The sequence below is a fragment of the Cnephaeus nilssonii genome, assembly GCF_951640355.1.
Source record: "Cnephaeus nilssonii genome assembly, chromosome: 24".
NCBI classification, from domain to species: domain Eukaryota; kingdom Metazoa; phylum Chordata; class Mammalia; order Chiroptera; family Vespertilionidae; genus Cnephaeus; species Cnephaeus nilssonii.
Genome location: NC_137095.1, coordinates 1,751,763 through 1,895,941, shown reverse-complemented (window position 1 = coordinate 1,895,941; position 144,179 = coordinate 1,751,763). Strand labels below are relative to the sequence as shown.

Genomic DNA, 144,179 nt, shown 5'->3' with positions numbered 1-144,179 from the left:
AACCTCTGATTGAGACTGGGCCTGTGGACAAAGCCCATTATGACATCTACCTGAGGCTGGGACTGTGGATGAAGCCCTCCATTACTCTGACTGAGGCTGGACCTGTGGATGGAGCCCTCCATGACCTCTGACTGAGGCTGGGCCTGTGGATAGAGCCCTTTATGACCTCTAAATGAGGCCTGGCCTGTGGTTGGAGCCCTCTATGACTTCTGACTGAGACCTAGCTACTGGACGGAGCCCTCCATGACCTCTGCCTGAGGCCGGGCCTGTAGATGGAGCCCTCCATGACCTCTTCCTCAGTATAGGCCTGCAGATAGAGCCCTCTATGACCTGTTACTGAGGCTGGGCCTGTGGTTGGAGCCCTCCATGACCTCTGACTGAGGCTGGGCCTGTGGATGGAGACCTCCATGACCTCTGACTAAGCCTGGGTCTGTGGATAGAGCCTTCTATCACCTCAAACTGAGGCTGGGCCTGTGGATGGAACCCTCCATGTACTCTGACTGAGGCTGGGCCTGCGGATGGAGCCCTCCATGACCTCTGACTGAGGCTGGTCCTGTGGATATAATCGTCTATGACCGCTGACTGAGGCTGGGCCTGTGGATGGAGCCCTCGATGTACACTGACTGAGGCTGCGCCTGTGGTTGGAGCCTTCCATGACCTCTTTTTGAGGTTGGGCCTGTGGATGTAGCCGTCTATAACATCTGCCTGAGGTCTGGCCTCTGGACGGAGCCCTCCATGACCTCTGACTGAAATTGGGCCTGTGGATGGAGCACTCCATGTCCTCTGATTGAGACTGGGCTAGTGGAGGGAGCCCTCTATGAACTCTGACCGTGGATGGGCATGTGGACGGAGCCCTGCATGACCTCTCACTGAGGCTGGTTTTGTGGTTGGAGCCCTCCATGACCTCTGACTGAGGCTGGGCCTCTGGATGAAGCTCTCCATGACCTCTACCTAAGTATACTCCTGCGGAGGGAGCCTTCTATGATCTCTGACTGAGGCTGGACCTGTGGATGGAGCCTCTATGACCTCTGACTGAGGCTGGGCCTGTGAATAGAGCCCTCTATGACCTCTGCCTGAGGCCAGGCATGGGGATGGATCCCTCCATTACCAGTGACTGATGGTGGGCCTGTGGATGGAGCGCTCCATGACCTCTGACTGAGGCTGGCATGTGGTTGGAGCCCGCCATGACCTCTGACTGAGGCTGGGCCTGTGGACTGAGCACTCCATGACCTCTGCCCGAGGCCAGGCCTGCGGATGGAGCCCTCTATGACCTGTGACTGAAGCTTGGCCTGTGGATGGAGCCCTCCATGTCTCTGACAGAGGCTGAGCCTGTGGATGTAGTCCTCCATGACCTCTGCCTGAGGCCTGGCCTGTGGATAGAGCCCTCTATGACCTCCGACTGAGGCCGGACCAGTTGTTGGAGCCCTCCATGACCTCAATCTGAGGCTGGGCTTGTGGATGGAGCCCCTATTGACCTCTGACTGAGGCTGGGATCTGTGGAAGGAATCCTCTATGAACTCTGACTGAGGCTGATCCTGTGGTTGAAGACTTCCATGACCTCTGACGGAGGCTGGGCCTTGGATGGAGCCCTCCATAACCTCTGCCTGAAGCCGGGCCTGTGCTTGGAGTGCTCTATGACCTCTTCCTGAGGCCCAGCCTGTTGATGATGCCCTCTATGACCTCTGACTGAGGCTGGGCCTGTGGGTGGGGCCCTCCATGACCTCTGACTGAGGTTGGGCCTGTGGACTGAGCCCTCCATGTCCTCTGCCTGAGATTGCGCCTGCGAAGGGAGCCCTCTATGATCTCTGACTGAGGCTGCACCTGTGGATGGAGCCTCTATGAACTCTGACTGAGGCTGGGCCTGTAGACGGAGTCCTCCATTTCCGCTGACTGAGGCTGGGCTTGTGGATACAGCCCTCTATGACCTCTGCCTGAGGCTGTGCCTGTGGATGGAGTCATCTATAACCTCTGCCTGAGGCCGGGCTTATGGACAGAGCCCTCTATTACCCCGGTGGTTGGAGCCCTCCATGACCTCTGTCTGAGGCTAGGCCTGTGGATGGAGCCCTCTATAACCTCTTATTGAGGCTGGGCCTGTAAACATAGCCCTCTATAACCTCTGATTGAGACTGGGCCTGTGGACAAAGCCCATTATGACATCTACCTGAGGCTGGGCCTGTGGATGGAGCCCTCCATGTACTCTGACAGAGGCTGGGCCTGCGGATGGAGCCCTCCATGACCTCTGACTGAGACTGATACTGTGGATATAATCCTCTATGACCACTGACTGAGGTTGGGCATGTGGATGGAGCCCTCCATGTCAACTTATTGAGTCTTGGCCTGTGGTTGTAGCCCTCCATGAACTCTGACTAAGGTTGGGCCTGTAAATGGAGCACTACATGTCCTCTGACTGAGGCTTGGCATGTGGATGGAACCCTCTATGACCTCTGCCTGAGGCCGGTTTTTTGGATGGAGACCTCCATGACCTTTGACTGAGGATGGGCTTTTGGATTGAGCCCTCCATTACCTCTGAATAGGCCAGGCCTGTGAATGGAGCCCTGCATTACCTCCGACTGAGGCTGGTCCGGTGGATGGAGCCCTCCATAACCTCTGCCTGAGGACAGTTCTGCAGATGGACACCTATATGACCTCTGACTGAGGCTGGGCCTTTGGACGGAGCTCTCCATGACCTCTGCCTGAGGCCGGTCCTGTGGATGGATCCCTCCATGTCCTTTGCCTGAGAATAGGCCTGCAGATGGAGGCCTCTATTACCTATGACTGAGGCTGAGCCTGTGAATGGAGCCCTCTATGACCTTTGAATGAGGCTTCTCCTGTTGACGGAGTTCTCCATGACATCTGCCTGAGGCTGGGCCTGTGGATGGAGCCCTCAATGTCCTCTGACTGAGGCTGGGCCTGTGTATGTAGCCCTCCATGACCTCTGAATGAGGCTGGGCCTGTGGATGGAGCCCTCTATGACCTCTGCCTGAGGCCTGGCCAGTGGTTGGAGACCTCTCTGACCTCTGTCTGAGTCTGGGCCTGTGGACAGAGCCCTCCATGACCACTGCCTGAGGTTGGGACTGTGCATGGACCCCTCCATTACATCTGATTGAAGCTGGGTCTTTGGACAGAGCTGTCTATGACCTCTGACTGAGGCCTAGCCTCTGGACTGTGCCCTCCATGACCTCTGCCTGAGGCCAGGCCTGTAGATGAACGTCTCCATGACCTTTGACTGAGGCTTGGCCTGTGAATGGAGCCCTCTATGACCTCTGACTGAAACTGCACCTGTGGATGGAGCCCTCCATGACCTCTACCTGAGTATACGCCTGCGGAGTGAGCCCTCTGTGATCTCTGCTTGAGGCTGGAACTGTGGATGGAGCCTCTATGAGCTCTGAATGAGGCTGGGCCTGAGGACGGATCCCTCCATGTCCTCTGACTGAGGATGGGCTTGTGGATACAGCCCTCTATGACCTCTGCCTGAGAATGTGCCTATGGATGGAGTCATCTATGACCTTGGCGTGAGGCTGGGCTAATGGATAGAGCCTTCTATGACCTCGGACTGAGGCCGGGCCAGTGGTTGGAGCCCTCCATGACCTCTGTCTGAGGCTAGGCCTGTGGACGGAGCCCTCTATGACCTCTGACTAAGGCTTGGCCTGTGGATGGGGCCCTCTACAACCACTGATTGAGACTGGGCCTGTGGACAAAGCCCATTATGACATCTACCTGAGGCTGGGCCTGTGAATGGAGCCCTATATGACCTCCAAATGCGGCCTTGCCTGTGGTGGGAGCCCTCTATGACCTCTGACTGAGACCTAGGTACTGGATGGAGCCCTCCATGACCTCTCCCTGAGGCCGGGCCTGTAGATGAAGCCCTCCATGACCTCTGCCTGAGGCTGGGCCTGTACATGGAGCCCTCTATGACCTTTGCCTGATTCCTGGCCTGTTGATGGAGTGCTCTATGACATCTGACTGAGGCCGGGCCAGTGGTAGGAGCCCTCCATGACATCTGCATGAGACCGGGCCTGTGGTTGGAGCGGTATATGACCTCTGCATGAGGCTTTGCCTGTGTATGGAGCCACCCATCATCTCTGACTGAGCCTGGGACTGTGGACCAAGCCCTCTATAATCTCTGACTGAGGCTGGGCCTTTGGACGGGGCCCTCTATAACCTTTGACTAAGGCTGGACCTGTCGATGGAGCCCACCATGACTGCTGACTGGGGCTGGGCCCGTGGTTGGAGCTCTCCATGACCACTGCCTGAAGAAAAGGACTGTGGGTGGAGCCCTCCATGACCTCTGCCTGAAGCCGGGCCTGTGAACTGATCCTCAATCACCTCTGACTAAGGCTGGGCATATGGATGAAGCCATCTATGACCTCTGACTGAGGCCTGGCCTGTGAATAGAGCCCTCCATGACATCTGCAAGAGACCGGGCCTGTGGTTGGAACGGTATATGACCTCTGCATGAGGCTTTGCCTGTGTATGGAGCCACCCATCATCTCTGATTGAGCCTGGGACTGTGGACCAAGCCCTTTATAATCTCTGACTGAGGCTGGGCCTTTGGACGGGGCCCTCTATAACCTTTGACTAAGGCTGGCCCTGTGGATGGAGCCTTCCATGACTGCTGACTGGGGCTGGGCCTGTGGTTGGAGCTCTCCATGACCACTGCCTGAAGACGGGACTGTGGATGGATCCCTCCATGACCTCTGCCTGAAGCCGGTCCTGTGAACTGACCCTCAGTCACCTCTGACTAAGGCTGGGCGTGTGGATGGAGCCATCTATGACCTCTGATTGAGGCTCGGCCTGTGGACGGAACTCTCTATAACCTCTGATTGAGGCCAAGCCTGTGGATGGAGCCCGCTATGACCTCTGACTGAGGCTGGACCTGTGGATGGAGCCCCCTAGGACCTCTGATTGAGGATAGGCCTATGGACAGAGCCCTCTATGAACTGTGATTGAGGCTGGGCCTGCGGACAGAGCACTCTATGACCAACTTCTGAGGTTGGGCCTGTGGTTGGAGCCATCTTTGACCTCTGCCTGAGGCCGGGCCTGTGGTTTGAGCCCTCTATGACCTCTGATTGAGGATGGGCCTGTGTATAGAGCCCTATACGACCACTTACTGAGGGTGGGTCTGTGGTTTGACCCTCTATGACTTCTGCCTGAGGCCTGGCCTGTGGATGGAGCCATCCATGACCCCTGCCTGAGGCTGGGCCTGTGGATGGAGTCCTCCATAAATCTGACTGAAGCTGGGCCTATAGATGGAGCCCTCTATAACCTCTGACTGAGGCTGGGCCTGTGGATGGAGCCTTCTATGACCTCTGGCTGAGGCTGGGCCTGTGAATGGAGCCCTCCATGACCTGTAACTGAGGATAGGCCTATGGATGGAGCCCTTTATGACGTCTGCCTGAGGCCGGCACTGTGGATGGATCCAACCATGACCTCTGACTGAGGATGGGCCTGTTGATGTATGACCTATGCCTGAGGCTGGGCCTGTGGACGGAGCCCTCCATGACCTCTGCGTGAGGCTGGGCCTGTGAATGAGCCCGCTATGATCACTGCCTGAAGCCTGGCCTGTGGATGGAGCCCACCAGGACCTCTGCCTGAAGCCAGGCCTGTGGATGGAGCCCTTTATGACATCTGCCTTAGGGCAGGCCAGTGGATGGAGCCCGCTTTGACCTCTGATTGAGGCTCGGCCTGTGGACATATCCCTCCATGACCTCTGACGTAAGCTGTGCCTGTGGAGGGAGCATTCTATGACCTCTGATTGAGGCTGGTCCTGTGAACGGAGTCCTCTATGACCTCTGATTGAGGCCAGGCCTGTGGATAGAGACCACCATGACCTCTGACTGATGCTGGGCCTGTGGTTGGAGCCCTCTTTAACCTCTGACTGAGGCTGGGCTTGTGTATGGAGCCCTCCTTGACCTGTGCCTGAGGACGGGCATGTAGATGGAGCACTCTATGACCTCTGACTGAGGCTGGGGCTGTGGATGAAGTCCGCTATGACCTCTGTCTGAGGCTGCACCTGTAGATAGAGCCATCCATGACCTCTGACTGAGGCCTGGCCTGTGAATGGAACCCTCCATGACATCTGCAAGAGACCGGGCCTGTGGTTGGAACGGTATATGACCTCTGCATGAGGCTTTGCCTGTGTATGGAGCCATCCATGATCTCTGACTGAGCCTGGACCTGTGGAACAAGCCCTCTATAATCTCTGACTGAGGCTGGGCCTTTGGACGGGGCCCTCTATAACCTTTGACTAAGGCTGGCCCTGTGGATGGAGCCCTCCATGACTGCTGACTGGGGCTGGGCCTCTCCATGACCGCTGCCTGAAGAAAAGGACTGTGGATGGAGCCCTCCATGACCTCTGCCTGAAGCCGGGCCTGTGAACTGATCCTCAATCACCTCTGACTAAGGCTGAGCATATGGATGGAGCCATCTATGACCTCTGATTGAGGCTGGGCCTGTGTACAGAGCCCTCTACGACCACTTTCTAAGGCTGGGGCTGTGGAATGAGCCCTCTATGACCTCTGATTGAGGCTCGGCCTGTGGACGGAGGCCTCTATAACCTCTGATTGAGGCCGAGCCTGTGGATGGAGACGGCTATGACCTCTGACTGAGGCTGGACCTGTGGATGGAGCCCTCTAGGACCTCTGATTGAGGATGGGCCTATGGACAGAGCCCTCTATGAACTGTGATTGAGGCAGGACCTGCGGACAGAGCACTCTATGACCAACTTCTGAGGTTGGGCCTGTGGTTGGAGCCATCTTTGACCTCTGCCTGAGGCCAGGCCTGTGGTTGGAGCCCTCTATGACCTCTGATTGAGGATGGGCCTGTGTACAGAGCCTTATACGACCACTTACTGAGGGTGGGTCTGTGGTTTGACCCCTCTATGACTTCTGACTGAGGCTGGGCCTGTGGATTGAGCCCTCTATGACCTCTGAGTGAGGTTTGGCCTGTGGATGGTGCCCTCTATGACCTCTGCCTGAGGCTGCGCCTTTGTATGGAGCCCTCTATGTCCTCTGTCTGAGGCAGGTCCTGTGGATGGATCCCTCTATGACCTCTGACAGAGGCTGGGCATGTGGACGGAGCCCACCATGACCTCTGCCTGAGACTGGGCCTATGGAAAGAGCCCTGCATGATCTCTGACTGAGGCTGGGCTTGTGGATGGAGCCCTCCATGACCTCTGCCTGAGGCCAGGCATATGGATGTATCCCTCCATTAACAGTGACTGATGGTGGGCCTATGCATGGAATCCTCTTTGACTTCTGACTGAGCCTGGCCATATGGTTGGAGTCCGCCATGACCTCTGACTGAAGCTGTGCCTGTTCACGGAGGCCTCCATTACCTCTGCCTGAGGCCGGGCCTGTGGATGGAGCCCTCTATGACCTTTGCCTTTAGGCCCAGCCTGTGGATGGAGTTCTCCATGACCTCTTACTGAGGCTGGGCCTTTTGACAGAGGCCTCTATGACCTCTGAATGAGGCTGTACTTGTGGTTGGAGCCCTCCATGACTTGTGACTGAGGCTGGGCCTGTGATGGAGCCTTCCATGACCTTTGACTCATGCTGGGTCTGTGGATGGAGCCCTCTAGGACCTCTGATTGAGGCTGGGACTGTTGACAGAGCCCTCTATGACCTCTGACTGAGGCTGGGCCTGTGGTCGGAGCCCTCTATGACCTCTGATTGAGGCTGGGACTGTTGACAGAGCCCTCTATGACCTCTGACTGAGGCTGGGCCTGTGGTCGGAGCCCTCTATGACCTCTGATTGAGGCTGGGCCTGTGGATGGAGCCCTCCATGATCTCTGCCTGAAGCCAGGCCTGTGGATGGAGCCCTCTATGACTTCTTATTGAGGCTGGGCCTGTGTACAGAGCCCTCTACGACAACTTACTGACGCTGAGTCTGTGGAAAGAGCCCTTTATAACCTCTGATTGAGGCCGGGCCTGTGGATGGAGCCCGCTATGACCTCTGACTGAGCCCGGGCCTGTGTTTGGAGCCCTACATGACCTCTGCCTGAAGCCATGCCTGTGGAAAGAGCCCTCTGTAACCTCTGATTGAGGCCGGGCCTGTGGATGGAGCCCCCCATGACCTCTGACTCAGCCCGGGCCTGTGTTTGGAGCCCTACTTGACCTCTGCCTGAAGCCATGCCTGTGGATGGAGCACTCTATGAAATCTGCCTGAGGGTGGGCCTGTTGACAGAGCCCTCTATGAGCTCTGACTGAGGCTGGACCTGTAGTTGGAGCCCTCCATGACCTCTGACTGAGGCTGGGCTTGTGGATGGAGCCCTCCATGATCTTTGCCTGTAGCCGGGCCTGTGGTTGGAGCTCTTTATGACCTCTGCCTGAAGCCGTGCCTGTGATCAGAGCCCTCCATGACCTCTGACTGAGGCTGGGCATGTGGACTGAGTCCTCTATGACCTCTGATTGAGGCTGGGCCTGTGGCCGGAGCCCTCTATGACTTCTGATTGATGCTGGGCCTGTGTACAGAGCCCTCTAAGACCTCTTACAGAGGCTGGGTCTGTGGAAAGAGCCCTGTATGACCTCTGTTTGAGGCTGGGCCTGTGGATGGAGACCTCCATGACCTCTGACTGAGGCCGGGCCTGTGGTTGGAGCCCTCTTTAACCTCTGAATGATGCTATGTCTGTGGATAGAGCCCTCTATGACCTCTGACTGTGGCTGGGCCTGTGGATAGAGCCCTCTAGGACCTCTGATTGAGGATGGGCCTATGGACAGAGCCCTCTATGAACTGTGATTGAGGCTGGGCCTGCGGACAGAGCACTCTATGACCTCCTTCTTAGGATGGGCCTGTGGTTGGAGCCATCTTTGACCTCTGCCTGAGGCCGGGCCTGTGGTTGGAGCCCTCTCTGACCTCTGATTGAATATGGGCCTGTGTACAGAGCCCTATACGACCACTTACTGAGGGTGGGTCTGTGGTTTGACCCCTCTATGACTCTGACTGAGGCTGGGCCTGTGGATGAAGGCGTCTATGATATCTGACTGAGGCTGGGCCTGTGTTTGGAGCCCTCCATGACCTTCCACTGAAGCTGGGCCTGTGGATGGAGGGCTCCATCCACAGGCTCGGACTCAGGCAGAGATCATAGTGGACTCTACTCTCCGCACACTGCTGGGAGCCCGGGAGGCACTGACTCTGCTCTCAGCACCCTGCTGGGAGTCCGAGAGGCACTGAATCTGCGATAAGCACTCAGCCTGTAGCCCGGGAGTCACCGTGCTCTGTTCTCAGCAACCAACCGGGAGCCCGGGAAGCACTGACTCTGCTCTCGGGAGACTGCCAGCAGCCCGGGAGGAACTGTGCTCTGCTCTCAGCACCCATCCAGGTGCACCGGAGGCAGTGACTATGTTCTCAGCACGCTGTCTAGAGCTCAGGATGTACTGTGCTCTGCTCTCAGAACTCTACTGGGAGCCCGGGAGGCACTGACTCTGCTCTCAGAACTCTACCGGGAGCCCGGAAGTCACTGACTCTGCTCTCAGCTCCCTGCCAAGAGCTCGGAATGCACCATGCTCTGCCCTCAGCACCCTGCCCGGAGACTGGGAGGCACCATGCTCTGATCTCAGCACCCAACCGGGAGCCTGGGAGGCACTGACTCTGCTCTCAGCTCCCTGCCAAGAGCTCGGAATGCACCATGCTCTGCCCTCAGCACCCTGCCCGGAGACCAGGAGACACCGTGCTCTGCTCTCAGCACCCAACCAGGAGCCCGGAAGTCACTGACTCTGGTCTCACACCCTGCCAAATGCTCTGCTGTCAGCACCCTGCCGGTAGCCCCGGAGATATTGACTCTGCTCTCAGTACACAACTGGGAGCCCGGAAGACACTGACTCTGCTCTCAAAACCCTGCCGTTGGCCCGGGAGGCAACGTGCTCTGCTTTCAGCACCCTGCTGGGAGCCCGGAAAGCACTGCCTCTGCTCTCAGCACCCAACCGGGAGCCCAGGAGGCACTGAGCTGTGCACTCAGCACCCAACCGGGAGCCCGTGAGGCACTGACTCTGCTCTGAGCACCGGGCCCCCCGAGGTCCGCAGGAGCCCAATCCTGGCTCCCAGAGCCCGTGTGGACGGGGAGCGGCACAGAACGCGGCTTCTGCCCTTTTCACCACTTTGAGGCCCTCTTCGTTCCATTTCTGGCCACAGAAATCCCAATTTTGTTTCTAACCTGGCTATATCCTGAGTTTCCTTTAAAGTATTTTTTACTCCCGTTAAGCATTTGACGCAGAAGAGCGGTGCCGGTGCATAAGCTTACACCAGCATGACCGTCTCCCCAGCTGAAAGCCCGTCCTCCTGGCGGACTGACAGCTCTCCTGACTCCACCGTCCCTCTCAGCACCATCTCCGCCTCTGAAGGCTCCTTCTCCTCTGCCAGAGGCGGGTCAGGAAGCTTTCTTGGAGGACCAGATAGTGAAGACTTTAAGTTTTCAGACTAAGAGGCAAAATCCAGGCTCTGATGTACACCCCAGCCCTCCATCAACGTGAAGGCCGTTCTGTTTGCAGGCCATTAACGCACGGCAGCGGGCCAGCCTTGTCCGGGCGGTAGTGTGTCAGTCTCTGCAGTAAATACTGCTTCTCCTCGGGTTCCCCCCTCAGGTCTCTCCTCTCCTCCTCCATAGACTGCTATCCATTTCTGCCGTTGTCCTGGCTGAGCTGAGCTGAAGAGCCAATCTGGTATCTCAGCCCAGGTGTCTGCGCCCCATGTCTTCCCAGCTAACGTTCCACTGAGAGCTCGTGCCCCATTTGGAGGGCCCACAAGCCTAACAATGGAACCTGTTATTTTTCTCTTTTATAAACCTGATCCGAAAGTCACCACCATGCCCTCCATTTCCAGCCTGTTTTCCTCACTGGGCTGGAAAACACTCCCTACCACCAGGTGTCTTGCTCAGACGGAAACACGGCTTTGCAGTGACGGCCCCGAGAGTGTGTGAGGACGTCCCCCGCTCCACAGCCACTCCAGGGACATGTGCAGGCCAGCACGAGGCCGGGCGAAGGTCCCCCGCTCGGCCAGGGCACTGCAGTGCTGAATGGCACGCACTCTGGCACCCAGAGCTTCCAAAGCCTGCCCACCGGTGGCTGCTGCGGAAGGAGCCTTGGCCAAGGGCTCAGCTCTCTCACTGGGAAATGGGCTGAGAAGAGGAACAGGCTCTGGAAGGGTTAGAGGTGTGGCTCCACTTGAGGAACTCAGGAGGGTGACTGGCACAGGATGAGGGTCATGACGACCATCCGCCTGCACTGCTTTCCCGTGTTCCCAGTCTCCTGGCTCTGGGCAGTGGCGGCCGTCGGCACACAGAGCGCTGCTGGCCTGTCTGTCACCTTTAGTGATGGCACTGAACCGCGGACGCTGTCCTCGCTCTGCTCCCCAGCAGATGCCCGCTCTTCGCCCCGGGCCGGCAGGGAAACCCCGGCATCACATCACCCCGGAGCCACAGCACCCACTCTTCTTCAGAGCCAGCGGAACCCCGCTCTCCCACCTGCCACCCTCCAGGCACCGTGGGTCTCCTTGTCCTCATTCCGCCTCCTCCTGACCCGCGAGCTTTGCTCTACCTTCTGTAAAAAGATGGACTCCCAGGGCAAACAGAGGGAAAGGTGCTTTGGAAACCACGGAGCAGTCTGCAAATACCAGCATTAGTCCTGTTACTATCAGGGGTGGAGAAACAGAGCATCTGTTCTAAGATCCCACCAACTTCCACGATCCTGCTTGCTGAAAACTTCCTACTGCAGTCTGCTTGTCTACAATTGTGATTTGCGGCAAACAGAAGAGAACAAAACGTTTAAGTTCTCTTTGAATGCTGTATTTCTTCAAATACCACACGGCCGGGCTCTCTAGCCAATGACCAAGATGCCTTGGCTGTGACTCTTCCAGCAGGAGGAGCTACTAGGGTGGCTCAGACCACCAATCAGGTTCAATCAGCCTCCAAATAGTCCCACCCACTTACCTCCCAGACCCCAGACTGGGGAGCAGGAAGAGCCTCAGGACCGTGCTTCCTGGAGAAGGAAGGGGAGGGCACAGTGGAACGCGCACCGGGAAGAAGCTGAGGCATCTCCTTCCCAAGCTGCTCTCCGTGTCAGAGAGATGACGACACTGCCGATGAGGTGAAAACATGACAAGTCATCCAGCCGTTCAGGTGATTTCCCCATCACTGACTTTCCTTTCCTTTATTTTTCTTTTAACTGTGCAGGTGGACGCTGACTTTTCGTTCATGGATTTATCTATCACTTGAGGGCCCACCCCCTTCACCGTGCTCTCTAAGGCCCCAAGGACGGCACTGATGCTGGGTTTTCTAAAGGAAACGCCTGGTGAGGCAAACAGCAGGCACCGATAAGCAGAGGACTTGGGGCCACGACAGGAGCCAGCTCACAGGTAGCGCAGAAAGGACAACGGCGCAGGCGGGACGGGGACCCATTCTCACCAATAGTGAGAGAGCGCACCCCTGGAGGCGGGAGGCAGGAGGCCACGAACTGGGGGTCTCCAGCAGGAAGGTCGTGTCCTACATTAAATGACTCAACATTTATGTAGCACCTGCCCAGGTGTGCACATATCTTAATCAACATTACATTCATTTATACCCTCCCCTGTCCCTCCTGTCCAATAAGAGACTGTGGGAAGCCCCGGAATTGAGAGGCAGCTTTACTTGGCAGTAAGAGCTGACATGACCACGGTGCGAGCACAGGGCACCCCTGCTTTCTAAGAACCCCCCTCTCTCCTGACAGAGACTGTCACCAGGAAACGGTCTACCCATGAGCTCCCCTCTCACTTTGGAAGAGCAATGGTATCGCTTCCAGTGCTGGGACGGCGTCTTCTCGACCTCACCGTCATCTATAAAACACCTTTTGTGAAAATGTAACTGAGAGCAACACATGGCGACCAGTACAGAAGTCCCGTGCTGGTCCTGTCCTCGCGCTGCAAGTGGGCGCCCCAGGGAGCGGCATGACCCCGCAGATTAAAACAGAAACGCTGAGCTCGCCTCCGCTCAGCTGAGGCCACCCACTTCTGACAGTCTCTGCAGCGTGATAAATACCGTCTGTCCACAGTTCCCCTGTGTTTGAAAGTTACAACAAACATTTTGCTGAAATGTAAACAACTGACATCATGACTAGTGAGGCAGTGGGCTGCAAATTTATCTAAAATCAAGAAAACAAAGATCTTGTTTGACACCAGATAAACCATTAGTGGTCACCAAGGGAGCAGCTTTGGGAGGTCATAGTGTTGTTTGTCATCAGTCTTCACAGCACGTGCACCAAAGATACTGTGGCAGCTTAGTCGAGGCAAAAATAAGTAAAATGAGAGACAAAAGCATTAGAAACCGGTAGAAAAAAGGGCAAAATTTTCTCTTTAAAGGACAATTTCTAATTGGAACAGAATTTTAAAATATGTTAACCTTCTGTGTTTGTGGGTTTTTTTTCAATTATTTTAAGTGGCGAAGTGTGGAATAAAACCTCTAACTCCAATCCCATTCCTTCATGTCCTCAATTCCATGGGACATGACTGTCATGGCCTCTGCACAGCTTTCCTGAAAAGGTGCACATTCGCTTATTCTGGTCCAGTCCGGGTCTTTGGAAGACGTGAAGTTATCTTTTGATTAAGAAGGCACTGCAGAACAAATTCTATTGCTATATAATGATAAGTTATACAATTAAATTACTTTATATTTATAAATTATTATGTTAGAATTTCGCTGGCTGAATTTTTATGACAGTCTATAAATGTTTACAGTTCCTACATTTGTATTCCTGGGCCTCACATACTGAGAGCTTAACGATGACTAGTAACATGAAGGACAGATAAATTAATTTTTTAATTTCTACATATGTAAATAAGTGATTACAAAATGGAAGGGAGGTCATTTTGAGACATGGTAACAAATATATTAAATCAGAGGACCTGATTTCTTACAGTCCATAATAAATATCAATTGCATTATTTTGTACATTTTATATGAGGCAATGCATACTAACTACACTATATGAGAAATTAAAGTCCTAATTTTTTCCACTGCATTTACTATGACCTTCTTTGTCATTCTGCCAACATTCTGAATATGTAAAATACATCGCACAGACCTTTTATGAAGATTGGAGAAGGGAGAGAGTTCTACTATTCCAACGAAAACAAAAGAATCTGTTTATTTTGAACACTGTCAGCTAAAATAAAAACTGACCTAACTTCAATCATATTGTATCATTACATTTTAATTCAAAACCATTAGATTCACTCTGAAACATGCAATTATAAAATCAAAGACAACAGCATGAATTTGTACACCTGGCTTAGTTCCTGCCACTGGTAGCTCCGTGCTGTTTCTCAAAGAGATGCCGAGCCCTGTACAGTTTCTTTCAAACTCCCAGCCGGTCCCCGCACAGCCCCCACCAGGAAGGAGAAAGCTCAGCAAGTCCAGTCAGTCCCCGCCTCCGGCTGCCTTCTTCCTGGGCCCACGGTGCACTGCTGCCGTGGAGCTGCAGCTCACGTGTCCGCGTGCCTCTGCCTCCCGTCAGGATGCTCAGCTCCATCTCTACACCGAGGACCCCAGACAGACTCACCCTGAGACCCAATTATTCTAACTTTTCTCACCAACTCTGTCCTGGCCCAACGGTCTGAACCACACATCATGGGTGACTTCAGCTTAAGTCTCCAGTGTGCAGGGGAACACTTCTAGCTACCATCTTACGAAAGGAGTCCACACCCTTCATAAATCATCTATTGACATCATCTAGTAATCTTTATGGGCAAAGAAATCTTCATAATACAGTCTATGACATTGTGCATTATGGCCTATTTCTCATTCTCAAAGAAAGTAGAATAGTGTATCTTAGACCTTTTTATAAAAAACCTTTCCCCTCCCCACCCCCTTCCTAAAAAACCTTTTATACATACAAACACCATTAGCTTTCTCTTTATCCTTTTCCTGGTTGACTGAACAATCTCAACCATTCCTTAGTTTTGTGGTTTCTTCAGTAAGTCTTTACTGAGTACCTAGTAACATGTCAGACTCTGGGCTTACTGCTAGGGACACAGACACAAAGGGATCCTCAAAGACTCCACAATCCGATGAGAAGACAAACTAGCAAATGAACTGTTAGGCAGAGCAATGACTCTCAACCCTGCTCAAACTTACTGGTGGAGGGCTTTAGTTAGGCAGTCTGTGGAGGTCCCAAAGCATCTTTTTAATTTTTATATTAAAAAAAACACGTAAAACACAACAAAAAAGGAGACAGAATCACGCAGTCATCCGTATTTACTTTTTAAAAACCTTAAGTAATTCCGAGGCACGGGGGTGGAAGCATACAATGTACTAACCCGGTGGTCGGCAAACTCATGAGTCAACAGAGCCAAATATCAACAGTACAACGATTGAAACTTCTTTTGAGAGCCAAATTTTTTAAACTTAAACTTCTTCTAACACCACTTCTTCAAAATAGACTCGCCCAGGCCGTGGTATTTTGTGGAAGAGCCACACTCAAGGGGCCAAAGAGCCGCATGTGGCTCGCGAGCCGCAGTTTGCCGACCACGGAACTAACCAACAGCAGATGCGTGAGAGGGAACCAGAGTGGGTGCAGAGGACGGGTGGCTGTCTGAGGAGATGGGACAAGGGAGTGAGAAGCCTTCCAGAGGACAGGACTCACATGGGGCCTTTAATACTGGAACTCCCAATGCAGTGATGGCAAACCTATGACACGCATGTCAGCACTGACACGCGTAGCCATATCTGATGGATGAAACATTTGCTGCTCCTGAGGATGAAACATTTGCGACTAGAGTCTTGGAGTTAGAGTCTAGTCGTAAATGTTTCATCCTCCCCTATTAGACACTCTGTGCCGGAGGTCTCTAGGCCAAAACTACAGAAGTCTGGCACTGAGCGTCTAGTTCTGGGACTTCGGTTAAGCCGGGATCTTTGCCCTCACTTCTGCCGGCAGAGCAGGGAGCAGCGGAATGCAGCGGGGGACGCATCTCTGGGGGCCCTGCCATTACCAGTAACCAAATAACAGTTAACCACAGCAACCATTATCTACTGTTCTGGGGTGTCATGGATTTCTAAGCCATCATTACTGAGATAAATGAGGGTGAGGCTGGGAGAGGCGAGGGTTTGTGGTGTGCTATGGGTGCCGTTTCCCGCCATTAGAAATAGCGCCAGCCATTTTAATTCACATAAGGAACACAATCTTGCTCCATAGTGCAGACTCCATTTCACCACTATTACTGTTGTGCATCCTTATTGACCCCTATTTCTGCTTATTAACCCTGCCCTGGGTCCGGGAGAGGCCATGCGCCCCAGGGTCCAGATGAGGCTGGGTCCCGGGCCCGGGTGAGGCCACGCGCACCTGGGTCCTGGTGAGGCTGGGTCCCGGGTCCGGGTGAGGCCGCGCCCCTGGGTCCAGGAGAGGCCACACACCCCTGGGTCCGGATGAGGCTGGGTCCCGGGCCCGGGTGAGGCCGCGCGCCCCTGCGTCTGGGTGAGGCTGGGTCCCGGGCCCCGGTGAGGCTGCATGCCCCCGGGTCCGGGTGAGGCCGCGCGCCACTAGGTCCGGGGGAGGCTGCATGCCCCTGGATACGGGTGAGGCCACGTGCCCCTGGGACAGGGTGAGGCCACGCGCCCCCAGGTCCGGGTGAGGCCGCGCACTCCTGGGTTCGGGTGAGGCCACGCGCCCCTGGGTCCGGGTGAGGCTGGATCCCAGGTCCGGGTGAGGCCGCATGCACCTGGGTCTGGGTGAGGCCACGCCCCTGTGTCCGGGCGATACCAAACCAGAGGGAGTCGGACCTGCATTACCACCATTTGTCCACCATCCAGAACTGAAAACTCAGTGCTGACATGTACACATAAGGAACTGGTGGACATTTAAATTGGGTCTCAAAAGAACTGTTGGTCCAGAAAGAAACTCACTACAGACCGAGTCCGGAAACCCAGTTGGTCCAGAAAGAAACTCACTACAGATTCATTTGCCTGTCAGCATAACTATTATTGAGAAGGGAGAGAGTTCTACTATTCCAATGAAAACAAAAGAATCTGTTTTATTTTGAACACTGTCAGCTAAAATAAAAACTGACCTAACTTCAGTCATATTGTCTCACATTCGGTTCTTATAAGTATATTTCTAGTAACACATGATCTCATTCATCTAGAGGAAATGATGAACAGCATAGACTGATGAACAAGAACAGACCCAGAAACAAGGAGGCATCGATCGGACTGTCGGGCCTCAGAGGTAGGGTAGGGAGGGTGGGGGTAAGGGGGAGAGATCAACCAAAGGACTTGTGTGCATGCATACGAGCCTGACCAATGATTAAGGTCAACAGGGGGGTGGGGGCATCCGTGGGGAGGGGTGTGGAATAGGAATGGGGGGATGAGGACAAATATGTGACACCTTAATCAATAAAGAAATTTAAAAAAAAACCCTGCCCTTTCCTAAAAGACAGTTATATGCACCATTTTGTGGTTAGTTAGGCTAGTTAACCCCTAATTGCCTGCAGGCCTAACAAGCTATCTATAATTCTATCTTCTGTCACTGCCCCCCTGATGGAGAACCCAAAAAATAAAAAACTAAGGTTAAGAAAAGGAAGTGGTAGTAGCAGTGGTCAACCCTTTCAAGAGACATGGACCGAGATGTATGGCTTTATAGAAAAAAATGGCAGATCATTTTGCGTTATATGTACTGAAACGGTAGTAAGCAGAACGTGGAATATAAATAGACATTTTGAAACTAATCATTCCCAGCTCTTGGAAAAAAGTGAGGATGAAAGGAAGGAATACATTTCCAGGCAGCTACACCTTTATAAGAGCCAATCTAATTCCATCCTAAAATTTATGAAAGGCTCTACAAATTTAACATCTGCAAGTTTGAGCATTGCTCACTCTATAGCTCAGCATGGAAAAGCGCTCAGTGAGGGAGAATTTATTAAAGAAACTCTCCTAAGATGTGCACCAGTTCTATTTCATAATATGCAGAATAAAGATGCAATTATTAAGAGAATATCTGAATTAACCACTCAGTAGAAATATCATAAAAGACCGAATAATGAAACTGAACACAAACGTACAACATCAATTAAAGAGAGACATAAGGAAGTGTAAATATTTTTCGATCTCTCTTGATGAAACTACTGATGTCACATCACATGCTCAGTAGGCCATTATTGGTTGATATTCTGATAGTCTCACAATGAGAGAAGAGTTGATAAACTTAGTATCAGTGTCAACAAGTAAATCAGGAAGTGAAATATGTAAGGTTGTTATACAAACATTTCGTGACCTAAGCATTGATATTTCTAAAGTTGTGTCAGTGACGACAGATGGGGCACCAAATATGGTGGGGGGAAAAGTCGGATTTGTCAAATTGTTTACAGAAGGTATTGGACATCCGATTGTGCCTTTTCATTGTATTATCCATCAGAAGGCTTTATGTGCCAAGGCAGGATTCATCGACTTAAACAACTTAATGTCAGTTGTTACAAAAATAGTTAATTTAATAGCTGCTCGCCCCCTTCACAAGTGAGAATTTTCGGCACTTTTACTGGAGGTTGATTCCACCTACAGTGGACTGCTGATGTACAATAATGTAAGATGGCTGAGCTGAGGCAAAGTTCTTGAGTGCTTTGTGGAGTGCTTTGAAGAAATTAAGGTATTTCTTGATGATGAGGATCTGGGAAACTTTCCTCAGCTTAATGATGATAAGTGGGTCAACACACTGATGTTTTTTACAGATCTCTCTGTTCATATTAATGAACTGAACTTAAAGTTACAAGGTTTTGGCAAAAGTATTGACGTTATGTTTGGATACATAAAAGCTTTTGAAAGTAAAGTTAAAATTTTCAAGCGAGATGTAGAAACTAAAACTTATAAGTATTTTCCTCGAGTAACAAAGTATTTTGAGAAGGCCAGTGCAGCTGTACAAAATGAAATGGAACTCTTGCATATGAAGTACCAGCATGTTTTAGACTCATTACTTGACCAGTTTAGTGATAGATTTAGTCAATTTAGAAGTCTAGAACAGACCATGAAAATAATTAAGTATCCTGATGTAGTAGTCTACAGTAGTTTGGAATTAAATGGTTTCCAATGGATGCAAATTGATGATTTGGAGATGCAACTTGCAGAATTTCAAGACAGTATCTGGGCTCAGGTGTTTGTCGACTTGAGGTCAAAGCTTGAGAATCTGGAAAGGTGCCGCTTGGAGAATCAAGAGGAGTGCCACTACGAACAGGAAATTTGGAGTGCCTGGAATCGACTACCAGACACTTTTAGCACCCTGAAAAATATAGCAATGGCATTACTCACAATTTTTCCCTCAACATACTTTTGTGAGGCCTTATTCTCAGCGTTAAATAATATCAAAATAAACAAAAGAAACAGATTGACAGATGAAGTTAGTAGCGTTTGCTTGGGCCTGAAGTGTACAAAATACCAACCTTCAATTGAAGATTTAGCCAATGAAATTCAGCAACAAAAAAGTCACTAATAGGCAAGTTAGTTAAAAAATTCCCCCTCCTCCTCACTTATCTTAGTTCATGGCACCCCGCACAAGCTAAATAATATCAAGACCAACAAAAGAAACTGACTGATGGATGAACAAAGAAGTCACTAAGCAGGTAAGTTAAATATTTAGTTTTTGGTTTAATAAATACCATTATATATAACAATTATACATTTATGTTATTTAAACTATAAATATCGCGAAATAATGTTTTTTCCTCAAAGTGACACACTACCCGAGTTATGCTCAGTTTTTTGGCGAATTTTGACACACCAAGCACAAAAGGTTGCCCATCACTGATATATACACTGAGTGGCCAGGAAATTATGATCTCTGAATGCATAATAATCTGGCCACTCAGTATATATCCTATATAATAAAAGGTTATTATGATAATTGTCGCCTCGACCAGGAGTTCAACCAGCAGGCATCTTGTCCAACTGCCCATGTCCCCTCCCCCTGGTCAGGCTGCCCAGACCCCACCCATGGACGAATTCATGCACCAGGGGTCTTACATATACACACTGAGTGGCCAGGTTATTATGCATTCAGAGATCATAATAATCTGTCCACTGTGTGTGAGAGTCTGTGTATGTGTGTGTATGTGTATGTGTGTATGTGTGTGTGTGTGTGTGTGTGTGTATCCTCTCTAATAAAATGGTAATATGCAAATTAACCATCACTCCACTACATAAGCCACGCCCACCAGCCAATCAGGGCGAGTATGCAAATTAACCCCAATCCAAGATGGCTACAGCCACAGAGAGCAAGGTTTCCCAGGTAACAGAGCAAGCCAAGCTTTCTATAGCCGTTGCAGGCCTAAGCCTCCACTCAAGCTACAAAGTATCAATTATAGAAGGTAAACAAATTCAAACAAATGGCGGCAGAATGGAGCTTGAGAGAGCAGGCCAGGGTTGCCGGTGGCAACAGGGGAAGCAAAGCTTTCCGCACATCCTGGCCGGGCTCACCCGCTTAAGGCTACAAAGTTTCAATTGTAGAAGGTGAATTAACTGCCACAGAAATGGCAGCCGCCCAGAAATGGCTGCCGCCCCAGGCTACAAAGTTTCAATTGTAGAAGGAAAATAAATTCCAGATACCAGGGCCTCTGCTTGGGTTGCCAGGGGGCGTGGCTGGCCGGCAAACCACCACAGGCCCCTCGCTCAGGCCGCCCCACACCCCAAGGGAACCCCCACCCTTACCTGTGACACCCTTCAGGGCAAACCAGCTGGCCCCCACCCGTGCACCAGGCCTCTATCCTATCTAATAAAAGAGTAATATACAGATTGATCATCACTGCAACACACAATATAGCTGCCCCCATGTGGTCAAAGATCCTGCCCCCATGTGGACACAACATGGCCACCACAAGATGGCCAGCAGGAGCGGGCAGTTGGGAGGCACCCGGCCTGCAAGGGAGGGCAGTTGAGAGGGACCAAGCCTGCAAGGGAGGGCAGTTGGAGGTGATCAACCCTGCAGGAGAGGGCAGTTAGGGGTGACCAGGCTGGCAGAGGAGGGAAGTTGGGGGCAAACAGGCTGGCAGGGGAGCAGTTAAGCATCAACCAGGCTGGCAGCGGAGTGGTTAGGGGGTGATCAGGCTGGCAGGCAGAAGCAGTTAGGGGCAATCAGGAAGGCAGGCAGGCAAGCAGTTGGGAGCCAGCAGTCCTGGATTGTGAGAGGGCAGTCGGACATCCCTCCAGGAGTCCCAGATTGGAGAGGGTACAGGCTGGGCTGAGGGACAACCCCCCCGCCATGCACGAATTTCGTGCACCGGGCTTCTAGTATATATATATATGTATATATATATATATATATATATATATATATAGAGAGAGAGAGAGAGAGAGAGAGAGAGAGAGAGAGAGATCTTTTTTGTTCCATTAATTTTATACATGCTAGTAATTGATATATATATAGTAGGACTTCGGGTTACGTCGGAGATCTGTTCCTATGGCACGACATAATATAATTCTCGCTGTAAGTTAAAACCCACCTACATAAGCTCCTATGTCACTCACATGGCACACATACACAGCAGAAATGAAGTGAAATAGTAAAAACAAAAAATTAAAAGAAAAATAACAATTCCTGACCTTTACTTGTGGTAAATAAATAATAAAAAGCATAAAGCACATACGTACATATAAGGGTAAATACTGGATTATCCTTACCTTTACTACTGTTGTTGCCTTGCACACTGGATGTTGCAAAGTGGGGAAAGACAGGCTTACACTAGGCTGCTACGGGGAGGAGGTTTGAGAGGCAGAACCTGCAGAAGATGCATGTGATACTGGGTCAGGTGAGTCCGGAGAGGCAGAACCTGCAGAAGGTGCATGTGATACTGGGTCAGGTGAGTCCGGAGAGGCAGAACCTGCAGAAGGTGCTGGATATCCCGGTTCAGGTGACTCCGGAGAGGCAGAACCTGCAGAAGGTGCTGGAGATCCCAGTTCAGGTGAGTCCGGAGAGGCAGAACCTGCAGAAGGTGCTGGATATCCTGGTTCAGGTGACTCCAGAGAGGCAGAACCTACAGAAGGTGCTGGAGATCCTGGGTTAGGTGAGTCCAGAGAGGCAGAACCTGCAGAATGTGCTTTAAATCCTGGGTCAGGTGAGTCTGGAGAAGCAGAACCTGCAGAAGGTGCTGGAGATACTGGGTCAGGTGAGTCTGGAGAAGCATATGAGGTAGAGGGTACGGGATCTGTTGCAGGCCTCTCCACCTTCTGAAAATAATGTTTGAGGCTAGTCTGGAAGGATACCTTCTTCTTGTCCTCCCAAATATCCTTGTAACACCACAGGCTATCCATGACCACTCTGGCAACTTTAGTGTACCTGTCACTGTTGGGGTCCTGAGCCTCAAACCTTGCCAAGGCATCCTCTATCATGGCAAAGGCCCCCGCTAATTCCCTGCTTGTAAATCTCCTGGGCTCTGGGGTTGGTGTGTCTTCCTCTTCAATGAACTGTTGTTTCAGTTGAGTGAGGTCCTCGGCAGATAGGTCCTCTCCATGAGATGAGAGCAGCTCTGTGACATCCTCAGCCTCCACCTCCAAATCAAGCTGCTTACTCAACTCAACAACATTCTTTTTTTAAAAAATATATATTTTATTGATTTTTTACAGAGAGGAAGAGAGAGGGATAGAGAGTTAGAAATATCGATGAGAGAGAAACATCGATCAGCTGCCTCTTGCACACCCCCTACTAGGGATGTGCCTGCAACCAAGGTACATGCCCTTGACCGGAATCGAACCTGGGACCCTTGAGTCCGCAGGCCGACGCTCTATCCACTGAGCCAAACCGGTTCCGGCTCAACAACATTCTTGATGACAACCTCCACTGAATCCTCAAAGCCATGGAGATCGTTCACAAACTGGGGACACAATTTTTTCCAAACACCATTCAAGTTCGTCTGCTAAACTTCATCCCAAGAATCAAAAATGTTTTTTATAGCAGCAAGAATATTGTAAGATTTCCAAAAGTCATTGAGAGTCAACTCCTTATCCTTCTCAGTTGCCCTAAAAGCCATAGCAAATGTCCTTCAGAGGTAGTAGGCCTTGAAAGAGGCAATGACACCTTGGCCCATAGGCTTTATTTTTATTTTTTATTTTTTTGTATTTCTTTATTGATTAAGGTGTCACATATTTGTCCTCATCCCTCCATTCCCATACCCCACCCCACCCCCTGTTGTCCTTAACCATTGGTTAGGCTTGTATGCATGCACACAAGTCCTTTGGTTGATCTCTCCACCCTACCCCCACCCTCCCCTACCCTCCCTCTGAGGCCCAACAGTCCGATCATTGCCTCCTTGTTTCTGGGTCTGTTCTTGTTCATCAGTCTATGCTGTTCATCATTTCCCTAGATGAGTGAGATCATGTGTTACTAGAAATATACTTATAAGAACCAAATGTGAGACGAACAATAATACTTATGCTGACAGGCAAATGAATCAGTCCGTAGTGAGTTTCTTTCTGGACCAACAGTTCTTTTGAGACCCAATTTCAATGTCCAACAGTTCCTTATGTGTACATGTCGGCACTGACTTTTCAGCTCTGGGTGGTGGACAAATGGTGGTAATGCAGGTCCGACTCCCTCTGGTTTGGTCTCGCCTGGACCCAGGGGCGCAGCTTAACCCAGACTCAGGGGCGTGCGGCCTCACCCGGACCTGGGACCCAGCATCACTTGGTCCCCGGGGCATGTGGCCTCACCTGGACCCAGGATCCAGCCTCACCTGGACCCACGGATGGCCTCACCCGGATCCCGGCGCGCATGGCCTCACCCGGACCAGGGATCCAGCTTCACCTGGACCCAGGGACGCGTGGCCTTGCCCAGACCTGGGACCAGCCTCACCCAGATCCAGGGGTGCACAGCCTCACCCGGACCCAGGATTCAGCTACACCCGGACCCAGGACTCAGCCTCACCTGGATCCAGGGGTGCACGGCCTCACCCGGACCCAGGATACAGCTTCACCCGGACCCAGGGGCGCATGGCCTCTTCCGGACCCACTGGCGTGGTCTCACCTGGACCCAGGACCCAGCCTCACCCGGATCCTGGGGCGCACGGCCTCACCCGGACCCGGGACCCAGCCTCACCCGGACCCAGGGGCACGCAGCCTTGCCCCGACCCGGGACCCAGCCTCATTCGGACCCAGCGGTGTGCAGCCTCACCCGGATCCAGGGGCGCATGGCCTCTCCCGGACCCAGGGGCGCGCGGCCTCACCCGGACCCAGGACCCAGCAGGGCCTCGTTTTCTCGCTCCCAATTCCTGTCAGTCAATTCGCTCTCAGCAATTCCTTCGGCTATCCTCTCAAAGCTCTGGGGAGGCCGCCGCGGAAGCTCCAGTGTGCCTGGTGCATGGCTGCGGGCCGGTCCAAGGTCACTGCGGTGGCACTCGGGCCTGCAGCGGCGACCAGTCGTTGGGCAACCGCACCCGGATCCGGGACCCAGCAGGGCCCCATCTTCCCGATCCCAACTCGCATCGATCAACCCCCTCCCAGCAACTCCTCCAGCCATTGTTTTGGATGGTGTCTGCTCTGCCCTCCAGTTGCAGTCTCAAAACTGTGGTAGGCAACAATCAGGCGTCTGCCCTATGCCGCCATCTCGGTCCTCCAGAAGATTCTTAAGTAACCTTATAAATGTGGTTCTGGACACTGTGTCGTCCATTAGTTTACTTTCCTTCATCTCTTCTATTCGTGGCCTGCTTCGGTGTCTCCACCTTTTGGCTGCCTCCCTATGTTGATGGAGTGGCTTTGTATGGTCAGTGACCTATAGGGACCTGTAGCTCAGCTTCCCCAATCTCCCTAGGTGGTCGCTCTTGATACCCCATTTTGTGGGCTGAGTGCAAAGTCTTGGTGTTGTTAAGCCTTGATTGCTGTTGGTACACTGGGAGGATTTGACCTCCAGTCCAATTGGCTGTGAGGAGCAGCTGTGTCTATGCCAGGAGACAGCCTTATTCAACTAGACTTGCAAAATTGTAAAAGCCTCTGTGCTCAGCTTGGATGGGGCAGAGTTTCAGGGTGGAGCCTACAGCCTTGGCTTCCTGTCAGCCCCGCCCTATGAGGTTCCTGGGTCTCAGTGTCCCTCTGTACTCTCTGCAAACACCTCTGAAAGAAAAGCGCCCTGAAAAAAGATGGCGACCGGCAGGAAGGTAGGGAGAGAGAGAGTGTGAGTGAGGAACCCATAGAGGAGAGTGTAGATGTGTGTTGTGTGTGTGTGTGTATGAGATAGGGTCAGTTAGATTCTGTAGGTCTTCCAAGGGGCTCCCGAACAGGGCAGCCCTAGACGGCGGAGCCCCGCGCACAAAGCGGACACTTCTCGGCGGCTGGTGCGGACGCAGAGACCACGCCATCTTGAGAAACAGAGCTGCCTGAGACTCAGATCCTGGCTTCTGACACAAACCAGGACCCTGCAGCCACCGGGGACAGAGAACTGCTATCACAGCTTCAGACAAACAAACAACAAGAATCCAGACTTCCCAGCAGATTTCCGTGAGTCAAAGAGCCTATCCCCCTCCTCGCAGGCGCTGATAGCGCCATAGTAACTGATAGACGCGCCCCTCCCCCAAGCTGCTGAGCGCCCACAGGCGTGCGGAAAGCGCCATAGTAACTGATAGACCTGCCCCTCCCCCAAGCTGCTGAGCGCCCACAGCGCGCGGAAAGCGCCATAGTAACTGATAGACGCGCCCTTCGCCCTAGCTGCTCACAGGAGCGCGCACAGCGTGCACAGACAGCGCCATAGTAACTGATAGACCCGCCCCCGGCCCAAGCTGCCGAGCTTTGCGCAGGGACACGCTCCCTCTTAGGGAATTTGGCGCGCGCTCGCGCACGGGACAGAAGCAGCTCCCCGTCGGGGAAATCTGTCAGTGCGCACAGAGGGCTCCCCTTCGGGGAATTTGGGGGAATTTGGCTCGCGGGTCACAGCTCCCCCTTCGGAGATTCTTAAGAGCCAGCACAGAGGGGCTTCCCTTTGGGGAATTTGGCGCGCAGGACGGACTCCGCCCCCCTTCTGGGACTTTGGGAGAGTGCACTGAGCCGGCTCACCTTCAGGTTTTTAAGAAAGTGCGCTCTAGCCGGTTTGGCTCAGCAGAGAGAGCACACACAGGACGCAGCTCCACTTCAGGGAATTTGGCACGCCGGACACAGCTGCCTGGGATCCCTGACTCACAGCGCATTCACACTAAGAGCCAGCGACCCCAATTGTTGGTGCGTGCACACACAGGGACCCTGATTCTCAACGAGAAACCGCACAAGGCAACAGAGACTTTGACACTCGAGTCTTGGTGCAGACACAGGGAAACTCTGACTCCTGGCACATGCTAAGGATCTCATTCTCGGCACATACCAACAGTGTGGTGCAGACAGGGCCCCTGATTCTAAATGTGCCCACGAGACCACACAGAACACTGGGGACACTGATCCTGGGCAAGTCTGGTTCCCACCAACCAAAGACAGCCACACGTCCTAGTGTCAGAGCACTTCAGTGAAACTAGGGTGGAGCGAAGTCCCCACAGCACACGGCCCAGGTCCACGCAAACAGAAGCTTAAGCTTTCTGGTAATAGCCAGAATGGGGAAACGAAATAACTCACAGAGGAAAGAAAATGTGGAGTCGCCAAGAAAGGAAATTAGTGAAAATGAACCTTGCAACATGACCGAAAAGGAATTCAGAGTAATGGTCATGGAATTTATACATCGGATGGATGAGAAAATCAACAACATATGCAAGAATCAGGAAGAAATGAAAAGTGATATAGCTACAATCAAAAACACCATGGAAAGTTTCAACAGTAGACTACAAGAAGCAGAGGACCGAATTAGTGAGTTAGAAGATCAGGTACAGAAACAAGCTCAAGCTGAACAGCAATTGGAGAAAAAAATTAAAAAGCAGGAGGAAAGCCTAAGGGAACTTCGGGACAACATGAAACGAAGTAACATGCGTATAATAGGGCTGCCAGAAGGACAAGAAGAGCAGCAGGGATTAGAAAATCTATTTGAAGAAATAATGACAGAAAACTTCCCGGATATGGGAAAGATAAAAGTTACGCAAGTAAAGAGAGTCCCAAGCAGGATCAACCCCAAAAGACCCACGCCAAGACATGTCATAATTTCAATGGCAAATATAAATGATAAAGAGAGAATCCTAAAGGCGGCAAGAGAGAGACAGAGAGTTACCTACAAAGGAACACCCATCAGATTGTCAAATGATTACTCATCAGAAACACAACAAGCTAGAAGTGAATGGAAGGAGGTATACAAAGTGTTGCAAAGCAAAGGACTGAATCCAAGAATACTATATCCAGCAAGACTATCAATCAAAATTGAAGGGGAAATCAGGAGCTTTGCAGACAAAAAAAGCCTCAGGGAGTTTATCACCACCAAACCAGCAATGCAAGAATTGCTAAAGGGAATACTGTAAAAAGAAGAAATAAACAGGTAAGAAGGAATACAGACACAAAAATAGATATGACTGCAAACAAATACCTTTCAGTAATAACTTTAAATGTAAACGGACTAAATGCTCCAATCAAAAGACATCGAGTAGCTGAATGGATAAAAAAACACGACCCATATATATGCTGTCTACAAGAGACCCACCTCAGAACAAGAGACTCACACAGATTGAAAGTGAAGGGATGGAAAAATATCTTTCAGGCAAATGGAAATGAAAAAAAAGCTGGGGTAGCAATACTTATATCTGACAAAATAGACCTCAAAGTAAATGCCATAACAAGAGATAAGGAAGGCCACTTCATAATACTAAAGGGAGAAATCCAACAAGAAGAAATAATTCTGGTAAACATATACGCTCCCAATATAGGAGCACCCAAATACATAAAAAAAACTCCTGGAGGATATCAAGGGAGAGATTAATAGCAACACAATCATAGTAGGAGACTTTAATACCCCACTATCACCACTGGACAAATCCTCTAAACAAAAAATCAGCAAAGAAACAGCAATCCTAAATGACTCACTAGACCAGATGGAATTAATTGACATCTTCAGAACATTTCACCCCAAAGCCACAGAATATACATTCTTCTCAAGTGCACATGGGTCATTTTCAAAGATAGACCATATGCTGGGTCACAGGCAAAGTCTCTTCAAATTCAAGAAGATAGAAATTATATCAAGCATCTTCTCAGATCACAGTGGCATAAAACTGGAAATCAACTACAATAAATACAATCCAAAGAAATCAAACACATGGAGACTAAACAGCATGCTATTAAACAAGGACTGGGTCACCAGAGAGATCAAGGAAGAAATAAAAAACATCATGGCAACAAATGACAATGAAAACACAACAATCCAAAATCTATGGGACACAGCGAAAGCAGTCTTGAGAGGGAAGTTCATAGCTCTACAGGCCTATTGCAAAAAACAAGAAACAATGGTAATAAATTACTTAACCCTACAACTCAAAGAGCTAGAAAAAGAGCAGCAAGAAAAGCCCAGTGTAACCAGAAGGAAGGAAATAACAAAGATCAGAGCGGAGATAAATGACATAGAGACCAAAGAAACAATACATAAGATCAACAAAACCAAGAGCTGGTTCTTTGAAAGGATAAACAAGATTGATGGACCTCTAGCCAGGCTCACCAAGAAGCAAAGAGAGAGGACCCAAATAAACAAAATCAGAAATGAAAGAGGTGAAATAACAACAGACCCCGCTGAGATACAAAGGATTGTTACAAAATACTACGAACAACTCTATTCCAACAAACTGGACAACCTGGAGGAAATGGACATATTCCTAGAAAAATATAACCTTCCAAAAATCAATCAAGAAGAATCTAAACAGCTCAATAGGCCAATAACTATGGACGAAATTGAAGCAGTCATCAAAAAGCTTCCGGCAAACAAAAGCCCGGGGCCTGATGGCTTCACAGGAGAGTTTTACCAAACATTCAAGGAAGAACTAAAACCTATCCTCCTCAGACTATTCCAAAAAATTCAAGTGGAAGGAACACTTCCAAGCTCCTTCTATGAAGCCAGCATCACCCTAATACCAAAACCAGATAAAGACAACACAATGAAAGAGAATTACAGACCAATATCCCTCATGAACATAGATGCCAAAATCCTCAACAAAATTCTAGCAAATCGGCTCCAGCAGTACATCAGAAAGATCATACACCATGACCAAGTAGGATTTATCCCAGGAATGCAAGGATGGTACAATATCCGCAAATCAATAAACGTGATACATCACATAAACAAATTGAAAGATAAAAATCACATAGTCATATCAATTGATGCAGAAAAAGCATTTGACAAAATCCAACACCCTTTCTTGATAAAAACTCTCAACAAGGTGGGAATAGATGGCTCATACCTCAACATAATAAAAGCTATATATGATAAACCCACAGCAAACATCATACTCAATGGACAAAAACTAAAAACATTTCCCCTAAGAACAGGAACAAGACAGGGATGCCCACTCTCACCACTCCTGTTTGACATAGTACTGGAAGTATTAGCCATTGCAATTAGACAAGAAGAAGAAATAAAAGGCATCCAAATTGGAAAAGAACAAGTAAAGCTGTCTTTATTTGCAGACGACATGATATTGTACATAAAAAATCCGAAAGACTCCGTCAAAAAACTAATAGACTTAATAAATGAATTCGGCAATGTAGCAGGATACAAAATTAACGCCAAGAAATCTATGGCCTTTCTATACACCAATAGTGAACTTACAGACAGAGAGACTAAAAAGGCAATCCCATTTACCATCGCACCAAAAAAATTAAGATACCTAGGAATAAACTTAACTAAGGAGGTAAAAGACCTATACACGGAAAACTACAGGACACTGAAAAAAGAGATAGAGGAAGACGTAAACAGATGGAAGAACATACCATGTTCATGGATTGGTAGAATCAACATCATTAAAATGTTCATACTACCCAAAGCAATCTATAGATTCAATGCACTCCCCATTAAAATACCAACGGCATATTTCACAGACCTTGAAAGAACTCTCCAAAAATTCATCTGGAATAAAAAAAGACCCCGAATAGCCACAGCAATCCTGAGAAAGAAGAATAAAGTAGGAGGGATCTCAATACCAGATTTCAAGCTGTATTACAAAGCCACTGTTCTCAAAACAGCCTGGTACTGGCACAAGAACAGACATATAGATCAATGGAACAGAATAGAGAATCCAGATATTGACCCAAACCACTATGCTCAATTAATATTTGACAAAGGAGGCATGAACATACAATGGAATAAAGACAGTCTCTTCAATAAATGGTGTTGGGAAAATTGGACAGATACATGCAAAAAAATGAAGCTTGATCACCAACTTACGCCATACACAAAAATAAACTCAAAATGGATACAGGACTTAAACATAAGACGGGAAACCATAAAAATACTAGAGCAATCCACAGGCAGCAAAATGTCAGACATATGCCAAAAGAAATTCTTCACTGACACTGCCCCTAGGGCAATGGAAGCTAAAGAGAAAATTAACAAATGGGACTACATCAAAATAAAAAGCTTTTTCACAGCAAAAGAAACCATCAACAAAACAACAAGAAGGCCCACTGCATGGGAGAACATATTTGCAAATGGCATCACTGATAAAGGTTTAATCTCCAACATCTACAGGCAGCTTATACAACTTAATAAAAGGAAGATAAAAGATCCAATAAAAAAATGGGCAACAGACCTAAATAGAATCTTTTCAAAAGAAGACAGAAGGAAGGCCAAGAGACACATGAAAACATGCTCAACGTCACTAATTATCCGAGAGATGCAAATCAAAACAACAATGCGGTACCATCTCACACCTGTCAGAATGGCTATCATCAACAAATCAACAAACGACAAGTGTTGGCGAGGATGCGGAGAAAAAGGAACCCTCGTGCACTGCTGGTGGGATTGCAGACTGGTGCAGCCACTGTGGAGAACAGTATGGAGTTTCCTCAAAAAACTGAAAATGGAACTCCCATTTGACCCAGTAATCCCACTCCTGGGAATATATCCGAAGAAACCAGAAACACCAATTAGAAAGGATATATGCACCCCTATGTTCATAGCAGCACAATTCACCATAGCTAAGATTTGGAAACAGCCTAGGTGCCCGTCAGCAGATGACTGGATCAGAAAACTGTGGTACATCTACACAATGGAATACTATGCTGCCATAAAAAAGAAGGAATTCTCATCATTTGCAGCAACCTGGGAGGAATTGGAGAACATTATGTTAAGTGAAATAAGTCAGTCAATGAAAGAAAAATACCACATGATCTCACTCATTTATGGATAATAAAGAACATTATAATCTTGAACAAAAAGATAGATACAGAGACAGTAAAGCATCAAACAGTCTGTCAAATTACAAGGGGAAGGTTAGGGAGAGGTGGGGGAGATAAGAGATCAATCAAAGGACTTGTATGCATGCATATAAGCATAACCAATGGATGCAAAACTCTGGGGGGTGGGGGCATATATGGGAGGGGGGTGTGGGGAGGGCAATGGTAAGATATGTACACATATAATACCTTAATAAAAAAATTGAAGAAAAAAAAAAAAAAAAAGAAAAGCGCCCTGGAGCTTCGCCCGCCGCCAGTCTAGTCTCTCCCCCAATGAATATGGACTCCCAGATTCTCACCCAGAACTGGGTTTCAGTGTAGTCGGAACTGGGGCTCAGCGCAGTCTGGCACCTTTGTCTCCTTCCCACCAGGGCAATTCAGCGGCACAGTCAACAGACCATCCTCTGCGCGCATTCCCGTGCGCGCCTCCGGTGCTCTGCCCTTTGCTGCTCTCCTGTGTCTCCGCCTCACAGCCCAGGTTCCCCCAGCATGAGCCTGGCTTCCCAGGGTCTCGCCTGGAACCGGGGCCCAGCGCAGCCGAAACTGGGGTTCAGCACGATCCGGAGCCCCTGTCTACTTCCCGCCAGGGCATTTCAGCGGCACAGGTAACATTCCATCCTCTGCGCGCATTCACGTGCGTGCATGCGGAGCTCTGCCTTTCGCCGCTCCTCTGTGCCTCCGCCCCACAGCCCAGATTCCCCCAGCATGAGCCTGGCTTCCCAGGGTCTCGCCCGGAACTAGGGTTCAGTGCAGTCAGAGCTGGGGTTCAGTGCAATCTGGAGCCTCGAGCTCCTTCCTGCTAGAGAATGCCAGCTAGGCCGTCAGTGGCCCCGTCCTCTGCGGCTCCGTCATCGCTGCACGTGCGCGTGCTCGTGTGTCCGTCCGTGTCTCCATACCTCAGGCTTTTATGGCTCCTCTAATTCTCCTTGTGATTTTCTCTTTCCTTATACTTGTGGGCATTTCAGTCAGCCAGCTTTCCTGTGGTTCTGGATGATGTCCGTTTTGACCTTTAGTTGTATTCTTGAAATTGTTGTACCAGGCTGCAGGTTAGGTGCTTACCCTATGCTGCCATCTTGTTTTTTTCCGCCCCATAGGCTTTATTTTTTTATTTTTTATTTTTTTTTTTAGTCACTGCATGGTGTATTTTTATTTATTTATTTTTTTACTTTCAACATCTTGTACTTACATTTTTTTTCTCCTTTTTTTAATTTTTTAAAATTTCTTTATTGATTAAGGTGTCACATATTTGTCCTCATCCCCCCATTCCCATCCCACACCCCTCCCCACTGATGCCGCCACCACCCTGTTGACCTTAATCATTGGTTAGGCTCGTATGCATGCACACAAGTCCTTTGGTTGATCTCTCCCCTTTACCCCCACCCTTTCCTACCCTCCCTCTGAGGCTCGACAGTCCGATCGATGCCTCCTTGTTTCTGGGTCTGTTCTTGTTCATCAGTCTATGTTGTTCATCATTTCCCCTAGATGAGTGAGATCATGTGTTACTAGAAATATACTTATAAGAACCGAATGTGAGACGAGCAATAATAGTTATGCTGACAGGCAAATGAATCAGTCTGTAGTGAATTTCTTTCTGGACCAACAGTTCTTTTGAGACCCAATTTCAATGTCCAACAGTTCCTTATGTGTACATGTTGGCACTGACTTTTCAGCTCTGGATGGTGGACAAATGGTGGTAATGCAGGTCCGACTCCCTCTGGTTAGGTCTTGCCCGGACGCAGAGGCGCGGCTTCACCCGGACTCAGGGGCGCGCGGTCTCACCCAGACCTGGGATGCAGCATCACCCAGGACCCGGGGCGCGTGGCCTCACTCGGACCCAGGTGTGTGCGGCCTCACCCGGTCCCGGGACCCAGTCTCACCCGGATCCAGGTGCGCACGGCCTCACCCGGACCTGGGATCCAGCTTCACCCGGACCCAGGGGCGCGTGGCCTCACCCGGACCCAGGGGCGCGTGGCCTCACCCGGACCCAGGTGTGTGCTGCCTCACCCGGTCCCGGGATCCAGCCTCACCCGGACCCAGGGGCGCATGGCCTCTCCCGGACCCAGGGGCGTGGTCTCACCCGGACCCGGGATCCAGCTTCACCCGGACCTGGGACCCAGCCTCACCCGAATCCAGGGGCGCACGGCCTCACGCAGACCCGGGATCCAGCTTCACCCGGTCCCGGGATCCAGCCTCACCCGGACCCAGGTGCACGTGGCCTCTCCCGGACACAGGGGCGCGGCCTCACCCAGACCGGGACCCAGCCTCACCCAGATCCAGGTGCACACGGCTTCACCCGGACCCAGGATCCAGCTTCACCCGGACACAGGGGTGCGTGGCCTGACCCGGACCCAGGTGTGTGCGGCCTCACCCGGTCCCGGGATCCAGCCTCACTCGAACCCAGGGGCGCGTGGCTTCACCCAGACCCAGGGGCGCGGCCTCACCCAAACCCGGGACCAAGCCTCACCCGGATCCAGGTGCACACGGCTTCACCCGGACCCAGGATCCAGCTTCACCCAGACCCAGGGGCGCGTGGCCTCACCCGGACCCAGGTGTGTGCGGCCTCACCCAGTCCCGGGATCCATCCTCACCCGGACCCAGGGGCACGTGGCCTCTCCCGGACCCAGGGGCGCGGCCTCACCCGGACCTGGGAACAAGCCTCACCGGATCCACGGGCGCATGGCCTCACCCGGACCTGGGATCCAGCTTCACCCGGACACAGGGGTGCGTGGCCTGACCCGGACCCAGGTGTGTGCGGCCTCACCCGGTCCCGGGATCCAGCCTCACTCGAACCCAGGGGCGCGTGGCTTCACCCAGACCCAGGGGCGCGGCCTCACCCAAACCCGGGACCAAGCCTCACCCAGATCCAGGGGTGCATGGCCTCACCCGGACCCAGGATCCAGCTTCACCCGGACCCGGGACCCAGCTTCACCCGAACCCAGGACCCAGCTTCACCTGGATCCAGGGGCGCACGGCCTCACCCGGACCCGGGAACAAGCCTCACCCGGATCCAGGGGCGCACGGCCTCACCCGGACCTGGGACCCAGCCTCACCCGGATCCAGGGGCGCATGGCCTCACCGGGACCCAGGATCTAGCTTCACCCGGACCCGGGACCCAGCCTCACCAGGATCCAGGGGTGCATGGCCTCACCAGGACACGGGATCCAGCTTCACCCGGACCTGGGACCCAGCCTCACCTGGATCCAGGGGCGCACGCCCTCACCCGGACCCGGGATCCAGCTTCACCCGGACCCAGGGGCGCGGCCTATAGGCTTTAAAACGGAGGTGGTGCTAGGTGGAAGGAAAACCACCTTGACATTTGGATGAAAGTCATTCAAATTGGCAGGGTGACAAGGGGCATTGTCCAGCACTAGCAATACCTTAAAGGGCAGCCCCCTTGAAGCACAGTAGTCCTTGACTTCTGGCACAAAATGGTTGGTGAACCAGTCCTCAAATACGCTAAGTGTCACCCATGCCTTCTTGTTAGATTTCCAGATGACAGGTAGTAGACCCTTCCAGATGCCCTTGATTGCCCTTGGATTCCTGGCCAGACACACCAAGGGCTTCAGCTTGAAATCATCAGCAGCATTAGCCCAAAGTAGCAAAGTCAATCTCTCCTTGCTGGCTTTATGGCCTGATGCTGTCTTCTCCTCCTTGCCAATGTACTTACGTGTAGGCATATGCTTCCAGAACAAGCCTGTCTCATGCACATTAAACACTTGTTGATCACAGTAACCCCCCTCCCTAATTATCTCAGCCAACACACTAGGAAAATCACCTGCTGCTTTAGCATCATCACTAGCAGCTTCCCCTGGCAGTTTAAGATTATGAAAATTAGCACGAGCCTTAAAACGCATAAACCAACCTTTGCTAGCCACAAACTCTTCACTTTCACTCCCTTCCCCCTTTTCTTTTTTCAAGGCCTCAAACAATCTTTTAGCTTTCTCCTGAATCAACATCAGGCTAATTGGTATACGCCGTCGATCCTGCTCATCCAGCCAAAGCACTAATAATCTTTCCATCGCAATAATGAGACCACTACGCTGCTCTGTAACCACAGTTGATTTCATAGGAGCAGATCCTTTCACATGTTCAAGTATACGCTTTTGATCGTTGATGACTGTTGAGACAGTTGTAGGACTTTGGCCAAGCAACCAGTCGATGTTCGTAGGTGTTTCGCCCTTTTCCGAGCGTCTTATTGTATCTACTTTCACTTCCATTGTCATGGCTTTCCTACTTTTTGTAGCACTGCTATCAGAAGAATCTGCCTTATGCTTAGGAGCCATAAGGAAGGGCAAAAAGTGTTCAAAATAATAATACAAACAAAAGAGAGGGAATGAAGCACAATCCAAAACGGCTTATAAACGGCGACTGAATGACAGCGTCTTCTTTGTATAGCGCCGCGTGATGCCTTATTTATCCACTCCGCTGGCCAACTAATTCCCAGGCGAAATTCGTGCAAACGGCTTACATCGAAATGACAGAACTTTTTTTTATATATAAATAAATTGCAGATGGCGATGTAAGCACAAAACGACGTATGTCGAGTCCGAAGTAACCTGAGGACTGTCTGGAGAGAAAGAGAGAGAAAGAGCGAGAGAGTGAGAGAGAAAGAGAGAGAGAGAGAGAGAGAGAGAGAGAGAGAGGCATCTATTTTTTGTTCCATTAATTTTATATATTGTTTGATAAACTCTTGTAATTGATGTGACCAGGGTTGGAATTTGCAACCTTCCGTTATTGAAATTATTTGCTGACTCACTTAGCTGTTTGGCCTCGGTCACATATATGTGACATTTTGAGTAACAACCCAATAATGTACCTAAGAATAGATAGATAACAAAACCATCATGATGACTTAGATAGTGGTGGAAGGCTAGAATAGCATTCATAGGATTTCAAAAGTGTCTTTTTTCCAAGGAAATATTTAAAGTAAGCTATATCACTGTCACACTGTATTATTGCGTCAATTATTTTATAGGCCGACAATGAAGCTCTGATAAGGTCAGTAGGACCTTGGTATCAGCAATGCAGGCATGCAGGGAAACACCAAAAGTGTATTTTTTTTAATGTCCATTTTAAATAAATTCTACATAAATCAATCTTTAGAAAAGGTTTAATCTTGATGTTTCCCAATAACTTTACTGTTTTATTGTGAAAAGTTTTGAAGATATTTCATGCTTCTGAATCAGCATATTGAAAATAAAATATAATGATGTACTACTGAAATATATTATCATGTCCATGTTCAAAATCATCATTTTGGCTGTTTGAACCTCACAAGGATGAGAGCATTTATACCACGGATATAAATAAAGATTACAAACTTCCCATAATCAGTACACACATATAGCTTTTCTCCAATGTGAACTCTCTTGTGGATAAGGAGGTGATTGTTGCAGGTAAAATATTTCCCACATTCACTACTCTCATAAGGTTTTGCACCACTGTGAACTCTCTGGTATTGAGTGAAGTTACTGTGTTGCCTAAAGAACTTCCTACAGTCACTACACTCTTAGGGCTTTTCTCCACTGTGAACTCTGTGGTGTTGGATGAGGGTAAACCTGTGTGTAAATGACTTGCCGCAGTCATTATGCTCATGGCTTTTCTGCAGTGTGAACTCTCCTGTGGATAAGGTGGTGATTATTGTGGGTAAAAGCTTTCCCACATTCACTACACTCATAAGGTTTTCACCAGTGTGAACTCTCTGGTGTGGAGTGATGGTACTGCTTTGATTGAAGGACATCGTGCAATCACGACACTCATACAGCTTTTCTCCAGTGTGGACTTTATTGTGAAATGAGTTTGGACCTCAGGATGATGGACATCCCATGATCACTACACTCCTATGGCTTTTCTACAGTGTAAACACTTCTATGATGAATGAGGTTAAAGATTTCTCTGAAAGATTTCCCACATTTTTTACACTTATAATTCACTTCATAAAGGTCAGGCTACTGAAGAACACAAAACAAGGAAGACCTCAAATGAAATGACACACACATGGCAAGCACCACATGGAAAAGAAGCAGGATTGTCAGCTCATTCTTCTGCTAACAGTGGTCAGCATGGTTTGTCTGCTGCTGACATGGAAAGCTGTGCTGAAATATGATTATGTCTCATTGCAAGTAATCTCTCTCTCTCTCTCTCTCTCTCTCTCTCTCTCTCTCTCTCTCTGTCTCTCTCTCTGAATATCTATCTCTATCTTATCTCTATATCTATATTTATATCTATATATACATGCAAAAGGGTAATATGTAAAGTGTCCCCTCGTGAGTTCAACCAGGAGAACAATCGCTCGCAATGACATGCGCTGACCACCAGGGGACGGTGCGGAACATGATAGGTGGCCAATGGCATCAGCAGGGCGCTGAGGGAGCGAGGGAAGGAGGAGGCGGGCAGGTGGGGGGAACCATGCCGTGGCAGTACACATGCAGTGAGGGATGGAGGAGGTGGGGTGGCAGGGAATCTGACTGGCCATGATCGCTGGGCAGGCCTAGGGACACCATGAACAAATTTCATGCGCCAGGCCTGTAGTATTCAATAAATTAGTAGCTGGTGTTAAAGAAGTATTTAAGCTCGTATGTACATCTCATAACACATGTACAGGTCAATGTTAGAGAATACTGAAGACGGAGCAATGCAGAGAAACAGGTGATGCAAAAAGGCCACACAGGTGAAGGTAGTCAAAGGCCAGGAGGTCACAGGTTAAATGACAAGTAAGCACAGCGTCAAGTATGGCAGAGAAAAGGTAGAAATGTGCTATTGCTCATGGTATTTGCGCCTAAACACCGTTGGAAACGAGCAGGTGCTTGGTATGATATAAATACCACCCTTATACCATATCTAGCCCACATTTGCAACTCAACAGGACCAGGCCGCTTCTGACACCATCCTGCATGTTCACCCTGTAAAAAAAAAATCAGGGTTCATTCTGCATATTCCTCTCTACAAGTATGTACAACAGAAATATTTCAAGTATTAATGAAATATGACAGAGAAAGGCAGCCAGAACTGGCCTAGAGCCATTCGGCTTCCAATCGTATTTAAGGGAGATAATATTACAAACAATGGAAGTGTGATCCTTTAAGAACAACTCAAGGTTCATGTAAGTAAAGACCATAACCTGGCACAGGCAGTCACCAAGGACCTCTGCCTAGAGGAAGGAGGTAGAAATGGAAGCCATGGATCTGGACATAGTCACCCTGCGAGGGAGAGGAATAGCAGGTGGGACCCATTAAGCTGTCTGTAAGACTCCTGACTCCCAGACACATCCTGCACTGTCTGAGGCAATGTTTGTTGAGTCCTTCGCTCAGGGCTCTCTACAGACCTCACCCATGGCAGCCACAGCTCATTTGACAGGACAGTGGGGGAAATTAGCAGAGCCAATGGTCTGGCTGTAGAAGAGTGAAAGCTACATCAGAGGAATAAAGGAAGAGAGAACATCATCTCAGGACACTGGGATAATGTGAAGGTTTTACCTACAGATGATACAAGTGCCGAAACTTCCAGCATCATATCGCAGTACAGAAGTCTCTGAGGCTCATCAAGGAGCCCCCATTCCCCCTGAGAGAAGACAATGGCCACATCCTCAATGTTTGTATACTGTCATAATGGGGACAGTACAGCCCATGATCAGATTCACTCCTAAGGTTCCAACTCTGTCATATTCCCACACTCCACATCACTCTGCTCTCTCCACTCCACACACCAGAGAAGATACCAGGGCTTCACCCCATGAAAGTCACTGTCATCTTATATTTCTACCGATATTTAGTCTTCCCACAATAAAGGAAGTTGAGTAGATAGAAGATAACTGAGCTCTGGGATTCACATGTACACCACACTTCCTCTAGACAGTAGATTGGGTGTCAAGAACATAGGGTAGGAAGAGATGTCATACAGGGAGTTTGAGTGATTTGATACTGGTCTTGTCAGGCAATTCCTGTGTAGTCTCTCAGACTGTTCTTCAAAGACACCAAATACATTGCGTCGAACTTCACCTTTACAACCACAATCCCAGAATGCTGAGGCCATAGCTTTGCACTGCCTGCTGGACATATTTCTTTGAACAACAGTTCTCTCACACCGATTCATTCCCAGAGGCACAACTTCAAAGGTAACACAAATTTGCCATGGCAAGGATGGGTTGTTTCCTAATTACCTTATTTTCCAAAATTATAGAGAACCATCTCCATAATCCATTTCTCTCTTACTCTTCTCCCTTACCCATGTCTGTGGAGATTTTCAAGCCTGGGGAATACTGATGTATACTATCTCATTCTTACCATCATTGTGTCACCCCCATCAATAAACGGCAAGTGGGTACATAAATGTCATCTAAGCCCTGAACATGGCAGGTAGCACCACATCATCACCCCTTTCAGGCAACTACCTCCAAACTACCCTTATTTTATCATCCAGACTCCACCAGAAATGGACTCTCCCTGCTTTCACTCTTATGTCAATGTCAGGGTGCTCTGGCCATGAAGTCACACTCCCTCTCCAAGTGCTCATCACTCTTTCTACCACACCTCTCTCACACCTGCACTGCTACAGTCCCTACACCTATAATCAACTCCTCACCCTCTTACTTATTATTCAGCATGCGTGGTCAAGAGAATGCTTGCCAAATTCAAACAGGATCAAGTACTGCCCAGACTCTGACAGTCCACACTCATAGAGGCAGCCTAGAGTCCTGCTGTGAAGGCCTCTCTCCATGACTGTTTTTCCCTTAAATCTAACCTATGAAGAACCACACTCAGATCTCAGATACCCAGAGCCCACCTCCCCTGGTGCTGCACTCGATGTCCTTTCAACAGTCACAGCCAACATCTCTCCACTTAACTGTTTCTCAAGTTCCAGCTGCGCTGGCCCATGCCTTGTGAGTCTCAGAGATGACCATTCAAGCCGCTAAGCTAATCCACAAGACTGACTGTTACTCCCCAAGCCAGGCCACACCGAGGATCACAACAATATCCTGGTGAGGGTTTAGAGAAATAAATATGTACCAACCCAATCTCATCTTGTTTGAATTACTCTTCAGCCTCCAATTAATCTCAGGTATTCTCATCTTTTAAAGACCTTGGCCACTGCAAAACCTCTCTCTCCCCGACACTCTACAGGAGAACTCTGTCACTAGGCTGTGCTGTGACCCACCTCCCACAAGCAGTGGCCCCAGCAGGAAAGCTAGCACTCAGGCTCACACTGTCCCATCCTGACCTTGATTCCCTGTACTAAAGTGATCTACATTCCTGGCTGATGTATGACATGGTTGAGCATAGTCCATGCACTGGTGAGGTCACATGACTGGGTTATGGGCTGGACTCACAGTACGGTTTGTGCAGGCAGCAACTGATCCTTCTTTTTTGCTCATCACTGTTTCCCTGTCTCTCTCTCCCTTCCTTTCTCCATCATATATATATATATATATATATATATATATATATATATATATAATCCCCAAAACATACCTCTCAGTTCATGAATCAGCTCACTCTTCACTCCAAGCCTTGGCACATTCTGGAACCTATGCCCTGGAGGACCCCCCACTCATTACACTGGTTGACAGAATAAAGGTCCACTTCAAGCAGCCCTAGCACTGCCCTTAGGAGTCTGGGCCTAGTGTCTGTTCCAAGTCCCCAGGTCCAATAGCTATAAGAGCAGCTGGGTAGGCCCAGCACTCCACTCTATCAGAGGCCACAGGTGTGCGAGGCCCTGAAATAAGCTCCACAGACCCGTGCACCTGATCGATTCCGCATTAGAAAGAATTCATGGAAATAAATGGTCTGTTGAGAGCCTGGCAACCACCAGCCTCTATGGGGTCAGGCTGCTCAGTACTCTTACCCAGCCAGGTGCCCTCCCGATGCCTGTATGATCTCAGGGCTCAGTCCTCAGTGCTCACTCTTCCAGTTCCCTGACCATTTACAGGACTTCCCCTTAATGTCCGCAATGCTGTCCTCTGTCTTCTAGACTGTTCTTCCTCTGAGCAATGTTAGGAAAGGTTAGAACTCTACCTCAGAAAATGTCCCTCTTTCTTGCACAACCATCTATGGTCCCAGCGTTCTGAGAGTCAAAGTAAAACTCCTCGTGCAAAATCCACACCTCATCTCTCTGTTGCCTTTAGATCCCAAACAGGCCCGGGTTTTCCTAAGCTTCCAGGCTCAGCCCCACCCCCGTGTCCTTACCAAGTGGCATTGCAGCCTGTGGCCCTCTTCCCCCCTTTACACCCTGTGTCACCCCGGAGCGACTCACTGTTCTGGATGCAGCTTCCTGGGCTGCAGTAACTGAGAGGCGCCACTCCCCCAGGCTGGGGGGTTCAATGGGGTCAGGCTGCGGGAACGCTGCAAGCAGAGAGGAGTCTGGGAGGCGCGGAGGCCCCACCCGGCCTGATGGTGCTTAACAAGCCTCAGACACACCCTGCACAGCAAGGACGCTGCCTCCAGGCCTCCTCCTACTCACCACGAGTGGGCTGAAGCCTGTGAGTCCGGGAAGAAACTGAAGAGGTCAAAATGCCCTCCAGGAGGAGGAAGATGGAAGTCCAGCCCTTACCGTCTGCACTGACACAAGTGTCCTTTAGCTCCGCCTACATGGTCGCATTCCTTTCTGGATAATGTAGTTTTATCAAATGCCAAGGGGAAGGGCTAGCATCCCAGCCAATGACCTTGGTGAATAAGTGGCCCTGGGGAAGGACAAGATGGGGCCAGAGACCTGGTTAACTGGAACAGATGGGCAGACCTCCCAGGAGAGGGGTGTGGGGAGAACTGGGAGAGATCCCCCGAAGAATATATGCACAGACGAAAATGGGAGACACCTGTAATATTATCAATGATCAAAAAGACATATTAAATTTTTTAACAATATATAATATAGCCCAGCTGGTGTTGCTCTATAGTTGAGCACTTATCTGTGATCCATGAGGTCCTGGTTCTATTCCTGGTTATGGACCATATAAATAGAGAAAATTCCTCCATGGTGGGGCCCAGCATTTGAGAGACATTTTCCTCTGGACCCGCGCGTAATAAATGTAACTCCATCTCTCTAAGTATTGCTTGGTTCCTCTCCAGTTTTCTGTAACAGTACCGGCTCCTTCCTGGGCCCTCAGCCTGAAGCAGGGCCTTGCTTCTTCCCTCATCAGAAGCGCAGGGGTAGGTGTTGGCCTCCTTTGGGACTACGGTCCCTTCACCAGGGACTTATTTCATCACCTTTTAGAGAGCTCGCCTTGCTCAGGGGCTACTGTTGTGGGTGTTAGATTTCCCGGGGCAATGAACAAAGAGACGAGGGCTGGGCGCCGCTTGATTTGGCTGAGACGCTTCAACCACGCATGTTGCTCCCACGCATGGCATCTGCCATTGGTTCTCTCCCCCAGCGCCCAGAGACCACAGAAAAAAGCCATCCTGTTCCAGAAAATTCAGAGGCAAATGGTGCCCTGAGGGATCCTGCTCAGGACTCTGACCAGGGAAGCCCGGGAGCAGATCCGGTATTTACGTGAATAATTTCCAGAGTCTTGGTCAGTTCCCACATTGGCTGAAGGCTTGGATGTTAGCTCCGATGTGATAAGAAGGTTTTAAAAAGCAAGTTTGTGCCCACATTGGAGAAGAAACTGAAGAAGGATCAAAAGGTCCTTCAGAAAGCTGGGCTTGCCCACTCTCTCCGCCAGCTTCCAAGCCCTGGGGATGCCTGGGAGCTGCTTTCTGCAGGCCGCCCTGTGTCAGGAGCTGAAGCCTCAGACCAAGGCCACGGTCACAGCACAGCTTTGAGGGTGACAGAACTGAATACTCAAAGTAAAACACACCGAGGAGACAGAAGGGAAGGAATAAAGGAGTCCAGAGCCTGGAGAAAAGCTTTGTGCCTGTTGCTGCAGCCCAAGGTCAGCACAGAGAGCTGCAGAAGTACTCCACCAGTGGGTGTGAGGGCACCAGAGGCACTGACAGTGATGGCTTGCCAAGTGCGAAGGAGCTGGCAGCATTGAAGGCAAGAAAACTGGGTGAGCAGAACTTCAGCAGCAAGGTAGTGCAGAGGGGGCGAGAGTTCTTTGATGACAACGGGAACTTCCTGTACAGAATTTGACCTGGAGCCTGGCTGGTGGAGGTGTCATGTAAAATACAGCTGAGCGAGCATATTGGAGCTGCCTGGATTTCTGTGTGTGGATATTCCACCTTGGAATGATGAGTCTGAAAATGGAAGGAGCCACTTGTATTTCAATCTGACAAGGAACAGTGAACTTCACAGGGCAGATGTGTATGCGGGCAGCGTGAATAACAGGCTAGGTGTAGTCTAGCTCCTGGAGCATGGCTCCTGATCTGACCATGTGGATATTCAGTACTCACCCTTCTTGCTTAGGCTTTCTATGTGTCGAAACCAGCCTGTGTCACATATGTGGGAAGTTTGTTGTCTTTACAATATGTGTATAGAGGAATTGAAAAGTGTTCTTTCTGACATCATTTACTTCTTGATTAATGAACACTAACAGATCTGGAGCTGCTTAGTCAATTGATTGTATTCATTTTGTGCAAAGTAAAGTGAAAAGCAGCAATAAAAAAGTATATACATATATGCATAGGCCATGGACATAGACAATAATGTGCTGAGTGCCTAGAAATGGTGCGGGCAGGGTAGAGGGAGGCAAAGGGGAATGAGGATGGGGAAATTGGGTCTATTTGTAATAGAGCCAACAATAAAAAAGATAGTTTGTCCACATAGCATGGCTCAGTGGTTGGGCATGGACCCATGAAACAAGGTATCTCTAGTTGGATTCCAAGTCAGGGCACTTGCCTAGGGTGATGAGCTCCATCCCTGTAGGGGGCATGCAGGAGAGAGCTGATCAATGATTCTCTCTCATCATTGATGTTTCTCTGTCTCCCTCTCTCTAAAAATTCAATAAAAAAAGAAGAATGTTAAAATTGATTTGATTCAACAACACCAATTTGAGTGAAGAACATCACGTTTTCTCCCAGGTCCTCTAAGCAAAATCATGCCTTGGTCTGTTTTGTAGAAGATGTCCCAGGCATACCTGTGTTTAGGAACAGGAAGCAGCTGGAGCAGGTCGGCCTGACCTTAGTCTGTAGTGCATTTCTTCATGTTCGAAAAGATTTCACTGCACAAATTCAGAAGATTATGAGGGTACATTAATTGAAACTGGGGATAATTAAAAAACGTAGGCCTTAGGATAGAACAGGAAGCAGCAGAGAGATAGAACAGGAAACAGCAGGGTCCTTTGACTCTCTAGAAACATTGTGGGAAATAAATGAGCCAAAGCGAGGCTGCTGTGAGCTCACTGGGCATTCAGAGTAAAGGAGGCCTTGAGCGAGGATTCAGCGGTTAAGCCAGGATGAGCTGCCACTATTCATTGCTACCCTGGTTGCAGGTTGCATGGGATCCCTGAAAATCTTAGGAGAGCCGGGCAAGTGTGGTTCAGTGGTTGAGTGTTAACCTATGACCCTGCAGGTCACTGATCAATTCCTGGTCAGGACACATGCTCAGGTGGTGGACTGGATTCATATTGTGGTGCATGCCGGAGGCAGCCTATCAGTGATTCTCTCTCATCATTCATCCTTCTCTCTCTCTCTCTATCCCCCTCCATTCCTCACTGAAATCAATAAAAATAGAGTTTTGAATACATATTTTAAATCAATTACACTTACATCAAAGTTTTAAAAATAATTAAAACTTGCCACTTCTCATTATTTTACTATTTTATCATGTATGTTCTTGAGTGTATTTCTATCTAATGCATCAGCATGTTTGTAATAAAATATAATGATGTGCTACTGAAATATCCTAGCAGGCCCATGTTTAGTGCCAACATTTTGTCATTTTGAAACTAATCATGATGAGAGTATTTACCACCAGGAATAAATGCTGGAGAATGTTAGCAACATAGATTGAACTTAAAAGTGTATCATGCAAGTGGGCATTAAATTGTGCATAAGAAGGAGCCAAGATGGCGGCGGAGGTGAACGGCTGATCTGTTGCCTCGCATGGCATTTTCGGAAATACAACTAAAAGATGGACTGGTGAGCGCGGCGACTCCTGCTCGCGTCTCCCCAGGCCGGGCGGCTGCTCCTCTCAGTCAGCACCGCAGCCGGGGCCATGAGCTCGTGGGCACCGTGGCAGCTGCTGTGGCGGCGGCCGCGGACTCGGCGCAGCGGCTCTCGGTGAAGGAAGAGACCATCTTTCTGCAGGACGGGCCCGTCCACGTCACCGACCTGGCCCAGCTCCCCACTGAGATCCTCGGGGGGGGGGGGGGGGGGGCCGGAGACCGCCAACACCGACTTAGAGGATTCTTAGGACTTCCTGTCTTACACTCAAGTCCTCTAGCCATTTTGAGAGAGGAGAACCAATAAGGCAGCAAAGTTAAACAAAGGAACTTCGCTGCGCACAGCAATTTCAAGGATACAACTGGAGGACAGAGCGTCTGCCACCCAGAACCACAGGAGAGCTGGCTGAATGGTGGATTTACAGCTAAGAGGGAAGAGGAAAGAGCGAACTCGGAGGGGCTGAGGTGCGGAGGCGCGTGGGTCGGGCTGGGGGCGGGGGAAGGGACGTGCGGCTTTTGTTCCAACCCTAGGGGAGATTAGCTCCCCAGACGCCTGTGGGGAGAGGCTGGACTCTCGGCCTTCGTGTCGGAGAGTGGGAGTGACTTCCTTGCGGAGGTGCGCCCAGCAATCAGTGTTTGCTGTGCTGGAGTGCGGAACGAGGGGGCTTAGAAACGTGGAAAGCAGAAAAAGCAGACTTGCAGCCAGTGCGGTTCGCCACGCCATGGCCTGGTGGCGCCCTGAGGCCCCGCCCCGCCCTGAGACTCGCCCCGCCCTGGGACCCACCCCGCTCGTTTTGCAGGCCCACCTGGGCTCCAAGCAACGGCTTTTGCATGTGGGTGGCCTGCCCTATGGCAGCTTGACCAGATAAACTGCGGTTCTAGTCGGACTGCTCCAGGGACGCTCAGACAGGAGGAGGAAACTGCAGTTTTTGCTGTAATTCCTGCTGAGTGGCCTCAGGCAGTAGCTGACCTACACGCCATTGGAGACCCAGAAACGAGGGCATCTAGTGGTCGGTGCGAGATGACATCAGATTTCAACCACTCGCATAAGGGACACATTCAAGAGGCAGACTCAGTGAGCGCCAAAGCCTTGCTGCACCAAGACCCGGCTCATAAATGTGTCTCCTACACAGCAACTCTTCCTTTATAGACACAGAGGATCCGAATGGCCAATTGGCCTGGAGGACAATTCCTCCCAGCGACACCAACAACAATCAAGACTTAACTATACAAAGGAGGACCAAGATGGAGGCATAGGGCGGAAGCCTGATTGTTGCCTACCACAACAATTTTGAGTCTACGATGGGAGAGCAGAGCAGACACCATCCAGAACCACCGGAGGGCTGGCTGAGCAGATGCTCTACAACTAGAATAAAAGAGAGGGGTACTCGGGATGATGCTGATGCCGGTGACCCAAAGATCACACTTTAAGAACTACGGCTCAGGCGACACAATGGCGGCCTGGAACGTGCTCGGCGCAGTTCCCCCGGCGGTCTCTGGCTGAGGGGAAGGCCCCACTCGCTGCCGAGCACGGACTGACGAGCCCCTGGGAGACATGGGGTGGGAGACTCCGCGCTTGCTGACCTCCGAGTCCTTCAAGAATCTCAACGCCCCGGAAGCGGCCAGGTGCGCACGCTCGGCGACCGGCCACCGCTGCAGACCCAAGGGCCGACGCAGCCACCCCGGACCAGCCCGCCGCCGCGCACTGGGCACACTGGAGCTTCGCTGAGCCTGCCGCCCAACGAGTTCTGCGGCGGCTGCCCTGGAGCTCTGAGAAAATGGCCGAAGGAATTGCTGAGATGGAATTGACCAACAGGAAATGGGATCAAGAAGACGAAACCCCGCTGGGTCCCAGATCCGGGTGAAGCTGCGCGCCCCTGGGTCCGGGTGAGGCTGGGAACTGGGTCAGGGTGAGGCTGGGTCTCGGGCCCGGGTGAGGCCACGTGCCCCTGGGTCCGGGTAAGGTCACGCGCCCCTGGGTCCGGGTGAAGCTGGATCCCGGGTCCGGGCGAGGCCGTGTGCCCCTGGATCCGGGTGAGGCTGGGTCCCGGGTCCGGGTGAGGCCGTGCGCCCCTGGGTCCGGGGGAGGCCATGCGCCCCTGGGTCCGGGTGAAGCTGAATCCTGGGTCTGGGAGAGGCCGTGTGCCCCTGGATCCGGGTGAGGCTGGGTCCCGGCTCCGGGTGAGGCCGTGGGCCCCTGGATCCGGGTGAGGCCACGCGACCCTGGGTCTGGGAGAGGCCACGCGACCCTGGGTCCGGGAGAAGCTAGATCCCGGGTCCGGGTGAGGCCATGTGCCCCTGGATCCGGGTGAGGCTGGGTCCCGGGCCTGGGAGAGGCCACTCGCCCCTGGGTCCGGGTGAGGCCATGCGCCCCTGGGTCCGGGTGAAGCTGAATCCTGGGTGTGGGAGAGGCCGTGTGCCCCTGGATCAGGGAGAGGCTGGGTCCCGGCTCCGGTTGAGGCCGTGGGCCCCTGGATCCGGGTGAGGCCACGCGACCCTGGGTCTGGGAGAGGCCACGCGCCCCTGGGTCCGGGTGAGGCCACGCGCCCCAGGGTCCGGGAGAAGCTGGATCCTGGGTCCGGGTGAGGCCGTGTGCCCCTGGATCCGGGTGAGGCTGGGTCCCGGCTCTGGGTGAGGCCGTGGGCCCCTGGATCCGGGTGAGGCCACGCGACCCTGGGTCTGGGAGAGGCCACGCGCCCCTGGAACCGGGTGAGGCCACACGCCCCTGGGTCCGGGGGAAGCTAGTTCCTGGGTCCGGGTGAGGCCGTGTGCCCCTGGATCTGGGTGAGGCTGGGTCCCGGGCCCGGGTGAGGCCACGCGCCCCTGGGTTCGGGTAAGGCCACGCGCCCCTGGGTCCAGGTGAGGCTGGATCCCGGGTCCGGGGGAAGCCACGCACACCTGGGTCCAGGTGAGGCCACGCACCCCCTGGGTCCGGGTGAGGCCACGTGCCCCTGAGTCCGGGTAAAGCCGTGCCCCTGGGTCCGGCCGAGACCAAACCAGAGGGAGTCGGACCTGCATTACCACCATTTGTCCACCATCCAGAGCTGAGGGGTCAGTGCTGACATGTACACATAAGGAACTGGTGGACATTGATATTGGGTCTCAAAAGAACTGTTGGTCCAGAAAGAAACTCACTACAGACTGATTCATTTGCCTGTCAGCATAACTATTATTGCTCATCTCACATTCAGTTCACATAAGTATATCTCTAGTGACACATGATCTCGCTCATCTAGGGGAAATGATGAACAACATAGACTGATGAACAAGAACAGACCCAGAAACAAGGAGGCATCGATCGGACTATCGGGCCTCAGAGGGAGGATAGGGGAGGGTGGGGGGAGGGGGGAGAGATCAACCAAAGGACTTGAGTGCATGCATATGACCCTAACCAATGGTTAAGTTCAACAGGGGGTTGGGGCATCCATGGGGAGGGGTGTGGTATGGGAATGGGGGGATGAGGACAAATATGTGACACCTTAATCAATAAAGAAATTTAAAAAAAAATCTCTATGCTGTATACCTAAAGCTAATATAACATTGTATGCCAATTATCTATACTAATAAAGGGTAATATGCTAATTAAAAAAATTGTGCATAAGATAAAATGTGAGAAAAACAATTTTCCTTCCAGTATTCAAAACATACTGTATAGTTCCAAATGGAAAACAAACCAATTGAGTCCTTAAGGAACTGGTGAAGTGAGTAGAGAAGTCTTAGATGCTGAACTGCCCTCCTATTGGTTAAATCCTACATTCATTTTAAAAATTGAAAAAGTGAGTGCTCAGCACGCCTTTGAGCCTGGCGACTTCCCATTGATCAGATCCTAGGACTTGCCTCACAGCATGGCCCCCAAATGCCAGTCCTAGCTCCCACCTCAAACAAAGAAACCGAAACTGGCTCCATCCCCCAAGCAGGAGAAGGAGCCGAACCCTCTGGACATGCCGAATGGAGAAAAAGAACAGCAAGAAGCGATTGAACATATTGATGAAGTACAAAATGAAATAGACAACTCAATGAACAAGCCAGTGAGGAGATTTTGAAAGTAGAACAGAAATATAACAAACGCCGCCAACTATTTTTTCAGAAGAGGTCAGGATTGATCGCCAAAGTCCCAAATTTCGGGGTAACAACATTTGTCAACCATCCACAAGTGTCTGCACTGCTTGGGGAAGAGAATGAAGAGGCGCTGCATTATTTGACAAGAGTTGAAGTGAGACTATTTGAAGATATTAAATCAGGTTAGAGAATAGATTTTTATTTGGATGAAAATCCTTACTTTGAAAAGAAAGTTATCTCCAAAGAGTTTCATTTGAATGAGAGTGGTGATATATCTTCAAAGTCCACTGACATCAAATGGAAATCAGGAAAGCATTTGATGAAACGTTCAAGTAAAACACAGAATAAAGCCAGCAGGAAGAGACAGCATCAGGAACCAGAGAGCTTCTTTACCTGGTTTACTGACCATTTTGATGCAGGTGCAGATGTGTTAGGGGAAGTCATCAAAGATGACATTTGGCCAAATCCTTTACAGTACTACTTGGTTCCTGACATGGATGATAAAGAAGGGGAAGGAGAAGCAGATGATGATGCATGCACGAATTCATACACTGGGCCTCTCTCTCTCTCTCTCTCTCTCTCTCTCTCTCTCTCTATATATATATATATATATATATATATATATATATATCTTTGAAAAATGTTTAAAACTTACGTTTCAATAATTCAGCTGTTTAATTATGAATGTTCTTGAGCACATTCATTGCTACTGTATCAGTATGCTAAAAATCTATTTATATGAAAGGCTAAGCAACCGCCCAATGCCCTCACAGGTACCTATGACCTGCAATGATCACCAGGGTGCAGATGCTCAACACAGGAGCTGCCCAGTGAGTTGTGGTTACTTGACAGCAGTGGTTCACAGGTAACGCCCCCCAGAATCAGAGAGGAGGGAGCCTGATTCTGGGTTGTGTCACCCAAGAACTGCCCTCTCGCAATTCAGGACACCTTTGGGATGGCAGAGAGCCTGTTTCAGCCCAATCTCCACAGGCCAAGCGCTCGTTTTGAAAGGGAGAAGGAGAGAAACAGCAATCATCTACCTCCTGCACTACCACTCCAGGGGATTCAGGAAGACATGTGCCCTGCCCTGGAATCAAACCAGTGGCTGAGGGACCCCACCCATTACACAAATGCCCTTCAAGCCCCAGGTGCCGCCGGCCAAGGACGGACTGTGAGAAGTTGGCACTGGGGAGTGTGGGGCCAATCGCACCAAGTCCCTCCCCACCACACACTTTCGGATTAATTTCATTTCTATGTGCACGCATTCATGTACATGGTCACTAGTAAAATATAATGATGTACTACTGAAATATCTTACGACCATGTTCAATGCCATCATTTTGACAGTTTGAATATGGTGAAATTGTCAACTACTGCTAACCTAGACTTCACTTGCTGTATTATTAAATCCTTAGACTTAAAGAACACTGGTGGAGGATGTTAACAATGCAGATTAAACTTTCAAGTGTACGGTACAACTGGGCTATAAATAGTGCATAGGGTAAAATTTGATAAAAAAATATATTGTTTTTAGAATTCAAAAGCAAGAATTCCACATGGCAAAGAAGTCACTAGAGTCATTGAGGAATGAGTGAAATTCAAACATATGTCTTAGAGGCTGCACTATCCTCCTAATGATTAGGATGATAAATTAACTTTAAAGTAGACAAAAATCCGGAGCAGACATTTTAACAAAGGAGATAAAGACAATGTAAAGAAATGCATAAGAAAAGGTCACCATCAAACATTTTTACAGAAATGGAATGAAAACAAAAGCAAGTTAACAATACTCGCTGATAGAGCTGGTATTTAAAAAGATTAACCTTCTCATGTGCTGGCAGGGTTGCAGAAAAATGGAATTTTCATTACTGTGGGTGGGTCGGGAGGCACAGTGATTGACCATTTTAGATCACAGTTCCCTAGATGTTAAAATATAACATATTCATTGACACTGGAACAGTTTGGTAGTAACACATACACCTGTAGAAAGAACTCAACACAATATTCCCAACTGTTTTATTTATAAAACCCCAAACACAGAAATAACTGAAACCATAGGCAGCTCAATAGTTAAAGTGGTTACCCATAGAATACAATATTTCCTGGAAATAAATATTTACATAAACATTACTGTCGAATCTCAAAATATCTGTGTAGCATGAAGGAAGACAGTGTTTCCTAAAGAGAATACACCTTTTAATACCAATAAAAAAATGAAATATATGAACTACTCTATTGAACAGGAAGGTAAATCAATGCCTGCATGGAGGGCTTGGAGGCAGAAAGATTACAAAAGGACTGGAGATAAATACAGGGTGTGACAAAGTAGGTTTAACAATCTTGGTACTGAAAATAATACAATAATTAATAAAGAAGAACACAAAATATAAACTCTCCATGGCCACTGTGCCTCATTTTCTTGGGCGTGATCACATCAACGGAAAGCCACTGGTTTGATTCCAGGTCAGAGCACATGGCCAGGTTGTGGGCTGGATCCCCAGAGTTGGGCATGCAGGAGGCAGCTGATCATTGATTCTCTCTCACTGATCTCTCTCCCTTTCTCTCTCTTTCTCTGAAACCATAAAAGTATATTATAAAAAAAAACACTATTGCCATCAAATTCAATAGGAATGCTGACTACATACAAAAGACATCCATGGACAGATTGCTGGGTTATCCTTCCTCTACCTTTGCCTTCTCGCCTGTTGAGCAACTGCATTATGTGAACACCCTAGAGGGGCCAGGGAATACACAATACCATTAGATTGTTGTGCCAATGACGTCAGCTACAGGGAACAGATTTGGAGGTCCTGAGAATGTCTGCACATAAAGGCCACACAAGCCACAGGCCCCAGAACATCTGTGGCCTTATGTTCAGAAGAGACACTTATCATCTAATTTACTGCAGGCTTCCCCACTCACTATTGAAACAGTGTTTCTGTCCTAATTGTGATTCCACCTCAGAGACTTACAACAGTTGACACCAGCCTATGAAATGTCATACTTCCTGGCACAGTACATGGAGAGCAGGTTCCCTAAACATTGCTGAGGCTTATGTAGTACATACTGTGAACAGAGAACATGATTCATATTGGTCACAGAAGCCGAGCAAAGGTCTCCTCTTCAGACTGACCTTTGCCCTCACCAATAATCGAGGCAGTAGGCTGAAAATTAAATGCACAAAGTCACGTGGTCTTTCTTTTCAGGTCATGGGTCGCAATAAGTAATAAGCCAATGTTGGACAAAAAGTGATTTCCGGACATTATGTTGTCCCTTTCAAACCACATACACTTTTGGATAAACACAGTATCTATTCATCTCTTCATTCTGAAAGATCACATTTGTGTTTGCAAATCATCTGTTGCAGTGATTAAACCAATATTAAAAGTACAAAAGTAAAAACACCATTAAAAATATTCTAAACTAGAGCACAGGAGAACAAGTGGTTTGCAAGTTGGTGAATAAGAATCCCCACAAATTTTTCAAAGCATAATGTGAGTACCACTATGTCCCTGAGACAGGTGGCACTTCTTAGCTGAGAAGGGGTGCTCTGGATGAATCCTGGGTCAGGTCCATTTTATCGTCACAGAGAAATGAATGAAGATACTGCCAAGAGCTTGGAGGAACCATAATTACTTCCAGCAGAAGTGAGAACACAGAATACATTCCCCTGAGCACCCAGGGGTGATGACCGATGCACACTCCTCAGGTGAGTCAGGTGTTAGAGGTGAAATCTCTTCAGCAACAAAGAGACAGTGACATCATTTGGGTGGTAGGTCTGGGCATGTTAGCAAGTACAATGCAGCTCCTTCAAGTCTCACTTGTACCTCAGATTTATGAGGAATCTAGCAGAGTATAATGTTCCCATAACAGGGGTTTACATTGATGTAAAGGGTCTCATAGAGCCCCTTAAGTGTTCTTATAATAAGTGAGAAAATAAACCATTCCCTGCACATTTATGGCTTTTCTCCAGTGTGAATTCTGTGGTGTACAGTGAGGTGAGACCTTTTACTGAAATGCTACCCACATTCACTACACTCATATGGCTTTTCTCCAGTGTGAACTCTGTGGTGTCTAGTGAGGTGAGACCGTTGACTGAAATGCTTCCCACATTCACTACACTCATACGGCTTTTCTCCAGTGTGAACTCTGTGGTGTCTAGTTAGGTCAGCCCTTTCACTGAAATGATTCCCACATTCCCTGCACATTTATGGCTTTTCTCCACTGTGAACTCTTTGGTGTTTAGTGAGGTGAGACCTTACACTGAAATGATTCCCACATTCACTACACTCATATGGCTTTTCTCCAGTGTGAACTCTGAGGTGTACAGTGAGGTGAGACCTTTGACTGAAGGACTTCCCACAATCACTACATGTATAACACTTTTCTCTAATGTGAACTCTGTGGTGTTTAATGAGAGCAGGGCTTTCACTGAAGACCTTCCCACAATCAGTACACTCACGGGGCTTTTCTACAGTGTGAACTCTCCCATGTTGTAGGTGGTTAAAGATTTGTCTGAAGACTTTCCCACATTTATTAGACTCATTAATCATATCTCCAGAGCAGACATCTTTCTGATAAGCAACTTTCTGTTTCTGGCTGGCAGCTGTTTCACATTCAACCCACTGCTGATGTCTTTTTCCACGGAGACATTCCTGTGAAATCTCATTGTTACTGTGTGACTCCTCAGTGTTCAGAGTGGCCTGGTGCTGGAGAAGCCCTGAGATGCCTGGGGAGTCTATCCCAACCTCAGTACTAGCTTCAGGCACCCCAGATAAGTAGAACCAGCAAGTTGTCACAAGCGAAGCACTCTCCATATCTTCTTTCCAGGGCTTCTCTCCACAGGCATCCTTCTGCTGCAGGTGAGGGTTTGCACTGAAACACAAGTCTCTCACACATGCATCACTTAAGAACACACTCTTCTCAAAGTATGCCACTTGTAACTCAGTCAGGTGCAAAATATCTTTTAACACTGAGAAGCACGGCTTACACAGATGGGTCCTCTGGGTGGCTGCAGCTGGCTTGGAAGCCCTGACCTGAGAATCTCCTACAGATACACTGTGCTCAGAATAGGCCTCCCCATCATCCATTTTATGCCAAGGACCTGAAAACAGAGGAATGATGTGGAAATGAATGTTGACTGTGGTGACAGAGGGAAGTCCTATTATAAAACTGTGTTGCACATAATACATTGGTCACATGCAATTGGCTAAAAATAAAAGACCTGAAAGATGAACTAATAAGATGCAACTGTGAAGTTCTTGACCACTGAAGATCAAAAAACAAGAGAGACTTCAACAGAAATAGAGCAAAAACATGGCAAGCACCACATGGAAGAGAAGCGGACTGTGCAGCTCATTCTGCTGCTAACAGCATTCAGTAGATATTTTCTGCTGGTGACATGGGCAAGCTGTGCAGAAGGTTGGTTACATCTCATTCCAAGTAAAATTCAATAAACAAGTAGCTGGTGTTTGAGGGGTATTTAAGCATGTATGTGCTCCTTATAGCACTTGCATAGGTCCATGTTGTAGTATACTGCAGAAAGAGATGTGCAGAGGAATAGGTGATGTAAAAAGGACACAATGGCGAAGGCACACAATGCTAGGATGTCACCAATGAAATGACAAGTCAGCAAAGTGTCAAGTGTGTAAAAGAAAGGTATAAATGAGGTGTGGCCATTGGAACCTGCACCAAACACTGTTGTACAGGAGCGGTTTCCCGGTATAATTTGAACACCATCCTTACATCATACCACCTCCCAGTTGCCACTCAGCCAGGCTAAGCATCCTCTAGGACCATCCTGTACGTTCACCCTGAAGAAACCCAGGGTTCTCCCGGCACCTCCTTTTCTAGAAGTATGTACAAACTAAATATTCTGAGTATCAATGAAAAGACAACAGAGGTGAGCAGCCATCACTTGCCCATAGCATTCAGCTTGCAATGGTATCCAGGGAAGGTAATATTACAAACAATAATTGGAGGGTCTTACAAGAACAGCCCCTGGTTCATGTATGTAAAGAAGATAACTGACACAGGGTCTTTATCGACAGAAAGGTGCAGAAGTGGAAGCCATGGATCTGGATAGAGTCACCCTCCCTGGAGTGGAAGAGCAGGAGGGACCCATTAAGCGGTCTGTAAGAATGCTGACACCCAGACACTTCCTGCAGTTTCTGAGGCAACTGGTGTCAGGGAGGTTTATGGAGTCTATTGCTCAGGGCTCTCTGCACAGCTCAGCATTGGCAGCCACAGCCTATTGGACAAGACAGTGGGGGAAATTAGCTGAGCCCATGGTCTGGCTTTGAGAGAGAGAGAGTGCTAAGTCTGGAGAATAAATAAAGAGTGGGCATCACCTCAGGACACTAAGAGGGATGTGAAGGTCTTACCTATGAATGATATAAGTGCAAACACTTCCAGCATCACATCTCAGTACAGACGTCTCTGAGCCTCATCAAGGATCTCCCACTCGTCCTGAGAGAAGGCAATGGTCACGTCCTCAAAGTTCATATCCTGTCATAATGGGCACAGAATATCCCATGATAAGATTCTCTCTTTTGATTCCAAGTTTGCCATACTACCCACCCTGCACATGCATATGTTCCCCTACTCCCCACATCAGAGAAGAAAGCAGCCCTTGGTCCCATTAAAGTCAATCTCTGATTATATTCTTACTGATGCTGTGTCTTCCCACAACAATAAAGGCAGATGAACAGATACAAGTTACCTGGGCTCTCATTCTCAAATAGTAGTCACACTGCCCCTTTCAATAATAGTTGGTGTCAGGAACATAGGGTAGGAGGACATGTTGCGCATAATGGGTATGTGATGGATTTGACTCTGGTCTTGTCAGGGAATAGCCATGTTGTCCTCCAAATTGTCCCTCCAAGACACCAAACAACATAGTAATGCCCATTACCCTTCTGACTCCAATCCCAGTTGGCTGAGGCCATCACTCTGCATTACCTGCTGCCCATAGTTCTGTGATCCACACTTGTCTCACACAGCTTCATTCCCAAAGGCACAACTTCACTGGTAACACAAATAAGCCATGACAAGGACAGAGTGTTTTCTAATCAGCTTCTTTCCCAAAATTCTAGTTCACCACCTCTGTAATACATTTCTCTCTCACCCTTCTCTCTTCTCCTTGCCCCATGCCGGTGGGGATTTTCAAGTGCAGGTGACACTGATGTATGCTGTGTCATCCCTAGTGTCCACTGGGTCAGCCCTCAACAGGAAATGGCAGGTGGGCACATATATGGCCTCTAAGTTCTACACTTGTCATGTAGCATCACAGCAACCCATCTTGTTAGAAATTATCCTACAATTCCCCATATCATATCATAAAGACACCATCAGAGATGGACTCCCTTTTCATTCATTTGCACGTCATTGTTAGGGCCCTGCCGCTTTGCTTTTAGTCCCAGGGATCACACTGATGTCATCATCCCCTATGTGTTATTGCGCAGCTCAGCCCGGGTTCCCCACCTGCCACACTGACATAGAGGGCACCTCCCATACTGTTCTCTGGGTCACTGCATGCTCTCCCTTCAGGAGAACCTTGGCTGCTTGTCCTCACAGGTCCCTAGGGTGTATTGGTGTTCAGATGTGTGTGGACTGACTAGGTGATTAAAACATACATACTGATTTCAAAGAGAGAGAAATAGGGATATACAACATATATCTATATATATCTATATCTATATCTATATCTATATCTATATCTATATCTATATCTATATCTATATCTATATCTATCTATCTATCTATATATATATATATATATATATGCACACTAATAAAAAAGTAATATGCTAATTCAACTGGAAGACCTTCCGGGTATCCTTCTGGATAAAGCCTGGGGCTTGGCTGTCCTGTAAACCATCCCCGAACGACTCTCAGCCCTTTGCCCAGCTGGCCCTCACCCATGAACTAAGTGCCTGTCTATAGTAACAAAAAGGTAGTATGCTAATTAAACTGGGAGACATTCTGGACCTCCTTCAGGACAAAGCCATGGTGGCGGGGCCAAGGCAGAGGCAGTTAGGGGTGATCAGGCCAGGAGGGAAGGGCATTTGGGGGTGATCAAGCCAGGAGGGAAGGGCATTTGGGGGTGATCAGAACAGGAGGGGAGGGAATTTGCGGGTGATCAGGCAGGCAGGGGGCGCCAGTTGGGGTGACCAGGCCAGGAGGGAGGGGAGTTGGGGGCTAGCAGGCTGGCGGGAGGACAGTTGGGGGCGATCAGGCCAGCAAGAGGGGCAGTAGGAGGCGAGAAGGCCAGAGGCGTGGGGCAGTTGGGCACGAGCAGGCTGGCATCAGAATTGTTAGGGGCGATCAGGCAGGCAGGCAGGTGAGCGGTTAGGAGCCAGCAGTCCTGGAGTGCGAGAGGGATGTCCGACTGACATCCCCCAAGGGGTCCCAGATTGGAGAGGGTGCTGGCCAGGCGGAGGGACACCCCCAAACCCCCGTGCAGGAAACTCATGTACTGGTCCACTAATACACACACACACTGAGTGGCCAGATTATTATTATCTCTGAACACGTAATAATGTGGCCACTCAGTGTATATTGTACATAATAAAAGGCTAATATGTAAATTGTCCCCTCGACCTGGAGTTCAACCAGCAGACAGGCCAGCCATCCGCCCATGTTCCCTCCCCCTGGCCAGGCTGGCCAGACCCCACCCATCACCCATGCACGAATTCATGCACTGGGCCTCTAACACACACACACACACACACACACACACACACACACACACACACACAATGAGTGGCCAGATTATTATGCATTCAGAGGTCATAATAATCTGCCCACTCAGTGTACATACTAATAAATGAGTAATATGCTAATTCAACCTGGAGAGCTTCCGGATGTTCTTCTGGACAAAGCCAGGGGTTTGGCTGGCCTGCAAACAACCCACAAACGGCCCTCCGCCCCTGGCCCTGGCCGACCACACCCCCCAGCAGGTACCCTCAACCCAATGGGGGCATGACTAGCCTGCAACCAGCCCTCAGCCCATAGCCCAGTCCGGCCATGCCCCCCCCATCAGAGACCCTTATCCGATGGGGGCGTGGCTGGCCTGCATACTGCCCCAGTTCCTCACCCAGGCTGGCACCACCCCAAGCGGGTACCACCACCCCAATGGGGACATGGCCGGCTTACAAACCACCCCAGGCCCCTCTCCCAGGCCACCCCCACTCCCCAAGTGGACCCCTACCCTGAACCAGGACCTCCTTCAGGGCAGACCAGCCGAACCTCACCCATGCAACAAGCCCCTATCAATACTAATAAAAATGTAGTATGCTAATTAGACCAGGAGACATTCCGGACATCCTTCCAGACAAAGCCATGGTGTCGGGGCTAAGGCAGAGGCGGCAGGGGTGATCAGGGCAGGAAGGGAGGGCATTTGCAGGTGATCAGGCCAGCAGGGGGGGCCAGTTGGCCGGCAGCGGGGGGCAGTTGGGGGCAAGCAGGCTGGCAGGGGGATAGTTGGGGGCAATCAGGTCAGCAGGGGGACAGTTGGGGGCAAACAGGCCAGCAGGGAGGGCAGTTCTGAGCAAGCAGGCCAGCAGGGGTGGAAGTTGGGGGTGAGCAGGCTGGCGGGGAGGGGGACAGGTAGGGGTGAACAGGCCGGCAGGCAGGTCCAGTTGAGGGCGAGAAGGCTAGCGGGGCGGGATAGTTGGGAGCGAGCAGGTCAGCATGCGGAGTGGTTAGGGGCAATCAGGCAGGCAGGCAGGTGAGCGGTTAGGAGCCAGGGGTCCTGGATTGCGAGAGGGATATCCTACTGCCGGTTTAGGCCTGATCTCACATGGGATCCCAGATTGGAGAGGGTGCAGGACAGGCGGAGGGACATTCCCTGCCCCCCATGTATGAAATTCATGTATATATGAAATATATGTATTCATGAAATTCACTAGTATATATACACTGACTGGCCACGCAATTATGATCTCTGAATGCATAATAATCTGGCCACTAAGTATATACCCTATATAATAAAAGGTTAATATGCAAATTGTCACCTCGACCAGGAGTTCAACCAGCAGGCATGCGGGACAACTGCCCATGTCCCCTCCCCCTTGTCTGGCTCGCCGGGACCCAACCATGAACGAATTCATGCACCGGGATATTATATATATATACACACTGAATGGCCAGATTATTATGCATTCAGAGATCATAATAATATGTCCACTGTGTGTGTGTCTATATATATATATATATATATATATATATATATATATGCATATATATATATATATATATAAAATCTCTCTCTCTCTCTCTCTATATATATATATATATATATATAGAGAGAGAGAGAGAGAGAGAGAGAGAGAAAGAGAGATCTATTTTTTGTTCCATTAATTTTATACATTCTAGTAATTGATATATATATAGTAGGACTTCGGGTTACGTCGGAGATCTGTTCCTATGGTGTGACTTAACGCAATTTTCACTGTAAGTAAAAACCCACCTACATAAGCACCTACGTCACTCACATGGCACACATACACAGCAGAAATGAAGTGAAACAGTAAAAAAAATTTAAAAGAAAAATAACAATTCCTGATCTTTACTTGTGGTAAATAAATAATAAAAAGCATAAAGCACATATGTACGTATAAGGGTAAATACTGGATTTTCCTTACCTTTACTACTCTTGTTGGCTTGCACACTGGATGTTCCAAAGTGGGGAAAGACAGGCTTACACTAGGCTGCTGCGGGGAGGAGGTTAGAGAGGCAGAACCTGTAGAAGATGCATGTGATACTGGGTCAGGTGAGTCTGGAGAGGCAGAACCTGCAGAAGGTGCTGGTGATTCTGGGTCAGGTGAGTCCAGAGAGGAAGAACCTGCAGATGGTGCTGGAGATCCTGGGTCAAGTGAGTCCGGAGAGGGAGAACCTTCAGAAGGTGCTGAAGATACTGGGTCAGGTGACCCCGGAGAGGCAGAACCTGCAGAAGGTGCTGGAGATCCTCGGCCAGGTGAGTCGAGAGAGGCAGAACCTGCAGAAGGTGCTGGAGAGCATATGAAGTAGAGGGTACGGAATCTGTTGCAGGCCTCTCAACCTTCTTAAAATAATGTTCGAGGCTAGTCTGGAAGGATAGCTTCTTCTTGTCCTCCCAAATCTCCTTGTAACACCGCAGGCTATCCATGACCCCTCTGGCAACCTTAGTGTACCTGTCACTGTTGGGGTCCTGAGCCTCAAACCTTGCCAAGGCATCCTCTATCATGGCAAAGGCCCCCGCTAATTCCTTGCTTGTAAATCTCCTGGGCTCTGGGGTTGGTGTGTCTTCCTTTTCAATGAACTGCTGTTTCAGTTGAGTGAGGTCCTCAGCAGATAGCTCCTCTCCATGAGATGAGAGCAGCTCTGTGACATCCTCAGCCTCCACCACCAAATCAAGCTGCTTACTCAACTCAACCACATTCTTGATGACAACCTCAACTGAATCCTCAAAGCCATGGAAATCGTTCACAACTGGGGACACAATTTTTTCCAAACACTATTAAAGTTCGTCTGCTTAACTTCATCCCAAGAATCAGAAATGTTTTTTATAGCAGCAAGAACCTTGTAAGATTTCCAAAAGTCCTTGAGAGTCAACTCTTTATCCTTCTCTGTTGCCCTAAAAGCCATAGCAAATGTCCTTTGGAGGTAGTAGGCCTTGAAAGAGGCAATGACACCTTGGCCCATAGGCTGTAAAAGGGAGGTGGTGCTAGGTGGAAGGAAAACCACCTTGACATTTGGATGAAAGTCATTCATATCGGCAGGGTGACAAAGGACATTGTCCAGCACTAGCAACACCTTAAAGGGCAGCCCCCTTGAAGCACAGTAGTCCTTGACTTCTGGCACAAAATGGTTGGTGAACCAGTCCTCAAATACGCTAAGTGTCACCCATGCCTTCTTGTTAGATTTCCAGATGACAGGTAGTAGACCCTTCCATATGCCCTTGATTGCCCTTGGATTCTCGGCCAGACACACCAAGGGCTTCAGCTTGAAGTCACCAGCAGCATTAGCCCCAAGTAGCAAAGTCAATCTCTCCTTGCTGGCTTTATGGCCTGATGCTCTCTTCTCCTCCTTGGCAATGTACTTACGTGTAGGCATATGCTTCCAGAAGAAGCATGTCTCATGCCCATAAAACACTTTTTAATCACAGTAACCCTCCTCCCTAATTACCTCAGCCAATGCACTAGGAAAATCACCTGCTGCTTTAGCATCATCACTAGCAGCTTCCCCTGGCAGCTTAAGATTATGCAAATTAGCACGAGCCTTAAAACCCATAAACCAACCTTTGCTAGCCACAAACTCTTCCCTTTCACTCCCTTCCCCCTTTTCTTTTTTCAAGGCCTCAAACAATCTTTCAGCCTTCTCCTGAATCAACATCAGGCTAACTGGGATACGCAGTTGATACTGCTCTTCCAGCCAAAGCACTAATAATCTTTCCATCTCAATAATGAGACCACTACGCTGCTCTGTAATCACAGTTGATTTCATAGGAGCAGATCCTTTCACATGTTCAAGTATATGCTTTTGATCCTTGATGATTGTCGAGACAGTTGTATGATTTAGACCAAGCAACCGCCCGATGTTCGTAGGTGTTTCGCCCTTTTCTGAGCGTCTCATTATGTCTCCTTTTACTTCCATTGTGAGGGCTTTCCTTCTTTTTGTAGCACTGCCATCAGAAGAAACTGCCTTATGCTTAGGAGCCATAAGGAAGGGCAAAAAGTGTTCAAAATAACAATACAAATAAAAGAGAGCGAATGAAGCACAATCCAAAACGGCTTATAAACGTCAACTGAATGACAGGGTCTTCCTTGTATAGCGCCACGTGATGACTTATTCATCCATTCCGCTGGCCAACTGGTTCGCGGGCGAACTTCGTGCAAATGCCTTACATCGAATGACAGAACTTTTTTTTATATAAATAATTTGCAGATGGCGACGTAACCAGAAAATGAGGTATTTCAAGTCCGAAGTATCCCGAGGACTGTCTGGAGAGAGAAAGAGAGAGAGAGAGAGAGAGAGAGAGAGAGAGAGAGAGAGAGAGAGAGAGATTTTTTGTTCCATTAATTTTATGTTGTTTGATTAACTCTTGTAATTGATGTGACCAGGGTTGGAACTTGCAACCTTCTGTTATTGAAATTATTCACTGACCCACTTATGACCCACTTAGCTGTTTGGCCTCGGTCACATATATGTGACATTTTAAGTAACAACCCAATAATGTACCTGAGAACAGATAGATACAAAAACCATCATGATGACAGAGAGTGGGTGGAAGGCTAGAATAGCATTCATGAGATTTCAAAAGTGTCTTTTTTACAGGGAAATATTTAAAGTAAGCTATATCACTGTCAGACTGTATTACTGCATCAATTATTTTATAGGCCGAGAATGAAGCACTGATGAGGTCAGTAGGAACTTGGTATCAGCAATGCAGGCATGCAGGGAAACACCAAAAGTGTATTTTTTTAAATGTCCATTTTAAATAAATTCTACTTAAATCAATCTTTTGAAAAGGTTTAAACTTCATGCTTCCCAATAATTTTACTGTTTTATTGTGAAAAGTTTTGAACATATTTGGTGCTACTAAATCAGTATATTGAAAATAAAATATAATGATGTACTACTTAAATATATGATCATGACCATGTTCAAAATCATCATTTTGGCTGTTAGAACATCAGAAGGATGAGAGTATTTACACCAGGGATATTAATAAAGATTACAAACTTCCCATAATCAGTACACACATATAGCTTTTCTCCAATGTGAACTCTCTTGTGGATAAGGAGGTGATTATTGCAGGTAAAAGATTTCCCACATTCACTACACTCATAAGGTTTTGCACCACTGTGATCTCTCTGGTGTTGAGTGAAGTTACTGTGTTGCCTAAAGGACTTCCTGCAGTCACTACACTCTTACGGCTTTTCTCCACTGTGAACGCTGTGGTGTTGAATGAGGGTAAACCTGTGTGTAAAGGACTTTCCATAGTCATTATTCTCATGGCTTTTCTCCAGTGTGAACTCTCCTGTGGATAAGGAGGTGATTATTGTGGGTAAAAGCTTTCCCACATTCACTACACTCCTAAGGTTTTCACCAGTGTGAACTCTCTGGTGTGGAGAGATGGTACTGCTTTGATTGAAGGACATCCTGCAATCACGACACTCATACAGCTTTTCTCCAGTGTGGACTTGGTTGTGGAATGAGTTTGGAACTCAGGATGACGGACATCCCATGATCACTACACTCCTATGGCTTTTCTTCAGTGTAAACTCTTCTATGATGAATGAGGTTAAAGATTTCTCTGAAAGATTTCCCACATTTTTACACTTATAATTCACTTCATAAAGGTCATGCTACTGAAGATCACAAAACAAGGAAGACCTCAAAAGAAATGACACACACATGGCAAGCACCACATGGAAGAGAAGCAGGATTGTCAGCTCATTCTTCTGCTAACAGTGTTCAGCATGGTTTGTCTGCTGCTGACATGGAAAGCTGTGCTGAAATATGATTATTCTCATTGCAAGTAATCTCTCTCTCTCTCTCTCTCTCTCTCTCTCTCTCTGAATATCTATCTCTATCTCTATATCTATATTTACATCTATATATACATACACAAGGGTAATATGCAAAGTGTCCCCTCAGGAGTTTAACGAGGAGAACAATCACTCGCAATGACGTACGCTGACCACCAGGGGACGTGCGGAACATGATAGGTGACCAATGGCAGCAGCAGGGCGCTGAAGGAGCGAGGGAAGGAGGAGGCGGGCCGGTGGGGGGAACCATGCCCTGGGAGTAGGCGTGCAGTGAGGGATGGAAGAGGTAGGGAGGCAAGGAATGTGATTGACCCTGATCGCTGGCCAGGCCTAGGGACCCCATGAACAAATTTCATGCGCCAGGCCTCTAGTATTCAATAAATTAGTAGCTGGTGTAAAAGAACTATTTAAGCTCGTATGTACATCTCATAACACATGTACAGGTCAATGTTAGAGAATACTGAAGATGAAGCAATGCAGAGGAACAGGTGATGCAAAAAGGCCACACAGGTGAAGGTAGTCAATGGCCAGGAGGTCACAGGTGAAATGACAAGTCAGCACAGTGTCAAGTATGGCAGAGAAAAGGTAGAAATGTGCTATTGCCCATGGTACTTGCACCTAAACACTGTTGGAAATGAGCAGGTGCTTGGTATGATCTAAACACCAACATTATACCATATCTAGCCCACATTTGCAACTCAACAGGACCAGGCCGCTTCTGAGACCATCCTACATGTTCACCCTGTAAAAAAAATCAGGGTTCATCCTGCATATTCCTCTCTACAAGTATGTACAACAGAAATTATCGACGTATTAATGAAATATGACAGGGATAGGCAGCCAGCACTGGCCTAGAGTCATTCGGCTTGCAATCGTATTTAAGGAAGATAATATTACAAACAACGGAAGTGTGATCTTGTAAGAACAGCTCAAGGTTCATGTACGTAAAGACCATAACCTGGCACAGGCAGTCACCAAGGACCTTTGCCTGGAGGAAGGAGGTAGAAATGAAAGCCATGGATCTGGACATAGTCACCCTGCCAGGGAGAGGAATAGCAGGTGGGACCCATTAAGCTGTCTTTAAGACTGCTGACTCCCAGACACATCCTGCACTGTCTGAGTCCTTCACTCAGGGCTCTCCACAGACCTCACCCATGGCAGCCACAGCACATATGACAGGACAATGGAGGAAATTAGCAGAGACCGTGGTCTGGCTGTAGAAGAGTGAAAGCTACATCAGAGGAATAAAGGAAGAGAGAACATCATCCCAGGACACTGGGATAATGTAAAGGTCTTACCTACAGATGATACAAGTTCAAACACTTCCAGCATCACATCGCAGTACAGAAGTCTCTGAGACTCATCAAGGAGCCCCGATTCCTCCTGAGAGAAGACAATGGCCACATCCTCAAGTTCATACACGGTCATAATGGGGACAATACAGCCCACGATCAGATTCCCTCCTAAGGTCCCAACTCTGTCACATTGCCACCCTCCACATTACTCTGCTCTCTCCACTCCACACACCAGAGAAGATACCAGGGCTTCATCCCATGAAAGTCATTGTCATGTTATATTTCTACTGATATTTTATCTTCCCACAGTAAAGGCAGTTGAGCAGATAGAAGATATCTGAGCTCTGGGATTCACATGTATGCCACACTTCCTCTTGACAGTAGAGTGGCTGTCAAGAACATAGGGTAGGAAGAGATGTCGGCCATGCAGGGAGGGTGAGTGATTTGATACTGATGTTATCAGGCAATACCTGTGTAGTCCCTCAGATTGTTACTCAAAGACACAAAAAGATAGCATTACACTTCACCTTTACAACCACAATCCCAGAATGCTGAGGCCATATCTCTGTATTACCTGCTGCACATAGTTCTTTGAACAACACTTCTCTCACACTGCTTCTTTCCCAGAGGCACAACTTCAAAGGTAACACAAATTTGCATTGGTGAGGACAGGTTGTTCTTTAATCACCTTATTTTCGAAATTTATACATTACCATCTCCATAATCCATTTCTCTCTTACCCTTCTCCCTTACCCATGCCAGTGGAGAATTTCAAGCCTGGGGAACACTGATGTATACTATCTCATTATTAACCATCACAGTGTCACCCCCAACTACCGAAGGCAGGTGGGTACATAAATGTCATCCAAGCCCTGAACGTGGCAGGTGGCACCAAAACATCACCCTTTCCAGGCATTATCCAAAAATTACCCTTATTTTATCATCCAGACTCCACCAGAAATGGACTCTCCCTACTTTCACTTTTATGTCAATGGCAGGGTGCTCTGGCCATGAAGTCACACTCCCTCTCCAAGTGCTCATCACTCTTCCTGCCAAAACTCTCTCACACCTGCACTGCTACAGTCCCTCCCCTTGTGATCCTCTCCTCACCCTCTTACTTATTATTCAGCATGTGTGGTCAAGAGAATGCTTGCCAAATTCAAACAGGATCAAGTACTGCCCAGACTCTGACAGTCCACACTCATAGAGGCAGCCTGGAGTCCTGCTCTGAAGGCCTCTCTCCATGACTGTTTTTCCCTTAAATCTAACCTATGAAGAACCACAGTCAGATCTCAGATACTGAGACCTTTCCTCCCCTGGTGCTGCAGGGTTCAATGGGGTCAGGCTGAAAGAAAGCTGTGAGCAGAGAGGAGTCTGGGAGGCGCAGAGGCCCCAATCCCGCCCTGATGGTGCTCAACAAGCCTCAGACACACCCTGCTCAGCAAGGACGCTGCCTCCCAGGCCTCCTCCTACTCACCCGGAGTGGGCTGAAGCCTGTGAGTCCTGGAAGAAACTAAAGAGGTCAAAATGCCCGCCAGGAGGAGGAAGGCAGAAGTCCCGACCTAACCAGATGCACTGAAACAGTGTCCTTTAGCTCCGCCTACGTGGTCGCATTGCTTTCAGGGTAATGTAGTTATCTCAAACGCCAAGGGGAGGGCTAGCATCCCTGCCAATGACTGGTGAATAAAGGTGGTGTGGTTCAGCAAGTGGCCCTGGGGAAGGACAAGATGGGGTGAGAGGCCTGGTTAACTTGAACAGACTGGAAGATCTCCCAGGAAAGGGGTGTGGGAAGAACCGGGAGAGATCCCCCAAAGAATATATGCACAGGCGAAAATTGGAGCCATCTGTAATACTATCAACAATCAAAAAGACGCCCTAACCAGTTTGGCTCAGTGGATAGAGCATCGGCCTTTGGACTGAAAGGTCCCAGGTTCGATTATGGTCAAGGGGGCATGTACCTTGGTTGCGGGCACATCCCCAGTAGGGGGCATGCAGGAGGCAGCTGATCAATGTTTCTCTCTCATCGATGTTTCTAACTCTCTCTCCCTCTCCCTTCCTCTCTGTAAAAAGTTAATGAAATATTTTTAAAAAAAAGACATTAACTTTTTAAAAAATATATAATATAGTCCAGCTGGTATTGTTCAATGGTTGAGCACTGATGTATGATACATGAGTTCCTGGTTCTATTCCTGGCTAGGGAACATATAAATAGAGAAAATTCCTCCATTGTGGGGCCCAGAATTTGAGAGACATTTTCCTCTGGACCCGCGCGTAATAAATGTAACTCCATCTCTCTAAGTATTGCTTGGTTCTTCTCCAGTTTTCTGTAACATACCGGCTCCTTCCTAGGCCCTCAGCCTGAAGCAGGACCTTACTTCTTCCCTGATCAGAGGCGCAGGGTCAGGTGTTCAGCTCCTTGGGGACCACGGTACCTTCACCAGGGATGTATTTCATCGCCTTTTAGAGAGCTCACCTTGCCTAGGGGCTGCTGTTGTGGGTGTTAGATTTCCCGGGGCAATGAACAAAGAGACAAGGGCTGGGCTCTCCCTGATTTAACTGCGACTCTTCAACCACCCATGTTGCACCCACGCATGGCTTCTGCCATTGGTTCGCTCCCCCAGCATCCCAAGACAACAGAAAAAAGCCATCCTGTTCCAGAAAATTCAGAGGCAAATGAAGCCCCGAGGGGCCGCGACCAGGACTCTGACCAGGGAAGCCAGGGAGCAGATCCGGTGTTTACATGAAGGATTTACAGAGTCCTGGTCAGTTCCCAGATTCGCTGAAGGCTTGGATGTTAGCTCCGATGTGATGAGAAGCATTTTCAAAAGCAAGTTTGTGCCCACATTGGGGAAGAAACTGAAGCAGGATCAAAAGGTCCTTCAGAAAGCTAGACCTGCCGACTCGCTCCCCCAGCTTCCAGGCCCTGGGGATGCCTGGGAGCTGCTTTCTGCAGGCCGCCCTGTGTCAGGAGCTGAAGCCTCATCCCAAGGCCATGGTCACAGCACAGCTTTGAGGGTGACAGAACCGAATACTCAAAGTACAAACACACCGAGGAGACAGAGGGAAGGAATCAAGGAGTCCAGAGCCTGGAGAAGGAAAGCTTTGTGCCTGTTGCTGCAGCCCAAGGTCAGCACAGAGAGCTGCAGAAGTACTCCACCAGTGGTTGTGAGGGCACCAGAGGCACTGACAGTGATGGATTGCCAAGTTCGAAGGAGCTGGAAGCATTGAAGGCAAGAGAACTGGGTGAGCAGAACTTCAGCAGCAAGGTAGTGCAGAGGGGGGAGAGTTCTTTGATGACAACGGGAACTTCCTGTACAGAATGTGAACTGGAGCCTGGCTGGTGGAGGTGTCATGTAAAATACAGCTGAGCGAGCATATTGGAGCTGCCTGGATTTCTATGTGTGGATTGTCCACCTTGGAAATAATGAGCCTGAAAATGGAAGGAGCCACTTGGATTTCAGTCTGACAAGGGACAGTGAACTTCTCAGGGCAGATGTGTATGCGGGCAGCGTGAATAACAGGCTGGGTGCAGTCTAGCTCCTGGAGCATGGCTCCTGGTCTGACCATGTGGCTATTCAGTACTCACCCTCCTTGCTTAGGCTTTCTTTGTGTCGAAACGAGCCTGTGTCACATATGTTAGGAGTTTGCTGTCTTTCCAATATGTGTATGGGAGGAATTAGAAAGTGTTCCTTCTGACATCGTTTACTTCTTGATTAATGAACACTAACAGTTCTGGAGCTGCTTAATCAATTGGCTGTAGTCATTTTGTGCAAAGTAAAGTGAAATGCAGCAAAAAAATGAGTATATACATATATGCATAGTCCATAGACATAGACAATAATGTGCTGAATGCCTAGAAGTGATGGGGGCAGGGTAGAGGGCGGCAAAGGGGGATGAGGATGGGGTAAATTGGGTCTATTTGTAATAGAGCCAAAAATAAAAAAGATAGTTTGCCCACATGGCATGGCTCAGTGGTTGGGCATGGACCCATGAAACAAGGTATCTCTAGTTGGATTCCAAGTCAGGGCACTTGCCTAGGTTGGGGAGGTCCATCCCTGTAGGGGGCATGCAGGAGAGAGCTGATCAATGATTCTCTCTCATCATTGATGTGTCTCTGTTTCCCTCTCCCCCTAAAAAATCAATAAAAAAAGAAGAGTGTTATAATTGATTTGAGTGAAGACCATCACGTTTTCTCCCAGGTCCTCTAAGCAGAATCATGCCTTGGTCTGTTGTGTAGAAGATGTTTCAGGCATACCTGTGTTTAGGAACAGGAAGCAGCTGGAGCAGGTCGGCCTCACCTTGGTCTGTAGTGTTAGAGTTCATTACATCATGTTCGAAAAGATTTCACTGCACAAGTTCAGAAGATTTTGAGGGTACATTAATTGAAACTGGGGATAATGAAAAAACATAGGCCTTAGGATAGAACAGGAAGCAGCAGAGAGAGAGAACAGGAAACAGCAGGGTCCTTTGACTCTCTAGAAACATTGTGGGAAATAAATGAGCCAAAGCGAGGCTGCTGTTAGCTCACTGGGCATTCACAGTAAAGGAGGCCTTGAGCGCAGATTCAGGGCTTAGGCCAGGATGAGGTGCCACTGCTCATTGCTACCCTGGTTGCAGGTTGTGTGGGATCCCCGAAAATCTTAGGAGAGCCGGGCAAGCGTGGTTCAGTGGGTGAGTGTTAACCTATGACCCTGCAGGTCTCTGATCAATTCCTGGTCAGGACACATGCTCAGGTGGTGGACTGGATTCATATTGTGGTGCATGCAGGAGACAGCCTATGAGTGATTATCTGTCACCATTCATCTTTCCCTCTCTCTCTATCCCCCCTCACTTACTCACTGAAATTAATAAAAATATAGTTTTGAATGTATATTTTAAATCAATTACAATTACATCAAAGTTTAAAAAATAATTAAAACTTGCCACTTCTCATTTTTTTACTATTTTATCATGTATTTTCCTGAGTATATTTCTATCTAATGCATCAGCATGTTTGTACTAAAATATAATGATGTGCTCCTGAAATATCCTAGCAAGCCCATGTTCAGTGCGAACATTTTGTCATTTTGAAACTAATCATGATGAGAGTATTTACCACCAGGAATAAATGCTGGAGAATGTTAGCAACAGAGATTGAACTTAAAAGTGTATCATGCAAGTGGGCATTAAATTGTGCATAAGATAAAATGTGAGAAAAGCAATTTTCCTTCCAGTATTCAAAACATACTGTATAGTTCCAAATGGAAAAGAAACCAATTGAGTCCTTAAGGAACGGGTGAAGTGAATAGAGATGTCTTAGATGCTGAACTGCCCTCCTATTGGTTAAATCCTACATTCATTTTAAAAATTGAAAAAGTGAGTGCTCAGCACGCCTTTGAGCCTGGCGACTTCCCATTGATCAGATCCTAGGACTTGCCTCACAGCATGGCCCCCAAACGCCAGTCCTAGCTCCCACCTCAAACAAAGAAACCGAAACTAGCTCCAGGCCCCAAGCAGGAGAAGAAGCCGACCCCTCCGAACGTGCTGAGGGAGAAAAAGAACAGCAAGAAGCGATTGGACATATTGATGAAGTACAAAATGATATAGACAACTCAATGAACAAGCCAGTGAGGAGATTTTGAAAGTAGAACAGAAATATAACAAACTCCGCCAACCATTTTTTCAGAAGAGGTCAAAATTGATCACCAAAATCCCAAATTTTGGGGTAACAACATTTGTCAACCATCCACAAGTGTCTGCACTGCTTGGGCAAGAGAATGAAGAGGCAATGCATTATTTTACAAGAGTTGAAATGAGAGAATTTGAAGATATTAAATCGGGTTACAGAACAGATTTTTATTTGGATGAAAATCCTTAGTTTGAAAATAAAGTTGTCTCCAAAGAGTTTCATCTGAATGAGAGTGGTGATCCATCTTCAAAGTCCACTGACATTACATGGAAATCTGGAAAGGATGTAACGAAACGTTCAAGCAAACACAGAATAAAGCCAGCAGGAAGAGACAGCATGAGGAACCAGAGAGCTTCTTTACCTGGTTTACTGACCATTCTGATGCAGGTGCAGAGGAGTTAGGAGAATTCATCAAAGATGACATTTGGCCAAATCCTTTACAGTATTACTTGGTTCCTGACAGGGATGATGAAGAAGGGGAAGGAGAAGAAGATGATGATGCATGCATGAATTCATACACTGGGCCTCTAGATATATAGATATATTACAGCTTGTTTTAAATCAATTACACATATATCAAAGTTTAAAAAATGTTTAAAACTTACGTTTCCAATAATTCAGCTGTTTAATTATGAATGTTCTTGAGCACATTCATTGCTACTGTATCAGTATGCTAAAAATCTCTTCATATGAAATGCTAAGCAACCGCCCAACGTCCTCACAGGTAGCTATGACCTGGATTGACCACCAGGGGGCAGACGCTCAACACAGGAACTGCCCAGTGAGTTGTGGTTACTTGACAGCAGTGGTTCCCAGGTACCCCACCCCAGAACCAGAGAGGAGGGAGCCTGATTCTGGGTTGTGTCACCCAAGAACTGCCCTCTCGAAATCCAGGACACTTCGGGGGATGTCGGAGCCTGTTTCAGCCAACTCTCCACAGGCCAGGCCCTCGTTTTGAAAGGCAGAGGGAGAGGAACAGCAATCATCTACCTCCTGCACGACCACTCCAGGGGATTCAGGAAGGCATGTGCCTTGCCCTGGTATCAAACCAGTGGCTGAGGGACCCCACCCATTACACAGATGCCCTTCAAGCCTCAGCACCGCCGGCCAAGGAGGGACTGTGAGAGGTTGGCACTAGGGAGTGTGGGGCCGATCTCACCAAGTCCCACTCCACCACACACTTCCGGATTAATTTAATTTCAATGTGCACGCATCCATTTACCTGGTCACTAGTAAAATATAATGATGTACTACTGAAATATCTTATGGCCATGTTCAATGCCATCATTTTGACAGTTTGAATGTGGTAAAATTGTCAACTACTGCTAACCTAGACTTCACTTAATGTATTATTAAATGCTTAGACTTAAAGAACACTGGTGGAGGATGTTAACAATGCAGATTAAACTTTTAAGTGTATGGTACCAATGGGATATAAATAGTACAAAGGGTAAACATTGAGAAAAAGTATATTGTTTTTATAAATTCAAAAGCAAGAATTCCATAAGGCAAAGAAGTCACTAGAGTCATTGAGGAATGAGTGAAATTCAAACATATGTCTTAGAGCAGGGGTCCTCAACCTTTTTAAACAGGGGCCAGTTCACTGTCCCTCAGACCATTGGAGGGTCGGACTATACTTTAACAAAAACTATGAACAAATTCTTATGCACACTGCACATATCTTATTTTGAAGTAAAAAAACAAAACGGCAAAAACACCCACATGTGGCTCACGGGCCATAGTTTGAGAACACCTGTCTTAGAGGCTGCACTATCCTCCTATTGGTTAGAATAATAAATTAACTTTAAAGTAGACAAAAATCCTGGGGAGAAACCAAGATGGTGGCATAAGGTAAACACCTAACTGTTGCCTGCCACAACAATTTTGAAACTACAACTGGAAAACAGAGCGCACACCGTCCAGAACCACCGGAAGCTGGCAGAGTAGAAAACCTACAACTAGAGAAAAAAAGAGAGGGGGACGCTGAGCCTCAGGAGCTGTGGAGGTGCGGAGATCCGTGAGCGCAGAAAGGGCGGGCGGCTGAATACACGGCAGGCTTGCTCACAGCGTGGAGAGGGCGGGCAGCAGACACTGCGTGGCTAGCTTTCTCGTGTGGGAGAAAAACAAAACCTCCCGACTGCACTGAAATCTGGCTGTGGTCAGGGAGAAACTGGTCTTTTGGCAGCAGACGAGGCTCAAAAGCTGCCTTCTCTCAGAGGCGCGCAGCCGTTGATTAGGGCACGGAGGAACGGGCCCTCTTAGGGCGGCGTGGACGGAAACCAAGTTTGTCTGCACCATTCTGAGATTCCGCCCCAGCCAAGCTGAGCACAGCCCTCCCAGTGACTGGATTTCTCGTTCGGGAGAAAAACAAAACCTCCGGTCTGCACTGAAATCCAGCCCCATCTGGGGAGAAACAGGTCTGTTAGGCACCGGGAGAGGCTCGAAAGCTGCCTTCTCTCAGAGGCGCGCAGCCATTAATTCGGGCACGGAGAAACCACCCCTCTAAGGGCGGAGCAGACGGGAAACCAAAGCTTGTCTGCACCACCCTGAGACTCCGCCCCATCCAAGCTGAGCACAGAAGCTCTCCCAGGGGAGACACTGCTGATCCTCACAGCCAACTGGCTTGGAGATCAACTCCTGCCAGTGATACCAACAATCCCAACCACTCTGAACTCCAGTTTCTGGGGACACGCGGGGGACCCAGATGCCTACGGGACTCTCAGCCATCGGTCGGAGAGTGAGAGTGACTTTTCTGTCAGTGTGGATGCACCAGATTTCAACCACTCTCATAAGGGACACATTCAAGAGGCAGACTCAGTGAGCACCAAAGCCCTACTGTGTCTCCAGCACAGCTATTCTTCCGTTATAGACACAGCAGGCCCTCACAACCAATTGGACCGGAGGTCAATTCCTCCCAGTGTACCAACAGCAATCAGGGCTTTTAACTACACCAAGACTTTCCACTCAGCCCACAAAGGGGAGTACCAAGAGTGACCACCTAGGGTGATTGGGGAAGCTGAGCTACTGGCCCCTATAGGTCACATACCACACAAAGCCACTGCATCAACACAGGGAGGCAGCCAAAATGTGGAGACATCGAAGTATGTCACAAGTAGGAGAGATAGATGAAAGCAAACTAATGGACAACACAGTGTTCAGAACCATATTTATAAGGTTACTCAAGAATCTTCTAAAAACTGCTGAGAAACTTGAAGAGACCTTCAAGGACCTAAATGAGAATACCAAAAAAATGGAAAAGACCAGTCAGAAATTATGCATACACTGTCTGAAATAAAGAATATACAGAGTAGACCACCGTACCCGAAGAGTCAAACCAAAGATCAGGTTTATGAGTAAAAAAAAAAAAAACACCCAACCAGAGAGGCAGAAAGAAAGAATAATCCAAAAGTGTTAGGAAGGCATAAGGAGCCTCTGGGATGGCTTCAAGCGTACCAATATCCAAATTTTTGGGGTGCCAGAAGAGAGAGAGCAAGATACTGAAGAAATAATGACAGAAAACTTCCCCCACCTGGTGAAAGAAATAGACTTATAGGTTCAGGGAGCGCACAGAACCCCAAACAAGAGGAATCCAAAGAGGACCACACCAAGACACATCATAATTAAAATGCCAAGAGCAAAAGACAAAGAGAGAATCTTACAAGCAGCAAGAGAAAAACAGTTAGTTACCTACAAGGGAGCACCCATACAACTGTCAGCTGATTTCTCAACAGAAACTATGCAGGCCAGACAGGAATGGCAAGAAATATTCAAAGTGATGAATAGCAAGAACCTACAACCAAGACTACTCTACCCAGCAAAGTTATCATTCAGAATTGAAGGGCAGATAAAGAGCTTCACAGATAAGAAAAAGCTAAAGGAGTTCATCACCACCAAACCAGTATTATATGAAATGCTGAAAGGTATTCTTTAAAAAGAGGAAAAAAAAGAAAAAAGTAAAGATAAAAATTATGAACAACAAATATCTATCAACAAGTGATTCTAAAAATCAAGTGAATTAAAAATCTGAGGAACAGAATAAACTGGTGAACATAATAGAATCAGAGGCATAGAATGGGGGTGGATTGATAATTCTCAGGGGGAAAGGGGTGTCTGTATGGGGGGTATGGGAAGAGACTGGACAAAAATCATACACCTATGGTTAAGGACAACCGGGGGGAGGGAACCGGGTGATGGGGAGATGTGGGGGGGGAAAAGGAGAAACAATTGTAAAAATCTGAACAATAATGATTTAAAAAAAAATAAAATAAACTTTTAAGTGTATGGTACAAGTGAGCTATAAATAGTACATAGGGTAAAAATTGATTTAAAAAATATACTGTTTTTAGAATTCAAAAGCAAGAATTCCATATGGCAATGAAGTCACTAGAGTCACTGAGGAATGAGTGAAATTCAAACATATGTCTTAGAGGCTGCACTATCCTCCTATTGGTTAGGATAATAAATTAACTTTAAAGTAGACAAAAATCCTGAGCAGACATTTTAACAAAGGAGATAAAGACAATGTAAAGAAATGCATAAGAAATGGTCACCATCAAACAATTTAACAGAAATGGAATGAAAACAAAAGCAAGTTAACAAGACTCGCTGATAGGGCTGGTATTTAAAAAGATTAACCTTCACATGTGCTGGCAGGGTTGCAGAAAAATGGAATTTTCATTACTGTGGGTGGGTCAGGAGGCAAAGTGATTGACCATTTTATTTATTTATTTATTTATTTATTTATTTATTTATTAAATTCTTTCTTCACTTTTTTTTAATGATTTTTTACAGAGAGGAAGGGAGAGGGATAGAGAGCTAGAAACATCGATGAGAGAGAATAATCGACCAGCTGCCTCCTGCACACCCCCTACCAGTGATGTGCCCAAAGCCAATGTACATGTCCTTGCCTGGAATCGAACCTGGGACCTTTCAGTCCGCAGACCGACACTCTATCCATTGAGCCAAACCGGTTTCGGCTGATTGACCATTTTAGATCACAGTTCCCCAGATGTTAAAATATAACATATTCACTGACACTGGAACAGTTTGGTAAGTAACACATACACCTGTAGAAAGAACTCCACACAATATTCCCAACTGTTTTATTTCTAAAACCCCAAACATAGATATCACTGAAACCACAGGCAGCTCAATAGTAAAGTGGTTACCAATAGAATACAATATTTCCTGGAAATAAATATTTACATAAACATTAGTGTCGAATTTCAAAATATCTGTTCAGCATGAAGGAAGCCAGTGTTTCTTAAAGAGAATACACCTTTTAGTACCAATAAAATTATGAAAAATATGAATGTCTCTATTGTACAGGAAGGTAAATCAATGGCTGCATGGAGGGCTTGGAGGAAGAAAGATTACAAAAGAACTGGAGATAAATACAGTGTGTGGCTAAGTAGGTTGAAAGTTGTTGCTACTGAAAATAATACAATACTCCATAAGGAAGAACACCAAATATAAACTCTCCATGGCCACTGTGCCTCATTTCCTCGTGCGTGATCACATTAACGGAAAGCCACTGGTTTGATTCCAGGCCAGGGCACATGCCCAGGTTGTGGGCTGGATCCCCAGAGTTGGGCATGCAGGAGGCAGCTGATCATTGATTCTCTCTCATTGATCTCTCTCCCTTTCTCTCTCTCTTTCTATGAAACCATAAAAGTATATCATAAAAAAAAAAAAACTATTGCCATCAAATTCAATAGGAATGCTGACTACATACAAAAGACATCCTGGGACAGATTGCAGGGTTATCCTTCCTCTACCTTTGCCTTCTTGCCTTTTGATCAACTACATTATGTGAACACCAGAGGGGCCAGGGAATCCACAACACCATTAGATTATTCTGCCAATGACGTCAGCTACAGGGAACAGTATTGGAGGTCCTGAGAATGTCTGCACATAAAGGCCACACAAGCCACAGGCCCCAGAACATCTGTGGCCTTATGTTCAGAAGAGGCACTTATCATCTAATTTCCTGCAGGCTTCCCCACTCACTATTGAAACAGTGTTTCTGTCCTCATTGTGGTTCCACCTCAGAGACTTACAACAAATGACACCAGCCTATGAAATGTCATACTTCCTGGCACATGTCTTCTTTGTAGTACATGGAGAGCAGGTTCCCTAAACATTGCTGAGGCTTATGTAGTACATACTGTGAACAGAGAACATGATTCATATTGGTCACAGAAGCAGAGCAAAGGTCTCATCTTCAGACTGACCTTTGCCCTCACGAATATTCGAGGCACTAGGCTGAAAATTAAATGCACAAAGTCACGTGGTCTTTCTTTTCAGGCCCATGGATCGCAAAAAGTAATAAGCCAATATTGGACAAAAAGTGATTTCCGGACATTATGTTCTCCCTTTCAAACCACATACACTTTTGGATAAACACAGTGTCTATTCATCTCTTTATTCTGAAAGATCACATTTGTGTTTGCAAATCATCTGTGGCAGTGATTAAACCAAAATTAAAGGTACAAATGTAAAAATACAATTAAAAATATTCTAAACTAGAGCACAGGAGAACAACGGATTTGCAGGTTGGTGAACAAGAATCCTCCCAAATTTTTCAAAGCATAATGTGAGTACCACTATGTCCCTGAGACAGGTGGCACTTCTTAGCTGAGAAGGGGTGCTCTGGATGAATCCTGGGTCAGGTCCATTTTATCGTCACAGAGAAATGAATGAAGATGCTGCCAAGAGCTGGGAGGAACCATAATTACTTCCAGCAGAAGTGATAACATAGAATCCATTCCCCTGAGCACCCAGGGGTGGTGACCGATGCACACACCTCAGGTAGTCAGGTGTTAGAGGTGAAATCTCTTCAGCGACAAAGAGACAGTGACATCATTTGGGTGGTAGGTCTGGGCATGTTTGCAAGTACAATGCATCTCCTTCAAGTCTCACTTGTACCTCATATTTATGAGGAATCTAGCAGAGTGTATGTTCCCATAAAAGGGGTTTACATTCATGGAAAGGGTCTCATAGAGCCCCTTAAGTGTTCTTATAATAAGTGAGAAAAATAAACCATTCCCTGCACATTTATGGATTTTCTCCAGTGTGAACTCTGTGGTGTTTAGTGAGGTGAGACCTTCGACTGAAATGCTTCCCACATTCACTACACTCGTATGGCTTTTCTCCAGTGTGAACTCTGTGATGTCTAGTTAGGTCAGCCCTTTCACTGAAATGATTCCCACATTCACTACACACAAATGGCTTTTCTCCAGTGTGAACTCTGTGGTGTCTAGTGAGGTGAGAGCTTTCACTGAAATTCTTCCCACATTCACTACACTCATATGGCTTTTCTCCAGTGTGAACTCTGTGGTGTTTAGTGAGGTGAGACCTTACACTGAAATGCTTCCCACATTCACTACACTCATATGGCTTTTCTCCAGTGTGAACTCTGTGGTGTACAGTGAGGGAAGCCCTTCCACTGAAATGCTTCCCACATTCACTACACTCATATGGCTTTTCTCCAGTGTGAACTCTATGGTGTCTAGTGAATTCAGACCTTTGACTGAAGGACTTCCCACAATAACTACATGTATAACAGTGTTTTCTAATGTGAACTCTGTTCTGTTTAATGAGAGCAGGGCTTTCACTGAAGACCTTCCCACAATCAGTACACTCACAGGGCTTTTCTACAGTGTGAACTCTCCCATGTTGTAGGTGGTTAAAGATTTGTCTGAACACTTTCCCACATTTATTAGACTCATTAATCATATCTCCAGAGCAGAGACCTTTCTGATAAGCAACTTTCTGTTTCTGGCTGGCAGCTGTTTCACATTCAACCCACTGGTGATGTCTTTTTCCAATGAGACATTCCTGTGAAATCTCATTGTTACTGTGTGACTCCTCAGTGTTCAGAGTGGCCTGGTGCTGGAAAAGCCCTGAGATGACTGAGGAGTCTACCCCAACCTCAGTACGAGCTCCAGGCATCCCAGAGAAGTAGAACAAGCAAGTTGTCACAAGCGAAGCACTCTCCATATCTTCTTTCCAGGGCTTCTCTCCACAGGCATCCTTCTGCTGCTGGAGAGGGTTTGCACTGAAACACAAGTCTCTCACACATGCATCACTTAAGAACACATTCTTCTCAAAGTATGCCACTTGTAACTCAGTCAGGTGCAAAATATCTTTTAACACTGAGAAGCACGGCTTACAAAGATGGGTCGTGTGGGTGGCTGCAGCTGCCTTGGAAGCCCTGACTTGAGAATCTCCTACAGATACACTGTGCTCAGAATAGGCATCCACATCATCCATTTTATGCCAAGGACCTGAAAACAGAGGAATGATGCGGAAATGAATGGTAACTGTGGTGACAGAAGGAAGTCCCATTATAAAACTGTGTTGCACATAATACATTGGTCTCATGCAATTGGCTGAAAATAAAACACCTGACAGAAGAACTAATAAGATGCAACTGTGAAGTTCTTGACCACTGAAGCTCACAAAACAAGAGAGACTTCAACAGAAATAGAGCAAAAACATGGCAAGCACCACATGGAAGAGAAGCAGACTGTCCAGCTCATTCTGCTGCTAACAGCATTCAGTAGATCTCCTCTGCTGGTGACATGGGCAAGCTGTGCAGAAGGTTGGTTACATCTCATTCCAAGTAAAATTCAATAAACAAGTGGCTGGTGTTTGAGGGGTATTTAAGCATGTATGTGCTCCTTATAACATATGCATAGGTCCATGTTGTAGTATACTGCAGAAAGAGATGTGCAGAGGAATAGGTGATGTAAAATGGACACAAAGGCGAAAGTAGACAATGCTAGGAAGTCACCGATGAAATGACAAGTCAGCAAAGTGTCAAGTGTGGAGAAGAAAGGTATAAACGAGGTGTGGCCATTGAAACCTGCACCAAACACTGTTATACAGGAGCAGGATCCCGGTATAATTAGAACACCATCCTTACATCATACCTCCCCCCAGTTGCCACTCAGCTGGGCTAAGCATCCTCTAGGACCATCCTGTACGTTCACCCTGGAGAAACCCAGGGTTCTCTCTGTACCTCCTTTTCTAGAAGTATGAACAAACTAAATATTCTGAGTATCAATGAAAAGACAACAGAGGTGAGCAGCCATCACTTGCCCATAGCATTCAGCGTGCAATGGTAACCAGGGAAGGTAATATTACAAACAATAATTGGAGGGTCTTACAAGAACAGCCCCTGGTTCATGTATGTAAAGAAAGTAACTGACACAGGGTCTTTATCGACAGGAAAGGTGCAGAATTGGAAGCCGTGGATCTGGATAGAGTCACCCTCCCTGGAGTGGAAGAGCAGGAGGGACCCATTAAGCGGTCTGTAAGACTGCTGACACCCAGACACTTCCTGCAGTTTCTGAGGCAACTGGTGTCAGGGAGGTTTATGGAGTCTATTGCTCAGGGCTCTTTACACAGCTCAGCACTGGCAGCCACAGTCCATTGGACAAGACAGTGGGGGAAATGAGCTGAGCCCATGGTCTGGCTTTGAGAGAGAGAAAGTGCTAAGTCTGGAGAATAAATAACGAGTGGGCATCACCTCAGGACACTAGGAGAGATGTGAAGGTCTTACCTATGAATGATACAAGTGCAAACAATTCCAGCATCACATCACAGTACAGATGTCTCTGAGCCTCGTCAAGGATCTCCCACTCCTCCTGAGAGAAGGCAATGGCCACATCCTCAAAGTTCATATCCTGTCATAATGGGCACAGAACATCCCATGATAAGATTCTCTCTTGAGATTCCAAGTTTGTCATATTACCCACCCTGCACATGCATATGCTCCCCTACTCCCCACATCAGAGAAGAAAGCAGCCCTTGGTCCCATTAAAGTCAATCCCTCCTTATATTCTTACTGATGCTGTGTGTTCCCACAACAATAAAGGCAGATGAACAGATACAAGTTACCTGTGCTCTCATCCTCAAATAGGAGTCACACTGCCCCCTTTCAATAATAGTTGGTGTCAGGAACATAGGGTAGGAGGAGATGTTGCACATAATGGGAATGTGATGGATTTGACTCTGATCTTGTCAGGCAATACCCATGTTGTCCTCCAAATTGTCCCTCCAAGACACCAAACGACATGGTAATGCCCATTACACTTCTGACTCCAATCCCAGTTTGCTGAGGCCATCACTCTGCATTACCTGCTGCCCATAGTTCTGTGATCCACACTTGTCTCACCCAGCTTCATTCCAAAAGGCACAACTTCACTGGTAACACAAATGAGCCATCACAAGGACAGGGTGTTTTTTAATCAGCTTCCTTCCCCAAATTCTAGTTCACCAACTATGTAATACATTTCTCTCTAACCCTTCTCGCTTCTCCTTTCCCCATGCCGGTGTGGATTTTTAAATGCAGGTGACACTGATGTATGCTATCTCATTCCTAGTGTTCACTGGGTCAGCCCTCAACAAGAAATGGCAGGTGGGCACATATATGGCCTCTAAGCTCTATATCTGTCATGTAGCATCACAGCAACCCATCCTGTTAGAAATTATCCTAAAATTCCCCATATCATGCCATAAAGACAGCATCAGAGATGGACTCCCTTTTCATTCATTTGTACGTCCTTGTTAGTGTCCGGCCGCTTTGCTTTTAGTCCCAGGGACCACACTGATGTCATCATCCCCTGTGTGTGATTGTGCCGCTCAGCCCCGGTTCCCCACCTGCCACACTCCCATAGAGGGCACCTCCCATACTGTTCTCTGGGTCACTGCATGCTCTGCCCTCAAGAGAACCTTGGCTGCTTGTCCTCACAGGTCCCTAGGCTGTGCTGGTGTTCAGATGTGTGTGTACTGACTAGGTAATTAAAACATATATATTGATTACAAAGAGAGAGATATGGGGATATGCTATATATATATATATATATATATATATATATGCACAATAATAAAAAAGTAATAAGCTAATTCAACTGGGAGACCTTCCGGATATCCTTCTGGATAAAACCTGGGGCTTGGCTGTCCTGTAAACCACCCCCATACGACCCTCAGCCCTTTGCCCAAGCCGGCCATACTCCCCAGCAGGTCCCCTCACTCCGATGGTGGCGTGGCCAGCCTGCAAGTAGCCCTCAGCCCCTCACCCACGCTGGCAATGCCCTCAATTGGGGTCCCTCAACCCGATGGGGGCATGGCTGGCCTGTATACTACTCCAGTTCCTCACCCAGGCAGGCACCGCTCCCAGTGGGGATCCTCACCCCGATGGGGGCATGGCCGGCATGCGAACTGCCCCAGGCCCCTCACCCAGGCCAGCCCCGCCCCCGCAAGGGGACCCCCACCCTGATCAGGGACTCCCTTCAGGGCACACCAACCGGCCCCCACCTGTGCACCAGACCTCTATCTATACTAACAAAAAGGTACTATGCTAATTAGACTGGGAAATATGCTGGATGTCCTTCAGGACAAAGCCATGGTGGCGGGGCCAAGGTAGAGGCAGTTAGGGGTGATCAGGCCAGGAGGGTTGGGCATTTGGGGTGATCAGGCAGGCGGGGGGGCCAGTTGGAGGTCCAGGCCAGGAGGGGGGTAGTTAGGGGCGAGCAGGCTGGCGGGAGGACAGGTGGGGGCGATCAGACCAGCAAGGTGGTCAGTAGGGGGCGAGAAGGCCAGCGGCGTGGGGCATTTGGGCACGAGCAGGCTAGCATCAGAATGGTTAGGGGCGATCAGGCAGGCAGGTAGGTGACCGGTTAGGAGCCAGCGGTCCTGGATTGTGAGGGATGTCCGACTGACATCCCCTAAGGGGTCCTAGATTAGAGAGGGTGCAGGCCAGGCTGAGGAACACCCCCTACCTCCAGTGCATGAAACTCATGCACTGGTCCACTAATACACACACACAAACGCAGACACACTGGTCCACTAACACACACACACACACACACACACACACACACACACACACTGAGTGGCCAGTTTATTATGATCTCTGAACACATAATAATCTGGCCACTCAGTGTATATCATACACAAAAAAAGGCTAATATGTAAATTGTCCCCTTGAACTGGAGTTCGACCAGCAGTCAGGCCAGCCAACCACCATGTCCCCACCCCCTGGCCAGGCTGGCCAGACCCCACCCATCCCCTATGCACGAATTCATAATTCATGCACCGGGCCTCTAATACACACACACACACACACAAACACACAATGTGTGGCCTGATTATTATGCGTTCAGAGGTCATAATAATCTGGCCACTCAGTATATCTTACCTAATAATAGACATATTAATTGACCTACCTTCGCTACACCCACAGCCAATCAGAGTGAGTATGCAAAATAAAGTAAAAACATGGCGGCAGCCCCCCCCCCCCCCCCCAGCCGCTCCTGGCCTGTGAAATTTGGAGAAGTCAGGTGTCAGCGCCTGAGGCTGGCTGCAGCCAGAAACCAAGAAGCTGCCTGCCCCGTGATCCCAGGCTGCAGCCAGCCTCAGAAGCCTCACGTCCGCATGCCCCATGTCCTGGGGGAGACTGAGAAACGGGCCCCAGCACCTGAGCTGGGTGCGGCCCGGGAGACAAAGAAGCCGCCTGCCCCGGGATCCGAGGCTACAGCCAGCTGGAGAAGCTGCCCACTCCATGTCCACCCGCCTCACATCCTGCGGGAGACTGAGAAACCAGCCCCAGCGCCTGAGGCTGGCTGCAGCCACAGAGACCAAGAAGCCGCCTGCCCTATGATCCCAGGCCGAAGCCAGCCGAAGTCGCCTACACTGCATCCGAGGGAAGATGGAGAAGCTGTCTACCTGTGGTCCAGGCGCCAGCACCTGAAGCTGGCTACAGCCTGGTAGACGGAGCAACCGCCCACCCCGCAGTCCCGGGCACCAGTACCTGCGGCTGGCTTTGGCCTGGGAGACGTAGAAGCCGCCCACCCCGCAGTCCCGGGCACCAGTACCTACGGCTAGCTTTGGCCTGGTAGACGAGAAGCCGCCCACCCCACGGTCCTGGGCACCAGTACCTCTGGCTGGCTGTGGCCTGGGTGACGGAGAAGTCGCCTACCCTGCGGTCCTTGGCGCTAGCACTTGCGGCTGCAGCACAAGCGAAGCCACCTATCCACCATCCCCTGAGGCTGCATTCAGCCTGGGCGTCTATGGTGACCAGAGGGAGGGAAGCCCGGATTCCGGGTGCCTGTGGTCGGCTGGAGAAGGGAATCCTGGGTACCGGGTGTGGGCTGAGGCAGAGATGTTAGTGGCAATCAAGCCAGCAGGGGAGCAGTTAGGCTGGCAGGCAGAAGCAGTTAGGGGCAATCAGGCAGGCAGACGAGCTGTTAGGAGCCATTAGTTCTGAATTGTGAGAGGGATTTCGAACTGCAGGTTATCCCACGAGGGTTCCCAGATTGCAGAGGGTGCAGGCCAGGCTGAGGAACACCCTCCCTGTCGCCCCCCGTGCACGAATTTCTTGCACTGGGCCCCTAGTATACTAATAAAAGAGTAATATGCTAATACAACCTGGAGACCATTCGGATGTCCTTCTGGACAAAGCTGGGGATTTGGCTGGCCTGCAAGCAATGCACAAACGGCCCTCAGCCCCTGGCTCAGGCCGACCACACCCCCCAGCAGGTACCCACAACGCAATGGGGGCGTGACCAGCCTGCAATTGCCCACAGCCCCTAGCCCAGACCGGCCATGGCCACCATCTTAGAACCTTACCCCGATGGGGGCGTGGCTGGCCTGCATACTGCCCCAGTTCCCCACCCAGGCTGGCATCACCCCAAGTGGGGACCCCAACCCCAATGTGGACATGACCAGCTTACAAACCACCCCAGACCCCTCACCTAGGCCATCCCCGCTCCCCAAGTGGACCCCTACCCTAAACCAGGGCCTCCTTCAGCGCAGACCAGCCGGCCCTCACCCATGCACCAAGCCCCTATCTATACTAATAAAAAGGTAGTATGCTAATTAGACCAGGAGACATTCCGGACATCCTTCTAGACAAGGCCATGGTGGCGGGGCTAAGACAGAGGTGATTAGGGGTGATCAGGCCAGGAGGAAAGGACATTTGCAGGTGATCAGGCCAGCAAGGGGGGCCAGTTGGGGGCGAGTAGGCTGGAGGCTGGGGGCAGTTGGGGGCAAGCAGGCTGGCAGGGGGATAGTTGGGGGCAATCAGGGGGACAGTTGGGGGCAAGCAGGCCAGCAGGGGGGGAAGTTGGGTGTGAGCAGCCTGGCGGGGGGGGGGGCATTTGGGGGTGAACAGGCTAGCAAGGGGGGCCAGTTGAGGACGAAAAGGCCAGCGGGACGGGATAGTTGGGAGCAGCAGGTCAGCAAGCAGAGTGGTTAGGGACAATCAGGCAAGCAGGCAGGTGAGCGATTAGGAGCCAACAGTCCTGGATTGCAAGAGGGATATCCTACTGCCGGTTTAGGCCTGATCCCACAGGGGATCCCAGATTGGAGAGGGTGCAGGCCAGGCTGAGGGACATTCCCCCCCCCGCCCCCAAGCACGAAATGCATGCACTGGGCCACTAGTATATATATATATATACACACTGAGTAGCCAGGTAATTATGATCTCTGAATGCATAATAATCTGGCCACTCAGTATATATCCTATATAATAAAAGGTTAATATGCAAATTGTCACTTCGACCAGGAGTTCAACCAGCAGGCAGGCTGGCCAACTGCCCATGTCCCCTCCTCCTGGTCAGGCTGGCCGGACCCCACCCATGAATGAATTCATGCACCAGGGGTCTTATATATATACACACTGAGTGGCCAGATTATTATGCATTCAGAGATCATAATAATCTGTCCACTGTGCGTGAGTGTGTGTGTGTGTGTGTGTGTGTGTGTATGTATAGAGAGAGAGCGAGAGAGAGAGTGAGAGAGATCTATTTTTTGTTCCATTAATTTTATACATTGTTGTAATTGATATATATATATAGTAGGACTTTGGGTTACGTCGGAGATCTGTTCCTATGGCGCAACATAATGCAATTTTCGCTGTAAGTCAAAACCCACCTACATAAGCACCTACATCACTCACATGGCACACATACACAGCAGAAATGAAGTGAAACAGTAAAAAAAATTTAAAAGAAAAATAACAATTCCTGACCTTTACTTATCTTACCTAATAATAGACAAACATGTCAATTGACCGTACCTTCGATACTCCCAGAGCCAATCAGAATGAGTATGCAAATTAACCCAACTAAGATGGCAGCTAATTTGCATAAGTAGGTACCCAGCAGCCTTCATCCGGGAACAGGGAACATCCTCAGCACCCAGAGCGAGAGGGAGCCAGCAATCAGAGCCAGCGGGAGCCAGTGATCAGAGCGAGAGGGAGCCAGAAATCTGAGCGAGAGGGAGCCAGCTATCAGAGCGAGAGGGAGCCAGCCATTAGAGCGAGAGGGAGCCAGCCATTAGAGCGAGAGGGAGCCAGCAATCAGAGAGGGAGCCAGTGATCAGAGCCAGCTATCGAAGCGAGAGGGAGCCAGTGACCGGAGAGAGAGGGAGCCAGCCATCAGAGCCAGCTATCAGAGCCAGCCATCAGAGCCAGCCATCAGAGCCAGCTATCGGAGCAAGAGGGAGCCAGTGACTGGAGAGAGAGGGAGCCAGACATCAGAGGGAGAGGGAGCCAGCAATCAGAGAGAGACGGAGCCAGTGATCAGAGTGAGCTATCGAAGCGAGAGCGAGCCAGTCATCGGAGCGAGAGGGAGCCAGTGATCGGAGAGAGAGGGAGCCAGTGATCGGAGAGATAGGGAGCCAGCCATCAGAGCAAGAGGGAGCCAGCAATCAGAGAGAGAGAGAGAGAGCCAGTGATCAGAGCCAATGGTTGCCAGCGATCAGAGGGAGAGGGAGCCAGCCATAAGAGGGAGAACGAGCCAGCCATAGGAGGGAGAGGGAGCCAGCATCGGAGGGAGAGCAAGCCAGCCTAGGAGAGAGAGGGAGTCAGTGATCGAAGTGAGATGGAGACAGCAATCGGAGAGAGAGGGAGCCAGCCATTGGAGAGAGAGGGAACCAGTCATTGGAGGGATAGGGAGCCAGCTATCGGAGGGAGAGGGAGCCAGCCATCGGAGGGAGAGGAAGCCAGAGATTGGAGCGAGAGGGAACAAGTGATCAGAGTGAAAGGGAGCCAGTGATTGGAGGGAGCTGGAGGGCCCCATAGGCTTTAGGCATGGGCAGGGGCAGAGCCAGTGATTGGAGGGTGCTGGAGGGCACCTGCCCAGGCCCAAGACTTTATGTCTTAGAGCAGGGGCAGAGCCGGAGATCGGTGTGAACTGAGTTTCTAATCTACTTGATATATGTACCTTTTCTGATTGCTCATAGGCTAAGCTCCCTGTATGCCACTGGTAATATTCTTAGTAACTTGAGTAATAAGAATCCAAAAAGGGGATCTAGGGTTTTTCCACTATACTCCTGGAAAAAAAAAAAAAAAAGGTCTGCTGCTGGAGGGCTAAGAAATGTCATATCCTGCCCTAGCTGGATTGGCTCAGTGAATAATGCATTGGCTTACCAACAGTAGGGTCTGGGTTCCATTCTGATCAAGGGCATGTACCTAGGTTGCAGGCTCCTCCCTGGCCAGGGCCCAGGTCAGGGCTCATGCAGGAGGCAACCAATCAAAGTTTTCCTTTCAGTTTGATGTTTCTCTCTGTCTCTCCCTTTGTCTTCCACATTCTCTAAAAATCAATGGAAACATATCCTTAGGTGAGGATAAAAAAAAAAAAAAAAAAAACGAAATGTCATATGCTACGAAAGACACCTCTTGAAAATGCCTAAAGAAAGTTGTCATTTTTTCATGAAGAAGGGACTGGAGTCCATGTTGATGAAAACACCTTGGTGGTTGCATTGGCTGGCTGTGGCTGCAGCAGCGGGGTGATGGGGCTGGTACCTTCCCCTGATCAGCCCAGTTGCCTCCATACAGGGAGCGGACCTAAGCAGATGTAGGACATACTCTGAGTGCTTCCAGTATGTAAGAGGGGACAGGCTTGGCTGAGAGACATCCCATCCCCCAACCCGTGCACGAATTTCGTGCACTGGGCCCCTAGTGGTAAATAAAAAACTAAAAAGCATAAAGCACATATGTACATATAAGGGAAAATACTGGATTATACTTACCTTTATTACTGTTGTTGGCTTGTACACTGAACGTTGCAAAGTGGGGAAAGACAGGCTTACACTAGGCTGCTGTGGAGAGGAGGTTTGAGAGGCAGAACCTGCAAAAGATGCATGTGATACTGGGTCAGGTGAGTCCGGAGAGGCAGAACCTGCAGAAGGTGCTGGAGATCCTGGGTCAGGTGAGTCTGGAGAGACAGAACCTGCAGATGGTGCTGGAGATCCTGGGTCAGGTGAGTCCGGAGAGGCAGAACCTGCAGAAGGTGCTGGAGATCCTTGGTCAGGTGAGTCTGGAGAGGCAGAACCTGCAGAAGGTGCTGGAGATACTGGGTCAGGTGAGTCTGGAGAGGCAGAACCTGCAGAAGGTGCTGGAGATCCTTGGTCAGGTGAGTCTGGAGAGGCAGTACTTCCACAAGGTGCTGGAGAGCCTCGGTCAGGTGAGTCTGGAGAAGCATATGAGGTAGAGGGTATGGGATCTGTTGCAGGCCTCTCCACCTTCTGAAAATAACGTTCGAGGCTAGTCTGGAAGGATACCTTCTTCTTGTCCTCCCAAATCTCCTTGTAACACCCCAGGATATCCATGACCTCTCTGGCAACCTTAGTGTACCTGTCAATTTTAGAGTCCTGAGCCTCAAACCTTGCTAAGGCATCCCCTATCATGGCAAAGGCCCTCGCTAATTCCATGCTTGTAAATCTCCTGGGCTGTGGGGTTGGTGTGTCTTCCTCTTCAATTAACTGCTTTTTCAGTTGAGTGAGGTCCTCGGCAGACAGCTCCTCTCCATGAGATGCCAGCAGCTCTGTGACATCCTCAGCCTCCACCTCCAAATCAAGCTGCTTACTCAACTCAACAACATTCTTGATGACAACCTCAACCGAATCCTCACAGCCATGGAAATCGTTAACAAACTGGGGACACAATTTTTTCCAAACACCATTCAGGTTCGTCTGCTTAACTTCATCCCAAGAATCAGAAATGTTTTTTACAGCAGCAAGAACATGGTAAGATTTCCAAAAGTCATTGAGAGTAAACTCTTTATCCTTCTCCGTTGCCATAAAAGCCATAGCAAGTGTCCTTCGGAGGTAGTAGGCCTTGAAAGAGGCAATGACACCTTGGTCCATAGGCTGTAAAAGGGAGGTGGTGCTAGGTGGAAGGAAAACCACCTTGACATTTGGATGAATGTCATTCAAATCGGCAGGGTGACAAGGGGCATTGTCCAGCACTAGCAACACCTTAAAGGGCAGCCCCCTTGAAGCACAGTAGTCCTTGACTTCTGGCACAAAATGGTTGGTGAACCAGTCCTCAAATACGCTAAGTGTCACCCATGCCTTCTTGTTACGATTTCCAGATGACAGGTAATAGACCCTTCCATATGCCCTTGATTGCCCTTGGATTCTCGGCCAGACACACCAAGGGCTTCAGCTTGAAGTCACCAGCAGCATTAGCCCCAAGTAGCAAAGTCAATCTTTCCTTGCTGGCTTTATGGCCTGATGCTGTCTTCTCCTCCTTGGCAATGTACGTACGTGTAGGCATATGCTTCCAGAACAAGCCTGTCTCATGCACATTAAACACTTGTTGATCACAGTAACCCCCCTCCCTAATTATCTCAGCCAACGCACTAGGAAAATCACCTGCTGCTTTAGCATCATCACTAGCAGCTTCCCCTGGCACCTTAAGATTATGCAAATTAGCACGAGCCTTAAAACGCAAAAACCAACCTTTGCTAGCCACAAACTCTTCCCTTTCACTCCCTTCCCCCTTTTCTTTTTTCAAGGCCTCAAACAATCTTTTAGCCTTCTCCTGAATCAACATCAGGCTAACTGGGATACGCCATTGATACTCCTTATCCAGCCAAAGCACTAATAATCTTTCCATCTCAATAATGAGACTACTATGCTGCTCTGTAACCACAGTTGATTTCATAGGAGGAGATCCTTTCACATGTTCAAGTATACGCTTTTGATCGTTGATGATTGTCGAGACAGTTGTAGGACTTTGGCCAAGCAAACTTTCGATGTTCGTAGGTATTTCGCCCTTTTCCGAGCGTCTTATTGTGTCTACTTTCACTTCCATTGTCATGGCTTTCCTTCTTTTTGTAGCACTGCCATCAGAAGAATCTGCCTTATGCTTAGGAGCCATAAGGACGGGCAAAAAGTGTTCAAAATAACAATACAAACAAAAGAGAGCGAATGAAGCACAATCCAAAACGGCTTATAAACTGTAACTGAATGACAGCGTCTTCCTTGTATAGCGCCGCATGATGCCTTATTCATCGACGCCGCTGGACATCTAGTTCCCTGGTGAACTTCGTGTAAACGCCTTACATCGAATGACAGAACTTTTTTTTTTATAAATAAATTGCAGATGGCGAAGAAACCACAAAACGACGTATGTTGAGTCCGAAGTAACAAGAGGACTGTCTGGAGAGAGAGAGAGACATCTATTTTTTGTTCCATTAATTTTATACATTGTTTGATTAACTCTTATAATTGAAGTGACCAGGGTTCGAACTTGCAACCTTCCGTTATTGAAATTATTCTCTTACCCACTCAGCTATTTGGCCTCGGTCAGACATATCTGACATTTTAAGTAACAACCCAATAATGTACCTGAGAATAGATAGATAGCAAAACCATCATGATGACTTAGATAGTGGTGGAAGGCTAGAATAGCATTCATGGGATTTCAAAAGTGTCCTTTTTCCAAGGAAATATTTAACGTAAGCTATATCACTGTCAGACTCTATTATTGTGTCAATTATTTTATAGGCCGAGAATGAAGCTCTGATAAGGTCAGTAGGAACTGGGTATCAGCAATGCAGGCATGCAGGGAAACACCAAAATGTATTTTTTTTAATGTCCATTTAAATAAATTCTACTTAAATCAGTCTTTAGGAAAGGTTTAATCTTGATGTTTCCCAATAACTTTACTGTTTTATTGTGAAAAGTTTTGAACATATTTGGTGCTATGGAATCACCATATTGAAAATAAAATATAATGATGTACTACTGAAATATATTATCATATCCATGTTCAAAATCATCGTTTTGGCTGTTTGAACCTCAAAAGGATGAGAGTATTTACACCAGGATATTAATAAAGATTACAAACTTCCCATAATCAGTACACGCATATAGCTTTTCTCCAGTGTTAACTCTCTTGTGGATAAGGAGGTGATTATTGCAGGTAACAGATTTCCCACATTCACTACACTCATAAGGTTTTGCACCACTGTGAACTCTCTGGTATTGAGTGAAGTTACTGCGTTGCCTAAAGGACTTCCTACAGTCACTACACTCTTAGGGCTTTTCTCCACTGTGAACTCTGTGGTGTTGGATGAGGGTAAACCTGTGTGTAAATGACTGCCCACAGTCATTATGCTCATGGCTTTTCTCCAGTGTGAACTCTCCTGTGGATAAGGAGGTGATTATTTTGGGTAAAAGCTTTCCCACATTCACTGCACTCCTAAGGTTTTCACCAGTGTGAACTCTCTGGTGTGGAGTGATGGTACTGCTTTGATTGAAGGACATCGTGCAATCACGACACTCATACAGCCTTTCTCCAGTATAGACTTTGTTGTGGAATGAGTTTGGACCTCAGGATGATGGACATCCCATGATCACTACACTCCTAGGGCTTTTCTACAGTGTAAATACTTCTATGATGAATGAGGTTAAAGATTTCTCTGAAAGATTTCCCACATTTTTTACACTTATGATTCACTTCATAAAGGTCATGCTACTGAAGATCACAAAACAAGGAAGACCTCAAACGAAATGACACACACATGGCAAGCACCACATGGAAGAGAAGCAGGATTGTCAGCTCATTCTTCTCCTAACAGTGTTCAGCATGGTTTGCCTGCTGCTGACATGGAAAGCTGTGCTGAAATATGATTATTCTCATTGCAAGTAATCTCTCTCTCTCTCTCTTTCTCTCTCTCTCTCTCTCTCTGAATATCTATCTCTATCTTATCTCTATCTCTATCTCTATCTCTATATCTATATCTATATCTATAGATACATACACAAGGGTAATATGCAAATTGTCCCCTCAGGAGTTCAACCAGGAGAACAATCGCTCGCAATGACGTGCGCTGACCACCAGGGGACGGTGCGGAACATGATAGGTGACCAATGGCAGCAGCAGGGCGCTGAGGGATAGAGGAAAGGAGGAGGAGGGCAGGTGGGGGGAACCATGCCGTGGCAGTACACGTGCAGTGAGGGATGGAGGAGGTGGGGTGGCAGGGAGTCTGACTGGCCCTGATCACTGGGCAGGCCTAGGGACCCCATGAACAAATTTCATGCGCCAGGCCTCTAGTATTCAATAAATTAGTAGCTTGTGTTGAAGAACTATTTAAGCTCGTAGGTACATCTCATAACAGATGTACAGGTCAATGTTAGAGAATACTGAAGACGGAGCAATGCAGAGGAACAGGTGATGCAAAAATGCCACACAGGTGAAGGTAGTCAAAGGCCAGGAGATCACAGGTGAAATGACTAGTCAGCACAGTGTCAAGCATGGCAGAGAAAAGGAAGATATGTGCTATTGCTCATGGTATTTGCGCCTAAACACCGTTGGAAATGAGCAGGTGTTTGGTATGATCTAAACACCACCCTTATACCATATCTCACCCACATGTTCAATTCAACATGGCTAGGCCTCTTCTGAGACAATCTTGCATGTTCACCCTGTAAAATAAATCTGGGTTCATCCTGCATATTTCTCTATACAAATATGTACAGCATAAATATTCCAAGTATTAATGAAATATGACAGAGATGGGCAGCCAGCACTGGCCTAGAGCCATTCGGATTCCAATCGTATTTAAGGAAGGTAATATTACAAACAACGGAAGTGTGATCTTGTAAGAACAGCTCAAGGTTCATGTAAGTAAAGACCATAACCTGACACAGGCAGTCACCAAGGACCTTTGCCTAGAGGAAGGAGGTAGAAATGGAAGCCATGGATCTGGACATACTCACCCTGCCAGGGAGAGGAATAGCAAGTGGGACCCATTAAGCTGTCTGTAAGACTCCTGATCTCAGACACATCCTGCACTGTCTGAGCAATGTTTGTGGAGTCCTTCGCTCAGGGCTCTCCACAGACCTCACCCATGACAGCCACAGCACATCTGACAGGACAGTGGGGGAAATGAGCAGAGCCCATGGTCTGGCTGTAGAAGAGTGAAAGCTACATCAGAGGAATAAAGGAAGAGAGAACATCATCCCAGGACATTGGGAGAATGTGAAGGACTTACCTACAGATGATACAAATGCAAAAACTTCCAGCATCACATCGCAGTACAGAAGTTTCTGAGGGTCACCAAGGAGGCCCGGTTCCTCCTGAGAGAAGAAAATGGCCACATCTTCAACGTTCATATACCATCATAATGGGGACAGTACAGTCCACGATCAGATTCACTCTTAAGGTTCCAACTCTGTCATATTGCCACCCTCCACATCACTCTGCTCTCTCCACTCCACACACCAGAGAAGATACCAGGGCTTCATCTCATGAAAGTCACTGTTATGTTATATTTCTACTGCCAATTTGTCTTCCCACAATAAAGGCAGTTGAGCAGATAGAAGATAACTGACCTTTGGGATTCACATGTACACCACACTTCCTCTTGACAGTAGAGTGGGTGTCAAGAACATAGGGTAGGAAGAGATGTTGGCCATACAGGGAGTATGAGTGATTTGATACTGGTCTTATCAGGCAATACCCTTGTAGTCCCTCAGATTGTTCCTCAAAGACACCAAATACATTGCGTCAAACTTCACCTTTCCAACCACAATCCCAGAGTGCTGAGGCCATAGCTGTGTATTACCTGCTGCACATAGTTCTTTAAACAACACTTCTCTCACACTGCTTCTTTCCCAGAGGCACAACTTCAAAGGTAACACAAATTTGCATTGGCGAGGACAGGTTGTTTCTTAATCACCTTCATTTCCAAATTTATAGATTACCATCTCCATAATCCCTTTCTCTCTTACCCTTCTCCCTTACCCATGCCCATGGAGAATTTCAAGCCTGGGGAACACTGAAGTGTACTCTCATTCCTAACCATCAGTGTGTCACCCCCAACAACAAAAGGCAGGTGCGTACATACATGTCATCCAAGCCCTGAACATGGCAGGTAGCACAAAAACATCACCCTTTCCAGGCATTATCCAAAAAATTACCCTTATTTTATCATCCTGACTCCACCAGAAATGGACTCTCCCTACTTTCACTTTTATGTCAATGGCAGGGTGCTCTGGCCATGAAGTCACACTCCCTCTCCAAGTGCTCATCACTCTTTCTGCCACACCTCTCTCACACCTGCACTGTTACAGTCCCACCACCTATAATCATCTCCTTACCCTCTTACTTATTATTCAGCATGTGTGGTCAAGAGAACACTTGCCAAATTCAAACAGAATCAAGTACTGCCCAGAAACTGACAGTCCACACTCACAGAGGCAGCCTGGAGTCCTGCTCTGAAGGCCTCTCTCCATGACTGTTTTTCCCTTAAATCTAACCTATGAAGAACCACAGTCAGATCTCAGATACTCAGACCTCCACTCCCTTGGTGCTGCAGGGTTCAATGGGGTCAGGCTGAAAGGATGCTGTAAGCAGAGAGGACTCTGGGAGGCGCGGAGGCCCCACCCAGCCTGATGGTGCTTAACAAGCCTCAGACACACCCTGCACAGCAAGGACGGTGCCTCCTAGGCCTCATCCTACTCACCACGATTGGGCTGAAGCCTGTGAGACCTGGAGGAAACTGAAGAGGTCAAAATGCCCACCAAGAGGATGAAGGCGGAAGTCCCGCCCTAACCGGATGCACTGAAACAGTGTCCTGTAGCTCCGCCTATGTTCTCGCATTGTTTTCTGGGTAATGTAGTTTTCTCAAATGCCAAGGGGAGGGCTAGCATCCCAGCCAATGACATCAGTGAATAAAGGTGGTGAGGTTCAGCAAGTGGCACTGGGGAAGGATGATGAAGAAGGGGAAGGAGAAGAAGATGATGATGCATGCACGAATTCATACACTGGGCCTCTCTCTCTCTCTCTCTCTCTCTCTCTCTCTCTCTATATATATATATATATATATATATATATATATAAACTTGTTTTAAATCAATTACACATATATCAAACTTTATAAATGTTTAAAACTTACGTTTCCAATAATTCAGCTGTTTAATTATGAACGTCCTTGAGCACATTCATTGCTACTGTATCAGTATGCTAAAAATCTATTTATATGAAAGGCTAAGCAACCGCCCAACTACCTGACAGGTAGCTATGACCTGCATTGACCACCGGGAGCAGACGCTCAACACAGGAGCTGCCCAATGAGTTTTTACCTGACAGCACTGGTTCACTTGTAATGCACCCAGAACCAGAGAGGAGGGAGCGTGATTCTGGGTTGTGTCACCCAAGAACTGCCCTCTCGAAATCCAGGACACCCAGGGCGATGTCGGAGAGCCTGTTTCAGTCCAATCTCCACAGGCCAGGCCCTTGTTTTGAAAGGGAGAAGGACAGAAACAGCAATCATATACCTCCTGCACGGCCACTCCAGGGGATTCAGGAAGGCATGTGCCCTGCCCTGGTATCAAACCAGTGGCTGAGGGACTCCACCCATTACACAGATGTCCTTCAAGCCTCGGCACCACCAGCCAAGGAGGGAATGTGAGAGGTTGGCACTAGGGAGTGTGGGGCCGATCTCACCAAGTCCCGCCCCACCAGACACTTCCGAATTAATTTAATTTCAATGTGCACGCATCCATGTATCTGGTCACTAGCAAAATATAATGATGCACTACTGAAATACCTTATGTCCACAGTTCCCCAGATATTAAAATATGACACATTCACTGACACTGGAACAGTTTGGTAAGTGACACATACACCTGTAGAAAGAACTCAACACAATATTCCTAACTGTTTTATTTATAAAACCCCAAACATAGAATTCACTGAAACCATAGGCAGCTCAATAGTTAAAGTGGTTACCCATAGAATACAATATTTCCTGGAAATAAATATTTACATAAACATTAGTGTCGAATCTCAAAATATCTGTGTCGCACGAAGGAAGTTAGTGTTTCTTAAAGAGAATACACCTTTTAGTACCAATAACATTATGAAAAATGTGAACTACTCTATTGTACAGGAAGGTAAATCAATACCGCGTGGAGGGCTGGGAGGCAGAAACATTACAAAAGGACTGGAGGTAAATACAGGGTGTGGCAAAGTAGGTTTAACGTTGTTGCTACTGAAAATAATACAAGAATTAATAAAGAAGAACACAAAATATAAACTCTCCATGGCCACTGTGCCTCATTTTCTTGGGCGTGATCACATTAATGGAAAGCCACTAGTTTGATTCCAGGTCAGGGCACAGGCCCAGGTAGTGGGCTGGATCGCCAGAGTTGGGCATGCAGGAGGCAGCTGATCAATGATTCTCTCTCATTGATCTCTCTCCCTTTCTCTCTCTCTGAAATCATAAAAGTATATCATTAAAAAACAAACTATTGCCATCAAATTGACTAGGAATGCTGACTACATACAAAAGACATCCTGGGACAGATTGCAGGGTGATCCTTCCTCTACCTTTGACTTCTTGCCTGTTGAGCAACTACATTATGTGAACAACCTAGAGCGGCCAGGGAATACACAACACCATTAGATTATTCTGCCAATGACGTCAGCTACACGAAAGAGTTTTGGAGGTCCTGAGAATGTCTGCACATGAAGGCCACACAAGCCACAGGCCCCAGAACACTCATGACCTTATGTTTAGAAAAGAGGCACTTATCATCTAATTTCCTGCAGGTTTTCCAACTCACTATTGAAACAGTGTTTCTGTCCTCATTGTGGTTCCACCTCAGAGACTAACAACAAATGACTCCAGCCTATGAAATGTCATACTTCCTGGCACATGTCTCCTTTGCAGGACATGGAGAGCAGGTTCCCTAAACATTGCTGAGGCTTATGTAGTACATACTGTGAACAGAGAAGATGATTTATAATGGTCACAGAAGCAGAGCAAAGGTCTCCTCTTCAGACTGACCTTTGCCCTCACCAATAATCGAGGCACTAGGCTGAAAATTAAATGCCCAAAGTCAAGTGACCTTTCTTTTAAGGCCATGGGCCGCAATAAGTAATAAGCCAATATTGGAAAAAAAGTGATTTCCGGACATTATGTTCTCCCTTTCAAACCTCATACACTTTTGGATAAACACAATATCTATTCATCTCTACATGCTGAAAGATCACATTTGTGTTTGCAAATCATCTGTGGCAATGAATAAAACCAGTGCAGAGGCACTAGTGCAGAGGAACAAGTGAAGAGCTGAGCAGTCAGCACTAGGCCAGAGAAACACAGCTTGCTATAGTATTCAGGGAAGAAAATATTAGAAACATCTGAATGAGGGTCTTACAAAAAGAGCACATAGTTCATGTAGGTAAAGACCATAACACGGCACAGGCTGCCACAAAGAACCCTTACCTAGAGAAAGAGGGCAGAAGTTGAAGCCATGCATGTGGACACTGTCAGCCTCCCATGAAAAGAAAGTGAAAGCTGGGACCCATTAAGCTCACTGCAAGACGCCTCACTCCCTGACACTTCCTATACTTTTTGAGGTTACGGGTGTTAGGGTTGTTTGTGGAGTCCTTTGCTCAGGGCTCCCCACCCAGCTCATCCCTGGCAGCCACAGCACTTTTGACAGGACAGTGGGGGACATTAGCAGACACCATGTTCTGCCTGTGGGAGAGAGAAAGCTACGGCTGAGCCATAAAGGAAGAGAGGTCATCACCGCAGGACACTGGGAGAATGTGAAGGTCTTACCTACAGATGACACAAGTGCAAACACTTCCAGCATCACCTCGCAGTACAGAAGTCTCTGAGCCTCATCAAGGAGCCCCCATTCCTCCTGAGAGAAGGCAATGGCCACGTCCTCAAAGTTCACATCCTGTCATATGGGGACAGTACAGCTCATGATCAGAGTCACTCCTAACATTATAAGTCTATCCTACTACCCACCCTCCACACACATCTGCTCTTTCCACTCTACACATCAGAGAAAATACCAGCCCTTCATCCCATGAAACCCACTGTCTTCTTATTTTCCTGCTGATATTTTTCTTCCAACAACAATTAAGGCAGTTGAACAGATAGAAGATACCTGAGCTCTGGACCTCCCATGTACGCCACAGTGCCTATCAATACAGTGGGTGTCCATATATAGGTTAGAGAGATATGTTGGCCATAAAGAGAATGTGAGTGATTTGATACTGTTTTCTCAGGAAATAGCATTGTAGTCCCTCAGATTGTTGCAACAATACACCAAAAACATGGCATCACACTTCACCCTCTTAACCCCAATCCCAATGTGCTGAGGCCATTGCTTTGTACTACCTGCTACACATAGTTCCTTGAACATCATTTCTCTCACACAGCTTCATTCCTAGAGGTACAACTTCAAATAAAATGCAAATATGCTGTAGTGTGGATAAATTATTTCCTAATCATCTTCTTTTCCAAAATTATAGTTCACCACCTCTATAATCTATTTCTCTCTTACCCTTCTTCCTTACCCGTGCCAGTGGAGATTTACAAGCCTGGATAACACTGATTAATGCTATCTCATTCCTTTCAACCAGTGTGTCACAACCAACAACAAAAGACAGGTGGTTAGTTAAATAGCACCTAAGCTCTTAACCTAGAAAGTAGCACCCAAACTCCTCTCTTTACAGGAAATTACCCTAAAATTCTCCTTATTGTTACATCCAGGAACCACCGGAAACAGACTCTTCCTTCATTCACTCTATGTCAATGTCATGGTGTTGTGGCCATGAATTCACTTTCCCTCTCCGAGTGCACATCACTCTTTCTACCACATCTCTCTCAAACCTGCACTTCCACAGGCCCAGCCCCCATACTCATCTTCAGGCCTTTTACTTATTACACAGCATGTGTGGTCAGAGGATGGTTGCCATATTGAATCAGGATCAAGTACTGCCCAGACTCTGATAGTCCACACTCATAGAGGCAGCCTTGAGTCCTGCTACGTAGGCCTCTCCATGACTGTTTTTTTCTTTCAACCTCAACTATGATGAACAACAATCAGGGGAGGAACCAAGATGGCGGCAAAGTTGAACAACTAAACTGCTGCCGCGCACAACAATTTCAAAAACACAACTAAAAGACAAAACATCTACCACCCAGAACCATGGGAAAGCTGGCTGAATGGTAGATTTACACCTAAGAAAGAAAAATAAAGGAGAACAAACGCGGAAAAGCTGAGGTACTGAGGCGCATGAATCGGGCTGGTGGTGGGCGACCGGAAGCGTGGCTTTTTTTCCCAACCCGAAGGGAGACAAGCTCCCAATCACTCTGAAATCGATTTCTGGGGACTCGAAGAGGACCCAGACACCTATGGGGAGAAGCTGGACTCTCCGCCATCAGGTCGGAAAGTGAGAGTGACTTTCTTGCAGAGGTGCGCCCAGCAATCAGTGTTTACTGCACTGGAGCACAGGACGTGGGGACTTGGAAATGCGGCCATCACCGTTTGCCACGCCCTAGCCTAGTGACACCCTGAGACCCCACCCCGCACATTCTACAAACCCGCCCAGGCTCCACACAGTGGCTTTTGCATATAAATGGCCTGCCCTGTGGCAGCTTAACCAAATTAACTGCAGCTCCAGTCAGACTGCTCCAAAACCGCTCAAGTAAAGAGGAGAAAGCTGTAGTTCTTGCTGTAACTCCTGCTGGGTGGCCTCAGACAGTAGCTGACCTGCACCCCATTGGAGATCCAGAAAATGGTAGGTGTGAAACGACACCAGATTTCAACCACTCTCATAAGGGACACATTCAAGAGGCAGACTCAGTGAGCACCAAAGCCCTACTGTGTCTCCAGCACTGCAATTCTTCCGTTATAGACACAGCAGGCCCTCACAACCAATTGGACCGGAGGTCAATTCCTCCCAGTGTACCAACAGCAATCAGGGCTTTTAACTACACCAAGACTTTCCACTCAGCCCACAAAGGGGAGTACCAAGAGCGACCACCTAGGGTGATTGGGGAAGCTGAGCTACCGGCCCCTATAGGGCACTGACCACACAAAGCCACTGCATCAACACAGGGAGGAAGACAAAATGTGGAGACATCGAAGTATGTCACAAGTAGGAGAGATAGATGAAAGCAAACTAATGGACAACACAGTGTTCAGAACCATATTTATAAGGTTACTCAAGAATCTTCTAAAAACCGCTGAGAAACTTGAAGAGACCTTCAAGGACCTAAATGAGAATACCAAAAAAATGGAAAAGGACCAGTCAGAAATTATGCATACACTGTCTGAAATAAAGAATATACAGAGTAGACCACCGCACGCGAAGAGTCAAACCAAAGATCAGGAATAGGAGTAAGAAAAAAACACCCAACCAGAGAGGCGGAAAGAAAGAAGAATCCAAAAGTGTGAGGATAGCATAAGGAGCCTCCGGGATGGCTTTAAGCGTACCAATATCCGAATTTTTGGGGTGCCAGAAGAGAGAGAGCAAGATACTGAAAACCTATTTGAAGAAATAATGACAGAAAACTTCCCCCACCTGGTGAAAGAAATAGACTTACAAGTTCAGGAAGCGCACAGAACCCCAAACAAGAGGAATCCAAAGAGGACCACACCAAGACACATCATAATTAAAATGCCAAGAGCAAAAGACAAAGAGAGAATCTTACAAGCAGCAGGAGAAAAACAGTTAGTTACCTACAAGGGAGCACCCATACAACTGTCAGCTGATTTCTCAACAGAAACTATGCAGGCCAGACAGGAATGGCAAGAAATATTCAAAGTGATGAATAGCAAGAACCTACAACCAAGACTACCCTACCCAGCAACGTTATCATTCAGAATTGAAGGGCAGATAAAGAGCTTCACAGATAAGAAAAAGCTAAAGGAGTTCATCACCACCAAACCAGTATTATATGAAATGCTGAAAGGTATTCTTTAAAAAGAGGAAAAACATTTACCATCGCACCAAAAAAATTAAGATACCTAGGAATAAACTTAACTAAGGAGGTAAAAGACCTATACACGGAAAACTACAGGACACTGAAAAAAGAGATAGAGGAAGACGTAAACAGATGGAAGAACATACCATGTTCATGGATTGGTAGAATCAACATCATTAAAATGTCCATACTACCCAAAGCAATCTATAGATTCAATGCACTCCTCATTAAAATACCAACGGCATATTTCACAGACCTTGAAAGAACTCTCCAAAAATTCATCTGGAATAAAAAAAGACCCCGAATAGCCACAGCAATCCTGAGAAAGAAGAATAAAGTAGGAGGGATCTCAATACCAGATTTCAAGCTGTATTACAAAGCCACTGTTCTCAAAACAGCCTGGTACTGGCACAAGAACAGACATATAGATCAATGGAACAGAATAGAGAATCCAGATATTGACCCAAACCACTATGCTCAATTAATATTTGACAAAGGAGGCATGAACATACAATGGAATAAAGACAGTCTCTTCAATAAATGGTGTTGGGAAAATTGGACAGATACATGCAAAAAAATGAAGGTAGATCACCAACTTACGCCATACACAAAAATAAACTCAAAATGGATACAGGACTTAAACATAAGACGGGAAACCATAAAAATACTAGAGGAATCCACAGGCAGCAAAATCTCAGACATGTGCCAAAAGAACTTCTTCACCGATACTTCCCCTAGGGCAATGGAAGCTAAAGAGAAAATTAACAAATGGGACTACAGCAAAATAAAAAGCTTTTTTATAGCAAAAGAAACTATCAACAAAACAACAAGAAAGCCCACTGCATGGGAGAACATATTTGCAAATGGCATCACTGATAAAGGTTTAATCTCCAACATCTATAGGCAGCTTATACAACTCAATAAAAGGAAGATAAATGATCCAATAAAAAAATGGGCAACGGACCTAAATAGAATCTTTTCCAAAGAAGACAGAAGGAAGGCCAAGAGACACATGAAAACATGCTCAACGTCACTAATTATCCGAGAGATGCAAATCAAAACAACAATGCGGTACCATCTCACACCTGTCAGAATGGCTATCATCAACAAATCAACAAACGACAAGTGTTGGCGAGGATGCGGAGAAAAAGGAACCCTCGTGCACTGCTGGTGGGAATGCAGACTGGTGCAGCCACTGTGGAGAACAGTATGGAGTTTCCTCAAAAAAACTGAAAATGGAACTCCCATTTGACCCAGTAATCCCACTCCTAGGAATATATCCTAAGAAACTGGGAACACCAATAAGAAAGGATATATGCACCCCTATGTTCATAGCAGCACAATTTACAATAGCTAAGATCTGGAAACAGCCTAGGTGCCCATCAGCAGATGACTGGATCAGAAAACTATGGTACATCTATGCAATGGAATATTATGCTGCCATAAAAAAGAAGGAATTCTTACCATTTGCAGCAACCTGGATGGAATTGGAGAACATTATGTTAAGTGAAATAAGCCAGTCAATGAAAGAAAAATACCACATGATCTCACTCATTTATGGATAATAAAGAACATTAAAAACTTGAACATAAAGATAGATACAGAGGCAGTAAAGCATCAAACAGCCTGTCAAATTACAGCAGGAAGGTTAGGGAGAGGTGGGGAAGATAAGAGATCAATCAAAGGACTTGTATGCATGCATATAAGCATAACCAATGGACGCAAAACTCTGGGGGGTGAGGGCATATATGTGAGTGGGGGGGGCAATGGTAAGATATGTACACATATAATACCTTAATAAAAAAATTGGAAAAAAATTTTAAAAAAAGAGGAAAAAGAAGAAAAAAGTAAAGATAAAAATTATGAACAACAAATACACATCTATCAACAAGTGATTCTAAAAATCAAGTGAATTAAAAATCTGAGGAACAGAATAAACTGGTGAACATAATAGAATCAGAGGCATAGAATGGGAGTGGATTGATAATTCTCAGGGGGAAAGGGGTGTCTGTGTGGGGGGTATGGGAAGAGACTGGATAAAAATTATACACCTATGGATAAGGACAATGGAGGGGAGGGAACCGGGTGATGGGGAGATATGGGGGGAAAAAAGGAGAAACAATTGTAATAATCTGAACAATAAAGATTTATTAAAAAAATAAAATAAAATAAATAAAAATTTAAAAAAATAATAAAATGCCAAGGGCAAAAGACAAAGAGAGAATCTTACAAGCAGCAAGAGAAAAACAGTTACCTACAAGGGAGCACCCATATGATTGTCAGCTGATTTCTCAACAGAAACTATGCAGGCCAGACGGGAGTGGTAAGAAATATTCAAAGTGATGAATACCAAGAACCTACAACTAAGACTACTCTACCAGTAGAGTTATCATTCAGAATTGAAGAGCAGATAAAGAGCTTCACAGATAAGAAAAAGCTAAAGGAATTCATCACCACCAAACCAGTATTATATGAAATGCTGAAAGGTATTATTTAAAAAGGGGAAAAGGAAGAAAAAAGTAAAGATAAAAATTATGAACAACAAATACATACCTATCAACAAGTGAATCTAAAAGTCAAGTGAGTTAAAAATCTGAAGAACAGAATAAACTAGTGAACATAATAGAATCAGAAGCATAGAATCGGAGTGGATTAATAATTCTCAGGGGGAAAGGGGTGTCTGTGTGGGGGGTACGGGAAGAGACTGGACAAAATCATACACTTATGGATAAGGACAGCGGGGGGGAGGTTAGGGCAGAAGGGAGGGTGGGAACCGGGTGGAGAAGAGATATGGGGGGGGGGGGGAGAAACAATTCTAATAATCTGAACAATAAAGGTTTATTAAAATTCAAAAAAAATAAGAGGAAAAAAAAGAACAACAATCAGATCTCAGATATCCATAGCCCACCTCCTCTTATGATTCACTTCATATCCCTTCACTACTCACAGCCAACATCTCTCACTTAACCTTCACTCAAGTCCCAGGCCTGATGGCCCTCTGCACCATGCCCAGTGAGTCTCATAGATGACCACTCACACCTCCTAGCTAATCCACAACACTGACTACAGCTCCCCACAGCCAGGCCACACCAAGAGTCACAAGAAAATCCTGGTGAGAGTTTAGAAAAGTTGATACGTACCAGCCTCAGTCTCATCTTGTTTAAATTACTCTTTGACCTCCACTAATCTCAGGTACACTCACCTTTTAAAGGCTTTGGCCACTGCTAAGCGATTATCTCTCCCCCACACTCTACAGGACAACTTCTGTCCCTAAGCTGTGTTGTGACACCCCCTTCTCACAAACAGTGGCCCCAGAAAAAAGCCATTCCTCAGGCTCACACTGTCCCTTCTGACTACTACTACCATTACCAATCTGACCATGATCCCCTGTATTAAAGTGATATACTGTCCTAGATGATGTGTCTCATTTTGTTGAGCATAGACCCATGCACTGGTGTGAGGTCACATGCCTGGGTTGTGGGCTGGATCCACAGTAGAGATTGTGCAGGTGGCAACCAATCCCTATTTTTTTCTCATCCCTGTTGCTCTGTCTCTCTCGCCTTCCCCCCTCCCCATCCTTTCTACATCTAAAATCAATAAATATATAGATGTATTTTAAAAAACAAACCTGCAGGTTCCTGATTCGGCTCCCTCTTCTCTCCAAGCCTTTGCACATTCTGGAACCTGTGTCTGAAGGACCTCGCACTGATTACACTGGTTGCCAAAAACAAGGTCCACTTCATGAAGCCCTCCTCCTGGCCTTAGGAGTCTGGGCTCAGTGTCTGTTCAAAGTCCCCAAGTCCCCGGGATACAAGAGCGGCTGACAGACCCAGGACTCTACTATCTCAGAGGCCACAAGAGGGTGAGGCCCTGAAATAAGCTCCACAAACCCGTGCACCTGATCGATTCTGCATTTGCAGGAGTTTCTGGAAAGATAATGGTCTGTTGGGAGCCTGGCAACCACCAGGCTCTATGGGCTCAGAATGCACTGTACCCCTTGCCCAGCCCGGAGGCCAGGTGCCCTCCAGATGCCTGTGTGATCTCAGGGCTCAGTCCTCAGTGCTCACTCCTGCCAGTTCCGTCGTCATTTACAGGACCTCCCCTTCCTGTCCGCAACCGCTGTCCTCTGTCTTCTAGTCTGTTCTTCCTCTGAGCAACGTTAGGGAAAGTTAGAAAATGTCCCTCTTTTTTTTCACAACCATCGATGGTCAAGCATTCTGAGAATGAAAGTAAAACTCCTCACCAAAACCACACCTCACCTCTTTGTTACCTTTAGATCCCAAACAGGCCCGGGTTTCCGAATCCTCCCAGCTCAGTGTCACCATCACGTCCTCACAAGGCGGCACTGCAGCCTTCCACCCTCTTCCCCATCACCCACGTGTCACCCACCAGGGACTCACCATTCTGGACGCTGGGACCTGGGCGGCAGGACCTGAGCGTCGCCGGTCCCCAGGCCGGAGGGTTCAGTGGGGTCAGGCTGCGGGAACGCTGTGAGCAGAGAGGATCCGGGAGGCACGGGGACCCCGATCTCGGTCTGTTGGGGCTCCAGGAGCCTCAGACACACCCTGCACCGCAGGCAGCGGCCTCCCAGGCCTCCTCCTACTCAGTCCAGTGCCCTGAAGCCTGTGACTCTGTAAACAAAGACCTAAGAGGTTAAAATGACCACCTGGAGGAAGAAGGCGGAAGTCCCGCCCTAACCGGATGCGCAGACACCAAAATGCCCTTTAGCTCCACCCACACTGGTGCAGTGCCTGCTGGGTAATGTAGTTTTCTCAACAGCTGAGCAGGGCTAGAAACCCAGCCATGGAGTTAGGTAAATAAAAGTGTTGTGGCAGAGTGAGTGATGGCTGGGGAGGGACAAGATGCGTCCACAGGCTTGGTGAACTGCAAAAGACGGACAGATCTCCTAGGGCAGTGGTTCCCAACCTTCCTAATGCCGCGACCCTTTAATACAGTTCCTCACGTTGTGGTGACCCCCAACCATAAAATTATTTTCGTTGCTACTTCGTAATTGTAATTTTGCTACTGTTAATGAATCGTAATATAAATATCTGTGTTTTCCGATGGTCTTAGGCTCTACAGAGTCGTCTAAGACTATCGGAAAACATGACCGTGCCCAGACATAACCAGCCTAGAACAGCTCTGCCTCAGGTTCGCCTAAAGTATGTGAGGTCTTGACTTCATGCAGAAATGATTTCACACCATGAGTGCAGAATATTTTGAGGGTACATTTATTAAAGCTGAGGGTGATGAAAGAAAGTAGATTTCTTAGCTGCTGAACTATCTGCCTACTGTTTAAATCATTAATTCATTTTAAAAATTGGCAACATTTTCTGACCAGACTTTTCAACCAAAGAGATAAAGGCGGTGTAAATAAATGCATAAAAAAATGCTCACCTTGCCGAAACCGGTTTGGCTCAGTGGATAGAGCGTCAGCCTGTGGACTGAAGGGTCCCAGGTTCGATTCCGGTCAAGGGCATGTACCTTGGTTGCAGGCACATCCCCGGTAGGGGGTGTGCAGGAGGCAGCTGGTCCATGTTTCTCTCTCATCGATGTTTCTAGCTCTCTGTCCCTCTCCCTTCCTCTCTGTAAAAAAAAAAATCAATAAAATATATTTTAAAAGAAAAAATGCTCACCATAAAAATGTCTTAGGGGAATGGATTTAAAACAAAATAAGTTAACACTATACTGATTTTCAGGCCTGCAATTTAAAAATATCAAATATTGGAGGAGAAGCCAAGATGGCGGTGGAGGTGAACGGCTGATCTGCTGCCTCGCATGGCAGTTTTGGAAAAACAACTAAAAGATGGACTGGTGAGCGCGGCGACTCCTGCTCGCGTCTCCCCAGACCAGGCGGCGGCTCCTCTCAGCCAGCACCGCAGCCGGGGCCATGAGCTCGTGGGCGCCGCGGCAGCTGCTGTGGCGGCGACCGCGGACTCGGCGCAGCGGCTCTCGGTGAAGGAAGAGACCATCTTTCTGCGAGACGGGCCCACCCGCGTCACCGACCTGGCCCAGCTCCCCACTGAGATCCTCGGGGCCCCGGAGACCGCCAACACCGACTTAGAGGATTCTTAAGACTTCCTGTCTTACACTCAAGTCCTCTAGCCATTTTGAGAGAGGAGAACTAAGAAGGCAGCGAAGTCAAACAAAGGAACTTCGCGCACAGCAATTTCAAAGTTAAACAAAGGAACTTCGCCGCGCACAGAGCGTCTGCCACCCAGAACCACAGGAGAGCTGGCTGAATGGTGGATTTACAGCTAAGAGAGAAGAGGAAAGAGCGAACTCTGGAGAAGCTGAGGTGCGGAGGCGCGTGGGTCGGGGGAAGGGACTTGTGGCTTTTGTTCCAACCCTAGGGGAGATTAGCTCCCCAGACGCCTGCGGGAAGAGGCTGGACTCTCGGCCTTCCTGTCGGAGAGTGGGAGTGACTTCCTTGTGGAGGTGCGCCCAGCAATCAGTGTTTGCTGCGCTGGAGTGCGGAATGAGGGGGCTTGGAAACGTGGAAAACAGAAAAAGCAGACTTGCAGCCAGTGCGGTTCGCCTCGCCATGGCCTGGTGGCGCCCTGAGGCCCCGCCCCGCCCTGAGACCCGCCCTGCCCTGGGACCCGCCCCGCTCGTTTTGCAGACCCGCCCCGCACGTCTTCCAGGCACACCTGGGCTCCAAGCAACGGCTTTTGCATGTGGGTGGCCTGCCCTATGGCAGCTTGACCAGATAAACTGCAGTTCTAGTCGGACTGCTCTAGGGACGCTCAGACAGGAGGAGGAAACTGCAGTTTTTGCCGTAAGTCCTGCTGAGTGGTCTCAGGTAGTAGCTGACCTACACACCATTGGAGACCCAGAAACGAGGGCATCTAGTGGTTGGTGTGAGATGACACCAGATTTCAACCACTCGCATAAAGGACACATTCCAGAGGCAGAATCAATGAGCGCCAAAGCCTTGCTGCACCAAGACCCGGCCCATAAATCTGTCTCCTACACAGCAACTCTTCCTTTATAGACACAGAGGATCTGCACGGCCAATTGGCCTGGAGGACAATTCCTCCCAGCGACACCAACAACAATCAAGACTTAACTATACAAAGGAAGACCAAGATGGAGGCATAGGGCGGAAGCCTGATTGCTGCCCACCACAACAATTTTGAGTCTACGACGGGAGAGCGGAGCAGACACCATCCAGAACCACTGGAGGGCTGACTGAGCAGACGCTCTACAACTAGAATAAAAGAGAGGGGTACTCGGGATGATGCTGATGCCGGCGACCCAAAGATCACACTTTAAGAACTACGGCTCAGACGACACAGTGGCGGCCTGGAACGTGCTCGGCGCAGTTCCCCCAGCGGTCTCCGGCTGAGGGGAAGGCCCCACTCGCTGCCGAGCACGGACAGACGAGCCCCTGGGAGTCATGGGGTGGGAGACTCCGCGCTTGCTGACCTCCGAGTCCTTCAAGAATCTCAACGCCCCGGAAGCGGCCAGGTGCGCACGCTCGGTGACTGGCCACCGCTGCAGACCCAAGGGCCGACGCAGCCACCCCGGACCAGCCCGCTGCCGCGCACCGGGCACACCGGAGCTTCGCCGAGCCCGCTGCCCAACGAGTTCTGCGGCGGCTGCCCTGGAGCTCTGAGAAAATGGCCGAAGGAATTACTGAGATGGAATTGACCAACAGGAAATGGGATCAAGAAGACGAAACCCCGCTGGGTCCTGGATCCGGGTGAAGCCGCGTACCCCTGGGTCTGGGTGAGGCTGGGAACTGGGTCAGGGTGAGGCTGGGCCCCGGGTCCGGGTGAGGCCACGTGCCCCTGGGTCCGGGCGAGGCCATGTGCCCCTGGGTCCGGGTGAGGCTGAATCCTGGGTCTGGGCGAGGCCGTGCGCCCCTGGGTCCGGGTGAGGCTGAATCCTGGGTCCGGGCGAGGCCGCGGGCCCCTGGAGCCGGGTGAGCCCTGGGCCCCGGGTCCGGGCGAGGCCGCGGGCCCCTGGAGCCGGGTGAGCCCTGGGCCCCGGGTCCGGGCGAGGCCGCGGGCCCCTGGAGCCGGGTGAGCCCTGGGCCCCGGGTCCGGGCGAGGCCGCGGGCCCCTGGAGCCGGGTGAGCCCTGGGCCCCGGGTCCGGGCGAGGCCGCGGGCCCCTGGAGCCGGGTGAGCCCTGGGCCCCGGGTCCGGGCGAGGCCGCGGGCCCCTGGAGCCGGGTGAGCCCTGGGCCCCGGGTCCGGGCGAGGCCGCGGGCCCCTGGATCCGGGTGAGCCTGGCCCCGGGTCCAGGTGAGGCCGTGGGCCCCTGGATCCGGGTGAAGCAGTGCCCCTGGGTCCAGCCGAGACCAAACCAGAGGGAGTCGGACCTGCATTACCACCATTTGTCCACCATCCAGAGCTGAGGGGTCAGTGCCGACATGTACTCATAGGGAACCGGTGGACATTGATATTGGGTCTCAAAAGAACTGTTGGTCCAGAAAGAAACTCACTACAGACTGATTCATTTGCCTGTCAGCATAACTATTATTGCTCGTCGCACATTCAATTCTTATAAGTATATCTATAGTGACACATGATTTCGCTCATCTAGGGGAAATGATGAACAACATAGACTGATGAACAAGAACAGAACCAGAAACAAGGAGGCATCGATCGGACTATCGGGCCTCAGAGGGAGGATAGGGGAGGGTGGGGGGAGGGGGGAGAGATCAACCAAAGGTCTTGTGTGCATGCATATGAGCCTAACCAATGCTTAAGTTCAACAGAGGGTTGGGGCATCCAAGGTGAGGGGTGTGGGATGGGAATGGGGGGATGAGGACAAATATGTGACACCTTAATCAATAAAGAAATTTAAAAAAAATAAATAAATAAACTGCAAAAAATAAAAATAAAAAAAAATAAAAATATCAAATATTGCATGAGCTCACAGGTATAAAGAAAAACTAGAATTTTCATCATTGTGGGTGTCTGGAAAGGCAAAGGGAATAACCATTTTAGTTCAAAGTTCTGCATGTCTTAAAAAGTAAAACCCTCACCTACACTACAAAAGTTAGATAAGTAAAACATACATTTATATAAAGAACTGAAGCCAATATTCCCTGAAAATTTATTTCTAATACCCCAAACCTGGAAATAACAAAAACCATAGTCAGATCAATAGACAAAGTGGTTATTGACAGAACACAGTACTACTCAGCAATAAAAAATAAAAACCTTTCACATAAGAATGAGTGTTCAATCACAAAATAACTGTGTAGCATGAAAGAGTTCAATATTTATTACGGTTTACACAAATTATAGTGTTTATAATATTATAAAAATTATAAACTAATCTTTTCACGAAAGGAAAATGAGTGACTGTATTTAGAGCCAGGGAAGGCAGAAAGAGAGATTACAAAAGGGCAGGAGGTAAATTTAGGGTGTACTAAAGTAGGTTTAGAGTTGTTGGTATGAAAATTAATACAATAGTTAGTAAATAATAACACAAGAATAATCTCTCCCCTGGCCATTGCACTGCAGTTGGTTGGGCAGCATCCCTTGCCCTGAAAGGTCACTGGTTCCAGTCCAGGTCAGGGCACATGCCTACCTGGGTGCTTTAATCTCTTAAAGGAAACATTAAGAATTAAGATGCTGCCCTGCTCAGAGGGCTCAGTGGGTTGGAGCATCCTCCTGTAAAGCGTACCCCCCAAAACTGATGGCTTGTTTGATTCATGCTAAGGGAACTTAACTACTTAACTAACTAGTTTGTAAATTAAATTCTTGTTCACAAAGACAAGGAGGAGGCAATTGATCCATGTTTCCTTTTTTATTGATGCTTCTTTTTTCTTTCCTTTCTCTGACTCTATCCCTTTCTCTCTCTCTCTCTCTCTCTCTCTCTCTCTCTCTCTCTCTCTCTCTCCCCCTCAAATTAATAAAAAATTCCCTGTGACAGAATTTTTAAAAATAAGCTGTTTATGTTTTAAGTACATATGGTTAAATCTAAGCCTATATCTCTAGAACAGTTGTCAGAATCATCTGAACTCAGTGGAAGTCTGTCTCTTTTCATGTAAGAGGCTAAAAGAATAAATATCACGGATTTCTGAAAACAAAAGCAAAAAAAACCCCAAAAAACACATACACAACACACACTATTAGTGTCATAGTCATGATCCCCACCTTGTTTTTATTTAAGCCCTTAAATCTGATGGTTTCTGATTAAAGTCATCTCTTTATGTTTTTAACTTCGGTTAGTCTTCGAGTGATAAAAATTAACTTTCCCATGGGAGAAGCTGTTACTGAGGGATTCCAACATAACGTTAGACACTGGAGTGAGCAGAGCCCATGGTGAAGTAGAAACTGTGCTTTCCCTAGTGAGACCAATGTTTTAATGCCTATAAATACGGCAGTGACACAGGAGGCACCAGTCAGCCAACTTGCAGTCTTTCTTAAAGCAGAGAATCCTCCGGGGATCACACGGAGGCTGGTGTTGGGATTGGAAAGATGACTTCCTGAGACAGATGTATTGTAAGTGTCTAAGGCTCCTCAGGATCTCACATAGTATTCCATCTATTGCATATCCTGCCCCATTACTGTGTCCTCCAGAAGTTTTTTGAAATTCTGTGGCAGCTGACCATCATCACTGTCTCCTTATAAATTTCTGTGTTTGTCATTTTCCTCTGGAGAACTATCCTTGTGGTGAGAAACTAAAGCACCTTCCAGATGCACTTTTACTCCTAAATAAGCAAACGTGTTTAAGCCCATGGATTCTTCATGTGCATTCAGGACTGTGAATTTCCCTCTGGCAATGATTTTTCTGAAGGGGTTTCCCATCAGCCCTTCTGATGGCAGCCTGGGGCAGGAGGGAAACTGTGAGGCCTCCTGAGGAGAAGGTCAAGTCCTGCCACAGCACCCACATGTCAGCCAGGACCCCCTTTCTAATTTCAGTTGTGCAAAGCAGCCACAGTGACCTCCCTCCATCTCCCAAATGGGGGTAGGCATGCTCCCAGCAGGCCTTCCAACTGGACTCTGCCACCCCTTCCTGGATTTTCTCAGGGAGGCCCCCACTTACCACCACTGGCTTCACCTTATGGCTTCATTTTCTGGGGGCTCTGATCAGGGCCAGCGGGACTTGGTTTCAGGCATGTATGAAAACATCAAAGGGTATGCTGTGTTTTTTAAATGTCCATGTTATATCAATTCTACTTGAATCAAACTTTAAGAAAGGTTTAAACTTGATGCATCCCAGTAATTTTACTGTTTTATTATGAAAGTTCTTGAGCATATTTGGTGCTGCTGTATCGGATTGTTTGAAATAAAATGTAATGATGTGCTACTGAAATATCTTATCATGTCCATGTTCAGTGCCATCATTTTTCGAGTTTGGACCTCATAATGATGAGAGTATTTACACCAGGGATATTAACAAAGATTACAAGTGTAGACTCACTGAATGCATTATTGAATGCTCAGACTTATTAAATTTTGTGGAGAATGTTAACAATGCAGATTAAAACTTTTAAGTGTATGGTACAAGTGCATTTAAATTCTACATGGGTTAAAAATTGAGAAAAGAATTTCTGTTTCAATATTTAAAACTTGGGTTCCATATAGCAAAGAAGTCATTGCAGTCACTGAGAAATGAGTGAACTTCAAACATGTCTTACATTGCACACTGTCCTCCTATTGTTTAAATTGGTAAATTCATTTTATTTTTAAAAAATTCTTTATTGTTGAAAGCATTGCATATTCCCTTTTTTTTTTCTCTCCAACCTGCCCCCACCCTCCAGCCCAGGACTTCACTCCCCTATTGTCTGTGTTCAATGGCTATGCTTATATGCATACAACTCCTTTGGTTGATCTCTGACACCTCCCACCCCCCAGCCACCCTCTCTTACTTTCACTCTGAGGTTTGAAGGTCTGCCTGCATCTTCTCTGTCTCCTGATCTATTTTTATTCATCAGTTTATGTTGTTCATTACATTCCACACATGAGTGAGATCATGTGATACTTATCTTTCTCTGACTGGCTTATTTTTCCTAGCATAATGCTCTCAAGGTAATACATTCATTTAAAAAATTGGTAAAAGATTCTGAACAAACATTTTAACAAATGTGATAAAGATAGTGTAAATAAATGTATGAAAAATGCTCACCATAAAAAATCTTAAGTAAATAGAATTAAAAAGAAAGGGAGTTAATACTATACTCATTTATGGTGTTAGTATTTACAATGATTTACCATAGGATGTGCTGGCAGGTTTGCAGAAAAAGTGGAATTTTTATTACTGTGGGTGGGTGGGAGGGCAAAGAGAATGATCATTTTAGATCACAGTCCCACACGTCTTACAATGTCACACATTCACCTACATAACAACATTGCGATCAGTAAAGCATATATCTATATAGAGAAGTGAACGCAAATATTCCCAGAAGATTTATTTATAATATCCGAACCCAGCAAATGACCAAAATCATAAACAGAAAAATAGTTAGAGTGGTAATTCACAGATCATAATACTACTCAGCAATAAAAATTAACTAGGCACATAAGCGTTTGTATTGAATCTCAAAATAACTGTGCAGCATGGAGGAAACCAGTATTTGTTAAAGAGCACACACATTCTAGTGCCTATAAAATTTTTAAAAATATGAACTAATGTGTTGTAATGGAAGGAAAATCAATGCCTGCAAGGAGGACTGGGGAAGGGGGGAGAGAGAGAGAAAGAGAGAGAGAGAGAGAGAGAGAGAGAGAGAGAGAGAGAGAGAGAGAGATTATGAAAGGGCAGGAGGTAAAAATATAGGGTGTGCCAAAAGAAGGTTTAAAGTTGATGGTATGGAAATTAATATAATAGTTAACAAATAATAATACAAAAATTTACTCTGCCCTGGACAGTGTCACTTAGTTGGTTGGGCATCATCTCCCTCATGTAAAGGTCACTAGAACAGGTCAGGGCACATGGCCTTCTCACTCCCCAGCAGGGGAGAGTAGGAGGCATCAGATTAATACAATTCTCTAATATAGATGTTTCTTTCTCTCCCTCTCCTTCCTTTGTAGCTAAAAAGAATCAATAAAAGTAATGTTTCAAATACTTTTTAAAAAGTATGAACTCTGTGTTTTGGGTATTTAAAATTGTAAATTTATTTCTGCTCCACTGTGTGTATTAGAGACAGATAAGTCTGTTTCATGTGTGATGGTTTCACAGATTTATGTGTACATCAAAGCTCACCAAATAGTGCACATTAGAAAGTTCAGTTTGTTGCATGTCAGTTCTCATCTCCTGGTAGGAACAGCCTTGCCTCATTGGCAGCAAATATTGGCAAGCTGTGTAGGCTATTGCCATCAGAACCAACAGGAGTGCTGACTGGTTACAAAAGACACAACCTGGGATTGATTAGAGGGTTATCCGTCCTCTACCGTTGAGTTCTTGCCTGTTGAGCATCAACCTTAAGGTGAACACCCTAGAGTGGCCAGTACAATCCACAAAACCATTAGGTTATACTCTCTGCCAATGTATAGCAGAATGTTCTCATAACTGAAAACACAGCACCATTTCCTGGGGAATCCATGCTACCTCTGGGACTGGCTTTGTGTGTGGGGAGGGGAGGGAGAGACAAAGTTATTTTTAATAAAATAAAAGTGGAAAATTACCCCCAAAATGCAAAAACAGAGACTCAAACAATACCAGAACTTCAGGGGTGTGAGTGTAATGGCCAGAGGCAGCACTTTGCCAAGGTGAACTGGGTTGTGGGCCCAAAGCATCATGGGGCTTCTCCCTAATACAGAAGTAGGGGAAGTTGCAGTAGGCCAGGTGCCTGGGGGATGGGGAGGAGCAGGCTGGGGAGACCTCTGGATGGAGATAGAAGAGCACTGAGCTCCTCTCAGGCAGACACAGAACCCCAGTCCCTCCCAGGACCTTTCTTGGGGCTCCTCTCTACAAAATCCGGGGAAAAACAGAGCGTGTCCAAGCTTAAGTGGGAACATCCCAGAAACAGGAAGAAGAGCATAAGGAGGGGTGGGGTGTGCAGGCAGAGGCCTCTTGTCCGGGGAGCAAGTTAACAATACTCGCTGATAGGGCTCGTATTTAAAAAGATGAACCTTCACATGTGCTGGCAGGGTTGCAGAAAAATGGAATTTTCATTACTGTGGGTGGGTCGGGAGGCAAAGTGATTGACCATTTTAGATCACAGTTGCCCAGATGTTAAAATATAACACATTCACTGACACTGGAACAGTTTGGTAAGTAACACATACACCTGTAGAAAGAACTCAACACAATATTCCTAACTGTTTTATTTATAAAACCCCAAACATAGAATTCACTGAAACCATAGGCAGCTCAATAGTTAAAGTGGTTACCCATAGAATACAATATTTCCTGGAAATAAATATTTACATAAACATTACTGTCGAATCTCAAAATATCTGTGAAGAATGAAGGAAGCCAGTGTTTCTTAAAGAGAATACACCTTTTAATACCAATAAAATAATGAAAAATATGAAGTACTCTATTGTACAGGAAGGTCAATCAATGCCTGCATGGAGGGCTTGGAGGCAGAAAGATTACAAAAGGACTGGAGGTAAATACAGGGTGTGGCAAAGTAGTTTTAATGTTGTTGCTACTGAAAATAATACAATCATTAATAAAGAAGAACACAAAATATAAACTCTCCATGGCCACTGTGCCTCATTTTCCTGGGCGTGATCACATTAATGGAAAGCCACTGGTTTGATTCCAGGTCAGGGCACATGCCCAGGTTGTGGGCTGGATCCCCAGAGTTGGGCATGCAGGAGGCAGCTGATCAATGATTCTCTCTCATTGATCTCTCTCCCTTTCTCTCTCTCTTTCTCTGAAATCATAAAAGTATGTAAAAAAACAACAACAAAGTATTGCCATCAAATTCAATAGGAATTCTGACTACATACAAAAGACATCCTGGGACAGATTGCAGGGTTATCCTTCCTCTACCTTTGCCTTCTTGCCTGTTGAGCAACTACATTATGTGAACACCCTAGAGTGGCCAGGGAATACACAACACCATTAGATTATTCTGCCAATGACGTCAGCTACACGGAACAGTTTTGGAGGTCCTGTAATGTCTGCACATAAAGGCCACACAAGCCACAGGCCCCAGAACATCTGTGGCCTTATGTTCAGAAGAGACACTTATCATCTAATTTACTGCAGGTTTTCCCACTCACTATTGAAACAGTGTTTCTGTCCTCATTGTGGTTCCACCTCAGAGACTTACAACAAATGCCACCAGCCTATGAAATGTCATACTTCCTGGCACATGTCTCCTTTGCAGGACATGGAGAGCAGGTTCCCTAAACATTGCTGAGGCTTATGTAGTACATACTGTGAACAGAGAACATGGTTCATATTGGTCACAGAAGCAGAGCAAAGGTCTCCTCTTCAGACGGACCTTTGCCCTCACCAATAATCGAGGCACTACGCTGAAAATTAAATGCACAAAGTCACGTGGTCTTTCTCTTCAGGCCACGGGCCGCAATAAGTAATAAGCCAACATTGGACAGAAAGTGATTTCCGGACATTATGTTGTCCCTTCCAAACCACATACACTTTTGGATAAACACAGTATCTATTCATCTCTACATGATGAAAGATCACATTTGTGTTTGCAAATCATCTGTGGCAGTGATTAAACCAAAATTAAAGGTACAAATGTAAAAATACCTTTAAAAAGATTCTAAACTAGAGCACAGGAGAACAAGGGGTTTGCCGGTTGGTGAATAAGAATCCCCCCAGCCCTAACAGGTTTGGCTAAGTGGACAGAGCTTCGGCCTGCGGACTAAAGGGTCCCAGGTTCGATTCCGGTCAAGGGCATGTACCTGGGTTGCGGGCACATCCCCAGTAGGGGATGTGCAGGAGTCAGCTGATCGATGTTTCTCTCTCATCGATGTTTCTAACTCTCTATCCCTCTCTCTCCTTCTCTGTAAAAAATCAATAAAATATATTTTAAAAAAAAAAAGAATCCCCCCAAATTTATAAAAGCATAATGTGAGTACCACTATGTCCCTGAAAGAGGTGGCACTTCTTAGCCGAGAAGGGGTGCTCTGGATGAATCCTGGGTCAGGTCCATTTTCTCGTCACAGAGAAATGAATGAAGATACTGCCAAGAGCGTGGAGGAACCATAATTACTTCCAGCAGAAGTGAGAACACAGAATACATTCCATTGAGCACCCAGGGATGGTGACCGATGCGCACTCCTCAGGTGAGTCAGGTGTTAGAGGTGAAATCTCTTCAGTGACAAAGAGACAGTGACCTCATTTGGGTGGTAGGTCTGTGCATGTTAGCAAGTACAATGCAGCTCCTTCAGTCTCACTTGTACCTCAAATTTATGAGGAATCTAGCAGAGTGTATGTTCCCATAAAAGGGGTTTACATTCATGGAAAGGGTCTCAAAGAGCCCCTTAAGAGTTCTTATAATAAGTGAGAAAAATAAACCATTCCCTGCACATTTACGGCTTTTCTCCAGTGTGAACTCTGTGGTGTTTAGTGAGGGAAGCCCTTTCACTGAAATGCTTCCCACATTCACTACACTCATATGGCTTTTCTCCAGTGTGAACTCTGTGGTGTCCTGTGAGATTAGACTTTTGACTGAAGGACTTCCCACATTCACTACACTCATATGGCTTTTCTCCAGTGTGAACTCTGTGGTGTCTAGTGAAGTCAGACCTTTGACTGAAGGACTTCCCACAGTCACTACACTCATACGGCTTTACTCCAGTGTGATCTCTGTGGTGTCTAGTGAGGGTAGACCTTTGACTGAATGACTTCCCACAGTCACTACACTTATACTGCTTTTCGCTAATGTGAATTCTGTTGTGTTTAATGAGAGCAGGGCTTTCACTGAAGACCTTCCAACAATCAGTACACGCACAGGGCTTTTCTACAGTGTGAACTCTCCCATGTTGTAGGTGGTTTAAGTTTTGTCTGAAGACTTTCCCACATTTATTAGACTCATTAATCATATCTCCAGAGCAGAGACCTTTCTGATAAGCAACTTTCTGTTTCTGGCTGGCAGCTGTTTCACATTCAACCCACTGGTGATGTCTTTTTCCACGGAGACATTCCTGTGAAATCTCATTGTTACCGTGTGACTCCTCTGTGTTAAGAGTGGCCTGGTGCTGGAGAAGCCCTGAGATGGCTGGGGAGTCCACCCCAACCTCAGTACTAGCTTCAGGCACCCCTGAGAACTAGAACCAGCAGGTTGTCACAAGAGAAGCACTCTCCATGTCTTCTTTCCAGGGCTTCTCTCCACAGGCATCCTTCTGCTGCTGGTGAGGGTTTGCACTGAAACACAAGTCTCTCACACATGCATCACTTAAGAACACATTCTTCTCAAAGTATGCCACTTGTGTCTACGGCCATACCACCCTGAGCGCGCCCGATGTCGTCAAAGTATGCCACTTGTAACTCAGTCAGGTGCAAAATATCTCTTAACACCGAGAAGCACGACTTACACAGATGGGTCCTCTGGGTGGCTGCAGCTGTCTTGGAAGCCCTGACCTGAGAGTCTCCTACAGATACACTGTGCTCAGAGTAGGCCTCTCCATCATCCATTTTATGCCAAGGACCTGAAAACAGAGGAACGATGTGGAAATGAATGCTGACTGTGGTGACAGAGGGAAGTCCCTTTATAAAACTGTGTTGCACATAATACATTGGTCTCATGCAACTGGCTGAAAATAAAAGACCTGAAAGATGAACTAATAAGATGCAACTGTGAAGTTCTTGACCACTGAAGATCACAAAACAAGAAAGACTTCAACAGAAATAGAGCAAAAACATGGCAAGCACCACATGGAAGAGAAGCAGACTGTCCAGCTCATTCTGCTGCTAACAGCATTCAGTAGATCTTCTCTGCCGGTGACATGGGCAAGCTGTGCAGAAGGTTGGTTATATCTCATTCCAAGTAAAATTCAATAAACAAGTAGCTGGTGTTTGAGCGGTATTTAAGTATGAATGTGCTCCTCATAACACTTACATAGGTCCATGTAGTAGTATTATGCAGAAAGAGATGTGCAGAGGATTAGGTGATGTAAAAGGACACAAAGGCGAAGGCACACAATGCTAGGAAGTCACCGATGAAATGACAAGTCAGCAAAGTGTCAAGTGTGGAACAGAAAGGTATAAATGAGCTGTGGCCATTGGAACCTGCACCAAACACTGTTGTACAGGAGCAGGATCCCGGTATAATCTGAACACCATCCTTACGTCATACTTCCCCTCAGTTGACACTCAGCCGGGCTAAGCATACTCTAGGACCATCCTGTACATTCACCCTGGAGAAATCCAGGGTTCTCCCTGTACCTCCTTTAGTAGAAGTATGTACAAACTAAATATTCTGAGTATCAATGAAAAGACAACAGTGGTGAGCAGCCATCACTTGCCCATAGCATACAGCTTGCAATGGTATCCAGGGAAGGTAATATTACAAACAATAATTGGAGGGTCTTACAAAAACAGCCCCTGGTTCATGTATGTAAAGAAAGTAACTGACACAGGGTCTTTATCGACAGGAAAGGTGTAGAATGGGAAGCCGTGAATGTGGATAGAGTCACCCTCCCTGGAGTGGAAGAGCAGAGGGACCCATTAAGCTGTCTGTAAGAATGCTGACACCCAGACACTTCCTGCAGTTTCTGAGGCAACTGGTGTCAGGGAGGTTCATGGAGTCTATTGCTCAGGGCTCTCTGCACAGCTCAGCACTGGCAGCCACAGCCCATTTGACAAGACAGTGGGGGAAATTAGCTGAGCCCATGGTCTGTCTTTGAGAGAGAGAGTGCTAAGTCTGGAGAATAAATAAGGAGTGGGCAACACCTCAGGACACTAGGAGAGATGTGAAGGTCTTACCTACGAATGATAAAAGTGCAAACACTTCCAGCGTCACATCACAGTACAGACGTCTCTGAGCCTCATCAAGGATCTCCCACTCCTCCTGAGAGAAGGCAATGGCCACATCCTCAAAGTTCATATCCTGTCATGATGGGCACCGAACATTCACGATAAGATTCTCTCTTGAGATTCCAAGTTTGCCATACTACCCACCCTGCACATGCATATGCTCCCCTACTCCCCACATCAGAGAAGAAAGCAGCCCTTGGTCCCATTAAAGTCAATCCCTCCTTATATTCTTACTGATGCTGTGTGTTCCCACAACAATAAAGGCAGATGAACAGATACAAGTTACCTGTGCTCTCATCCTCAAATAGGAGTCACAGTGCCCCCTTTCAATAATAGTTGGTGTCAGGAACATAGGGTAGGAGGAGATGTTGCACATAATGGGAATGTGATGGATTTGACTCTGGTCTTGTCACGCAATACCCATGTTGTCCTCCAAATTGTCCCTCCAAGACACCAAACAACATAGTAATGCCCATTGCACTTCTGACTCCAATCCCAGTTTGCTGAGGCCATCACTCTGCATTACCTGCTGCCCATAGTTCTTTGTTCCACACTTGTCTCACACAGCTTCATTGCCAAAGGCACAACTTCACTGGTAACACAAATGAGCCATGATGAGGACAGGGTGTTTTCTAATCAGTTTCTTTCCCAAAACTCTAGTTCACCACCTCTGTAATACAGTTCTCTCTCACCCTTCTCTCTTCTCCTTGCCCCATGCTGGTGGGGATTTTCAAGTGCAGGTGACACTGATGTATGCTATCTCATTCCTAGTGTTCACTGGGTCAGCCCTCAACAAGAAATGGCAGGTGGGCACATATATGGCCTCTAAGCTCTACACTTGTCATGTAGCACCTCAGCAACCCATCCTCTTAGAAATTATACTAAAATTCCCCATATCATATCATAAAGACACTATCAGAGATGGACTCCCCTTTCATTCATTTGCACGTCATTGTTAGTGTCCGGCCGCATTGCTTTTAGTCCCAGGGACCACACTGATGTCATCATCCCCTGTGTGTGACTGTGCCGCTCAGCCCGGGTTCCCCACCTGCCACACTGACATAGATGGCACCTCCCATACTGTTCTCTGGGTCACTGCATGTTCTGCCCTCAAGAGAACCTTGGCTGCTTGTCCTCACAGGTCCCTAGGCTGTGCTGGTGTTCAGATGTGTGTGGACTGACTAGGTGATTAAACCATATATACTGATTTCAAAGAGAGAGAGAAATAGGGATATGCTATATATATATATATATATATATACATATATATATATATATATAGCATAATAAAAAAGTAATATGCTAATTCAACTGGGAGACCTTCCAGATATCATTCGGGATAAAGCCTGGGGCTTAGCTGTCCTGTAAACCACCCCCAAATGACCCTCAGCCCCTGGGTCAGGCCGAACACACCCCCCAGCAGGTAAGTTCAACCCAATGGGGGCGTGACCAGCCTGTAAAAGGCCCTCAGCCCAAGCCCAGGCCTGCCATAACCCCCCATCAGGGACCCTTATCCCAATGGGGGCGTGGCTAGCCTGCATACTGCCCCAGTTCCCCACCCAGGCCACCCCCGCTCCCTAAGTGGACCCCTACCCTGAACCAGGACCTCCTTCAGGGCAGACCAGCCGGCCCTCACCCATGCACCAAGCCCCTATCTATACTAATAAAAAGGTAGTATGCTAATTAGACCGGGAGACATTCCTTATATCCTTCCAGACAAAGCCATTGTGGCCGGGCTAAGGCTGAGGCAGTTAGGGCTGATCAGGCCAGGAGGGGAGGGCATTTGCAGGAGATCAGGCCAGCAGGGGGGACCAGTTGGAGGCGAGTATGCCGGCAGCTGGGGGCAGTTGGGGGCAAGCAGGCTGGTAGGGGGACAGTTGGGGGCAATCAGGCCAGTAGGGGGGGAAGCTGGGGGTGAGCAGGATGGCGGGGGGGGGGGGGGGGTTGTCTGTTGGCGGTGAATAGGCCGGCAGGGATTGCCAGGTGAGGACGAGAAGGCCAGCTGGGCGGGATAGTTGGAAGTGAGCAGGTCAGCAAGCAGAGTGGTTAGGGGCGATCAGGCAGGCAGGCAGGTGAGGGGTTAGGAGCCAGGGGTCCTGGATTGCAAGAGGGATATTCTACTGCTGGTTTAGGCCTGATCCCACAGGGGATCCCAGATTGGAGAGGGTGCAAGGCCCGGCAAAGGGACATTCCTTCCCCGCCCCATGCACGAAATTCATGCACTGGGCCACTAGTATATACACTGAGTGGCCAGGTAATTATAATCTCTGAATGCATAATAATCTGGCCACTCAGGATATATCGTATATAACAAAAGGTTGATATGCAAATTGTCGCCTCGACCAGAAGTTCAACCAGCAGGCATGCTGGCCAACTGCCCATGTCCCCTCCCTCTGGTCACCCTGGTTGGACCCCACCCATGAACGAATTCATGCACCAGGGGTCATATATATATATATATATATATATATATATATATATATATATACTGAGTGGCCAGATTATTATGCATTCAGAGATCATAATAATCTGTCCCTTGCATGTGTGTGTGTGTGTGTATAGAGAGAGAGAGTGAGAGAGATCTACTTTTTGTTCCATTAATTTTATACATTCTTTTAATTGATATATATATATATATAATATATATATATAATATATATATATATATTATATATATATATATATATATATATATATATATATATATATATAGTAAGACTTCTGGTTATATCGGAGATCTGTTCGTATGGCACGACATAATGCAATTTTCGCTGTAAGTCAAAACCCACCTACATAAGCACCTACATCACTCACATGGCATACATACACAGCAGAAATGAAGTGAAACAGTAAAAAAAATTTAAAAGAAAAATAACAATTCCTGATCCTTACTTGTGGTAAATAAATAACAAAAAGCATAAAGCACATATGTACATATAAGGGTAAATACTGCATTTTACTTACCTTTAATACTGTTGTTGGCTTGCACACTGGACGTTGCAAACTGGGGAAAGACAGGCTTACACTAGGCTGCTGCGGGGAGGAGGTTTGAGAGGCAGAACCAGCAGAAGATGCATATGATACTGGGTCAGGTGAGTCCGGAGAGGCAGAACCTGCAGAATGTGCTGGAGATACTGCGTCAGGTGAGTCTGGAGAGGCAGAACCGGCAGAAGGTACTGGAGATACTGGGTCAAGTGAGTCTGTAAATGCAGAACCTGCAGAAGGTGCTAGAGATCCTTGATCAGGTGAGTCTAGAGAGGCAGAACCTGTAGAAGGTGGTGGAGAGGCTGGGTCAGGTGAGTCTGGAGAGGCAGAACCTGTAGAAGGTGCTAGAGAGCCTGGGTCAGGTGAGTCTGGAGAAGCATATGAGGTAGAGGGTACGGGATCTGTTGCAGGCCTCTCCACCTTCGTGAAATAAAGTTCGAGGCTAGTCTGGAAGGATACCTTCTTCGTGTCCTCCCAAATCTCCTTGTAACACCGCAGGCTATCCAAGACCCCTCTGGCAACCTTAGTGTACCTGTCAATGTTGGGGTCCTGAGCCTCAAACCTTGCCAAGGCTTCCTCTATCATGGCAAAGGCCCCCGCTAATTCCTTGCTTGTAAATCTCCTGGGCTCTGGGGTTGATGTGTCTTCCTCTTCAATGAACTGCTGTTTCAGTTGAGTGAGGTCCTCGGCAGATAGCTCCTCTCCATGAGACGTCAGCAGCTCTGTGACATCCTCAGCCTCCACCTCCAAATCAAGCTGCTTACTCAACTGAACAACATTCTTTATGACAACCTCAACTGAATCCTCAAAGCCATGGAAATCGTTCACAAACTGGGGACACAATTTTTTCCAAACACCATTCAAGTTCGTCTGCTTAACTTCATCCCAAGAATCAGAAATGTTTTTTACAGCAGCAAGAACATTGTAAGATTTCCAAAAGTCATTGAGAGTCAACTCTTTATCCTTCTCCGTTGCCCCAAAAGCCATAGCAAATGTCCTTCGGAGGTAGTAGGCCTTGAAAGAGGCAATGACACCTTGGCCCATAGGCTGTAAAAGGGAGGTTGTGCTAGGTGGAAGGTAAACCACCTTGACATTTGGATGAAAGTCATTCAAATCGGCAGGGTGACAAGGGGCACTGTTCAGTACTAGCAACACCTTAAAGGGCAGCCCCCTTGAAGCACAGTAGTCCTTGACTTCTGGAACAAAATGGTTGGTGAACCAGTCCTCAAATACGCTGAGTGTCACCCATGCCTTCTTGTTAGATTTCCAGATGACAGGTAGTAGACCCTGCCATATGCCCTTGATTGCCCTTGGATTCTCGGCCAGACACACCAAGGGCTTCAGCTTGAAGTCACCAGCAGCATTAGTTCCAAGTAGCACACTCAATCTTTCCTTGCTGGCTTTACGGCCGGATGCTGTCTTCTCCTCCTTGCCAATGTACTTACGTGTAGGCATATGCTTCCAGAACAAGCCTGTCTCATGCACATTAAACACTTGTTTATCACAGTAACCTTCCTCCCTAATTATCTCAGCCAATGCACTAGGAAAATCACCTGCTGCTTTAGCATCACCACTACCAGCTTCCCCTGGCACCTTAAGATTATGCAAATTAGCACGAGCCTTAAAATGCATAAACCAACCTTTGCTAGCCACAAACTCTTCACTTTCACTCCCTTCTCCCTTTTCTTTTTTCAAGGCCTCAAACAAACTTTTAGCCTTCTCCTTAATCAACATCTGGCTAACTGGGATACGCCGTTGATACTGCTCATCCAGCCAAAGCACTAATAATCTTTCCATCTCAATAATGAGAACACTATGCTGCTCTGTAAGCACAGTTGATTTCATAGGAGCAGATCCTTTCACATGTTCAAGTATACGCTTTTGATCGCTGATGATCTTCGAGACAGTCATATGACTTAAGCCGAGCAACCGGCCAATGTGTGTAGGTGTTTCGCCCTCTTCTGAGCATCTTATTATGTCTACTTTCACTTCCATTGTCAAGGCTTTCCTTCTTTTTGTAGCACTGCCATCAGAAGAATCTGCCTTATGCTTAGGAGCCATAAGGATGGACAAAAAGTGTTCAAAATAACAATACAAACAAAAGGGAGCGAATGAAGCACAATCCAAAATGGCTTACAAATGGCGACTGAATGACCACGTCTTCCTTGTATAGCGCCGCGTGATGACTTATTCATCCACTCCGCTGGCCAACTAGTTCCTGGGCAAACTGCGTGCAAAAGCCTTACATCGAATGACAGAAATTATTTTTTATATAAATAAATTCCAAATGGAAACGAAACCACAAAACGACGTATGTCGAGTATGAAGTAACCCGAGGACTGTCTGAGAAAGAGAGAGAGAGAGAGAGAGAGAGAGAGAGAGAGAGAGAGAGACATCTATTTTTTGTTCCATTACTTGTATACATTGTTTGATTAACTCTTGTAATTGATGTGACCAGGGTTGGAACTTGCAACCTTCCGATATTGAAATTATGCGCTGACCCACTTAGATGTTTGGCCTCGGACAGACATATGTGACATTTTAAGTAACAATCCAATAATGTACCTGAGAACAGATAGATACAAAAACTATCATGATGAGTTAGATAGTGGTGGAAGGCTTGAATAGCATTCATGGGATTTCAAAAGTGTCTTTTTTCCAAGGAAATATTTAAAGTAAGCTATATCAATGTCAGACTGTATTATTGCATCAATTATTTTATAGGCTGAGAATGAAGCTCTGATGAGGTGAGTAGGAACTTGGTATCAGCAATGCACGCATGCAGGGAAACACCAAAAGTGTATTTTTTTAATGTCCATTTTAAATAAATTCTACTTAAATCAATCTTTAGAAAAGTTTTAATCTTGATGCTTCCCAATAATTTTACTGTTTTATTGTGAAAAGTTTTGAACATATTTGGTGCTTCTGAATCAGCATATTGAAAATAAAATGTAATGATGTACTGTTGAAATATATTATCATGTCCATGTTGAAAATCATCATTTTGGCTGTTTGAACCTCACAAGGATGAGAGCATTTACACCACGGATATTAATAAAGATTACAAACTTCCCATAATCAGTACATGCATATAGCTTTACTCCAATGTGAACTCTCTTGTGGATAAGGAGGTGATTATTGCAGGTAAAAGATTTCCCACATTCACTACACTCATAAGGTTTTGCACCACTGTGAACTCTCTGGTATTGAGTGAAGTTACAGCATTGCCTAAAGGACTTCCTACAGTCACTACACTCTTAGGGCTTTTCTCCACTGTGAACTCCCCTGTGGATAAGGAGGTGATTATTGTGCCTAAAAGCTTTCCCACATTCACTACACTCCTAAGGTTTTCACCAGTGTGAACTCTCTGGTGTGGAGTGATGGTACTGCTTTGATTGAAGGACATCCTGCAATCACGACACTCATACAGCATTTCTCCAGTGTGGACTTGGTTGTGGAATGAGTTTGGACCTCAGGATGACGGACATCCCATGATCACTACACTCCTATGGCTTTTCTACAGTGTAAACACTTCTATGATGAATGAGGTTAAAGATTTCTCTGAAAGATTTCCCACATTTTTTACACTTGTAATTCACTTCATAAAGGTCAGGCTACTGAAGATCACAAAACAAGGAAGACCTCAAACAAAATGACACACACATGGCAAGCACCACATGGAAGAGAATCAGGATTGTCAGCTCATTCTCCTGCTAACAGTGTTCAGCATGGTTTGTCTGCTGTTGACATGGAAAGCTGTGCTGAAATATGATTATTCTCATTGCAAGTAATCTCTCTCTCTCTCTCTCACTCTCTCTCTCTGAATATCTATGTCTATCTTATCTCTATATCTATATTTATATCTATATATACATACACAAGGGTAATATGCAAAGTGTCCCCTCGGGAGTTCAACCAGGAGAACAATCTCTTGCAATGACGTGCGCTGACCACCAGGAGACAGTGCGCAACATGTTAGGTGACCAATGGCAGCAGCAGGGCGCTGAGGGAGGGAGGGAAGGAGGAGGCGGGCAGGTGGGGGGAACCATGCCGTGGCAGTACTTGTGCAGTGAGGGATGGAGGAGGTGGGGAGGCAGGGAATCTCATTGGCCCCGATCGCTGGCCAGGCCTAGGGACCGCATGAACAAATTTCAGGCGCCAGGCCTCTAGTATTCAATAAATTAGTAGCTGGTGTTAAAGAACTATTTAAGCTCGTATGTACATCTCATAACACATGTACAGGTCAATGTTAGAGAATACTGAAGACGGAGCAATGCAGAGGAACAGGTGATGCAAAAAGGCCACACAGGTGAAGGTTGTCAAAGGCCAGGAGGTCACAGGTGAAATGACAAGTCAGCACAGTGTCAAGTATGGCAGAGAAAAGTTAGAAATGTGCTATTGCTCATGGTACTTGCGCCTAAACACCGTTGGAAATGAGTAGGTGCTTGGTATGATGTAAACACCACCCTTATACCATATCTACCCACATTTGCAACTCAACAGGGCCAGGCCTCTTCTGAGATCATCCTGTATGTTCACCCTGTAAAATAAATCAGGGTTCATCCTGCATATTCCTCTCTACAAGTATGTACAACAGAAATATTCCACGTACTAATGAAATATGACAGAGATGGGCAGACAGCACAGGCCTAGAGCCATTCGGCTTGCAATCGTATTTAAGGAAGATAATATTACAAACATCGGAAGTGTGATCTTTTAAGAACAGCTCAAGGTTCATGTAAGTAAAGACCATAACCTGGCACAGGCAGTCACCAAGGACCTTTGCCTAGAGGAAGGAGGTAGAAATGGAAGCCATGGATCTGGACATAGTCACCCTGCCAGGGAGAGGAATAGCAGGTGGGACCCATTAAGCTGTCTGTAAGACTCCTGACTCCCAGACACATCCTGCACTGTTTGAGGCAATGTTTGTGGAGTCCTTCGCTCAGGGCTCTCCACAGACCTCACCCATGGCAGCCACAGCACATATGACAGGACAGTGGGGGAAATGAGCAGAGCCCATGGTCTGGCTACAGAAGAGTGAAAGCTACATCAGAGGAATAAAGGAAGAGAGAAAATCATCCCAGGATACTGGGAGAATGTGAAGGTCTTACCTACAGAAGATACAAGTGCTAACACTTCCAGCATCACATCGCAGTACAGAAGTCTCTGAGGCTCCTCAAGGATCCCCCATTCCTCCTGAGAGAAGAAAATGGCCACATGCTCAACGTTCATATACCATCATAATGGGGACATTACACCCCACGGTCAGATTCACTCCTAAGGTTCCAACTCTGTCATATTGCCACCCTCCACATCACTCTGCTCTCTCCACTCCACACACCAGAGAAGATACAAGGGCTTCATGCCATGAAAGTCATTGTCATGTTATATTTCTACTGATATTTTATCTTCCCACAGTAAAGGCAGTTCAGCAGATAGAAGATAACTGAACTCTGGGATTCACATGTAGGCCACACTTCCTCTTGACAGTAGACTGGGTGTCAAGAACATAGGGTAGTAAGAGATGTCAGCCATACAGGGAGGGTGAGTGATTTGATATGATGTTATCAGGCAATACCTGTGTAGTCCCTCAGATTGTTACTCAAAGACACCAAAAAGATAGCATTACACTTCACCCTTACAACCACAATCGCAGAATGCTGAGGCCATAGCTCTGTATTACCTGCTGCACATAGTTCTTTGAACAACACTTCTCTCACACTGCTTCTTTCCCAGAGGCACAACTTCAAAGGTAACACAAATTTGCATTGGCGAGGACAGGTTGTTCCTTAATCAACTTATTTTCGAAATTCATTCATTACCATCTCCATAATCCATTTCTCTCTTTCCCTTCTCCCTTACCCATGCCAGCGGAGAATTACAAGCCTGGGGAACACTGATGTATACTCTCATTCCTAACCATCAGTGTCACCCCCAACAACAAAAGGCAGGTGGATACATACATGTCATCCAAGCCCTGAACATAGCAGGCAGCACCAAAACATCACCCTTTCCAGGCATTATCCAAAAATTACCCTTATTTTATCGTCCAGACTCCAACAGAAATGGACTCTCCCTACTTTCACTTTTATGTCAATGGCAGGGTACTCTGGCCATGAAGTCACACTCCCTCTGTTAGAGGCCTGGTTAACTGGGACAGAAGGGGAGACCTCCCAGGAGAGGGGTGTCGGGAGAACCGGGAGAGATCCCCCAAAGATTATGTGCACAGGCTAAAATGGGAGACACCTGTAATACTATCTACGATCAAAAAGGCATATTAAATTTTTAAAAAATATATAATATAGCCCAGCTGGTGTGGCTCAATGGTTGAGCACTGATCTATGATCCATGAGGTCCTGGTTGTATTCCTGGGTACGGAACATATAAATTGAGAAAATTCCTCCATGGTGGGGCCCAGAATTTGAGAGACATTTTCCTCTGGACCCACGCGTAATAAATGTTACTCCATCTCTCTAAGTATTGCTTGGTTCCTCTCCAGTTTTCTGTAACAGTACCGGCTCCTTCCTGGGCCCTCAGCCTGAAGCAGGGCCTTGCTTCTTCCCTCACCAGAAGCGCAGGGGCAGGTGTTGGGCTCCTTTGGGACCCCGGTCCCTTCACCAGGGACGTATTTCATCCCCTTTTAGAGAGCTCACCTTGCTCAGGGGCTGCTGCTGTGGGTATTAGATTTCCAGTGCGATGAACAAAGAGACAGGGCTGCACGCTCCCTGATTTAGCTGAGACGCTTCAACCACCCATGTTGCTCCCACGCATGGCTTCTCTCCCCCAGCGCCCTGAGATGACAGAAAAAAAGCCATCCTGTTCCAGAAAATTCAGAGGCAAATGGAATCCCGAGGGGCCCCGCCCAGGACTCTGACCAGGGAAGCCAGGGAGCAGATCCGGTATTTACATGAAGGATTTCCAGAGCCCTGGTCAGTTCTCAGATTGGCTGAAGGCTGCAGGAACGCTGTGAGCAGAGAGGCGTCCGGGAGGCAGGGGGACCCCCATCTCGGTCTGTTGGGGCTCCAGGAGCCTCAGACACACCCTGCACCGCTGGCAGCTGCCTTCCAGGCCTTCTACTCCTGTTTGGTGCTCTAAAATCTGTGAATCTCTGAACAAAGACCTAAGTGGTTAAAATGAGTACCCTGAGGAGAATGGCAGAAGCCCCGCCCTAACCGGATGCGTAGACAACATAATTCCCGTTGGCTCCACCCACACTGGTGCAGTACTTTCTGGGTAGTGTAGTTTTCTAAACAGAGGAGCAGAGCTAAAAACCCAAACAATGAGTTAGGTAAATAAAAGTGTTGTGGCAGAGAGAGTGATGGCTGGGGAGGGACAAGATGCGCCCATAGGTTGGCTAACTGCAAAAGATGGACAGATCTCCTAGGGGAAGAGGGTAGTAGGACTGCAAGAGATCCATCAAGAATATATACATGGGGGGAAATTGGAGATATTCATAATAGTATCAACAATGTAAACTACACGTATTTTTTTAAAAATAATGAAGCCCAGCTGGTGTGTCTCAATGATTGACCATTGACCTATGAACCAGGAAGTCGTGGTTCTTTTCCTGGTCTGAGCACAACATGGGTTAAAGGCTCAATTCCCAGTGTGGGGTGGAGTCGTGCAGGAGGCAGCTAATCAATGATTCTCTCTCATCATTGATGTTTTTCTCTCTCCCTCTCCCTTCCACTCTATAAAATCAATGAAAAAATTTAATAATGTACATACATACATGCATAGCCCATGGACATAGACAATAATGTAGTGAGGGCCTAGAAGAGGTGGCAGCAGGGGAGAGGGGGAAAAGGGGGGAGTGGTATAGGGGAAACTGGGAAGATCTGTAATAGAGTCAACAACTACAACAAAAGAATAGTGTGCACTGTCAGTGTGGCTCAATGGTGGTGCATGTGCCCAGGAACCAAGATATCATTGGTTCCATATCAGGTCGAGGCACATGCCCAGGTTGGCGGCTCCATTCTAGGAGGGGGAATGCAGGAGGCAGATGGTCAATGCTTCTTTCTCATCATGGATGTTTCTCCCTCTCCCCTTCTCTCTAAAATTGCAATAAAATATTTTTAAAATGAATAGTGTTAAGATTGATTTGTCTCAACAAAACCAAAGTGAGTGTGGGCCATCACATTTTCTCCCAAGTCTTATAAGCAAAGTCACGCCATGACCTGTCTTTATAGAGGATGTCCCAGGCATAACTAGCCTGGAACAGGTGTGCCTCAGGTTCACCTAAAGTAGGTGAGTTCTTGACTTCATGCAGAAAAGATTTCACAACATGAGTTCAGAAGATTGTGAGGATACTGTGGGAAATCTTTCAGCCAAAAATCTTTTTGATCATTGATAGTATTACAGATGTCTCCCATTTTCGCCTGTTGCATATATTCTTTGGGGGATCTCTCCCGGTTCTCCCCACACCCCTTTCCTGGGAGGTCTACCCATCTGTCCCAGTTAACCAGGCCTCTGGCCCCATCTTGTCCTTCCCCAGGGCCACTTGCTGAACATCACCTTTATTCACAAATGTCATTGGCTGGGATGCTAGACCTCCCCTTAGTGTTTGAGAAAACTACATTACCCAGAAAGGAATGCGACTACGTAGGCGGAGCTAAAGGACACTTGTGTCAGTGCATCCAGTTAAGGCTGACTTCCACCTTCCTCCTCCCTGCGGGCATTTTGACCTCTTCAGTTTCTTCCAGGACTAACAGGCTTCAGCCCACCCGTGGTGAGTAGGAGGAGGCCTGGGAGGCAGCGTCCTTGCAGTGCAGGGTGTGTCTGAGGCTTGTTGAGCTCCATCAGGCCAGTTGGGGCCTCTGAGCCTCCCAGAATCCTCTCTGCTCACAGCGTTCTTTCATCCTGACCCCATTGAACCCCGCAGCACCAGGGGAGGGGAGGTCTGAGTATCTGAGATCTGACTGTGGTTCTTCATAGGTTAGATTTAAGGGAAAAACAATCATGGAGAGAGGCCTTCACAGCAGGACTCCAGGCTGCCTCTATGAGTGTGGACTATCAGAGTCTGGGCAGTACTTGATCCTGTTTGAATTTGGCAAGCGTTCTCTGGACCACACATGCTGAATAATAAGTAAGAGGGTGAGGAGAGGATCACAGGGGGCGGCACTGTAGCAGTGCAGGTGTGAGAGAGGTGTGGCAGAAAGGGTGATGAGCACTTGGAGAGGGAGTGTGACTTCATGGCCAGAGCACCGCTACATTGACAGAAAAGTGAAAGTAGGGAGAGTCCATTTCTGGTGGAGTCTGGACGATAAAATAAGGGTCATTTTTGGATAATGCCTGGAAAGGGTGATGTTTTGGTGCTGCCTGCCATGTTCAGGGCTTGGATGACATGTATGTACCCACCTGCCTTTTGTAGTTGGGGGTGACACACTGATGGTCAGGATGAGAGTATACATCAGTGTTCCCCAGGCTTGAAATTCTCCGCTGGCATGGGTAAGGGAGAAGGGAAAGAGAGAAATGGATTATGGAGATGGTAATCTATAAATTTGGAAATGAAGGTGATTAAGAAACAACCTGTTCTCGCCAATGCAAATTTTTGTTACCTTTGAAGTTGTGCCTCTGGGAAAGAAGCAGTGTGAGAGAAGTGTTGTTCAAAGAACTATATGCAACAGGTAATACAAAGCTATGGCCTCAGCATTCTGCGATTGTGGTTGTAAGGGTGAAGTTTGACGCAATGTTTTTGGTGTCTTTGAGGAACAATCTGAGGGACTACACGGGTATTGCCTGATAAGACCAGTATCAAATCACTCACACTCCCCGTGTGGCCGACATCTCTTCTAACCTATGTTCTTGACACCCACTCTACTGTCAAGAGGAAGTGTGGTGTACATGTGAATCCCAGAGCTCAGTTATCTTCTATTTGCTCAACTGCCTTTATTGTGGCAAGACAAAATAGCAGTAGAAATATAAGATGACAGTGACTTTCATGGGATGAAGCTCTGGTATCCTCTGGTGTGTGGAGTGGAGAGAGCAGAGTGATGTGGAGGATGGCAATATGACAGAGTTGGAACCTTAGGAGTGAATCTGACCGTGTGCTGTACTGTCCCCATTATGACGGTATATGAACCTTGAGGATGTGGCCATTGTCTTCTCTCAGGAGGAATGGAGACTCCTCAGGAGGAAAGGAATGGAGACTTCTCTCAGGAGGAAAGGAGACATGTGCCAGGAAGTATGACATTTCATAGGCTGGTGGCATTTGTTGTAAGTCTCTGAGGTGGAACCACAATGAGGACAGAAACACTGTTTCAATAGTGAGTGGGGAAGCCTGCAGTAAATTAGATGATAAGTGTCTCTTCTGAACATAAGGCCACAGATGTTCTGGGGCCCGTGGCTTGTGTGGCCTTTATGTACAGACATTCTCAGGACCTCCAAAACCGTTCCCTGTAGATGACGTCATTGGCAGAATAATCTAATGGTATTGTGTATTCCCTGGCCCCTCTGGTGTTCACATAATGTAGTTGCTCAACAGGCAAGAAGTCAAAGGTAGAGGAAGGATAACCCTGCAATCTGTCCCAGGATGTCTTTTGTATGTAGTCAGCAATCCTATTCAATTTGATGGCAATAGTTTTTTTTTTATGATATAATTTTATGATTTCAGAGAGAGAGAGAAAGGGAGAGAGATAAATGAGAGAGAATCATTGATCAGTTGCCTCCTGCACGCCCAACTCTGGGGATCCAGCCCACAACCTGGGCCTGTGCCCTGACCTAGAATCAAACTAGTGGCTTTCCGTTAATGTGATCACACCCAAGAAAATGAGGCACAGTGGCCATGGAGAGTTTATATTTTGTGTTCTTCTTTATTAATTATTGTATTATTTTCAGTAGCAACAATATTAAACCTACTTTGCCACACCCTGGATTTACCTCCAGTCCTTTTGTAATCTTTCTGCCTCCAAGCCCTCCATGCAGGCACTGATTTACCTTCCTGTACAATAGAGTAGTTCATATATTTCATTTTTTTATTGGTATTAAAAGGTGTATTCTCTTTAGGAAACACTGTCTTCCTTCATGCTACACAGATATTTTGAGATTCGACAGTAATGTTTATGTAAATATTTATTTCCAGGAAATATTGTATTCTATGGGTAACCACTTTAACTATTGAGCTGCCTATGGTTTCAGTTATTTCTTTGTTTGGGGTTTTATAAATAAAACAGTTGGGAATATTGTGTTGTGTTCTTTCTACAGGTGTATCTGTTACTTACCAAACTGTTCCAGTGTCATTGAATGTGTTATATTTTAACATCTGGAAAACTGTGATCTAAAATGGTCAATCACTTTGCCTCCCGGCCCACCACCGTAATGAAAATTCCATTTTTCTACAACCCTGCCAGCACATGTGAAGGTTAATCTTTTTAAATACTAGTCCTATCATAGAGTATTGTTAACTTGCTTTTGTTTTCATTCCATTTCTGTAAAAATGTTTGATGGTGATCGTTTCTCATACATTTCTTTACATTGTCTTTATCTCCTTTGTTAAAATGTCTGCTCAGGATTTTTTGTCTACTTTAAAGTTAATATATTATTCTAACCAATAGGAGGATAGTGCAGCCTCTAAGACAGGCATCCTGAAACTACAGCCCACGGGCCACATGCGGGTGTTTTTGCCGTTTTGTTTTTTTACTTCAAAATAAGATATGTGCAGGGTGCATAAGAATTTGTTCATAGTTTTTGTTAAAGTATAGTCCGGCCCTCCAACGGTCTGAGGGACAGTGAACTGGCCCCCTCTTTAAAAAGTTGGAGGACCCCTGCTCTAAGACATATGTTTGAATTTCACAAATTCCTCAATGACTTAGTGACTTCTTTGCCATATGGAATTCTTGCTTTTGAATTCTAAAAACAATATAGGTTTTCTTAATGTTTACCCTATGTACTATTTATAGCCCACTTGTACCATACACTTAAAAGTTTAATCTGCATTGTTAACATCCTCCACCAGTGTTAAGTCTAAGCATTTAATAATACATTAAGTGAAGTCTAGGTTAGCAGTGTTGACAATTTCACCACATTCAAACTGTCAAAATGATGGCACTGAACATGGACATAAGATATTTCAGTAGTACATCATTATATTTTACTGGTGACCAGGTACATGGATGCATGCACATTGAAATTAAATTAATCCGGAAGTGTGTGGTGGGGCGGGACTTGGTGAGATGGGCCCGACACTCCCTAGTGCCAACCTCTCACAATCCCTCCTTGGCCGGCGGTGCCGAGGCTTGAAGGGCATCTGTGTAATGGGTGGGGTCCTTCAACCACTGGTTTGATACCAGGGCAGGGCACATGCCTTCATGAATCCCCTGGGGTGGTCGTGCAGGAGGTAGATGATTGCCATATCTCTCCTTCTCCCTTTCAAAACAAGTGCTGGGCCTGTGGAGATTGGGCTGAAACAGGCTCTCCGACATCCCCCGAGGTGTCCTGGATTTCCAGAGGGCAGTTCTTGGGTGACACAACCCAGGATCAGGCTCCCTCCTCTGGTTCTGGGCTGCCTTTCCTGTGAACCACTGCTGTCAGGTAAACACAACTCACTGGGCAGCTCCTGTGTTGAGCGTCTGCCCCCGGTGGTAAATGCAGGTCATAGCTACCTGTCAGGTAGTTGGGCTGTTGCTTAGTCTTTCATATCAGTAGATTTTTAGCATACTGATACAGTAGCAATGAATGTGCTCAAGAACATTCATAATTAAACAGCTGAATTATTGGAAACGTAATTTTTTTTAATTTCTTTATTGATTAAGGTATCACATATTTGTCCTCATGCCCCCATTCCCATCCCACACCCCTCCCCACACATGCTCCCACCCCCCTGTTGTCCCCAACCGCTGGTTAGGCGCATATGCTTGCACACAAGTCCTTTGGTTGATCTCTCCCCTTTACCCCCACCCTCCCCTACCCTCCCTCGGAGGCCCGACAGTCTGATCCGTGCCTCCTTGTTTCTGGGTCTGTTCTTGATCATCAGTCTATGTTGTTCATTATTTCCATTAGATGAGTGAGATCATGTGCTATTAGAAATACACTTATAAGAAGAGAAAATGAGACAAGCAATATTGGTTATGGTGACAGGAAATGAATCAGTCTGTAGTGAGTTTCTTTCTGGGCCAACAGTTCTTTTGAGACCCAATTACAATGTCCACCAGTTCCTTATGTGTACATGTCAGCACTGACATTACAGTTCTGGATGGTGGAGAAATGGTGGTAATGCAGGTCCGACTCTCTCTGGTTTGGTCCTGGGCAACTTGCAGTGATGGACAGCTGCTAACTGCTAGTATGCGAAGACCAAGTCAGCGTTGGAAACGTAATTTTTAAAGTTTGATATATGTGTAATTGATTTAAAACAAGCTTTTATATATATATATATATATATATAGAGAGAGAGAGAGAGAGAGAGAGAGAGAGGGAGAGAGAGAGGCCCAGTGTATGAATTCGTGCATGCATCATCATCTTCTCCTTCCCCTTCTTCATCATCCTTTCCCAGTGCCACTTGCTGAACCACACCATCTTTATTCACCAATGTCATCAGCTGGGATGCTAGCCCTCGCCTTGGCGTTTGAGAAAACTACATTACCCAGAAAGCAATGCGAGCATGTAGGCGGAGCTAAAGGACACTATTTCAGTGCATCCGGTTAGGGCGGGACTTCAGCCTTCCTCCTCCCAGCGGGCATTTTGACCTCTTCAGTTTCATCCAGGACTCATGGGCTTCTGCCCACCCGTGGTGAGTAGGAGGAGGCCTGGGAGGCAGCATCCTTGCTGTGCAGGGTGTGTCTGAGGCTTGTTAAGCACCATCAGGCCCAGTGGGGCCTCCTTGCCTCCCAGACTCCTCTCTGCTCACAGCGTTCTTTCAGCCTGACCCCATTGAACCCTGCAGCGCCAAGGGAGGGGAGGTCTGAGTATCTGAGATCTGACTGTGGTTCTTCATAGTTAGATTTAAGGGAAAAACAGTCATGGAGAGAGGCCTTCACAGCAGGACTCCAGGCTGCCTCTATGAGTGTGGACTGTCAGAGTCTGGGCAGTACTTGATACTGTTTGAATTTGGCAAGCGTTCTCTGGACGACACATGCTGAATAATAAGTAAGAGGGTGAGGAGATGACTATAGGGGGCGGGACTGTAGCAGTGCAGGTGTGAGAAAGGTGTGGTAGAAAGAGTGATGAGCACTTGGAGAGGGAGTGGGACTTCATGGCAAGAGCACCATGACATTGACATAAAAGTGAAAGTAGGGAGAGTCCATTTCTGGTGGAGTCCGGATGATAAAATAAGGGTAATTTTTGGATCATGCCTGCGAAGGGTGATGTTTTGGTGCTGCCTGCCATGTTCAGGGCTGGGTGACATTTATTTACCCACGTGCCTTTTGTAGTTGGGGGTGAAACACTGATGGTTAGGAATGAGAGTACACTTCAGTGTTCCCCAGGCTTGAAATTCTCCATGGGCATGGGTAAGGGAGAAGGGCAAGAGAGAAATGGATTATGGAGATGGTAATCTATAAATTTGGAAATTAAGGTGATTAAGAAACAACCCGTCCTCGCCAATGCAAATTTGTGTTACCTTTGAAGTTGTGCCTCTGGGAAAGAAGCAGTGTGAGGGAAGTGTTTTTCAAAGAACTCTGTGCAGCAGGTAATACAAAGCTATGGCCTCAGCACTCTGGGATTGTGGTTGTAAAGGTGAAGTTTGACGCAACGTATTTGGTGTCTTTGAGGAACAATCTGAGGGACTACACAGGTATTTCCTGATAAGACCAGTATCAAATCACTCACACTCCCTGTATGGCCGACATCTCTTCCTACCCTATGTTCTTGACACCCACTCTACTGTCAAGAGGAAGTGTGGTGTACATGTGAATCCCAGAGCTCAGTTATCTTCTATTTGCTCAACTGCCTTTATTGTGGGAAGACAAAATAGCAGTAGAAATATAAGATGACAGTGACTTTCATGGGATGAAGCCCTGGTATCTTCTCTGGTGTGTGAAGTGGAGAGAGCAGAGTGGTGTGGAGGATGGCAATATGACAGAGTTGGAACCTTAGGAGTGAATCTGATCGTGGGCTGTACTGTCCCCATTAAGATGGTATATGAACGTTGAGGATGTGGCCATTTTCTTCTCTCAGGAGGAATGGGGGATCCTTGGTGAGCCTCAGAGACTTCTGTACTGCAATGTGATGCTGGAAGTTTTTGCATTTGTATCATCTGAATGTAAGACCTTCACATTCTCCCAGTGTCCTGGGATGATGTTCTCTCTTCCTTTATTCCTCTGATGTAGCTTTTACTCTTCTACAGCCAGACCATGGGCTCCGCTCATTTCCCCCACAGTCCTGTCAAATGTGCTGTGGCTGCCATGGGTGAGGTCTGTGGAGAGCCCTGAGCGAAGGACTCCACAAACATTGCCTCAGACAGTGCAGGATGTGTCTGGGAGTCAGGAGTCTTACAGACAGCTTAATGGGTCCCACCTGCTATTCCTCTCCCTGGCAGGGTGACTATGCCCAGATCCATGGCTTCCATTTCTACCTCCTTCCTCTAGGCAAAGGTCCTTGGTGACTGCCTGTGCCAGGTTATGGTCTTTACTTACATGAACCTTGAGCTGTTCTTACAAGATCACACTTCCGTTATTTGTAATATTATCTTCCTTAAATACGATTGGAATCTGAATGGCTCTAGGCCAGTGCTGGCTGCCCATCCCTGTCATATTTCATTAATACTTGGAATATTTCTGTTGTACATACTTGTAGAGAGGAATATGCAGGATGAACCCTGATTTTTTTTTATAGGGTGAACATGCAGGATGGTCTCAGAAGAGGCCTGGTCCTGTTGAGTTGCACATGTAGGCTAGATATGGTATAAGGGTTGTGTTTAGATGATACCAAGCACCTGCTCATTTCCACCGTGTGTAAGCACAAGTACCATGGGCAATAGCAGATTTCTACCTTTTCTGTGTCATACTTGTCACTGTGCTGACTTGTCATTTCACCTGTGACCTCCTGGCCTTTGACTACCTTCACCTGTGTGGCCTTTTTGCATCACCTGTTCCTTCCTCTGCATTGCTCCGTCTTCAGTATTCTCTAACATTGACCTGTACATGTGTTATGAGATGTACATATGAGCTTAAATAGTTCTTTAACACCAGCTACTAATTTATTGAATACTAGAGGCCTGGCACATGAAATTTGTTCATGGGGTCCTTAGGCCTGGGCAGCAATCAGGGTCAATAAAATTCCCTGCCACCCTACCTCTTCCATCCCTCACTGCACGCATACTGCCAGGGCTTGGTTCCCTCCACCTGCCCGCCTCCTCCTTCCCTCGCTCCCTCTGCACCCTGCTGCCGCCATTGGTCACCCATCATGTTCCGCACCATCCCCTGGTGGTCAGCGCACATCATTGCGAGAGATTGTTCTCCTGGTTGAACTCTCGAGGGGACACTTTGCATATTACCCTTGTTAGTGTATATATAGATATAAATATAGATATAGAGCTAAAGATAAAATAGAGATAGATATTCAGAGAGAGAGAGAGAGATTACTTGTACTGAGAATAATCATATTTCATCACAGCTTTCCATGTCAGCAGCAGACAAACCATGCTGAACACTGTTAGCAGAAGAATGAGCTGACAATCCTGCTTCTCTTCCATGTGGTGCTTGCCATGTGTGTGTCATTTCCTTTGAGGTCTTCCTTGTTTTGTGATCTTCAGTAGCCTGACCTTTATGAAGTGAATTATAAGTGTAAAAATGTGGGAAATCTTTCAGAAAAATCTTTAACCTCATTCATCATAGAAGAGTTTACACTGTAGAAAAGCCATAGGAGTGTAGTGATCATGGGATGTCCATCATCCTGAGGTCCAAACTCATTCCACAACACAAAGTCCACACTGGAGAAAAGCTGTATGAGTGTCGTGATTGCACGATGTTCTTCAATCAAAGCAGTACCATCACTCCACACCGGAGAGTTCACACTGGTGAAAACCTTAGGAGTGTAGTGAATGTGGGAAAGCTTTTACCCACAATAATCACCTCCTTCTCCACAAGAGAGTTCACATTGGAGATAAGCTATATGCGTGTACTGATTATGGGAAGTTTGTAATCTTTATTAATATCCGTGGTGTAAATGCTCTCATCCTTGTGAGGTTCAAACAGCCAAAATGATGATTTTCAACATGGACATGATAATATATTTCAGTAGTATATCATTATATTTTATTTTCAATATGCTGATTTAGAAGCACCAAATATGTTCAAAACTTTTCACAATAAAACAGTAAAATTATTGGGAAGCATCAAGATTAAACCTTTTCTAAAGATTGATTTAAGTAGAATTTATTGAAAGTGGACATTAAAAAAATACATTTTGGTGTTTCCCTGCAAGCCTGCATTGCTGATACCAAGTTCCTACTGACCTTATCAGAGCTTCATTCTCAGCCTATAAAATAATTGATGCAATAATACAGTCTGACATTGATATAGCGTACTTTAAATATTTCCTTGGAAAAAAGACACTTTTGAAATCCCATGAATGCTATTCTAGCCTTCCACCACTATCTAAGTCATCATGATGGTTTTGGTATCTATCTGTTCTCAGGTACATTATTGGGTTGTTACTTAAAATGTCACATATGTCTGTCCGAGGCCAAACAGTTAGGTGGGTCAGCGAATAATTTCAATAACGGAAGGTTGTAGGTTCCAACCCTGGTCACATCAATTACAAGAGTTAATCAAACAATGTATAAAATTAATTGAACAAAAAATAGATGTCTCTCTCACTGTCTCTCTCTCTCTCTCTCTCTCTCTCTCTCTCTCTCTCTCTCTCTCTTCATTCTCTCTCCAGACAGTCCTCTTGTTACTTCGGACTCGACATACGTTGTTTTGTGATTACGTCGCCATCTGCAATTTACTTATAAATAAAAAGTTCTGTCATTCGATGTAAGGCATTTGCACGAAGTTCGCCAGGGAACCAATTGGCCAGCGGAATGGATGAATAAGTCATCACGCGGCGCTCTACAAGGAAGACGCTGTCATTCAGTCACTGTTGATAAGCCATTTTGGATTGTGCTTCATTCGCTCTCTTTTGTTTGTATTGTTATTTTGAACACTTTTTGCCCGTCCTTATGGCTCCTAAGCATAAGGCAGATTCTTCTGATGGCAGTGCTACAAAAAGAAGGAAAGCCCTCACAATGGGAATGAAAGGAGACCTAATAAGATGCTCAGAAAAGGGCGAAACACTTACGAACATCGACCGGTTGCTTGGCCAAAGTCCTACAACTGTCTCAACAATCATCGACCATCAAAAGCGTATACTTGAACATGTGAAAGGATCTGCTCCTATGAAATCAACTGTGATTACAGAGCAGCGCAGTGGTCTCATTATTGAGATGGAAAGATTATTAGTGCTTTGGCTGGAAGAGCAGTATCAACGGCGTATCCCAGTTAGCCTGATGTTGATTCAGGAGAAGGCTGAAAGATTGTTTGAGGCCTTGAAAAAAGAAAAGGGAGAAGGGAGTGAAAGTGAAGAGTTTGTGGCTAGCAAAGGTTGGTATATGGGTTTTAAGGATCGTGCTAATTTGCATAATCTTAAGCTGCCAGGGGAAGCTGCTAGTGATGATGCTAAAGCAGCAGGTGATTTTCCTAGTGCGTTGGCTGAGATAATTAGGAAGGGGGGTTACTGTGATCAACAAGTGTTTAATGTGCATGAGACAGGCTTGTTCTGGAAGCATATGCCTACACGTAAGTACATTGGCAAGGAGGAGAAGACAGCATCCGGCCGTAAAGCCAGCAAGGAAAGATTGAGTGTGCTACTTGGAGCTAATGCTGCTGGTGACTTCAAGCTGAAGCCCTTGGTGTGTCTGGCCGAGAATCCAAGGGCAATCAAGGGCATATGGAAGGGTCTACTACCTGTCATTTGGAAATCTAACAAGAAGGCATGGGTGACACTCAGCGTATTTGAGGACTGGTTCACCAACCATTTTGTTCCAGAAGTCAAGGACTACTGTGCTTCAAGGGGGCTGCCCTTTAAGGTGTTGCTAGTACTGAACAGTGCCCCTTGTCACCCTGCCGATTTGAATCACTTTCACCCAAATGTCAAGGTGGTTTACCTTCCACCTAGCACCACCTCCCTTTTACAGCCTATGGGCCAAGGTGTCATTGCCTCTTTCAAGGCCTACTACCTCTGAAGGACATTTGCTATGGCTTTTAGGGCAACGGAGAAGGATAAAGAGTTGACTCTCAATGACTTTTGGAAATCTTACAATGTTCTTGCTGCTGTAAAAAAACATTTCTGATTCTTGGGATGAAGTTAAGCAGACGAACTTGAATGGTGTTTGGAAAAGATTGTGTCCACAGTTTGTGAACGATTTCCATGGCTTTGAGGATTCAGTTGAGGTTTTCATCAAGAATGTGGTTGAGTTGAGTAAGCAGCTGGATTTGGAGGTGGTGGCTGAGGATGTCACAGAGCTGCTGGTGTCTCATGGAGAGGAGCTATCTGCCGAGGACCTCACTCAACTGAAACAGCAGTTCATTGAAGAGGAAGACACACCAACCCCAGAGCCCAGGAGATTTACAAGCAGGGAATTAGCGGGGGCCTTTGCCATGATAGGGGATGCCTTGGCAAGGTTTAAGGCCCAGGACCCCAACAGTGACAGGTACACTAAGGCTGCCAGAGGGGTCATGGATAGCCTGCGGTGTTACAAGGAGATTTGGGAGAACAAGAAGAAGGTATCGTTCCAGACTAGCCTCGAACATTATTATAAGAAGGTGGAGAGGCCTGCAACAGATGCCGTACACTCTACCTCATATGCTTCTCTGGACTCACCTGACCCAGGATCTCCAGCACCTTCTGGAGGTACTGCCTCTCCGGACTCACCTGACCCAGGATCTCCAGCACCTTCTGCAGGTTCTGCCTCTCAAACCTCCTCCGCGCAGCAGCCTAGTGTAAGCCTGTCTTTCCCCACTTTGCAACATCCAGTGTGCAAGCCAACAACAGTAGTAAAGGTAAGGATAATCCTGTATTTACCCTTATATGTACGTATGTGCTTTATGCTTTTTATTATTTATTTACCACAAGTAAAGGTCAGGAATTGTTATTTTCCTTTTGAATTTTTTTTACTGTTTCACTTCATTTCTGCTGTGTATGTGTGCCATGTGAGTGATGTAGGTGCTTATGTAGTTGGGTTTTGACTTACAGTGAAAACTGCATTATGTCGCGCCATAGGAACAGATCTCCGACATAACCCGAAGTCCTAATATATATATATCAATTACTAGAACGTATAAAATTAATGGAATAAAAAATAGATCTCTCTCTCTCTCTCTCTCTCTCTCTCTCTCTCTCTCTCTCTGCATACACACACACACACACACACACACACACACACACAGTGGACAGATTATTATGATCTCTGAATGCATAATAATCTGGCCATTCAGTGGGTATATATATAAGACCCCTAGTGCATGAATTCGTTCATGGGTGGGATCCGGCCAGCCTGACCAGGGGGAGGGGACATGGGCAGTTGGCCAGCATGCCTGCTGGTTGAACTCCTGGTCAAGGTGACAATTTGCATATTAACCTTGTATTATATAGGATATATACTGAGTGGCCAGATTATTATGCATTCAGAAATCATAATTACCTGGCCACTCAGTGTATATATACTAGTGGCCAAAGGGCATGAATTTTGTGCATGGGGGTGGGGGATGTCTCTCAGCCTGGCCTGCACCCTCTCCAATCTGGGATCCCCTGTGGGATCAGGCCTTAACCCTCAGTAGGATATCCCTCTTGCAATCCAGGACTGCTGGCTCCTAACCACTCACCTGCCTGCCTGCCTGATCGCCCCTAACCACTCTGCTTGCTGACCTGCTCATTCCCATCTATCCCGCCCCACTGGCCTTTTCGCCCTCAACTGGCCCTCCCTGCCGGCCTGTTCACCCCCAAATGCCCCCCCCCCGCCAGCCTGCTCACACCCAACTTCCTCCCCTGCTGGCCTGCTTGCCCCCAACTGTCCCCCAGATGGCCCCCAACTGTCCCCTTGCCAGCCTGCTTGCCCCCAACTGCCCCCAGCCGCCAGCCTACTCGCCCCCAACTGGCCCCCCTTGCTGGCCTGATCACCTGCAAATGCCCTTTCCTCCTGGCCTGATCACCCTTAACCACCTCTGCCTTAGCCACACCACCATGGCCTTGTCTGGAAGGATGTCCGGAATGTCTCCTGGTCTAATTAGCATACTACCTTTTTATTAGTATTGATAGGGGCTTGGTGCATGGGTGAGGGCCGGCTGGTCTGTGCTGAAGGAGGTCCTGGTTCAGGGTAGGGGTCCACTTGGGGAGTGGGGGTGGCCTAGGTGAGGGGTCTGGGGAGGTTTGTAAGCCGGCCATGTCCACATTGGGGTGGGGATCCCCACTTGGGGTGATTCCAGCCTGAGTGAGGAACTGGGGCAGTATGCAGGCCAGCCACGCCCCCA

General features: G+C 47.3%; 1 protein-coding gene and 2 pseudogenes across 7 annotated transcripts; 2 read left to right on the top strand and 1 right to left on the bottom strand.

Annotated features, from left to right (window-relative positions):
• The first annotated feature begins 60,204 nt into the window (after window positions 1-60,204).
• On the top strand, window positions 60,205-68,506 carry LOC307095051 (neugrin-like; annotated as a pseudogene). Its single transcript has 2 exons — window positions 60,205-60,330; window positions 67,840-68,506. The product of its transcript is annotated as a neugrin-like (transcript).
• Window positions 68,507-70,605: 2,099 nt separating this feature from the next.
• LOC307095050 (protein SET-like) lies at window positions 70,606-71,388 on the top strand (annotated as a pseudogene). The gene has a single exon. The product of its transcript is annotated as a protein SET-like (transcript).
• A 4,081-nt stretch (window positions 71,389-75,469) lies between these two features.
• On the bottom strand, window positions 75,470-105,563 carry LOC307095075 (uncharacterized protein). 5 transcript variants are annotated; one of them, XM_079764247.1, is made up of 7 exons: window positions 105,291-105,563; window positions 97,726-97,849; window positions 93,148-93,232; window positions 88,093-90,307; window positions 87,893-87,990; window positions 80,418-80,541; window positions 75,470-79,137 (listed from the first exon to the last, which is right to left on the bottom strand). In XM_079764247.1, the coding sequence occupies exons 4-7, from the start codon at window positions 89,006-89,008 to the stop codon at window positions 77,906-77,908; spliced, it is 2,370 nt and encodes a 789-aa protein (XP_079620373.1). In that variant the 5' UTR covers window positions 89,009-90,307; window positions 93,148-93,232; window positions 97,726-97,849; window positions 105,291-105,563; the 3' UTR covers window positions 75,470-77,905. The 5 variants fall into 5 exon arrangements, 4 of the variants coding, with proteins under 4 accessions (XP_079620373.1, XP_079620370.1, XP_079620372.1 ...); XM_079764244.1 differs by having other exon boundaries at window positions 87,893-90,307; XM_079764246.1 differs by lacking the exon at window positions 97,726-97,849 and having other exon boundaries at window positions 87,893-90,307.
• Between the last annotated feature and the right edge of the window lie 38,616 nt (window positions 105,564-144,179).

Bases quoted from the DNA above. Each gene is read 5' to 3' on its own strand.
- LOC307095075 (XM_079764244.1), bottom strand. From the start codon at position 89,008: ATGGACCAAGGTGTCATTGCCTCTTTCAAGGCCTACTACCTCCGAAGG. The intron at 80,542-87,892 runs GTAAGTATAATC...CCATTATGACAG, and splicing joins AGCCAACAACAGTAATAAAG to GATATGAACTTTGAGGATGT. The intron at 79,138-80,417 runs GTAAGACCTTCA...CTCTGTTTTCAG, and splicing joins TGCACTTGTATCATTCATAG to GTCCTTGGCATAAAATGGAT.